Consider the following 126,367-nt stretch of genomic DNA (forward strand, 5'->3'; position numbering starts at 1 on the left):
TGTCACAGCACAGTGGAGAGGTCATAAGGTCATTTTTCCATAAACCTGTTTTCGTGAACTTGACAATTGGTTCACATGTTAACATTTTCCATTTGAATGAACAATGAACAATGAACAACATCGTAAAACCTTCAGCATGTACTTTGGCCTTGATGCCATATATAACAAGATGTAATGTTCAAACTTCTTTACAGTGAAAATATATGACTTCCTTGTTACATAAAGCTGAATGATAAACAATGCAGTAAGCAGGCCACACATGGAACAAGGTCAGGTGCTCAAAACACCAATTCTTACATTTTCTGTTGAAGTTATCTGTTTATCTTTTCTATATCATCCTCTTCAGTGAAGGTTTTGCATACTTTTATATGCACATGGACCAGATAATATCTTTGGTTTCAATGTGACAAAACAGCTTTCTGTGCTGCTTAGGGCTTGTTCACGTGTTTTGGATTTATTGAGGGACATATCAGAAATATGTTAACTTTTATACAGTTGTAATATTTGCACCCTATTTGACTGCTGTCAGGCCATTAAATAGGTGTTATCTTTCACTATAAGCAGCATACATGTAGGTCATTAAGGGCAGTGCCAATCCTGACCAATTTGGTGCCCTAGGAAAGATTTTAGCTGGTGCCCCGCTACCTGCCGGGAGGTTTTTACATCTGACTGACGTTAACATTACAGTCTTTGCAGGTTTCAGTTTTTAAGATAGTTGGCATAGATGGTATCATATGAATCTTGAGATTGCAATGAATCCAGTGATACCAATGCTAGCTAACTGGGAAAGGCGCTAAATATCGCTCCAATGTGGAGCTATCTTTCCCGCAAAGTCCGTGACACCTTAAGTGACAAACGGTTGTGTTATGGCCAGGCTGTTTTTGCCCCCTCCGGCACTTGGTGCCCCGCGCACAGTGCGTGATGCGCCTAGTGGCAGCGCTGGCCTAGTACGCCAACTACATTGCAAAAGTGAAAGTGAAACTTAAAAGCAACACGTTCTAACACGTTGTAAAACTGAATGAAACGTTAAGTTTTGAACACACAAAAAAGCTTCTTTAGGTTTAGGAAACAAACCCAATAGGTTAAGTTTAGGGGAAAATCATCGTGTTTTGGCTTAAAATGACCAGTGTTTCAAAAGTGAAAGTGAAACTTAAGGCTTGCGAACACAAAGACAACTACACGTTGTTGGTTTCACATGGGACGCAAACTCCAGTCTCCTGGGTGGAAACCCTGTGTTCTGTATCCCATCCATCATCCATTACCCCCGACCTCCACCTCATGTGGAGTTTTACACTGTCTTTACTACAGCGCCTGACTTCCACTTCTGCTCCTGTCATAATTACTACGTCGCTAGAAGTCGCTGTCATGTGCTTTTATTCCTCCTTTCAGTGATCGCCCATGTTAATATATGATAAAAACCTACTAGTGGGTGCAGTAGGCCCCTATTAACCACATCTATGGAGCTTATAGCAACTGATAACGCCTATTTCATAGCCTGACAACAGTGTAATCGGCTGATATTTTGTGGATTGCTCTCGAAATGTACAAAAATGTTAAGCTTTGTAGAAATGGATACTATATTACCAATCTTGGAACAATGTATAGGAATTGTAATGTAAAGGAAAAAAGATCTACATGTGACTTTCCCCCTTCTGTTTGCCCTTGACCTACAACCTCTACTGTGCACCTTCCTCTTTGTATGTAGGTCAGCATCATCAGAACTCATCATTCAATGACTCTTCATTATGAGTGGGCTATTCTTGGATGGTATTATGAATGAAAATCTATCCACACCCCCTCAGCGCTTGTAGTGTATGCAGCCCAGTCATCAGGGCTCTTATTGGCACTCGGAGAGTGTAATGGTTTTATGAACCTTATCAGTCTTATCGGTGTGGAGTTAATCCTCTGAGCTCAGCTTGGGTAGTATCTAGATATTGCGCCACAGCGATGCTTTTCGACAGGTTAACACACACCTGTGTCTGATGCCCATGTGAGATAGAGTATTGGCTTCTTAATTGGCAGAAATTACCAAGTAATGAGTGTTAATAGTGGCACTTATAGTTGTTAAGTAGATTATAAATCTTTGTGGCCACACATTCAGCAGTCTGATGTAATATGTAATGCCCTGTGAGATGGCAGACTGTGGTACTTTCAACAGTGCAAGTACTTCACCTGGACTGATAGCACGAATGACCAGCAAATGACACTGCAATAATATTACTGCATGTACAGTACATTGAAGATAGTCAGCAAATAATCAGAGAGTGTTCACCTGTGCCGTGATGTAATTTCCTTCTGGGAATGCGTGATTGCTCATGGGGATTTCAGTGTTTGTGTCATTATAACAGATCCACTGTAGGTGAGAAATCCTATTTCAAAGTATTTCCTCTCCGTTCCTCTGGAGGCGTGTTTTATTTGAGTAAAATTACTGTATGCGTGTGTGTTTTGGGGCCTTTGTGGCCACATTGGAGGAAGCTGTTGGTCGTGTGATAGGCACCTGTTTGGCACACTGCTGAAAAGGGGGGAAAAAAGGGAAAAAATACTGATAGGGATCCTCATATCCAGACACAACAGCCACATTATGAGTGTCATTATCATTAACAGATTAGTTGGCGTTATCTCTGCTATTATTAGAGCTTTAGCTGCTAAAAAAAACATCCATTTAGTATGGCTTTTATGTGGTGTTTTAACATTTTTGTGGTTTTATTATTTATACTATTTTATACTATTCTTATATATATTTTTACTCATATTTAGTTTTATCAACATTTTACTACTCTGAGTAACTGTTGATCATTATGACATGTGTCAATTTATTTGTCAAAAGCTTGTAAAGCACTTTGAAGTGCATTTGATTTGTTCGAAAGGTGCTATATAAATAAAGTTTGATTGATTGATTGATTGATACACAGCAACTAGACGATTACACTGACTGTTTTCCACACGTTTAGTTGTCTCTTAAAGGGTCGGTTCACCCAAATTACAAGAAAAACATATTATTACTATTATTATTAGTTTTACATACATGCAGTACCTCTGTTGAATATGGTGACCCAATATCTCTCCTCTTATTTTCTGTTGTCTCTCTATGGTCGACTTTGTTACAACCTGGCTTCGGTGGCCGTAACAAAAAGGGAGATGCACCATATGAACTTTTAACAAAAGAGGCATTATTTAACAAATTGAAGCAAATTAGACCAAATTGAATCAAATTAAAGAGGTAGCTTAAAGCTCCAGTGGGTAAAAATGGAGCAAATATGATTAAAAAAGTTATTTTTATAAAACGGTCACTATATCCTGACAGTAGTGCATGAGACAGGTAATCTGGAAAAACATCTGTGTCCTCAGGTGCTCCTAACGGCATCTGCAGGATTTCACAGACCGGAGGAAAACAACCAGTCAGAACTGATCTCGAGTCTGCCGTCCAGCTGCCATCTTTGAGGGCTGGCTGTCAATCACTCGCGAACGCCGACCAAGCGGTCAAACTCAGCGTTGGAGGCGGGGCCCCGTTCATTCCTATGAAAGTTGCTCAGTGGCACATGATGCCATAATGGCTCGACTTCCGACTGGAAAAGTACCCGGCTCTTCCAGTGATCTTCCGCATCCAATGGTCTCATATTTGCTCCATTTCTACCCGCTGAAGCCTTAAGTAAAAATACTATGAGCACAATGTACTTAATGTATTAAATATAAAAGTACTCATTATGAAGAAAAAAAAATTTCACCAGAGTGTCTCTATTATTATTGGATAATTATTGCTGATGCACTGACATGTAAGTAGCATTCAACTGTTGTATCTGGTCAAGGTGGAGCTAATTTAAACTGTTTGATATATTGTTGAGTTGTTAATCTATTACAATGCCTTGATTTGATAAATTCGTCATGTGTTTTGTGTGTAAAATCTTAATCTAGCAGAGTAAAAAGTACAGTATATCCCTATGTATTGCAGTGGACTAGAAGTAAATGGAAACAGTCAAGTAAAGTGCAAGTACCTCAAATTTAAATAAATAAAGTGTCTGAATAAATTAGCTTAGTTTCATTCCACCGCTGCACATGTAAACAATTAATAATGTATATGATACACATGCAGTCTGTAAACCTCCAAATTAAGCTCTCTCTTGCCCTCATCTTGCCCTCACATGTACACACACACACACGCGCACACACACACACACACACACACACACACACACACACGCACACACACACACCTTCTTTTAGACCTCATTATTGAATGATAATTATAGACAGAGTGAGACAGAGAGCCATTAGTTGTGAGGGCAGGAGTGAAGGGCCGGTTATTAATCAGCTGGACTCTGATGAGGAGCTGCCATCCGCTCTGTCATTAATACACATCACGGTCAGACTGCACACTCAGCAGTACACAAGTTCACTCGTTATACGGTCACTAAATCTGGATAGAAGACACACGCAGAGTAGGTGGATATCAATTATTAGATTGTTTAGATGAGCGTGTAGGTCAGTTTATGCACATACAGCAGCAGTAGTAGTACCATGAGAGGTCCAGTGGGGGCGATGTCGCATTATTTTCTTTCACCAATGCCAGTGGCCAGTGAGCAAAAGCCCTTCAGCACTGCTTGGTAAAAAACTATTTAATTAGGGAATAATTAAGATATATAACTAAAGCTCTCACTTTCTTCAAGCATAGCATAGATCCAGTGGGAGCATCATGTGGAGTCAAAAGTATCTCTCAGCCAGTCACATGTGTAACTTTAATGCGATCCATTCGTAGGCAGGGTGAAGGTTCCAGCCTGCCTGGTTTCGATAACCATGATTCTCTATTTCACTTGTGGTTGTGGATTTTGTGACAGATTATAAATCTCCTCAGGTTCAAGTGTTGGATAACATCTTTATACTGTAAAACCATTCACTTACGCACAAGCCGTGGTGTCATTTTATCACTCTGGAGATGCTATTAAAGATAAAAGAGAAATGTGAGATGTGTATGTTGAAGGAAAAAGTGGTCTTAAAACTTCAGAAAGAAAAGAAAGGAAGGAGGGGAACAGGGAAAGCAAAGGGTATATAGGCAAAAAAGGAGGGAGGGAAGGTTTTTAACTTTTCAAATTTTCACATCCGCTCGGAGTCTCTCGTCTTCTAAGTGGCTCTCTCTCCTCTCTGTCCATGTCCATCCTTGGTGTTTCATGTGCTCTTGGCTGTAGTGTTTCACTGCTTATCCCTGTAGCTGTATAAACCCTCGCAGTTGTCTGGACTAGCCTAGGCAGGAGGGGATCAATGAGGAGATCGATAGGGTCCCTGGGAGTCCTAATAGCCCTGTTACTGCTCCCTGACTCCCTGCCTGGCTGCCTGATATAGCAGCACACTGGGAGGCAGCGCGTGTGTCTGTATGTGTGTGTGTGTCATCCAAATCCCGTCTACAATCCCCCGCTGAGTCTGTACTTACACTTGGTCATGATACAGCACAACAAGTTCTGTAATTGTGCCCATTGCTGGAGCTGATGGCTGAGGATGATCTGTATGTGCTACATGGCCTTCTACGGTGTTCACTTTCAGTCTGCATGTCGTGTTCCCCCTCCGAGTAAAGAATAGTTGACTTGACACACCAGTGATGGAACATACGTTTTGTAGTGTACTATAAAGCTGCAGTGGGTAGAAATGGAGCAAATATGATTAAAAAAAAGTTATTTTTATAAAAAATGGTGACTATATCCTGACAGTAGTGCATGAGACAGGTAATCTGAAAAAAATCATGTGCCCCTGTGTCCTCCGGTATTCCTAATGGCATCTGCAATATTTCACAGACTGGAAGAAAACAACCAGTCAGAGCTGATCTGGAGTCTGCCGTCAAGCTTCCGTCTATGAGAGCCACGATGCAATCACTCGCGAACTCCGACCAACGGTTAAACTAGGCAGCGCTGATCAAATATGAATCAATGTTCTGTCAATGTAATGCCTATTTCTCTCCTCAAATGTTTTCAGAAACATCTTGTACTGTTTAGCTGTAGAATGAGAAAGCTTGTGACCCGGCAGCCATGTTGAGATCAAGTTGAAGCTTTGAAGAGACACTGCACCAATTTTACCAGCCCAGTGTCCTGGGAATTTTTTTCACATTGGGCATTTCTGCAAATTCACGATTTACGTCCAGTGCCAACGCTCAGTGAGGCACAAAGTAAGGGTGTAGAGGTCGGGTTACTGGATGGGTGCGTAGTTCCACATCTGACTGTCATACAGGAGACCGACATTTGTCTTTTTATTAACGTGACCACAATCTTTCCATAATACTATTGTAGTCGCCATGTGCAGATATTGTAGAAAGCGTGCATTTTAAAAACTTAAAATTTTTTGTCACTGCTTATGAAAACCGTTGTAGCCTATAATATCTTCTGTGGCTCTGGAGGGGCCTCGGTGTCTGGGAAGAAGCCCCGGATGAAGGCTGCTTTACAAACTGGAGGCGTGGAGTCTGAAAGCCATGGGTGTTTACCAGTCAGGGATGGTCTGGACAGTGTTTATGGAGGGTTATACAGAGGATTAAAAGCCAGAATATCTCGGCCTCTGCTGCATCAATTTGGACCGTTCTTTGTTTTATTTGACTTGTTGTGTCTGTGGTTGATGTTTGTGGGTTCTTTACTGCCTTCATGCGAGTGGATGACTTTTTGTATCTATCTATTAAACTCTTTTGCTAGTGGTTACTTTATGCACGTTAATGTAAAGCACATTGATGTGCTACATCAATAAAATTGTCTTGCCTTGCCATCACTGGCGTACACCTTTAAGTATTTCACTTTTATGCTCCTATGTACTAAAAATTGTGCTTCTTACTTCATTACATGTATTTGATCTATTTGTATTTTGAAGTATTTGTATTTGATTTGATAATATGTACTTGTTACAATTCAATAAATCACACCTTCATTAAGGTTATAATATTCAGTTTTTATTGAGACTGTTTTAAAGAGGTGTTGGATCAATTCAGAGGCTGCAGTTTGCTAAATTTAGTGGACGATTTCTTTTAGAAACACAATCTTTTTACTTGACTTGTCCTTTACTTGTAATGGAGTAGTTCTACATGATGCTGCTATCTTTACTGACACTAGCTGATGACACATTTTCAGGTGGAAAAAGCAACTCTCAGCTCCACCTGGTGCGCATTTGGTACTACTGGGGTTTGACTAAGAACAAAGAAATGTGATTCTGTGTCTGATATTACAGGAAGAAATCTGTAAGGGAAAACTTTTGCAAACTCCCAGAGAGAAATTTCCAACTTGTAGCCGAGATGATGAAGCCTCCTGCACTGGATGTGTCATCCAGTCCTTGTCTGCTACCCCCCTCTGTGCCTGCATTGATATTTACACCACGATACAGCGCAGGTTCTCTCAGTGTGCCCACTCGAAAATGAGTTGTGAAAAAGTACAATATATCAAGACTGCCAAAGCTTGCTGCTATCTGAACACCCCGCTGATTTCCCAGATTATCAGGCTTCACACTGGCGCCTCAGTTGTGGTAATAAACATGTGTAATGGAGGCGTGTTGGTGAGAAAAAAAGGAGCAAGGTGAGTCCAACGTAAGTCTCAATTTCAGAAAGTAATTTGTACCAATTAGATCAGAAATCAGGAACAGTGAGGGTGAGTCTTTAGTTCAGTAACCAGATTTCTTTGAAGCTGGGTCATCGCTGGGTTTCCCTCCAACATCAAAAACAGATGGGAAGAAAGAGAAAAAAAGACTACAAATAATAAGCACGTAGAAGCAGCTGCATCTGAGGGGCCAACAGGAGAATATTTTGCAGAATGTGGGCTTTCCACTTTAATCACATTGGAGACATGTTTATATTCTGGAAAAAGCAGAACATGGAACAAACCTTGGTGGGTTTCTGCTTGAGCGTCAGAGAGAAGAAGTTCATAATCATGTAGGGATCAGTGAGTCTAATTAAATGTACAGATACAGCTGTAAGGAATGCCCACACCCCATCAGACAATATGCCTCTGCAGTCCATTATAGCGCCCCTCAAAAAAGCCTGTGATCCCACTCGTACACCACATACATCACATACTCTGGATGTAAAGTTCAAAGATCCGCAGTGGAGTCATGTTGAAGGCAGATGTTGCGCTGTATATCAAGAGTTCCCGCATTACGTTCCTCCTGGGTAAGATGATAAGATGATAAGGCCAGGGCCGTCCTGCATGGGCCGGGGGGAGAGGTAATAATCGCAGCGTATAATTCAGGGTAATGAAGACTGCGCCACTAGATCAGCCATAAAGAATGATAGGGGGAGGCAGACGGGGAGCCGCTCACGCGTTTGACCTCCACTGGCATCCCTCCACCTTCTATAAATTTGTGCTGTGGTCTGACTCCAGGCGAAGGGGAAGGAGGGAGACGAAAGGAAGGAGATGGACAGATGTAGAGGAGGGAGAGAAGAGATGAGTGACAGAGTAAAAGAGAGGGAAGGTGCGCATGATTTAGCCTCGGCCAAGACACAGGTCAAATCTTGTTCTCTGATCTTTGGAGAGATATATTTCCTGTGTCCTCCGAGACTTCTGGTCCCAGAGAAGCGCTCCATATATGTATCTAGCCGTGTCCTACGAGAGGAGAGACGGATGAAAGGAAGAAACCTCTTTGTTTAATTTCTTGTGATTGCAACAGTTTAAGGATTCTGTCAGCTGTGAGTGACAGATGAAAACATCCCCAAAAATAAACTCCAGCATCTATTACCATCAAAAAAAGGAAACATTGTGCCATCTCTCACACAACTCTCTCCCACTCAGTGCCTCTCTGTTTTTTCCCCTCCAGTTCATCGGTATGCAGGCGGTGTGGCGGTGTACTGTGGGCAGACTGGGCTGCGCTGCTCTCCTCTACATGTCTGCTAAATGACAGTAATTATTTTCCTGGGCTGCAGGCGACTCATGCATGTTTTATTTCCACCTCCACCTCCCCCATCTGCCTGCATGGCGATGCATGGCACACACCGTGGTGGAATGGAAAAAAAGCAGAAACAGCAGAGCATTTTATTTCTCTCCATACCTTCCTATGGGTCCCCACTGGGTTCTCCAGCGTCGGTTCCATCACTGAGGGGGCCCGGTCTTTTATGGTACCAGAGGGGGTTTTGCAGGGACTGACAGATGCTGTTAGGCTGGTCTCATGATGGTCTAGACACGGATAAAGATGCCTAATGGTGGTTCACGTACACTGGCTGCGGTTGTAAGCGTTTTGCCACAAAATGGCTACCGTGTTTCAACTCAGGTGTCACTTGGCGTTGGGGGTGACATCCATCAGTGCAGTTTCTCTTGATTTCGCCCAGACGAAACAATGGCTCCTAAACAGCACGACTTACCAAACATTTTCAACTCCAACAGAACAGTTGAAACAATAGAAAACTGTCAGAACTCAGTCAAGGTTGCCTGATGAATACATCCTATTAAATCTGGAGAAGGTTGTATCCCCCCCCCCCTTAATGGCACCGTGTTGTGTGTCACACCGTCCTGTGACATGCAGCTCGTTTGGTGCGACTCAGGGGATCTCTAATACCCCTGCAGCTTTCATAATGAACATGTGGCTTCTCTCTCTTGGGCACAATTTAGCGTAATTCATAAGCAGAGGACGGGGCATTAGCCAGATGGTGCTGTGGGTGGCATCCTTTCTCTGGCCATCTATTAGAACTGGGTTGGTGACAAAATTCCAATGTGAGGAGACGGACAAGGTATCCCATTTCAGTATCCATCCAATTGTTTACGTTTGTGTGTGTGTGTGTGTGTGTGTTAGCAATGAAGTAAAACTTGAGAAATAAATAAACAAATGAGTATACATCAGAAATATATGTGCAGTAGCTGATCTATAAAAATGGATAGCAAAATGGACAAGTGTGTCTACATACCACAGGGACTTATTTTGAGATTGTTAATGGTAACTTATATTCATTTTGGTCACAGAAGACACAGAGACTTGGTTATTTTTTGGTTGTTTGGAGGAGACTTTAACCCTCATTACAAACGACTTTGATGATGGGTATGGTATTAGCCAGAAATCTGATTCTTAAAGTTGCATAAATTTATATTTCCATATGAACAATTACACAAATGAGTAGCCTACCTGTAATGTGAAAGGATTGTTCGTAGTGATGAACCTACAGATAATTATCACCAAACTCTGCAGTTCCCCTCAGCTCTACTGACCCGGTTTCCAGCTGGCAGCTGTTTCAGTTTAGTTGTTTTTTTTAGCAAAAATGCTCTTATAAATCCACTGTATGCTACCTGCCCATCAAACATGCATAGCCATAGCGACTAGCTGGTGAACATAGTGCAGCATTTAGCAGCTAAAGAGCCAGATATTTCCCTCAGGAGACCAGACCAGAGCTAAAAGAAGGACAAGGAGAGTGAATATTAAGAGTTACATGGCCCAAAACATGACTAATGCTAATGTTGCTCCGCGTCTGGTCGATGTATTAACAAGGCAACTGTTTGCCAACACACTATTCACATAAACTCTATGGCCATCTCGAGTTCTGCCCCCACATGGCAAAAAACTAACACTTGATACAGCTTGAGAGACCAGAAAGCAACGAGTCCATCTTGTTTCCAAAAATGAAAATTGATTTCTGTTGTACAGTTGGAAAAATCCCCAAGGGAGAAATCTCTGGGGACATCTTTTACATGTTGGGACAAGGTGACTGTGAAGTTTCACTTATGTCTACAAGGTACTTGGTGTTAAAGCCTCTGAACACCCATGCAGGTGTTTTCAGTTCTTCTGGCTGATTAGACCTTAGAGGTGGGCTGGCAATACGTCATCCAGAGTAGGCTCGCGTGACCACGCCCCCTTTTGGGGGAAACCAATCCTGTGTCCCTCATAGAAGACAACAAGGTAAAGAGAAGAAGTTGAAACATGTCTCCAAACTTCTACTTCAAACAAAACCGGTAGTAACGCAACGCAATCTTGTCCTGTCCTAACAGGTGCAACAAAGCTGAGAGGAGACTCAGGGTAGATGTCAATCAATCACACGCCCACACAGTCTTGAGAAGAGGTCTGATCAGCCAGGTTAACTGAAAACACCTTTGTGGCTGTTCAGGAGCCACAATAGTGTCATAAAGATGACTTGGTTTTCTTTATCATTATAAACCTGGGTAGTGTCCATCCATCGGTCCTCTTTGTTTGTGGATTTTGCTCTGGTATTGAGTATTTTTATATACGTATAAACGTATACGTATCTCCAAATTTGGTGATGTTGTAGATAGACTGAAGGACTACGTGTTCCTTTATTGGTTGAAGAAATGATCTTACATTTCAAAGGAACAATATGTAGTACTGACAGCTAGTGTTTTAAAATGGTAACAGCAGTCCAAATTAAAAATATCGGACCACAGAAAGATGTTCCAAGGCTTTTTAGGTCGGGTAGAATCTAACGTTAACGTTATCTCCTGTTGATCCAGTTGGTTTGCTTGTTTCCATGGCTGCAGAAGGCTGTGTTTGCGTGCCAGTTTGATCATATGTGGCAACGGGGTGTCGAAATGAGCAGTGGATGGGATCACACCGGACCACCACACAAAAAAAACCGGACGTTATGGACCGGGATGGAAATTTCAGGTGAGAACATACTGGCTGTAGCATTGTTGTCGGAGAAGCTGGTATTTCAATTCAGCATGTTTTATTAATCTATGATGACATATCACGATCATTTTATGGTTCATTCAGTAAATATTTTACATATTGGTCCTTCAAGCTAAATAAGCGACTCAAAACCCATTTCATTTGAAAAATGCATTGTCACGAAATCTTTTTCTCATGAAAAGTTGACGTTTTGGAGATAGCTACGAAGTAATACGTACTCTTTTGTGTTTGTTGATTTGACCTTAAAACCTGCAAATAAAAACATGCTCAAAAGGGAAGGGCTGATGAATACAACTCTAACACCTATAGCCAAAGATTAGTAAAAGGCACCAATTATTTCAACCTATGCATAAATTGTGAGTGATACCCATACACACCCACACACACACACACACACACACACACACACACATTTCTGATCAGCAACTCAGCCTTGCGTGGCTCTCACTTCGTCAGTGGAGGTGTCAGGGTCCCCATGGCAACTGTATAATGGGGCAGGCCTAATTCAATCCCAGGGGCGAATGGTGGGTCTGGCGGAGACGCAGAGGGAGAATTGGTCTGGGTCTGAAACCTATTCAAGTCAGAGCTGATGTGTTTTAGCTGCCGCATACTCAGTCACTGAAGAGAAAACATTCTGTCTCCGCTCATACCCAACTTTCGCATCCACTCTCTTAATCTCTTCTCTTGGCACAAGTCCTCTCCGCTCTCTTCTTCCTTTCACTCTCTGATTATTTTCACCATGTTCCTCCTCAAACCTCACTCTCACTCAGATTTTTTCATTCGCTTTTTCGGTAACTATTTTCTCTCTTCGTGGCTACACTTCCTTGCCTTCCTTTCTTCCTCCTCACTCCCCTCCTCTATCTCTATCTCTCTTGCGTGCTTTGGTCTCTATTCAATCAATACCTCATACACTCTCAGTCTCTACCTCTCTCTCTGACATTCAGACTCAGAAACCTGATAGGATTTCATTAGTACCTCTGGATCTTGTTGTATTATTGTTATCCCTCCCTGAAGAAGACAGGGATTAGCGCTGGGGCTGGAGACAACTTAAAGTAATAAGCCTGGAGCCAACAGTCCACAATCACACATACACAGATACGGCACACACTCGTACACCCACAAAAGGTGAGCGGGGAAGGGAAGGAGAGAGGAGGCGGTGAAAAATCCAAATGCGAAAGGGAGGAGGCAGCCAGCACATCGTTCCCGTATTGTTATTACCGTACCAAACCAATCACACAGCTTCATACATGCAGCCCAGTGAGAGCGAGGCTCGCAGCTTGTTAGGGAGGGAACAGTTTGTTACAGGGGGAGAATGGTGCGTAACTCCTGTCACTGGTTCTGCATATAGAAAGGCCTGGGACTGGCCTGGGGCTATCTGTGTTTGCAGATGGGGGAGGGGAGGAAGGAAGTGGGTAGATTTGCATCCCTTTGACTCTATATCTCTAAGCACCAGAGGAAGAGGAAGAGGAAGAGGAGAGGAAGAGGGAGAGGAAGAGGAGAGGAGAGGGCTGTGTGAAAACATCAAAATTTATACTGAGAAAACTGTTGGTCGGTAGCTGTTGCTGATTGGTGCCGTCGAGCTCTACTCATGCAAGCGTTTAATCCAATCTGATTTACATATTGTAGTGTTCGCCACAGTTGCACTTGACATAAAGTGTTTTTCACTAATACGAGCCCAGCCACACTCATGAGAGGGAGAGAGAAGATGTAGAGCCGAGGCTGCACTGTTCACACAACCATGCACAGGCTCGCAGATTGGCCATTACATTGACTTGAATAGATTTCTTCTTGTGTGCATGAATAGCCCAGTGAAAAGAAAAAAGACTATGTTTCCTCTCCATGGGTTCATATTGATATTCATAGTGGCTCTCCACACCGAGAGCACAAATGTCACTGAAAACGGCCTTGATATATGCTCTCATTCTCTCCTCTTCCTGTCGCTCCATCCCTCTTTCTCTCTGTCTCTCTTCCCCCTTCTTTGTTCCCCCGTTCGCCGGACGCTCAGTGCCTGCTGCTGCCGGAAAGGAAAGGAGAAAAAAAAAGCAGACTGGATGATGGAGCGAGTGGGGGACATCCCGCTGTTACTCATTTAGGCTTTTAATCAACCAGCGATGGAATGTTAAAGCTGTCTCTACCTGTGAAGCCAGCTAACCTTGACTATGGTGTTGTTTATTCCTGCAGTGCAGCCCCAGAACCTCAGTACGTGCTGCACTTACTATTAAATGTCACACCACCTGGAATCTGAAGCTCTGTTTTGGCTCTGAGGGTTATTCTGCAAGCCTTAAAGAATGGGGAAGCTGGCTTGAAGCAATTTTGCAGCTCAAATTCCATCTCTATGGTGTCCTTATCAAAGTCTGTAACATGTTTGCCACTGCTATAATGCAAATGCAATATAGGCATGGCGTCCTTGTACATGTGTGCTTCACGTCTATGAAACATATTAGGAGAGAAAAAGAGAGTCAAGTGGGTTTTTCCTCCATTTCTGAGCATTCATTGTGACATTATAAACACTGGCAGACAGATTTAGAGCCTTTGGACAGGCATCCGGCAGAGTGTTGGCAATAACAGTGAGAGATGAAGTGAAAGTATTTTTGGGTGGGAGCAACAGGGTCGCAGGTGTATAAATCTCCGCATATTTGTTAATTGTCTTTGGAAATCATTGGATGACAGCACTGTTGGCTCAGGTTTGCCGCTCAGGCTGGGAAGTATGCACAGTGAGGGGATAAACAGAGAAAGAAACCGTGAACAAAAACATCCTAACTTGCCTATCAAGAAGCCAACATTCACCAGAGGACCTTAAAAAGCTACACACACACTACTATGAATACTGAGCTTCTGCAATGACAACCACCTGTTTGCGTATAAAAGGCATTTGAAAAAGAGGGAAAACTTTATTGTTCAAAGTCATGAGTGCAATTGAGTAAAAATGATGTGCATAAAACAAACACCAGATGAGGCCCTGCAGAGTAGCTGCATATTTCAGGACACGGCTCCCCCGATCTGGTGGTAGTTCAAATGACATTTGGCTGACTTGTTATACATAGCTCAATATCTTCCAATAGCTTATAATGATTACCGATATTGGAACCAATAAAACATTTGTGGGCCAGAAATTGTGAAAGAATAAAATTAAATGATGTGTGTAACTTTGTTCTAACATTTTATGTCCCTCCAAGGCTCGTTCCGCTCTGCCTGCAAACGGCGAGAATGTCAAAAGAGGTAAAAAAGATGGCACCACAGTGTGTGCTCAGGGTGTAAGTTATGGCCGTAACTTTCTCACTCTGTCAGGCGCTTTAACCGTCTGTCCTGGAGGACACATTAACTTGGTATCCTTAAATAAAGTCCTTTAAATAAAGCTGGGGGAGTTAAATAATGAGAAAGCTGCTCCCACTGTCCTTTCTGCTTTTAAATGAACCTCTGCCTTTCTTATTAATGTCCCCTTATCGCTCATCACAGCCACTGACCCGCTGCTGTAACCCCTTTCCACTCAACCACATGAGAAGCTCCGGCAAGTGGTCGCCGCAGAAGTAATTGAGGGCAATTTTCAAATTAAAATTTAAACCCCTCGTCCATCTTCGTGCGGTGGGAGGGAGCGAAGGAGAGGGGTTTTGGGGCTGATGACTTGATCAGGTTTTGCGAGCTGGGCAGGTACTCAGGCTGGGCGAGGTGGGATGATGAACGAGGGGCATTAATCTCTGTGACAGAGAGAGAGGAGTTAGCAGCGGTGATAGCGGCGCTAACGGCTTTAATTAGCATTTAATCAGACGCCTCGGGGCCGATGGAGGGGGAGAGAGGAGATCAAACTCCAGCGGCCTTCTGTAAGAAGAGGAGGAAAAGGAAGACAGTCCCTGTGGTAGCTGGGCTGATGCTGCCGGCTGTGTTGAAGAACACATGCCTATGATCCTTTTTTTGTACTCCTGTAATGATAGCAAGCTGGAAGCACCACAAAGTCCCTGGACCTTTTTACAGAAAGAGATAGTGTTAAAAGAACATAGACTACACTCTCAGATACTGTAAATGTTCAGGCTGTGGGCTCTTCCTAGATAGTTTGACTCCACAAGTAGCTACTGAAAAGATCATTGAAATATATAGTATTATTTTATACTATGTAATTTTCAGAGTGGGGTGATTAGGGGATGGGGATATGAGGTCTAAAGCATGTTCATGGACCCCAGATATACCACTGATTATAGAGTTGAGAAGTGGGAGGAGTTAGGATCCAGGGTCCTGGAAGTTATGGTCATTTACTGTTAGGTGACAAAGAAAAACCCTGCAGGGGACGTAGAGGGGCAAATGAGACCTGCGGCTATAGAGCCTCATCAATATAACTCCTCATAGCCACGGTTTCAGGTCCCGACAAGGAAAACAACTGGCCCCTGGGGTGTAGTGCCCAGGAGGAGATCGATGGCACAATCATAGGGCCTATAGGGACTCCGATGGGAGTGACAATACCCGTAGACCTGAGTACCAGAAGGGGTGAGGGGCTCCAGGAGTGGAGATATCATGGGGGTCAGAGGAGGAGGAGGCTGCAAGAGAGGCGAGAGGAGGGGTATCCATCACGGAACTGGGAGACTCAAGGGCATATAGGCGCTCATCGCCTCCGGGAACTTGAGGCCGAAAGGGCTAAGTTGAACTGAGTCGGATATGACACAGTGAGATGCACACTCAGGACCCCAACTTAACACCGCACCATAGTTTATGCAAGGATTGTGTTTCTTGAGCCATGGCTGTCCCAGAATGAGTGCTACGTTAGGTGCATCGATAAGGAAAAACTGCATATTTTCCAAGTGTCTGTCAATGTGACTTTTAAGGTGGCGAGTAATCTTTTTTAACCCACCCTATAGACAAAGGTCTCCCATCCACTGCCATGATGACAAGAGAGGGGAGATATAGGCAAGATTTTGGGCCAGAGTCGAGTCAATAAACTATCCCCAACATGTGACGTGGGTGAACGTGCTTTCTCTCCTCTGTTGCGTTCACGGATTTGATTATCGATCCGAGTCGCCAAGGAAATCAATTCCTCGAGCTAGTCGGGAACGTTGCAGGAGGCTATCTCGTCTTTAACTTTCTCTGATAAGGCATGGATAAAGGTTGCCGTCAGGGCTTCTCTGTTCCACCCAGATTCAGCAGCTAAGGTGTGGAATTCAACGATGAACTCAGCTACAATGGTGGAGCCCAGACATAACCCAATAAGACTTTTAGCTGCTTCCTGTCGTGGCCAAAAACTCTCCGCATTTCGGCCATGAAAAGAGCGGCATCAGAACAGACAGGAATCTGCTTTTCCCACAATGCCGTAGCCAATTAAAGAGCCTTATCTGAGAGAAGGGATATTATGTATGCTACCAACATGGAGGGTTGTAACTCAAACACCAGACTACACTGGGACATAAACCCCTTTTATAATTCCCTGGATGCCCGTCATAACAGGCAGGTGTCAACATTTTGGATTCATGGACTGCAATAGGGCCATAGGGCGGAACTGGGGGTGCTTGGACTTCGGGTGGAGTCGATTCGGTATTTCTCTTAACATATTGTCATGAGAAGCCTTTTGTACAGCAATGGCATGCTTCTGCTCATGGGAGGCTGCCCTGCCCTCACTGAGATATTTAGTTTAGTGGACTCAGATAGTAAACTAAAACACCACTGCCGAGCAGCACGCTGTCAAAACTGAGAAGGCAGGCCACACAGACCTATACTCCACTCTAACAGACTAAGCTGTAAGAGCAAACAGAAAACAGTGAGCACATCAGGCAGATAGTGGTTACTTCTGCCAGTACACACACACACCTCTATACAGCTAGACCAAGCAACAGAGTGAACCTCTCACTACCTCTCACAATGAGACAATGAGTCAGCATCTGAACACTGAAACCAGAGGTAGATATAGGCTTCACACACCTGATCCTCATCAGGGACAATTAGGCTCCCACAGCTGCCCCTCCTCAGAGATAATGAACCCAACCAGAGCCGCTGAGTGGCAAGTGGCCCTCACAACTCCAGCAAAGAAGGAGGTAAACAAAGCAACACATTCTGTATAAATTACAAGTTAAAAGTACATACATTTGAGTTAATCAGATTCAGCTTTTGAAGATGCAACCTGCTGCTGGATAACAGGTTCAAGAAAAAAATGTTTTCACTTTTCCTACAATTTGCATGGGGAGCGTTGTGTGAATCATGGAGTAACAGATGGGGTGCCGAGGTCACGCGGGGCTAAAAAATATGATTTCTCAGAAACAAAGTTGAAACAATAAAATCTGATGGCCAATTATTATCCTGTGTTTTTATGTTGAGGAACATTGAGGATATACTGTATCTTCTGACAATAAAGCAAAGGAATCTCTGTCTGTCTGTCTTTCTTCGACCAGATGGTGGCGCTATAACAATGGACTTTACATTTGGCCTGTAACATTTTAGCCATAATTCTTATTTTTTCCTGGATTCTTTTGTGTCTAGACAAATCTATCCATACAAGCCACGCCCATTTGTGCCCAAATCTGATTTTTTTTTTGCCACTCCTCCTATACATTTTGAGCAATTGTCACAAAATTTGGAACAGAACATCTCTGGACCAAGCCGGAAATAGGTACTTTTTTGTTTTTTTATGTTCCATATGGTTTTATTATATAGCTGGCTCTCAAAGTTAGCTCAAAACACTGTTGGCAGGGCTTATATTATAAACAATGTCATATCTCCTGAACTCTTTGTGCTATTGCGACCACATTTGGTGGACATGTGTAGATATGATGCCTGAGTAACCATGGCCAATTTGGTGCCATTTGGCCAGTAGGTGACGCTGTAGCAGGCAGCTTATCACCGTTCATCCAATTAAATTCACACTAGGCGCGTACAAGCAGCCATACCGCGGTTCTCGGCAACGCTGCAAGCAGCACTCCTGGGGGCCAAATAAGTGGCCCGCTCCCGACGGGCACGCTCTACAAACAGGCACTGCACTAGTTAAAAGAAAGAAAGGATAAATACTACTGCATAGTAACACACCTGTCTGCAGCTTATGGCTTTTAATCTAAAGATAAAATATAAGATACACTACATTTTTCTTTGCAGCATTTCCCTGCCACTATAATCTCTGTCTTAGCAGCACATTTGAAACTCAGACTCAGCACTTGACTTGAAAATATGCTTCAGGTGAAACTATAAAGAAGAATAGATCTACAGTTCTACAGGAAAATGTCAAGGCCTTGATGTGTTGTGAAGCGATGGTGGCGTGAGTGTGTGTGAAAGAGAGGGAGTGAATGCTCTAGATTGGAGTTTTGATGGTGATGGTGAGGAAGAGGGCTTTTGGCATGAAAGCGGCCGGTGTGTGATCATGATGTCATTAGGAGTATACAGTGAGACAGACCGGAGGAGGCTGCTGTACCGCGCTACACCCAAGGGACGTCATTACCAACTGGAACTGAGCAGGGACCTGAGCACAGGTCAGACACACAGGAAGTGGTCTCGCACACACACACACAAGAACAAGTGTACGCTTACTTGCATGGATACACACATACATATGTGTGCTTTTATGCTCCGACACACACACGCTATTTCTCACAGGCAGGCATCCATCACATAACAAATGGACAGTTCTGTCTGGCCTCTGACAGCAGACGGGTGCTTTTGTTGCTAAACCTGACGAATTCCTCGATATCTAAGCGGACACCTCTATGGACAAATGTGCCTCATTAATGAGCGCACACAGATGGACAACGCGCACACACACACAGAAGACGCGGACCGAGAGCTCGTGCTGTGCTAAGTTGCAGTGTGTATACCGGTGTAGCCGTCTGCGCTTCATTACTGTTCACACACAGACAGTTGCAGTGTTTTTGTGTCAATGTTTAATGAGGGGCTGGGAGTCTGGGGACCTTACTGCTGTCAGGAGCTCCTGTAGTCTGGAGCTACCACCTGTTCCCATTCACTCCCTAAAGGCCTTAACACACGCACACACACACACCCGCAAGAAGACAGACACAACACACACACACACAGGCATGCAAACAAGAAGGAGCACGCACAAAAACATGTCTGTACAAACACACACACACCTGACAAACTGCAACACCTGATTTAGTCATCCTGTGGCACCACTGTCAGTGTTGGATGCATGTAAACAGGTTATTGTGGTTGGCTGAGCCTGGCTGCCTGACAGAAGCTACAAAGACCATGGGAATATCAATTGATACATTTCATATTCCTCGTCAGCTCGCCTGAGATGACAGCATGAAAGCTGCTGCCAGTGAGAGTGATCCCTCTCTGGCTTTTTCTGACACGCGCCGTTTGATGGAGATCTGAACGGGCCTGACTGATCGGCGCTCACTGATACGCCGGCCAACGCACGCCTTCAAGCTCACAGGCCGCATCCCATAACAATCCATGACACACTTTCTGAGACAAAAAGTGCAGCTGCACAAAAAATATTAAAAGCTGCAACGATTCATCGATTAGTTAACTATTAAATTCATCGGCAACTATTTTAAGAAAAAAAAAGTTCTCTGATTCCATCTTCTTAAAGGTCCAGTGTGTACGATCTGGCGGTATCTAGCGGTGAGGTGAGAAGATTGCAACCAACTGAAGCATCTCCCGTGTGCCAAGTGTGTTGGAGAGCTAGGGTGTCCGACGCAAAAACACAAACGGTCCTCTCTAGAGCCAGTTGTTGTAAGAGTAGCGTAGGTAATTTGGAGCAGAGCCAGTGGCTAGAGTGTGTGTGTACGTGGGAAGTGTATGGTGAGGCAAGAGAGAGAGCGGCGGCGACGGGAGCGAGTAACGTTATCGACTCCGGCCCAAGCAGGAAACGTTAGAGTTTGGTTTGTCCATTCTGGGCAACTGTTGAAATATGGCGGAGCAACATGGCGGACTCCGTGGAGAGGACCCGCTCCCTATGTAAATACAAACGGCTCATTCTAAGGAAACAAAAACACAACGATTCTTATTTTCAGGTGATTATAAACAAAATAAAAACATACTTATTAATATTATATTCCATTTCTGCCAATAGATCCCCCTAAATGTTACACACTGGTTCTTTAAATGTGAATATTTTCTGGTTTCTTTACTCCTCTATGACAGTAAACTGAATATCTTTGAGTTGTGGACAAAACAAGACATTTGAGGTCGTCATTTGGGGTTTTTGGAAACACTAATAGACATTTTTTTTTACCATTTCCTGACATTTTATAGACCAAACAACTAAATAAAAAAAAAAAAATCGTCAATGAAAATAATAGTTAGTTGCAGCCCTGGGTGCAAAACAAAAAGGCAGAGGACGTTAAAATACATTTCAAAAAACTAACTTTTATTAAAACAAAAAACAAAAACAAAAAAAAAAATCAATTATTGACTCATTAACAAGATTATAAAACAGTGATTTAGTTACATAAATAAATTGATATCGGTGTATCAAATCTTAATTTCATAAGCATGTATACATGGGTCATTGTAATAAATAAAATGGGAGAGCAGAAGATTCCTACACAAACAAACAAAAAAAGAAAAAAAAAAAACAGCTAGAAAGACTCAGAGGAAATTGTTTCTGAAGAGAACAAGAGACACTGGACAACGTATTTTTTTCACCAAACACACGTGAGGAATTGCTTTGTTAAAGCATGAGTTACACAGCCATTCACTTACTAATTAAGGACACTAAAGCTGGGACCAAGGTGGGTTGTCTCTCACCTCTTAGAACGCGTTTGGTTGTTAGATAGATCTCCTGTTTGGTTACTTTAAAGCGTTAAGACAAGGCAAGAGAAAAGGCTGCTTTTATCTTTAATGAACACAAGAGAGAAAAAAAGATGCACAGAAAAAAAAGAAAAATCAGACATATAAAGAAGGTAAAAAAAGGCAAGTGATGATAGGACAGCTGAACATTGCAGAGGAGACATGAAAGGGAGAAGTGAGGAGACTTTTTTAATCTTAGCTAGATTGAACCTGTGCATAATTATCAATGTGAGTCTTGTTGAGTTGCACAACTATTAAGGGTTATATTAATGCAACATGAGGCAGAACATCAGCCAAGAGATGCCCTTAAATGCATGTAAGGCTGGACACATAATACATGATTTTTAACCAGATTCATCTCCAATTAGGTCCTGTATAAAGCACATCCCCCCCATAGGATCCTATGGAAAACTAGTGCAACAGCTTACATGCATAATTATGTCCTGTGTTGTGTTTTTTCAAACATTTCTCAACCAATGACCTGGAGTAGTCTACCTCCACCCCCTTTCTATGCTTTAGTCAGCAGGAATGAACAATGTTTTTTCTCCGCCATCACCAATTTGACTCAACCTGCATTTTATGACGGGATGAGGCCTTGCGAGTCCAAACAGCCGTCAACAAGGTCAGTCTAGTCCTTCTGATATGTTCTGTTTTAAAAAAAAAAAAAAAAGAGAAGACAAAAGAGAGAAGGAGAGCAAGAGAGAGAGAGAGAGAGAGAGAGAGAGAGAGAGAGAGAGAGAGGGAGAGAGAGAGAGAGAGAGAGCAAACTACAGCGGCTTCAAGTATTTCACATTACATAGAATACTCTGTATAAATTAGTTAACATATACTTTCAGATCCTCCATATTCAGACATATACTATGGCATATATACAGAGTACAATAAATGCTCGCTCATGTTGTGTCGTGTTTTTGTCTTTTTTCCTGTAGTCAGTCGTTCATTTGTTCCGCCTTTTTTTTTCCTGTGTAGAGAAATCCCTGAGAACGTTCTGGTTTGACAATTACTGAAGGTTCCACACAATGAACTTTAACAGTAGAAAGTCTAATTTCTATGATTCACATGCACAGAGGGAAATGACACTGGCCTAGTCTGAAAAATACCGTAAAATGGTGGCTATTGGAGATGAGAGGGGGGAACTGACATACTGACACATCTTCCACGTCTGTTGGAGCCAATTTTCGGGGTTGGAAGTACTGATGACGTAGAGTACAGCAAAGCCGAGCGCAGGAATCTGACTCCACATCTCCTCATAACCTTGGTCTCACTAGTGACTCTCCTGTTTGAATTAAAACTGTCAGCTGTCATAGATGATACATATCATGACAGCAACAAAACAAAAAAAAAGGGAGCAGGTTAAATACCGTATCATGAGGTAGTCGTCTCCCTCTGGGTATCTACTAGAAAACTCAACTAGAACGGTTATTTAGTCAAACGTGGGCTGTTAAAAATCACAGCTGTACTACATTACATTAATGTAATAATAATACTCATTATCTTTGTGTAATGTGCCATCACTGTAGCCTGTCTAAAACAGGTACTCATTATGGAGGTGGGGAGGATCACAACAATAACAACAACACGAGTTAGCTAAGAGCATTGTTGTGTGTAATGAAGCTAATGCCTGGGACCCAGAGAAAACTAATGGCTGCTCAAGTGCTGCTGCTGCTACTGCTGTGTCTAAAAGAAATGCTGATGGCGGCTTTCTGTCAGTGCTAACCCAAGCTGTGCCGAGCCGAGCCGAGCCGAGCTAAGCTGTGCAGTGCTGCCCAGCGCCCACCGGTGAGGGCCTGGACAGAGGGAGGTGCTCCGTGTGGTTTTAAAGCCTTAGTTTCTCTTTGAGGATGCCGAGACGTAGGTTTTTGTTTTTTTTCTTCTTTTATGTTTTTACATGAGCGCTATTGTAGAAGGGGCTTCAGCCACTTGACAACATATTACTCAATATACACTGGAAATAAAAGGGGAAAAAAAGATGCTTTAAATCATAAAAATAAAAGAACAAAAATAAAAAAAAAGCCATTTCACTTTTCATTTTTCCTCTCGCACACATGTAGAGAAATACACACAACATTCACAACGTGACAAATTTCCTCTCTTCTGAAAAATAAAAACACTTCTGTACACATAGTAGTAATAATATTATTAATAATAATAATAGTAATAATGTTTATAACAATAACAACAGCAAGAACAATAATACCGCGTGTGGCTCTGTTGATTTTTTTGTTTTCCTTTCTCTTTTTGCTTCATTCTACAAGTCACATCCCTCTTTTTACTTGTCTATTTTATAAGTCCAAAAGAAGTTCAAAAGGCAGACTCAAGTTAATAGAAAAGTTCTAGAGTGGGAAGGGGAGCCTCGCCCTCAGCCGAACCTCTCCCTCACCAGCATCATCAGTTTCTTTTTGCCCTTGTAGATCTGTTTCAGGTTGTCTATGAACTGGGTGAACTGAATGTGTCCGTCGTGAGCCATCATGAAAGTCTCCCGGGCCTTGCCCAGGAACTCTATGAACTCGCTGTAGTGGCGCGGGCTGATGTGTGTGAGCCGCGAGTGTGTGGTGTTGATGTACGCCCCGATGGTTGCGTCCAGCAGCTGCCTGAGCGGCGCCTTGTCCAGGGACATCAGCTTCCCAGAGTTCCTGCGGCTGTGCAGCGCCGACACCATCCCCGGCGTGGTCAGCGTGCACCGCCGCAATATGTCCGAGAGCACGGTGGCGCACTTCACGCTCTTGACCACCAGGGGGATGACGGCGGCTAGCTCGTTCTTCCCCAGCGAGTGGCTGAGCGCGCAGGCCCAGAGCACGTCATTGATGGCCGGGTGCGTGTCCTGGTTGTAACTGAGGTTCAGGTGAGCCATGGCTAACGTCGCCAGCTTATACGCCCTCATCGGGTAACCCCGGTGCTCCATGTAGCGTGCTATAGTGAAAAGCTGCGTGTAGCTCATCCCCGTCGCCGCCGCGTCCAGTACAATCTGGTAGGCTGTCTCGAAGGCAATGTGGTCCTTTTCACAGAGTGTGAGAGCAGAGAGGGCGCAGTTCTGGGGGTCCTTCATGGCACACTGCAGGGCCAGGGTGCGGGCGGAGGAAGCCAGGTTCTCCTGCTGGTGGCAGTCCAGGTGGAGGCGGACGATGGTGCTGTTGGACATGACAGTGGTGGCCACGATACTGGTGGCTTCTGTGGGGGTGAAGAGGGTGAACCAGCTCTGCATGATGCTGTCCAGTGCGTACACACCTGGCAGACATAAAACAGAACAGAATGAAGTTGGAAGATTAAGTGATTAGATCGAGTACAGCTTGAAACAGACAGAAAAAATGTAAGTAGGCAGGCACACTTACCCACTTCAGTGGCACATGTGACTAACCAGCGCACCATTTCTCTCCTCCTCCAGTTTAATGTGGACAGAGTTATTCTCATCACCTGAGGGAGATGGAAAAGATGTAGAGGAAATAACAACATTAAACTCTCTAACTCGGAACAAACTGCACAAGGAAACTAAATATCTCTTCTATTCAACAGTATGGTTGAAGAACTGTAAGGTTCAATCATTTTATTATACTTTCAACAATCATTATGCATATTTTCAGGTGCATAATTTTTGGTTTGTACTAGAACACGTTTACATACTTCAATGTTCAAAAAACGCTTTATTTGTCTCATACCGGCTGTTCGAAGGCGTGCCAAACTAGCAACTAGGATGTTATTATGCAAATGTGTTACTTGGTGACATCACCACATAACGGAAGAAAAGGCGGGACTTCAATCAAGGCGTTTCAGGCAGTTCAGGAGCAGTGTTTCTGTAGGGGGGGGGTAACTCCCTTTGGCGTGGACTTTGGGCTTTATAACTTTGCAGACCTTTTTCATGCAGAAAAACTAATAACACGCTAAAGGAAAGGGAAAAAGCACAAAAGCATGATAGGTCCCGTTTAAACAGGGACTCATTTTTTCTGTAGTTGATTCGTCATCAAACCTTCTCTCTGTTTCATTTCACATTTGCATTTTGTAACCGGCTGAGGAACACAGCTGCTATGAGGATGACAAAACCCTCAAGCAAACCTTCACAGCAAATACTTATATAATGGAACGTATGAGGAAATTATGAGGAATGTAGTCTGTCAGAGATCAGCATGGTTTACTACATCAGTACAGGCTTGACAAATGCCAAGGAACTATTTAACAATGCATCCTCCCACTTTTCTTTTTTGTACAATGTCTGTGTAAAATCCAATTACACAATCAACCTTTACAAAGTGCACAATCAAAATAAAGAATGACTGCAAGGAAAAATTTACGTTAAAAGAAAAAACAATGAAGTGCCAGTCTTAAAACCTGTCTGATAATAACATGGGTGCAACATTAACTCTCAAAGTTTGAGAGAAAATGTAGTCCTTTGAGTCATCTTCAAACCTTTTTTCCAACACCCAGACATGTTTACATTTTCAGAAAGCTAAAGGATTCACAGAGTTGGATGCGTAATGGTATGGTAGACATCTCATGGGAGTCATGGGGCATGGTGAACGCGCTGCATGGTCATGTAACGGCCATGGAATATGGAGCCATTTAACAGAAACGAGTGCATCCTGATGGCGCAAATAATGTTCCCTCGTGATGTTGCCATATTCCAGGACGATAATGCCACTAAAAATCAACAGATGTCAACATAGGTGAACCACTATGGCATCATGCACAGTAGATTTCATCCCTGTACAAAAATGATTAAATATCTAAAATTTCAAGTTTCATAGCTGTTTCTATCGTAAACAGTGGCCTTATAGGGACTTGATAAAAGTAAAATATCATTATCACACATACATAGCAAAGGGATGTTATGGAAATTGGTTTAGTTTTGGTTATCATCTGTCTCCAGACTATGATGATTCTGTTGAACCTTAAAATTAGCACGGCCTGATGTACATATACATACACATTTACAACCTGACCTGATAACCTCCTCAAACCAGTACCAGTAAATATACAGCGGTACCTATTTTGACAAACGACGTGGGCGTGTTTCCGTACCTGCAGTCCAAGCTCCAGAGAGACTTTGAGAAGTGTGATGTCAGGCAGGCTGTCCATCAGAGTGGCGATCTTGAACGCATCCTGTGCCAGTTTGAAGATGTGAGACGAAGAGTGGATGTTTTTCTGGATGGACTCCAGGACTGTCTCCAGCCTGCGACTGTCACCTAGAAGGGATTAGAACACAGGAATGCTTTAGACTAGGATTATATATATGTGTTACTAATAGTAACTGTCTTCACTAACATCGAGTAAGTTAGCAGCATTGACTTTTTTTTCTGTGTGCAATATGTGTTCCTGTGTCTATTTGCGAATATATCCGTACCTTTGGCAGCAGTGAGCATGGTGGAGGCCAGCTCACACTGCTGAGACTCTATGTGGCTCAGGGTGAACCAGCGCGGGTAGCGGTTGGGCACCACGGACACGATGTGGTGGGGTCGTGACAAGTCACCAGACGAGGCCGTCGACTCCAACACCGGCAACCTAATGGAGAAACAGACACAGAACATTAGAGCCAAGTAACGCAATTCTGCAGAAAACAATTCATTTAAAGGTCCCATATATGCTCACTTTCAGGTTCCTACTTGTATTTTGTGTTTCTTCTAGAACATGTTTACATGCTTTAATGTTCAAAAAAAACTTTTTATTTTTCTCATACTCTCTGCCTGAATATGCCAGTATTTACCCTCTGTCTGAAATGCTCCATTTTAGCACATTTCAATAGAATAACAATAGATTGCAACGGAATTGCGTTGCTGAGCAACAGCTTGGGTCCTTGTTTACTTCCTGTCAGCTGATGTCAAACACATACACTGCAACCGGAAATAAATTGGGACATGTTTAGAACGTTTCAGGGCGAAATTACCAAAATAGTCAATTACGAACAATTCATTTTTAAATTGAACAACAGACAGGAGGTATTTTTGGAAATATGGGGCCCCTACATGAATACAGTATTGAATGACTAACTAAGGAGAGGCGGATAACGTTATATGTAAGATGTTATTGTCATGATGTGTGAGAGTCGCTTATATTATTATTATTATATGTTATATGTTCTTACGTACTGTTGTTTAAGTCTGTCAAGTGTCTGATAGCAAAGTGATAATAAATGATGTTGTGTTGGTGGTGATGGGTGGAACAGACATGACTATTATATGAGTGATAGACATGTGATGGATAACGGTGAATCTTGCTGGTTATGTGTAAATGATAACTATGGGATGGTGACGTTTACCCAATAAGATGTTATTAGGATGTGTGAGGGATGGTCATACTTATTTATTTGTGAATGCTAGCAATGTAATGGGAGGTTTGCTCTAAATGTCAATACTATGTGACATGTAAGTAGCAGCTATCTATCTAGCAATACTTGCCCTGGTTGTTGTCATTTTGATATAGGAGTGATAACTATACTTGCCATATAAACTGTGTGTATATATATATATTTTATTTTTATTTTTTTTGTTATTACTATTTTGTTTTTTTCTGATGTTTTTCTTCTCTGTGATGTAACTTCTTTTGGAAAAACAAATAAAAAGTGAATTACAAAAAAAAATGTTTAAGTTTAAAACTGTGAAATGGTCTATATATTGTATATTTGTGACCTCACAAAGTTACAGAAATCCTGACGGCTCGTTTAAAGGCACTAAACGGGCTGTGTGTATTTCCGTGGATTGAGCATTGTGATACTTTCACAGTATTTATAAAGCTGTATTATAATAAAAAAAGACATGAAAATCTCATGAAAATATAGTTTTCAGAATGCTTTAAATAAGTATCTATTTTAAATGAGCATTAACCAGAGTATGAAAAAGAATAATGTTAAGACAAGAAAGACAGAGCGGCAGAGAAATGGAGTGAACGATAATCAGAGAGACACCAAAGGCCCAGGAATCATCAGAATCACAGTGAAATCAGACAGACAGAAATACTGTACAGACAGAAAGTCTTCATTATGATGGCGACTTCAAAATGAAAATGACTTTAGTGATCACAGGGGGATTACAGTTAGCCTATTCCTGCAATTTACTTCCAACCTAGTATTTAATCACCTAGAAACCAAGGTATAATTAGTATTTTCTTCACTCTAATTGGTCATAATGAAGTCAGAGCCGTGCAACACCTGCTAGTGGATGAAGGGGCTCCACTAGTTTCTCTCTCTCATTATAATAATACTGACAGGGCCAAGTCTTCACGAGCATCACCACCACTACCATTACCACTGTGGCCGGCTCATCTCCTATTCTGCTTCACTTCTCTTCCCTCCGCTCCCACCTCAGTTTCAAAGGTCTCCTTTCCTTCAGAAGACAGCACAACCTGGCCTTCTCTCAGCCAATCACAAAGCTAATTGAGTCCATGGGGAAATTAAGGAATTCACCTTCCAGCCCCGTAAGGCTGGACACACATCAAACAAATACCGACACACATGAATGAAAAGTGCCAGCACACACACACACACGCATGCATGCACACACACGCACACACACACACACACACACACACACACACACACACACACACACACACACACACACACACACACACCTGCCCTTTTGAAAACACATCAAAGCAGCCTGGTAAAAGCAATGTGATGCTAAATGCCAGTTTCAATTTCAGAGCAAAGTGCATGTGATACTGTTGCCACCTGAGTGAAGGCATGCACAAAAACAGCCTCCTCTTCACTCAGTTTTGCCCAAGAGGGCACACGCAGGGCTCGTCTCTCAGAGAGAGAGAGAGAGACAGAGAGAGGGAGAGAGAGAGAGAGGGTGACAAAAACCCAGTCGAGATGCGTGCGAGTGTGAACACTGACACTTGGTGTAAAATGGAGATGTTTGGAAGCCTTAGCAACAGCTGGGTTCATTTCACACACATCTAAAGAGCTGCTAAAAGCCTCCACCACACTGGGGCCTTCTGGAAGATTCCTGGGGTGTAGCAAAGCAAAAAAAAAAGAAAGTTCCCTGGGTAAAGATGGAGGCCTCATCAACATTCCTGTCTTTGTTTGGTTTTCACCAGAGAGCCAGAGGCCTCCATTGGATAGGAGCTTGAGAGGCCTGGGTAGCTGAAAAATAACCTCCTCAAAATGTTGGGAGGAAAATCCATACTGGGCTATTGTTCCATGAGAACAAGCAAAAAAAAAATAAACGATGAATAAAATCCTAACGGACTGCTCTGAAGCGTTCAATCTAAGCACAAGTACAGTATATTCTGCTAAGGTGCGTTGCATATCGAGAACTACTGTAAAATGGTGCACACTGGGTATAAACATGATCATCTTCTCTGTGCAATAACACTATAGACTGTTTCACAGTTCCACATATTCAAAATGTGTCCAAGTTAATTTCCTGTTGCAGTGTATGTGAATGAAACAAGCTGACAGGAAGTAAACATGGACCCAAGCAGTTGCCAAGCAACGCAATTCTGTTGAAACAGTCTACACAAACTCTCTACCTTAGAAATAGAATAGGAGTAGAAGGGTCATCAAACTGTTTTCCGTGACCAATTTGACTAATACAAAAGAAAATGGCGATTGTTGTTAGTTGTTATGGTGACAACAAAACTCACGTCAGTGGGGCCGTAAAACATAGTAAACATAGACTGTCTATGAAGATGTACAGAAGTGAAGCCAAAATATATCCCGGATACGGGAGCTGTCATCTTGAGATTTAGTCTGCGCAGTAGTGATCGGGTGGTGGAACCGCAGTGTTGAGGTCCCGCCCACACACCCGCCCCAACCAATTACGAGCCGAGCATGGCCATAGTTTGTTAGCGAAAGAGAATCACAGGTGCCAATCATGACGTCTGACCCCCTTTTAGCATGAAATAACTAATTAAAACCAAACGTATCAGAAAAATTAACACTTGAACATACATCAGCGTGATAAGAACTACCTAAAATGACAGAAACCATCTTTGCGAAAAAATCTATTTGACATGTACGGCTGTGGCTCAGAGGGTAGAGCAGGTCGTCCACCAATTGGAAGGTCGGTGGTTCGATCCCCGGCTGCTCCTCTGCCATCAGTGTATGAATATGGGTGAATGCTGACATGTAGTGTCGGAAGACTAGAAAAGCGCTATATAAAAGCAAGTCCATTTAAAAGCAAGTCCATTTGGTTTGGCCCATGTCCCATCTACTAACATAGAGGGGGCGTGATCTATGACCTATATACTGCAGCCAGCCACCAGGGGGAGATCCAGATGTTTTTGCTTTGCTTTTTGGGGAGCTGTCATGTCTTCCATCTTTATATACAGTCTATGATAGTGAAGTGTTGTCGCAGATCGCCGGGAAGAGATACCGGACGCAGCTACCGGCGACTGTTGGCTGGCTAGTACGTTCTTTAGTTAGATAACGTGTTCCTATTCTACTTCTGTGCTCTTAACTCAATGACAAGTGTGCTTAAAACATCAAATTAAACTAATATTTCTTTACAGCACTGCCATGGCTGGGTATAAATGTGTACTATCAATGATGTATAATGCACTAACAGTGAGCTGGAAGAGGCAATCAGCCCCTGTGTGAGGCAGCGAGGGAAGCTCTGGTGTCAAACGGGTCCTGTGGCACTGTGGCACCCTGTCACATCTGAAAGCAACACAGCAATACTTAACGTACCAGAAATATTCAAGGGTGACAATGTGGAGGGTAGTCTGCAGACGCCATATAATCAGATGACACAGTTAGTAATCAGATGTTAAGGAACATGGTTGGGTTAGGGTTAGTAGATTTGGAGGATTATTTATGGAATACAAAACAAAGTGAAAGCCAAGAAGAAAGAGCGAGATGGTGATAAAAAGCAGTCGAGCCAGGTTTTACCTAAATCCTGAGACCCTCTGGGAGTTCTGGTCAGCATCACCATGACGACTGACCTCTCTACCTCATGCTCCTTTCCCCCTCTGACTGTAAACACCCTTCACTTTCAGAATCCATCAAGCACACATCTATCACCTTAAAGTGTCACATCCGCTGGAAGACCTCCACTCTATACACAAACTCAAAGTTGGAAACCTTCATAATGCCTGACAGGAGGGATCAAGTCACACACGACCCGAAACGTAGCCCCCTCATTTTAGTTCACTCCTCTTTTTAAGTGCTTCGGATGCTTGAAATGACATCTGCTTTGGGTGAAGTATTGTTTTCTACACAGCGAGTACCTCATCAGAAAGTCCTCGCTGTCAGGTGAAAATCTCAAACATATCTCACTTCTCAGTAATCTAGGAAAATAGTCTTATTTTAGCTTGACCTCTGTGCGTTTTTTTTAAGATTTTCCAAGAGGTGTCGAACAAATTTTATGACCACCGAGAGTTGTAGGATTTTCTCCAACTGAATGAAAACATGAACATGCACAAAGATATTTAGCAACACATACTTGCAAAACGATACTTTTTACTCCGGGGTATGTATGGTGATGGTGCAGTAGCTTTGGTCAAGTCCAGATGTTAAGCTATATATAAAAAAAAAAATCAAGATGCTGATGATATTGCTCCATTGTTTTCAATAAGTGGTCCAATTTGACCAGATATTATTATCATCTGTGAGTGCACGTGTTACAGTATGTGTCTAAGTACACTCAAGATCACTCAAGTTCAGTACTCAGGACTAATTCTGAGGTACTTCCACTTTACTTGAGTATTTCCACATTGTGCCACTTTTTGCTAAAACTCCATGATATAAAAATTCACTTTCAGAGGGAAATATAGATGATAGAGTTCTATATACAACGCATATGATCAGCTTATAAAATATGATGCACTGTTACAGACGGCACTACTCAAGATTATGTGTTGCAATTAGCTTCACCTCGAGCAGAACACTAAAATGCAGCTTACATGTTATGCATCATTAATGATTAATTAATAATTGAACTTTTGAATGCAGTACTTTTACTTGTAATGGGGTTATTTTTACAGTGTGGTATGGCTACTTTTACTTGGGTAAATAATCAAAAATATTTCCTCCAGTACTGCATCTATGAATTCCCTGCATCTTAAAGTCAAAATGAAATGAAAAATGCCTTTTTAACCCTTTCAGATCTCCTATCCAGTCATATTGTGTACTTTATTTAACATGCAAAAAAAAAAAAAAAAATGTCTTCGTATTTATATATCAAAATCCAATCATCTTTTCTCCCTGGAAAACAAAATACAACGTGTGCTTACGTAAGCTAGTACCAACCAATTTCAACCAATAATATCATGACATCCATCCATCAATCAATCTGCAACTTTTAGTGACAAGGGAGGTGTGTGTGCTGTATCTCCGTATTGCCAGCTCGTTCTCATTCCCAGGGCGTCAAATACCGATGCTTTGTGTGGATGGGTCAAAACAACAAAAGGCTTTCATCCAGGAGACCGCTGTCCGTGTCCTGTGTGTTAATTTGAACTTTCACTTTACAATCAGCTGTTCGTTCGTGTCCCGTGTTCACGTCAAGTCACATTTTCACTGTACAAACGTAGTCATTTTAAGCCCAACCATGTTGGTTTTCCTAAACCTAACTAAGTGATTTTGCAGCCTAAAACTAAGAAGGTGTTTTTGTTTAATTCACAACATTAAGCACGTGTTCACTGCAACCAAATATTGATGCCGAGGGGTCATTGAGCACGTGTTAGCACTTTGTCAGGGGTCTGGACAAAGCGCCAGTATGTGACAAGTTTGGATGAAAATGTGTTGGTATCACACTACATTTAAAGCCCGTCCACTTTTTAGCGGTCCAATCAAATGTGAATGATTTGCTTGAAATACCTCTCGTGACTTTAATTTGAAGTCTGGCTTTTTTATAAAAATGTTTGCATGATAAAATGATGAAAATATTTTAAAATCTTTGTATTCTCAGCAGGTATCAGGCTGTCTAGGTCTACACAGGTTGGCTTAACATAAAAGAAAAAAGGATGTCAGCTCCCTGTGAGTGTCATTGGTGTGTCATTGTATTAGTTTATCCTCAGACTACACAGTTATGCTATACAGCGCTGTATATTTAAAGATTATGGATTATGCAGAGGATCAAAGGTTGTGGATTACAGCGAGGATCTAGATTCATTAGCATTAGAAGTATCATATCTCATGTGCAAATCTCACATGATAACAGGCGGCAGGGATTTGTCTCTTTGGCTTCCAAAGAGTTGCGATAAGGACGTTCTCTGGAGAGGCAGCAAGCTTCTTCTTCTTCTTCTTCTTATGTGGCTTTCTGGGCAGCTCGTGAACCAGTAGGCAGCTCCTCTATTTTTGTGTTGGCCGCTCGCACTAAGCAATCTCACGGCATATGCTGCTCTCGCACGCTTTAATTAACTTTACATAAACACACACTTTAAAAAATACTGCATATGCATTTGTGTATGAAGGCAGTCTGACTTCCTCGCATAAAAAAAAAAAAAAAAAAAACAGAAGCTGGTTTGAGAGCAACTGCGAAGGAGAAGACAAATAGAGAAAGTGAAAAAGCGTGAGTGTGTGTAAATGAGCGCGAGAGACTTTCTCCCTCTCCTTGTATCAATGATAGTGTTATAATGGGTCCATTAAAGTAGCCCTGGTTCCTTTACCTCCTCCTCTATATTTAACTGTCCGCTGTCCCGTGGGAGCGGGGAGGTATATGCTATCATATTACACTACGCTACATTACACACATTCATTATGTGCTGAGTAGACACCCCTGGCTCCCAGGAGCACCCATAAGTGGTCATATTATTCTAAATCGCCGGTTTCACACCACAGGAGTGAGGATGGAGGAGGTGAGGGGAGGAAACGGGGAAGGTGAAGGGAAGTAGCGAGGGAGGGAGGGGAGTGGCTGACTCAGGGAAAAACAGGTTTGGGACTTGGGTTTTAGAGGCGAGGAGGGGACACTCGGCGGTTGGATGTGCAACCTTGAAACCAAACAATGAGAGAGCCAACCATGTTGTTTTGGTCGTTTTCAGTTCCTGACGCCTCCAAACTGGTTAACTGGAGGAAAGTGTGAATGACGCGTTTGTTGTCCTTTTGTTCTCCGTTTCGTCCGACTGTGACACGCGATGGTACAAGCCAGAAAAAAGAAAAAACCACACACTTCTCATTCATTCACTAATCATTTGCCAGTTTCTCAGCGATGGACTCGGAGAAGCTTTGTAGAAACAACAACAAACATCTTTCCCACACTGCCCTCTCCCTGTTGGCCCTGCATGTGTGTGTGTATGTGTGTGTGTGTATGTGCTTCCTCCTCATTACAGCCACACTAATTACACTCTCATTAATGTAATTAATATTCACTGATCCAGCTCCCACTAGTCACAACATCAAAACACAGCAGCGCAGACTGATTAACACACATACACATGTACACATTGTCCACAGATGAATACACACAGGAGCTTAATATAGAGAGATCACATGGAAAATGCACAGTCAGACCCACAAGCAGGACGGACCCCTGACTTCAACACACACACATGAAAGCACAGACAAAATGCTCTATATTGGTACCATCCTTGCATCCATGATGCAGCCACAGTGACTGACTTTAAAGTTTTAGGGAGAGCATGTACTAGTCTGCACAAAATAGGATACTAGATATCTGAGGCGTCACAATATATAAGAATACGTTTCAGAGTTGGACATATCTGAATGTGATCCTCCAGTTTGAGTTGGTTAAAAACTGAAATCTGAGTCTATTTACACTCGGATGATTACATTAAGTCTGAGGTTTTAGTCCCCGCTTTAAAAAAAACCCGACATGTTTTAAGAGTTTTCCGTAGTAATTTTTTAAAAGGCTCCATTAGCCCCAATCTCTGGAGGATTGTTTTAATCCAAAGATCAGCATTTAAATCTTCAAATGAAAATCAATAAAATGTGATTTACAAGGTTTTGACATGATTACAGCAACACACACACACACACACACACACTTAAGACCTACCGCATGGCTCTCAGTGCAATTTTGTACGCCAGTTCAGCGTCGTGAGGTAGGAGAGAGGTAAAGAGATAGCGGGCGAAGGTGTGCATGGGAACACTCTCTCTGTGGACGATCTCTCCAAGGCCAGAGTACGGACCAGCTGCTCGGAAAAACAAAGAAAACACACAAAAAAAGGAGGGTCTGTTTTTAATGATGGAACAAAGCGGTGAAAGAAATTCGCCAATAAAACAATTATCTGTCTCGCCATAAATGTTATGGTATGGTATTGAGGTTTATGATATATACAGTATAAACAGACAACAAAAAAAACAAGTACATTTTTATTTTGTTGTATATTGAGTTTTTCGCTGAGGAGTGACTTATCCCTCGCAGCCAGGAAGAGGCGAAGCCACGCGGCATTAAAACAAACTGTGATGTCAAAAACCATATGGTCGTGTGTGCAGACTTCGCCTCGCACTCTCTCCCTTTCCCTCCCCCCAACGTCTCTTCCTGCACTTCCCCTCGTCTCTGGTGGGTTATTTTAAACCCCAACAGGCTCCTAAGCCACAGACCACATCACACAGTGGCGCGGCTGCAGCCTCCAGGGGCCCGCAGAGGCCTCGGAGCCGGGTGCTCTATTAGTAACGGAGCCAGAGGTGGGTGGTCGCGCCGGGGCCAAGGCAGGGCTGGGGTTTGGGTGGGGACTGGAGTGGAGGTTGACTGGGCCGACTCCCTCCTCCTCTTCCTCCTCCTCCCTTTCCCATAACCAAACCTCATTCTGCTCCAGCCCCAGTCCTGTAAATGTACACACTGTTGTGTGTGCACGCATGTGTGTGCTGACACAATACCCCTGGTGTTACTGTGTAAAGAGCTCATTTTGGTCTGGCCCAGGGCAGCTCAGCCTCTATTTGCACCACAAAATGAAAGGATAATAAATAGTGAGACAGAGTCCAATGTGTTTTTTCCTGTTTTAGCAAGAATGTGTGTGTGTGTGTGAAGGCCCCTGGTGCGTGGGAGGGAGAGAGAAGAAAGAGGGGAGGTGTGTCTATATGTGTCTGCTGCTGGGAGATGTAGTGAAATAAAGGGACAATAAGGGGTGAAACATTATGTTAGCTCCCTCACCCTCTAGCAGAAAGACGGCCTGTTTACGGAAGATTTTGACCAGGGAGTCGTCCAGTTCCACTTCCTGCAGCTTGGCCAACAGCTGCTCTTCGTTGCGACACACCTTCTCCTGAGCGTACAGCCCGTCCGGCATCACCCGCTGCTGGCCCAAGCCAACCAGAGCCGTCTCCACCGCCAGCGCCACGTACGACTCGCCGTCTCCTAGCAATCGCTGCACAGGCATTCGTTGGAGCTCTGCTCGGCTTACGACGCTGGAGCAGTCTGCGAGGAAGAGAAAAACTGAAAGTTAGTGGAGGAGAAAGGGAGCTGGACCAAAGGAACTGAGTTGGCATAAAGCGGCAGTCAATGTCTGTGTTATTCTCTGAGGTTTTGGACACGAGATGAGTCCGTCTCCTATAGAAAACCACTATGTCAGTCACACAGTAGAGGTCTGAACCCAACGACCATCCAAAATAAAGATCAACGCCTCAGGAGCATTCCTCTGTTCACTTCTCTACCTCAGAGGAGAGGGCTATTTCTGTGAGCAGAGGAGGCAACGAGGGACAGAGCAATCGCGGAGCGTAGGAGAGGAGAATTGAAAAAACACAAGAGGAGGTATGATAAGATAAGACAAAGAGACTGAAGGTGAATCTGCACTTAAACTATGCTTTTATCTGCATTCTAATGTAGGATGAAAGACCTGAAAAATATGTCTTGTTATGCAGCTACATAGACTACAAACGGCAGGAATGTGAGTATAAATCATGCATTTTGTCCCTTCAATATATAGCATGTTGAAAAATGTAAATTTTATAAACATCTATGTATAAATACACAAATGTTTGTGTACTTTGCCTTTCAAGATTATAGCCCTGTTCATTTTGTATAATGCTATACTTATAGTATTGTTTTGTATGTGGTTAAGTTACCCATACACACAGTATGTTATTATATACAGCTTATGTCATATATATCATATACAAATCATATAGTACAAGTATGTGGTAATGAGAAAGCATAGACAAAACATACTATATGATCTTTCTGGATTTGTGTTGGTTCAGAATTTATTGTTCCATAAAACCAGAGCTGTGTTCGAGGATATGCGTACATTTGTTTTATTCCGGCTGCCAGTTACTGTAGGTCAGCGGTACGGTACCTGAGAGGTCTAAGCAGATGTTGGCGCCCTCGTCTCCCCCTCGTCCCGACTCTGTCAGGGTGCTGAACAGGGTGCCGATAGGATCCAAGGGGTGTCCCACCCAGCCCTCCATGTTGGTTATGGAGGTGTGGCCTTTATGGAGCAACTCTGAGACATGACAGGGCAGATAAAGACACAGTTAGCAAAGAGAACCGATAAAGGGATGCTGTTAACACAACGCCACAACCATGTACTTTAAAACACATATATTTATCAATGGCCTTCACCAAACAGAGCAGCTGAAAAAAACCACTATAAAATGACCCACGATGGGAAAGTGAACAGTTCTTAAAGCAAATAAAATGATGAGGACATTGAATAAAAGACTAAATGAAAAATGTACTATTGAAGGACAGCGGCTATTTCAACAACAACACAACAATTTCTTCTCTTTGCTACTAGCAATTAATTACTCCAGCTTCCAAAAAATGATGACTTAAAAACAAGCTTCACTGCAGGAGGATTTTTGGAGAAAATTTTTCTGTGCACGTTTGTATTGTGTGTTTATGTATGGGACAGATGAAGGATGGTGGTGTTTGTATGTGTAATAAGTGAGAGTGGTTTGCTTGCTAATGTGTATTAGCAATAAAAAATTAATCTGACAATAAGAAACTTGAATAAAAAACACTAGCTCTACCTTTCTTGTGTCGGCGGAAGTACTCCAGTTGCCTCTGCTGTTGCCGTCGTAATGTGTTCACCACGGCGATGGCAAGTCGGAGGGCTTCTCTCGGGTACCCGTGTGAACGCAGGGCATCCACCCTGGCGCAGGCCGTTGGGACATGTTCTGAGGAAAAGACTACATTTTTAACTCACAATATTCTTCCAATTGGCTGCTGTACATTTCTCAGTCCGACGTATTGTGTATAAATAACTCATCGCATACACCTACGTGCACACAGACTCACCATGCCACAAGGGCCAGCCGCGTGTGTCAAAGAGGGAGCCCTCCTGGTTGTCATGGTAACAGTAGTTGGCATAGAGGTCACTGGCGATAATGTGCTGGAGGTGTCGGTCCTGCCAGTGCAGGTCACAGGCCTCGATGGCCCGTGTGAACACAGTCCTGTGGGGGCGCATCTCTGCAGAAGAAGAAGAAGAAGAAGAAGAAGAAGAAGGAGATATGAGAAGATTTAAATGTGTAGTAGGCAGAATATTTTTGCATCATTGGACAAAAATTCCATAATAACCTTTCAGCATATCGTAATTCAAGTGTTCTGAGAGATAACTAGATGTCTGCACCTCCTCATGGCTCTGTTTTCAGGCTTAAAAAAATCTAGCCTGTGATGGGAGACTTTGACCAATCACAGGTCATTTCAGAGAGAGAGCGTTCTTATTGGCTGTTCATTCAACGAAAGCAGCTGTCAATCACTAAACAGTACACTACAAGATGTTTCTGAAAACATTTGAAGTGAGAAATAGGCATTACAGTAACAGAATATTGATTCATATTTGATCAGCGCTGCCTAGTTTGACCGTTTGATCGGAGTTTGCGAGTGATTGACAGCTGCTCAGCGACAGCAAGGCTCCAGCTCGGCTCTGATTGGTTGTTTTCCTCCGGTCTCTGAAAGAGCACCGGAGGACACAGAGGCACATAATTTTTTTCAGATTACCTGTCTCATGCTCTACTGTCAGGATATAGTGACAGTAGAGCATATAATCATATTTGCTCCATTTCTACCCACTGCTGCTTTAATCCTCCATCACCTTCAAGCTAAGCTCCACATGCATGGTCATTTGGTTGCTTTTTTTGTCTTAAATGATGGAGCTTTTTAAAGTCTATTAATAACATGTTAATTTTTGGTACATTAGCATAATTACTATAAACAAACATAACCATCACCTACGAGATTGGCAGCCTGTACCGGGGCTTCTACACTGTAGTTAATCTGCTGACAGTTAAACTGCACGAAAGCTTTGAAAGTGGAAAAATCACCTCCAACAGGTTGACTGTTTTTTGATCAGGTTTAGTGAAACCCAAACATGCAGAGTGATGCTCGGGATGAACATGAATGTAGGCTTCACTACTGATGTTCACTGTAGCACCTCTCCCCTTGAGATACGCTGTTACAAAGTTAAATATGTTATTGACAGACATACAAAACTTGTCAATCTCTGACCTTGGTTGCCATGGGCACCCTGAGGCAGTGAGTGGGTGAGGTTGGGCAGCTCGTTGCCGTGGTTACCGTCCTCCCAGGGGCAGACGTCCACACTGTTCCATCTGCGCAGCTGGCGCAGCCATGATGACTTCTGCTCTGCTTTGCAGTGGGGGTTCAGTACGATGCACATCCACAGGGCACCTGGACACCCACACAAACGTAAAAGCACACACACTTTAGTCAGCTGACCTACTTCCCAGCGTGTGACAGTGATGTCAGCACCGAGTCATGCAATGCAAGTAGGTGCGTCTGTTGAGGTTTAAAAAATCCTAAATACAGTTATCATTCAAGACTGAAAGCTGGAGGCAGTTTTCAAAGATGTGCAGCATTCATAACATTGTTTCTTTTTTCTTTTAGTGCACATTTTGTATGCTGCCGCCATCTTGCACTGGAACACAAAAGTCTGTGAAAACAGAGAACTTAACTAGTCCCGAGGCAACGCTGACTGCACACACATCATTTTGGAGTAAATTGGAACAAACAGAATATGAAAAGTGGCTATGTCTCTGGGGATGCAAGCACATTCAGGGATTTTACTCTCAAGACTGCCGGAGATATGTACACTCTACAGCATGTGCGTGTGCGATTGTGTTGTACGTTTGCATGTGTGTAAAGGCAGAGAGAGTTTGGGGAGGAAGGACGAAGACAAGGACAGAGACGGAACATGAAGAGAGAAATACAAAAGGTGCAGAACAGAGGGAGAGCGGAAAAAAAAAAAGTGGGAAATAGAAAATGAAATGGGAGCGGAGATGATTTGGACGAGGAGACATGGGTGAGGACAAGTGAATGAGGCTTGGCTTTGTGTCTGGAGGAGAGCAGTAGCTGCGGCTCAAAGAGGAGAAAGACAAAAGAGGGGGAGAGAGAGCGAGAGAGAGCTGCGCCGAGAGGCAGCATTCACCGCACATCAGGGGGAGTGATAAGGACTTGGGAAGAAGGGTTTGAAGTGTGGACTTCAAAGAGGCCGTACACACACTTCCAAAAATACGTGGGATTGAAACAGATGAGATCACTGCGCTGTCCTCACAAAGTGCAGAACAAGACCAAAGGGAGAAAACGAACATTATCATCAACAACGGCTATAGCAGAAGCAGCGACTTCAACCGAGACATTAGAGGAAAAACAACAAAGACGGGAGACGACACGCTGTCCCGGTGACGGGCTTGTTGGTTGTGTGGCTTTGTGGAGGAAGTGTTTTGCTGTAGGTACAGTACATCTGTCAAAAGAACTGCAACACTATATCAAACCAAATGACTGCATGGTGAGCAGCACTCTGTCACATCAACTAAATATATAATGTTTGAAAACATTACCGAGGTCATAATATTTGGGGGTTTTGATGAGGCGCGATGTGCCGCATTAAACGGCTTGTAATTCACAAAGACACTCTCTCTGAGCTGCCAAACTTGCGTTCACAGCGAGAGAGGGAGAGACTGGGCTGTCAGCGATGAGTGTGTGTGTGTGTGTGTGTGTGTGTGTGTGTGTCTCAGAGTGTGTGTCTATGTGGGCTGTCTTGGACACAAAGGACAAATAAACAAACACGGGAAGAGAAAAAATGTGTGTGTGTGTGTGCCTTTGTCTCAATGTCTGGGTTCGATCGCCCACCTTGCTAAATCCGTCCGTGCCTGTGCATACCGGGGAAGAGTGTGTGTGCACATTTTGTAGGACAGTCATTGTGTGTGTGTCTGTGGTGTGTTTTTCCCCTCACCTAGCTCGTCCCAGAGCTGTCTGTACTTGTCGGTCATGGTGGTGCCCTGCTGTCTCCACAGCGCCAGCCGAGGGTCGGCCATGAACTGTTCTGTGATCAGTGTTAACATCCTCGCTCCGTTGGAGTCACGCATCTTCAGCATCTCCCTCACCTGCAGGAGGAAGAGAGGAGGAGACAGGGAGTTAGACGGGTTACGTACTGTACACACACCCACACACACACACACACATGCACATAGTTTATACAAACAGAGAGCTGTGAACACACAGACACACACAGTAAAGCAGTGGTGAAGGAAGTATTCAGATCCTTTACTTAAGTAAAAGTACAACGATGTAAACATACTCTATTACAAGTAGAAGTCCTGCATTTAAAATCTTACTTTAAAGTAAAAGTACAAAATTATCATTAGCAAAATGTACTTAAAGTATCAAAAATAAAAGTACTTGTTCTCTAGAAAAATTGCTACTGACTGACATATTACCATACAGTATATTACATTATATTATTAATATAGATTCATTAATGTGTAAGCAGCATTTTAACTTAAACAACTACTTTATATACAGTTTTGTCCTGACCTAGGGGACAGGCAGAGAGATTTCTTGTAAGAGATCACGAGCCAAAAAGATTAGAAACCACTGGTTTAAATCTTAAACAATATGTTGTATTTTATAAGCTTACCATGTGTTTTTTTATGTCAAATATTACTCTGCGACTAGTAGCTTAAGTTATCTAATGAATGTAATGGACTAAAAAGTACAATATTTTCCTCTGAAATGTAGTGTAGTAAAGTATAAAGTAGCAGAAAGTTTAAATACTCACGTAGAGTACCTCAAAATTGTATTTAAGTACCATACTTGAGTAAACATACTTAGTTACTTTCCACCACTGCAGTAAAGACACACCAAACAGCTGCTCTCACAACTTAAAGACAAGACATACAGAACTTCACTGGATGACACAAAATAAATGACGCAGATAGAAAAATGCTTATATGGAAGTTCATCAATGACAAAATCAAGTGAGCGCCAAACAAATTCACGCAGGTGTATCTTTTTAGATATTTATAGTTATTCATGACTGTATCATTTCCTATCTTGAGTGTGTGATCTGCTGATCTGGTTGCTGAGGTGCTGCATATTAAATTTATATTATAAATTGTCCTTACAGGGATAAATAAAGTTGACAGAACAAAAACAATCCTGCATACACAGTTCCATACCCACATCAGGCGTCACTTTCTAACAATTTTATACTGACATGCTTTAAAAAAGGACCCATATCCACCTGCTAGCATTGTTGCTGAGTGTTCAAGTGGCACAAACTGTCAAAATTGAGAGAGTTCATTCAACTGGAATTACAAATATTCGCTCAAACCAGAAGACCAAAATTCCTCTCGTACTGTCCTTGCTTTCTCTCAAATATTTCCAGCACTTTACTACACATCATGTAAGATCGATTACCATTCAAACCATTTTTACGCCCTCGGAATAGTTTTGTGGTTTCACTTCAGAAATATTCTTCAAAAGTATTTGCATACAACACAAACAGAGCTACATTGTACTTTAAGGCTGAATATTTTCAGTGATTTCTCATTATTTTTTAAACAGAAATCCAGAAATGTGTCAGCGTTAATTGTAGATATACAAAATAAAGAGAGTGAAAATCCAATTTTGAAACGAAGAATACAAAAATCAGTGTGAAAAAAACAGTTTAACCATTTCTTTTCTTCCTCTCTGGTACTTATTTTCTCTTTACTTTCTCTTTTCTGAGCTGTCTGAATCGCAACAGGGGCTTGTTTATTGTAAACTACGATGGTCAGCATCTTCTAGCAACAGCGACCACTGTTGGGTGAAAACATTGTTTTAAACTGATCTGCTACTCTTAAAAAATGTCTGGGTAATTTTTTGGTGAAAAGCCGTAAAAAGTAACATTTTTGTGCAGAGAAAAAGCACAAAAACTATGTGTGTTTTTGTCTCTATGGTGAGAGGAGTGACAACATTTATTCACAAGAAAAAGACACAGGAGGAGCACATATACACAAATGCACATACAGCAGGTGTGTGTTTATCATTTGAGGGCAGCTCGATGTGCGTATACGAATGTGTATGTGACTCTGGATGTGGGTGTGTGTGAGTGGACAAGCGTTTGAATATATATATATATATATATATATATATATATATATATGTATATGTGGCTGTCAGTGGGTGTGTGTATACTGAAAAGGATATAACAGGCATCAAAGAGCACGAAGCTGAGAGACATTCTGAAAGCCGGGCAGGGTGGATGATAATGGCCTTGGCTTGCAGACTTTACATAGCGCACAACATTAGCGCTGGCCTAGCTCTGCCACTGTAATACACAGCAGGCAAACACCACACATCTCTCATGTACTCGTTTATAGTGCATAGTTATAGTTCTCCCTCTCTTTATGTTACACTTCCTTTCTGCAATTAGCTCCAGCTAAGAGCCTGCCTTTTAATGTATGTGCCAATATATGTAAGTTGTTTTGTCTGGGATTGAACAGAGAAGGCCTCTTTTCATGAGGGAATAGAAGAGAAGTGCACTAAAGAGAAAGAGAAAATATTTATTAACAGGATGCAGAGGGGAGGATCTGTTCTCGCAGAGAGACGAGAACACCTAAAGGGAGGCGGGAGGATCCGTGTGCCTGTGGCTGTGGCAGTCACGGTCGGTATGTGTTGTATGCGTGTTGTTATGTTCTGTATGTGGATGAATGAATGTCGCTGGCTCCTGACCTTGCTGAAGAGCAGGTTGAGTTGCTTGCCCGAGCCGTGGTATCCTCCCTGCGACAGGAAGAGCTTGACTTGCTCCTGAACCTGCTCCTCGTCCAGATGCCAGCAGTTCTCATCGTCTACGCTGGCGCCTGCTGTGGGGTCCGGGGCCCCTACACACACACACACACACAGATATGTTATATGAGTATTAGGCCACTGTATTCCTGGTCTAGAATGATGTATCAATAGTATAGGCTCATATGCAGTATAATGTTCAGATGCTACACTCACAAGTTATGATATTTTATCTTTGAAAAGCGCAATAGTCACAACTCAAAGTCCAGCTTCAACCTTGTCTTCTGTACATCTTATCCACCACAATTTCACCTCATTCTAACCTTTTTTTTAATTGTTTTTGTTTTTTTGCAGACATGGCAAAGGTCATCTTATCAAATGTAAAACATAACTCAGTGTCCTTGACATGAAATAAAAACAAAAAAAGGACAACATCCTAACCCCCACCCCACCTCAACCCACCCCATGTTGGTCTTGTTCACACAAAACGGAAAGAGAAAAAATAAATAAATAAATATATAATAATAATACAAATCAAATAAAAAAAATAATAGGAATAAAATAAAATGATCAAAAAAAGAAAATAAATACTAAATAATAAAAGAGAGAAAATAATTCTATAAAATCAAATAATGAATTTAACTTTAAAAACAAAAAAAAAACTCATTCAAATTCAACTGGCTTTATTGGTATGACGTAAAACTGTACATATTGCCAACTCATTCTAACCTTAACAAAAAGACCAACCATTAACCCGTAATGGTTGAAGAAAAAGTTGTCTTATTTAACTTATTGTACTACCCGTGTAAACATGTATTTGTGTCCACAGACACTTATAAATACAAGAACTAAGGGTGTTGTGATATACTGATATCTAAAAATGAAATATTAATATCATGTTTAAAATACACATATGATAATACAGTATCGTGTAAATAATCCAGCGCCTCTTAAATCCTTTTACATATACAGCTGTGGTTAGAGACTCTCTCTCCACCTCCTTACACTTTATTTTGAGTGTAATTCATTTTCCAAGAAAGAGACAAATCGCACAATAAACAAAGTTTTTTTTTAAAAAACAAAGTTTTCTATAGATATTGCAATAATATAGTTATCGTGAATTCTTTTGGCCACAACAATCGTGTAGTGAAAATCAGATATCATGACAGCCGTAACAAGAACACAAGCAAATACACTGCCATTGTTGAGGGCAAGGTGATGTACAAAGCAGAACTGAAACAATTAATCGATTATTCCATCAACAGAAAATTAATTGGTGACTATTTCGAAGTCTTTCGAAGACTATTTTTAAGTCATTGTTTGAGTAATTTTTTCAAGCAAAAATGACAAACATTCTCTGATTCCGGCTTCTTAAATGTGAGGATTTGCTGATCATCTGTGTCGTATGTAATGGTGAACTGAACGTTTTTAGGTTTTTGACTGCTAGTCGGACAAAGCAAGCAGCAAGAAGCAGCTCCCTGGGCTTTAGGAAATGTCACTATTCTCTGACATTTTCTGTGATTATTTGAGAAAAATAATCGTCAGTTTAAATTGATAATAAAGATAATCATTAGTTGCAGTTACTTCTGAAACTGTGCAATCCAACAGTCACTATGTGCAGTAGCCTTTAATACACAATTTTAAGCGCACTATGACAATGCAAGTGGGAACAATTCTAGAAACAAACAGTAAAGCTCGAAAAATGGGCTGCTATTGCAATTCAACATCAATATCATTAATGTGGTCTTCCATTAACACTATCCTCAGTTATTTTGCACTGTATTCAAGCATATTTTGTGAAAGCAGCCTGAAGCAAAACTAAACAAGTGATCCATTACTCGTCATAGAGAATGATATTGTAACGTCCCTTCTAAGTGAAACATTGTGCTGCTGTTTCAACAATTCAGCAACACAAATTAGGAAAACAGTACAGTCAGTGTGCCTGTTTATTAATTACTCAAAACTACCGTTATGTTGTTTCCTAGAAGGAAAAATTAAATAAGGACTGCAATTCTGAAAAGGGTGTAAAAGTAAATGAATGCACCTAACAGGTTAATTGAATAGGAGTAATTCAGTCGGATGCTTTAATCCAAATGATACGTTTTAGTTTTACAGGATTATTGATGGAAGGACAACAAATCAATCGGCTGTCAAATTAAAAAACACCTCTTCATCACAGCACTTTGATGAAGATCTCTCTCTCTCTTGTTCTCGGAGTTGCTTATTTATTTCTGTCCTCCATTCCCAGAAGTTTTTATCTATATCGTTCTTTCCATCACATCTCTCTTCTTTTCCTCCCTGTTTCTCAGTCTCTTCAAAATCCTTCTTCCAAATTCCTCTATGTCCGACTGCTTTTCCTTCCCTCTTTTGGCCTTCTTCTTCTATATCACCACTTCTGAGTTACAAACCAGTTTGACAATAACACATGTATGTTTTTTTTCATGCCTTCCTCTGTTCCCTGTTTTCAGTTGGTTTCTTTTCCCCCGTGTTGTTTGCCCCTTCAGTCTCTCCCTCTTTTATTAAGGTAAGTAGCAAGTACAGTATCGATAACAAGAGATATGCACCTTTCTTTATCTCTCTGCTAACCTCTTCGTCTCTGTTTCTGTATCGCTCTCTCGCTCTCAGAGGTAAATAACGGGTCTATAGTGTTGATTAGAAGCACACAGTCTCTCCTTTACTGTCTGAATCTCACTAATGAGTAACATTGATCCTGCCACACTTTACCTTCATCACGCGGTCAATACACGCATGCATGTAGAGGCAGGAACACACAACGAACTTCTCCACACTACACATACACACACACACGCGTTGCCTCACCGTGAACCTGGTTGATCTCCGAGTTCTGCGACAGAATCTCGTCAGCCAGTTTCTGCGCGGTAGGCAACACTTCGGTGTGGTGGACTGAGATCAGATACTGGACGAACTTCTGCAGCTGGTCTCTGCTCATCTGGAACAGGGTCTCTGAGATGGGCAGGTGCAGTTTGACCTGCTCGGGCTTCCGTACTCTGTAAAGCGACAGCGCCACTACATGGGCGCAGTAGAAGATGTCTTTGTTGCCGCAGGTACACGTTACTGCCGTGATCTTGCAGCGGTCGAAGCTGACGCTGACGCTGCAAACGAGCTCCGGGGTCGAGGGTGTGGCCGGGTCCGTCACTGTGCCGCTGAGATGGAAACCTGAAAGAGTAAGGGAAGAAAAGAGAAGGTTATTTTTCAAGAAAGTTTTTTTTTTAAAAGAGATGTATACTGTAATTAGGGCTGGGCGATATGACTAAAATGTTCTATCACTATATAGACAATTTCATTTTGTTTTTTCATTTGATACCAACAATATATATCCTGATATAGCGTGTTTTCTGGTAATTCAATAAATAAATAGTCTATATAAAATAACCACATGGTAAAGTCTATTTTTTGTATACTCCAGTGTGAATGAAATGAGAAGTAGTGAATATTTTCTCATTTTAAGAACTTGAGTGCAAAATGAACATAACAGTTTTAAGTGAAATTATAGAGAAAAAATAAGCCTATATTGCGATGGAAACGATGTAGAAAAATATACGATAGACCTTTTTTTTTTTTACCGTTTTGACAATATATATCGTCATATTGCCCAGGCCTATATTTAAATGTATGTGGAGGTATCCCTCCTTACGTCTTCACTTTAGAGATGAAACTAATAGACCATCAACTGAAAGTGAATCGCTAATTATGAAAAGTTTGATGATCGGTTCATTGTTGAAATCATTTCTCAAGCAAAAATTGTACTGGTTCCAGCTCCTATAATGTTCTTTGTCATATAGTTAACTGAATTTCTGGGCTCTGTGAACTTGTAATGAGCTCATGGGACATTATCCATAATAAAAGGATTTTTATTGATTTATCAAGAAAATAATCCTGAAATTAATCCATAATGAAAGCGTTGGTTGCAGCCCTACACAGCTTAATTCCTTTGTTTTACTCATTTAGTAATGACCCGACCAAAGAAATTCTTAGACGACTCACACTCAGAATCACAACAAAAGCACCACTTTAAATCTTTACAGATTAGAAATAAGTCATTCAGCATGAAGGAAACATAAACAATGTCTAAATCGACTAAAGAAATCTCAGCTGACTGAGACCAAAGAGGGGGCAGCCCTAAAATTACTGAAGCCTTTTTTATTTATTGAGTTTCAAGCCGAACAACTTAACTTTATTAAAGTTTTAAAACTTTGTTACTACAAGATCAGAGGTTCAACCAATCATCATTAAGTAAGACAGAGATGAGATCAGGCATCCATCGTCTCCATACAGACCCAACAACTGGAGGTTTGGCCTAAACTTGATCAACTCATTGAGTGTGCCCTTTAGTAAATGACATTAGTGAATATACTGTATCTCTTTAGGAATGAATGCACTCAGGATGAAACAGACTCCACCGGACACAGTCACCTGCCCCCATGTTCTCTTATCACGAGGGCATGATAGGGACTAGCTGCAGACCACTGCTAGTGAGAGGGAGTCCGTGAACCTGACGGATATCTAGATGCAGGAACTCACATCCACTGCAAGAGGAACTGAGAACGAGATAAGGAAGTGAGCAGTGAGCACGGCTGTTACAGTATGAATTATACAGCCTCTTGTTTGAATATAATGTTTGATCTCATCCTGACTGCGCCATCCGGAGGCGCGGCTAATCATTATGCGAGGATGAATATGAATGAGCAGGGCGGGGTCCCCGGCAGTGGCCTAAAACACACACTGATGAGCATATGAAAGAGAACACACACGTACGCGCACACACACACTGAGCCGCCGCGTGAGATCATGCATTTATTAATAATGGGAGTGGTTAGGAGAGACAGAAGAGAGTATCTTATGAATGCATTTATGTGCAGAGGAGAGATCTATGAAACGCATGTGGACCAGGCGAAGACATACATCTCTTAAATACGTTTATCAAAGGGCTGAGCGCACGCATCGCTGTGATATCAAGCATGTATTAACGCAGATATCAAAGCGTTCTCTGGGCCTCTACATTAGATAGGAAGGGGAGGGGCAGGAGTTGAATATTTCATAGGATGTAGATGGAAATGGGGTGAGGGGTACACAAGCAAGATGAACGGGGGTCAGGTCAAACCTCTGATGGTGAAGGGGTGCACTAAGGAGGCGGGTGAACAAGAAGAAAAAGAGAGAAGGAAGTAAACAGAGTCATAACTGTTGGCTATAGTGTTGGCGATGCCCTCAGGATTGATATAAAAAGAAAACAAGCTGGTTATGGAGGGCTTATATTTCTCCTCTGCAGTCTCCCTAAAGCAGTTTGTAGAAAAGAAACAGTCAGGAAACTAGGGGTGGGAGAAAAAATCGATACAGCATAGTATCACGATATTTTGCTTGGCAATATTGTATCGACACACGGACGTCAAGTATCGATCTTATATTATATAAACTATTAACCTCTTAATCCAATGGCCGCCAGGACCCGGCTGCTATTCTGCCTTTCAGAGGTTGTAGCTGGCTCAGTCTTCAAGCTAGAGTGAAGATACTGGTATCATAACAGAAAAACATCAGAAAACCTAAGGACTCAATTGGTACCAACCTTGTCATAATAGCTTGTCGAGAAAAATGCTAAATAACGCTCCGAAGTCACACTAAATTTTGGCAAGGAAAAACTGGCATGGCTATTGTCAAACGGGTCCCTTGACCTCTGACCTCAAGATACAGTATGTGAATGAAAACTCTGAGATGAACAGAGTTTTCATTCATTTCAAAAAAGATAATAAATCTTATCGTATTACTCAGCATATCGCGGAATGGTTAAAATTGTAATAAGGTTGTATCGTGACTTAAAGTGGGGGTAGGCAGTATATTTTTGCCGTCATTGGGCAGAAATTCCATAACAACCTTTCAGCATATTGTAATTCAAGTGTTCTGAGAGAAAACTAGACTTCTGCACCTCCTCATGGCTCTGTTTTCAGGCTTTAAAATATCTAGCCTGTGACGGGAGACTTTGACCAATCACAGGTCATTTCAGAGAGAGAGAGAGCGTTCCAATTGGCTGTGCTCCGGCTGGTGGGCGGTGCTTGGTATTCCCTCAAGAGATCTCAACATGGCTGCCGGGCCTACACTACAAGATGATTCTGAAAACATTTGAGGCGAGAAATAGGCATTACAGTAACAGAATATTGATTCATATTTGATCAGCGCTGCCTAGTCTGACCGTTTGGTCGGAGTTCGCGAGTGATTGACAGACGCCTCTCATAGACGGCAGCTGGACGGCAAACTCCAGATCAGCTCTGATTGGTTGTTTGTCCTCCGGTCTGTGAAATCTTGCAGATGCCGTTAGGAGCACTGGAGGTCACAGAGGAAACAGAGGCACATGATTTTTGTCGGGATATAGTGACTGTTTTATAAAAATAACTTTTTTTAAATCATATTTGACCCACTGCAGCTTTAAGTATCATGATAATATCGTATCGTGGGGCCTCTGGTGATTCCCACGCCGACAGGAAACCCATTTAAAACAGCCTCTACATGAGTTCGACTTCGGACAATTTTTATCAGTCTATGATTCAAAAAGCTCCAGTAGCACGGATGTTGCAAAGAGCATCAAAACAGAAATAGCTAAATGTTTTGTTATTGTATTGCAGAACTAAGAAGTGTTGGCTGCAAATATCCAACAGTGCAGAACTGCCGAACATTGCCATGGAGATATGCTTTTTCCATTCGGAAAGCCAGCTGGCAGAGGAAGCACATGTTCGTTAACAATATCCACAGAAGAGAGGGGTGTGGATCGAATATGGCAGCCACTCGCATCTGCAGTGATCAAAGCCTATACGTCTACAGCTGTGAGAGAGAGAGAGAGAGAGAGAGAGAGAGAGATACACTGAGTCACTCTTAAACGAGACAAAAAGGTTTACATGGCGCAGCTGGTTGTAGAATGGAGAGCTAACTTATTTAGCTGTGTAACAACATACAAATGAGCAATGGCTTTTAATACTTGCTGATGCATTTAGTGTGTGTTTGTGTGTGACACGAGCTTATGTTTCAAGAGTGGCCTCCTGGTCCAGAGAGGGGAGAGGAAAAGAGAACATCAAAAACATGTGGGGCTGAGAGAGAGCTCAAAGAAAAATCAACCTCTGATACAAACACACACACACACACGCACACACATGCATATCAGACTGTCGTAAAAGCAGCTGTAGTGTTGCAAATGTTTTCTCTTTTTCCCATAGGGAAAATTAACAGGGATACTTTTTTTTAAATTCAAAACACATGGAAAAACTACATAGTGATAAAAGAGTTATCCCTGTTCGAAAAAAGTCTGCCTTTGCTTTATTAATGGACTCTCACTCTCTCCAAGCCCTTTTCATGCCTCCCTCCCTCCCTCCATCCACATTCCCACAGCTCTCTCTCTCTCTCTCTCTCTCACTCTCTGACAGATGGGTAGGTAATGAGTTTCGCCTTTCCCCGTCCAATCGTCTGGGCACCAAAAACTGCCCCCCCACGCCAAAAAATGCCCTTTTAATTTAGCCAAGCACTGAGTACAGGGCTATTACTGTTTAGGTACACACACACACACACACACACCTCCCATGACTCCTGGTTGGGTGGGTATGAAACCTTCAATGTCTCATGTGCTAGCTATTAAAGAGCCTGGTTGGTTTCCCCCCCCTCCCTCACCCAGTCCACCCAGCTCCCCTCCCCGAGTGGTGCTCGGGGCTCTTTTCTGTGCATGTTCAAGAGGCCAGGGTTGGCTTTCAAAGTAACCATGGCGGCCATTTTTAGAACAAGGCCTCTGTGAGGTTGCCCTAGAAACCCCTTGTGACCGCCCTGGTGAAATCACACTTGGCCCGAGGAGCTGCAGCAAGAACAGTGTGTGAAAGAGGGAGAATTAGCGTATGTATATATATGTTCAGATCCCACAAAAAGCCTGCAAGACCACCCACATTTTTGGGGGGGATCCACATCAAAGCATTCCCCAAAATAAATAGCACTTTGCTCTATCTTTCTGGCTGGTTTTGAACTTGTATGAGTGCCGATAAGCCAGCGTGCGCTCTCTTGACCAGCTAGGACCACTTCTGTCTATTCAACAACAAGGGAGGCCCCCAGAAATACCGGACTCCTGCTCTTATTTCAGGGAGGAAAGGCCCCCAGACTAAGACCTGAGACTCCTTCAACATACATCTGCCGTGACGGAAGAATGCCGCCTTTATACGCTCCCTATAAAACAGGATTTAGCTTCCCACATGAAGGCAGGCGGCCGGTGCCTGAAAGGTTTGCTTGCCTAAGCACAAAAGTGCTCAGTGTTCCAAAAATCACCGGAGTAAATTCGATTGAGCAACATACATATATTTCCGCAATCAAATTAAGATTCCAAGTCAACGGAGAAAATTCGGGCCCAGCAGTGGGGAGGTCATTAAGTTTATTGGCTGAATTGGTTCATGAGTGACTGTCACCTAAATCTAATATGGCACCATGCAGCTCACACAGCGCTCATCTGTTGTATTTGTGTGTTTGTGTGTGTGTGTGTGTGTGTGAGAGAGAGATTCTGAATACATGATTGATTTCAGTGCGAGAAATAAGATGAAACAAATGGGGCTGGTGTGAAAGTGAGTCAACAAAAGAACAGAGGAAGAAACAGAGAGAGCAAATAGATATTTAAGGCCTATTCGCCTGCGCCGATTCACTTTAGCCTTGCACATTAATCAAATTACCTCACAAGCTGCAGACAGACAAAAAGCAACACCTAAACCCGACTCTAGCCTGTTAAGGGCCTATAACACACCCTAGTTTTTTCGGTGTGTCCCGCACAGTTGGCTCTAGTTTGCCCGTGTGGGAGGTTTTTCGGCCGATTCAGCATATTGAATTGGCGGTGGAGCAGTAAACAAGAAGAGGAACGGAAGTGAGGAAAGCAAACCGACGAGTAAAAGTGAAGAGGAAAAACAACAGAAAGCTCTTCTCATTTTTCATCTCATCTGAAGTGGTGAGTGAGAGTGGTGTGAACATGGTCGGCAAACGCCGCTTTGTTTCATGTACGTATCATAACAACGACTTGTATATCCCCAGTCCTCGGGTCTTCCGGTTTCCCTTTTTGAATGACGAATACAGACTGTCGTGACCTGCTGGTGTGGAGAGTTATTTCATCTCAGGCAGGCGCAGGGCGTACGTGCAAACTGGCCATCGGCTGTAGTCTTCGCAATGCGTTCGGGTGCGACTTGTCGGCCAAAACAAAAGCGACGTGAGGCGACGCAACAGGGGGCCTTCGTCACCGTTCTAGTTCTCTGATGTCGGGTTGGGGTGTCCCAAGCTTTAGAGCTTCTCCCATCCACAGGGGACCACCTGCAGTAGTTGGGATCCCACTCCATGCTGACCAAAGATAGCTAAAACATGACTGAGAAAAAGGCCCCTGGACTGGAATCCAATCTGTTTGGTTGGTCTGAACAGAGAGGCCCTACTGAAAGGAGATCTGAACCACAACTGAAGACAAGCAGGTCGAGGAAGGTCGCAAGAACTGTGTTGGGCAACCCCCCACCTCTAACACCACCACCTCCATCCCACCCACAGCTAAAAAAGGACAATTTCCTCCATCGCGGCTCCTTGAACTGGCACAATTAATATGCCTATAAAGACAAATACAAGGCCTTCCAGCATCTTACAGGGCAGGTCTGTCTGTGTGAGTAACAATGAGTACATGCGTGTGTGGTCCTATAAGGAAGCACCCATACAGAGACTATAAACAGAGATCAATGCTATCCTGCAGGAGACCTTGCTCCGGGCGTGTGTGTGCATGTGTGTGTGTGTGTGTGTGTGTGTGTGTGTGTCCTAGGTGTGGGACGGGCTGGAATAACACAGCTGAGCTCCAGGGGCGGCCATATTTATGCCTTAAACCCTCTGGTAGACCAAAAGGCCTTCTTCAACCCCGGGTGTGTTTTCATCACATGCACATGCACATGCACATGCACATCCACACACACACACACACACACACACACACACACAACTGGAACATCTCACAGTCTGAATGCTCACCCCGACAGACACAAACGAGCATGAATTAATGTTTTGAGATATTCTATGAATTTCAATGCTTTTACTTTCGCTTGAGATTCTGACAGCAAAATATGCATGCTAATCATAGGGATGGGAGGGAAGGAATATCTGTATGTGTGTGTGTACGTGTGTCTGTGTCTGTGTGTGTGCATTGACGGCTGTGTGGGTGATTGGAGTTGTCATCAGCTGGCGGTTGAAATGACAGTCGACTACTGGGCCGCTGCCACTTAGTTGTCATGCGGTACATCAGGAATGACTTGCAATTTTCTAACTATCACTTTCAAAATGGATTCTAATTTTGCTGGATTGGGCCTGTCAAGCAGAGCTGGTGTTACTGCTCTGCTGACTGATCCCAAAGGTTGGCGTTCAGAAGGCTGACCAGTACGGAGAGACAGTGAAGCCTCTGTTCAGGGACGTGATAGACACAAGACAAAAGGGATAAAGTGATGAGAAAATGAGTTCTGTTAGTAACAGATGAAAGAGCCCGTTTGCAAGAAACCTGAAATTGAGGGAGGAATTAGCCTGGGCAAAGATTCTGTTTAAGGAATAGTTTGACATTTTGGGGAATACGCTTTCTTGCCGATAGCTATAGATGAGAAGATTGATAGCACTGTCATGTCTTTACAGTAAATATAAAGCTGGAGCCGGCGACTGGTTAGCTGAGCTTAACACAAAGACTGGGGAACAGGGGGTAAAAAGCCAGCCTGGCTCCATCCAAACGTGACAAAATCCTCCTATACTAGCACCTCTAATACATCATATCTCTGTTGTTTAATCCGCACACAAACCAAAGTGCAGAAACAAGGTTTTAAAGGTGAATATGTTCGAGACTATTTCTTGCAGCGACTTCCTGGTCTCCCTGCTGGAGGGCAGATTTTGTTACCTTTGAACTGAGACAGATTTAGGGTGACAATATTTTCAAACCTTCAAACCAGGACCCTTAAATGTACCGCACATTCATGCACACATGTATGCGCTTATCCACGCATCATATAGGCGTGCTATTGTGTATTGCTTTCTGGCCTTAATAGGATCTCTTATATCGGCATTTCCAACCGTGTGGGACCGGAAATGTATTCTTGCAGCGTGTGCAGAATGCAGCATTTTTATTGCCGGGTACTTTACGAAGGAAGAGGTAAGCCTCCTCAAGTGCTTTTAGAAAAGACCGACTTTCTCTTCGGCATGACAGTTTACCGTAAGCGTACTGACAGTTTCTGTCAGAAAGAGCTGCAAGTGTCATAGCAACAGCCTTGACAACAACAGCGCATTGATTGATTGACGCACATACAGACAAATCAGTGTTGAATTTAGACGCGTGGTGCATTGTTTATATTTTTTATATTGGGTTAGGTAATAATGAGTGGGACAGAACATGATAAACATCAATGTAAGCGTTGAAAAGAAGTATGATGTAATTATTTTAATTGTGGTGACAACCTGGAGACTGTTGAAAACTGGGACATTTTAGTGTTACAGATGTTTGTCGGGACTCGGGACACCCAGCTTGGAACCGGGATAATCCCGGACAAACCGGGATAATCCCGGACAAACCGGGATAATCCCGGACAAACCGGGACGCCTGGTCACCGTAACCAGGCTAGCTGTATCAGAATATATTCCTGACAAGGCAGGCTATGTTTGTCGTAGTTAACTATTAAACACTTTGGTCTAAAATTACTGTTAGGTGTAATTTCAGAATGCCATCTGTGTGGTGTTGGGTGAACTGTCCCTTTAGCCGCTATTCAACAAATCTCTGTCACTGGAGAAGCCACTAGCCTGCTAATTCCGTCTCCTGGCTGTACATTAACTATACATTATCCCAATCCATGTGCAAGGTTCATTAGTGTGAATGAAATTACAGCTGGCTGGAAATGAATGTGTGTAATTAGCAGAGGCCTGTCCCAGTAGAGCCACGCAAGCTATAGACGGTGGTAATGGGATCCATTGAAAAGCCATTGTCTGCTACTTCAGGGCTTCAGTATCTTTCTAACGACAAACCTATGCAGTCGAGACATTATAGCGCCCGCGTCCTTTCGAAGGAGACTCTGGGTTGAGATGAACCGGTCTGCGTCGGCTGCACGGGGGACATTATAAAAAGGAATAAACAAAGAATATGGGCGATACATGATTTTCATTGGTTTGGGAATGTGTGTTAGTGAGGCGGAGCTGTGTTTGTTAGATCTTGCGCATAATTTGCACACGGAAAGTGTGCCAAAAGGACATTTGCTGTGCCTTTCAGAATTGATTACAGATGTGTTTCTCTTGCTTAATTTGAACTTTGCCCTATAAATCCTTTTGAGATTAATCTTTTTGATAAAACAGCTTTCAAAAATTAGTCTTGACATCAAAGCTCAAAAACAAAAAAAGGGTAAGACAATTCAGATTCCGTGAAGCTCGTACAGCAGCACACAGACAGTAAGGCACTACTGTGGGCGCTAAACATGGCTGAAAGTGAACACATTTGCATTATGAAAATAGCTGAAAAACCAGCGCATGACTGTGTGCACACATGTGCGAGAATGGGTGCATTTTTTTAGGTTCACTTCTTGTCCGCGCCGGGAAATAACCTTACACTCTTTACCCTTCCCATTTCGTTTGGAAAGTCACCCGACACACTCCACCACACACACACACACACTCACGCACACACACACACACTACCCCACCCTTTGACACACACTCATGATGCCTTCATGCATGCACACATACATACTGGCTTCAGTGACTCCCTGCAGTCAACCTCCTTCTGCTCACAAACAGCCCCTCCTCTTTCCTTTTTCTCTCTCCAATAACTGACTCCTCCCCTGTTCCCCCTCCCACGACACACACACACACACACACACACACACACACACACACAGCGTTGCCTAGCCCTAAGCTGACCCGTTGTGTGTACTGACGTCACACACTAGACAAGGGGAGGCATCATTCCAGACAGACACACACACACACGTGCACACCCACACATGAACACACACACACACACAGGCCCCAGCCGAGGGGGGAGCTGCATTCCAGCACAGACACACAAACACACATCACCACGCCTGGCGGTGGGAAGCATGGGGAGCGCTCAGCTGTAGCGGGGAGGTGGGGAAGAGGGCCAGGGGAGGCGGAGGGGGGGTTTCAGAGGAGGGAGGAGGGAGTGATGGCTCTGAGCCAGTGTTCCTCTGAGCTCAGCACTTCCCCTTTCAGCTCCAGCCAGCCGCCAGTTTGCGTAACGCAGCCCATGCAGCCCTGCCGGCTCGTGCTTAACCCCTTCCTTCCTGGAGTCACCGAGGTCACACCCGCTGCTCTCTGTTTCGGCAGCGCATGCCACATCCTGGCGTAAAACACGCCCCTGCCCCACAACACCTCCCCCCCACTCTCGGGCCGTCCCATTATAGCACCGAGCACACTGGCCCGCTACTCATACTTCCACATTATTACCTGACACAGATGGAAGCAGATACACACACGTGTGCAAACACCACAGAGAAATGATACATTCGCCAGGAAAGAGGTTAACCTTTTACGTGCCACTTTCTTTTTTCATACCCATATCTTTGTCTTTCTTCTGACTACAATGAGCTTGTGTAGTAATCTAAATACGATATGACTGAGAGTGACCTGGATTTTACCGCGACACCTCTCTTTGAAGACGACACAAAAGCACTGCAACCACTAAAACACACACCCATTCATGAGCAATTACCAAGCAATTATCATTGCCACAGACAAATATGTAGCTCACACACTAACGCCTTGACACAGATTTGTTTGGATTATGAAATTGCAAAGCACGTGTCATGTGGCATGGGTATAGTATGTGTGCACATTCAGCTGTATATCCATTGACCTTCCAAGAGCTTATGTAGGCCAAAGTGGCCACTCCACCCACAGAGATGTGAGGCCTTTCTTCACCCCCCTAAAACCCCAGTGAAAAGTGTCATAGCTCACACTAACCACAGCGGACACAGTCCACGGCGGAGGGATGGGCAGAGCAGAGGGGGGAGTGAATGAGGGAGGAGGGGAGGTTCTCTCACATTTAATATCACTTGACACGCGTCATCCAGCATCTCTCAAACAGCCGCTGAGCCTGTGTCAAAGCCGCGGCCCTGGCGAAGACGCTGCGCACGCGTATGCCGGGTGCACCTTGTATGCACACACAAAACAAAGGCAACCCAAATATCTCAGCCACCTGGCGCCGTGATCGACGGGCTGCTGCAGAGAACGGGAATTGCCGGGATGAAGACAAGTGAGGGAGAGAGAGGAGGAGAGAGAGAGAGAGAGGGAGGGGGGGAGCAAGAGAAAGGTTGAATACGTCTCCGCTGAATCGTGGTGGTCGATTCTCTTGCCTGCGGGCTATTCCTGTAAATATTGACGTTGATGTTAGGACCACTCTCTTAAGGATAAGCTATAAAGCAAGGGGGTTAGATTTACTCGGTGCAAACTGTAAGCATCTGAAATCACACGCTACGCTTGGCCTTCTCCAAGCGTGTTGAGGGGAAACGGTGAGAGACTTTCAGGGTGAGGAGCTGCAACCACATGAGGGAACTGAGCCCTCTCAGTAGGTTTACAGCTCGCTCCTCTCCCTCTCTCTCTCTGCCTCTCTAGATGGTTTAGGTTTCCACTCTCAAGCTAAAAGCAGGCAGCTGACATCAAAACCTTCAGAGAGACCCCTATTTCCCAGAAACAGCTCTCGTTTCATGTAAATAGCCTCCTTTCATGGCTCCATTGAGATAAATTGCACCCTGCTGGACAAGAGGGAGACAATGTTCACCCTGGAGCCTCTTTTGTTGACATCTGCATGTGTTGCCATGACAACACATGTCTCGCCCGCTGCGTGCGTGTACGTACATGTGTGTTTTTGCACGCCGTGCATATACATGTGGGCAAACACACAGGAAAGCGGGCAGGTCCACACACATAGAAACAAAAAATACCTCTCATTCTTTGTCAAACACACACACAGCTGCACAAAAGCTCGCAAAGAATAACACAAGAGCTTGACCAAAACACTGAGTCAGGTTAGACTTGCTTCCAACTAGCATGTCCTCGTGGGAGGCTGCAGGCAGAGAAGTTTATTACTAATCATCTTCACGTTAAAAAGGGCAAAACTAATCCAACTATGACAAAGCCTTTTCCAGAAACCCTCAAGAGGACCGTATGTGTCCGGTCAACTGGGAATTAATCTGCTAGAGCAACACAATGATGCATGAATTCATTTTAAATACAAGTGGGTTAAAGATGCCAGTCCTCCTATGGGACGGTAGTCTCCATCCATCTAACTCTGTAAAGGAATTACTGTGATTGTCTGTGCACGCAAAGCATCTTCCACCTTGTTTAATCAAATTCGCTCAAGTTACCGTTTTCATAGATGACAGAAGAATAATCATAACCGTGTGCAATTACGCTGATTATGTCTCTTCAGAGACTTGTGAAGTGAAGGACTATGTCACCTCTGAGACCACATGAAACAAAGGCCAACTGCTATGTTTATATTTCACCACTTGTCTGCACTTTGAGATCCTCATTATGTTCATTTGAGCGCCGAAGGAGGCTACGACGGGGGGTGTAATGTGGGATCGAGGAGGTGTAGTAGGGCACAACTGAGGGGGTATATGCCCAGCGCCATGGCAACCATAAAGGAGGTTGAGGGTCTGCATATTAATCATAAGGATAGAAAAGAATATGTGGGTGCAGAGTGTGTGTGTGTGTGTGTGTGAGAGAATCCCCTCCCGTGGGCAAGTCAGCATTCACCCATGAAGTAGGTCAGTGAAATTTGCCCAAATTAGGTCAGTGGCAGTCAATGGGTGCCATCCTGGACAAGAGAAAGAATAAAAGGGGGGAGAGAGAGTCTATAAGGTTAGGAGAGCAGAACCAAGCGGCTTACTTCATCTTAGCTTTTACACTTAGTTAATTACTGCTGCGCTTGTCCGTACAAAACACACACTGACTCCAAACACACCACTCAGTGAGGTACCAAAGCTCCCCCCCAAAGCAGAGACTTCTTTACAACTTCAAGCCGTCACTTTTTCTCTCCTCAAACATCCCCGGTATCAGAATCAGTGCGCATCAAAAGCCCGTTTTGATTGAAAATGCTTTTGAAAAGCAGTCCGATTCGGTTACATTGCTTAGGTCTGATTATTTAGCACCCCCTCCTCCTCCTCCTCCTCCTCCTCCTCCTCCTCCTCCTCCCTCTTCCCCCTCTAGCTGTTTGGATGGTAGCTCCTTTTGTCATCTGCCTCTGTTTCGTCTAGCTTTTTTCCCTCCCTATTTTGAAGAATCCACATCGGGAGAGAGGTTGTTGTGCGTTGTTGCCAATAAACGGAGGAACACAGGAAGCTTTGAAGTCGGTGGCACGTTGTGATTTGCTTTCATCGTCCCGTATCTGTCAGTCAACAAGAGAAAACGTGACTCCAAAAGGAAACTTTTGCTGCTTTTTTCCCCCTCCCCAATTTCCTCTCTCCACACACACACACAAAACCAAAACAACACAAAATGACAACAAAGGCAGCAAGAAACGACAAAGGGCTGTATTGGGCATTAGACAGACAGGGAGTGGGCTGAATAATAATCTGTGAGGAGTTGCGAGGTGTTCCAGAAGATTCTGATGTTGCTTCAACTGGCGCAGACCGACACTGCTGCTGCTGCTGCTGCTGCTTCTTCCTGCCTGGGCTTCCTTGGCCCACTTCCACACAAAGGGAATGTGTGTGTGTGCATCCCACTGTAGCTGTGGGGTGCTCTCTGAACTTTCTTCTGTCAGCCCTGTGTCGCTCATCTTGGAGCAGTTGGGTGTCAGAGAGGAGGAAGAGCATTGACAGGTGTCTTCTGTGGGCAACAGAAGAGTGATGGCACAGCCTGGGCCTGCACCTAATCACACCAGCCTGCAGCCTCGCTCTGACAGCCACAGAGGTTGGGGAGGGGAGGACGGGGGGGGACAAAGGCTCCCTTCCCTGGGCAGCGATCAAACTCGAGCCCCCGGCTTGCCTGGAGATGCGACAAGGCCCACTTCCCCTTTCGCTCGCTTTTCCCCCATCCTCCCCCTGCTGCCAATCATGTGTCATATGCTTCACACTCCCGCATGCGTCTGCGTGCCGAGCGTATGTGTTTGTGCTGGGGCCGAGCCTGTCTACACAAGTTAAAGAGAAGCAGGAGACAAAGAGACGCACGAGGACACAAAGAGCTTCGCGAGGAAGTGTCGAGCCAGAAAACGACCGAATGTACGAGCCGAACGTGGCTCGGAGTAAAGCGAGCCACAATGAGTTACAGTGACTACTAGCCAGAGAGAGAGAAAGATGCCTGGCTAGAGAGGCTGCGTATAGGAGCCAGAGAACTGAACTGCAGCCAACCTGGATGAGGCCTCGGTCCAGATACGTTGGGACAGTACCAGGGGCCCCGCTACAGACCGTCAGAGCTGGGAGGAGGGGGGGGTGAATTAGCAAGAAAATACAGAGTGAAAAAACAGAACAAGGGAGAAAGGGAGAGGGCAAGCTTATAGGCAAAACAGAGAGGGAGAGAGAATGAGAGGGGTTTTGAGGCTTTTCAGCTCCGAAGTGGGATGGAGGGGGATGGTTGGAGGGAGCTGCTGAGAGTCAGGCAGAGCTGGAGCCGAGGCTCAGAGGCAGGGCCAGGGCTGAGCTGGGGCTGCTGAGAGAGGAGCCAGGGCTAGAGGCCAGAGGAGGGAGAGGGGGGGGAGAGGGGCTGAGAATAGGAGGAGGAGGCTGTGGCAGAGCCGAGGCCAGAGCCAGGGGCCCGAGCTTTAGATTTAGTCAGCTGTTCCTCTGGCCAGCAGCTGGAAGGACGTAGGGAGGGGAGGTAGCAGGGGAGGACAGCGCAGAGACTCCGGGAGGAGAAACGGAAAGTGAGAGGAGATGGAGAGGAGTAAGAAGGGAAAAAAATAGCACAGCTATGGAGAAGGAGAGAGAGAGAGAGAGAGAGGGTGGAGGTGGTGGTGGAGGAGGAGGTTTGGAAGAAGGACAGTGGAAAAGCCATTAGATTCCTATGAGAGAGAAAACAGCGCTGAGAGCAGACAGACTGACAGAAGGTGGTTAAGGCTCACTGGCTTCGCAACCGCTCTTCCCTTCCTTCCTCCCTCCCTCGCTGGTCCTCCTGCTCCCTCGCTCCTCTCTCTTCCCTCCCTCCAGCCATCCCTCCATCCTCCTCTACTCCTTCCGTCATTATTCTCTGGCTACCTCCTTCTCAACCAGTTGTGTGCCTCAGCAACAGCCCTGCTATTCATTACGCACGACCTGCAGGCATGACCCTAAACACACACCGAGATCCCAAACAGGTGCCCCACACACACACACACACACACAGCAGCAGCAGCAAAGGGATCACACATGGCTGAAGGGGGGAGGGACGTAGGGGAGTGTAGGGCTGAAGTGAGAAGAGGGAGCTCTCTGTGGCTGAATAACAACAACAAGGAAAAGAGGGGATGGAAAGAAGAGGAAAACACTGAGAGGAGGAGAAAAAAAAACGATGTAATTAAAGCAGAGCGTGTACATGCTTTGTTTCCATAAAAGTGGCAAAATGAGATTTGGAGTAGGGGATGTGAGGGGCGAGGGTTTGCCACGGGGCAAGCAGCCGCTGCTAGCAAAGCACTTTATGGCCTATTATATTCCATTCAGATGGACCAGGCGTCTGGGATAAAAGCATTTAGTCTGTGCGTTAGTGAGTGACTCAGCACTTGGAGCCTTCACAGGTGGACCCCTTCATAACTACACAATGCATATCAATGAAGTGGCCTGCTCTGTGCATATGGATCACTCACTCCCACACCTCTGCCTCTTTTTTCTCCTCCTCCTCCTCCACCTACGCCACCTTTTTCCTCCTCGACCTTTGACATCCTCACTATTTTCAGCTGGATTTAAGTAATTCCACCTGCTCTTCTATATAAAAAAGACTTGATCAGGACGGTATCTATAAGGCAGGAAATAAGAGGAAGGTAGGAGACAATGAATGGGTAGCAGTGCGCTCCAAAAATAAACATGCATCCCTTCGCACATTTCTTGCAAATCATTCGCCTTTTTCCTCAAAATCAGGAGGACATTTTTGTGCATGGCTGGAATAGCCGGCCCACCTCCTCTCCTCCCTTTCCCTCTCGTTTAGTGTTGAGACGGTAGACGGCCCCCCCTCCCTCTATTGCTTCCTCTCCATCACTCTCTTGTCTCTCTACAGCTCTCCCTCCACCCATCTGCCCTTTCCTCTTCGTTCTACCTCTGCGCCTCTCTATCCCCTCCTCTCCTCCCCTCGGTGGTGGTTAATGGCACAGGGATCCAGCGTGGAATATAGATCAGCGCGAGATGGATGGGGCACCAGGAGCTCCGGCCAGTCCCGTAGGTCCCAGACCAAAGATTAACTAAATATTAGCTGACAGAAAGAGAGAGAGAGAGAGAGGAGGCAGGGACACAGCTGCAGCTGCTAGTGCCACTGCCGGCAGAACAAACGACAGAGACTGTTTTTAACCCCCTTTGCTCTCGGGAGAGGGAGAGACGCATGCGACGAGCACACAAGAGATGCAGAAAAATACCCACAACGCATTTGGAGATGTACATACTGCCGTGCACGCGTACGCACATGCTATCAGAGGCACCCTGGGAGAAGAGGACCACTAATCACATTCTCTCCTCCCCCTCTCTGCCCTGCCAAGGCGGATGGCGAGGGGGGAAAAAAGGAATAAATCTTTATTAGGCGATGTGTCCCTGCTTTATCGATCGCTTCGCTCCTTCCCTCCCCTCCTCCCTCGCCACCCCCTCTCTCTTTCTCTCCCCTCCTTTTGTTATTTTAGGCGTGTGTCTGCCATCCAGTCCAATTGAGTCAGGCTGTACATCAGAGAGGACCATTACCCACGTCTCCCTGGGCTGGGCTGTCACTGTGCTGCGAGGGGGGTAGGAGGTGAGGCGGTGGAGCCACCCAGGAGGGACAGCTAGCCGGCTAACAGCTAGCCAGACAGACAGGCAGCCAGATAGGAGGTTTTGGGCAAGAATGCAGACAGACAGGGTGGCAGGCATCCTCAACAATGCCAAGTAACAACAATGGTTGATCTGTAGTCCTGTGGTTGTATGAGCAGAGCATGGTGCAGACACAACCTGATTTATGGAGCTAATTTCCCACTAGATAATGATAGTAAGGAGTCACAGCTTTTTCTCTGGTAAAGGCTTACAGCAAAGGATATACCCAAAAACACACTCTGATTCAAACCCAGCAGCTACAACACTGTGTTAGGGCTGCAACTAATCATTATTTTCATTGTCGACTTATCTGTTCGTTATTTTCTCAATTCATCGATTAGTTGTTTGGTCTATAAAATTGCAGAAAAATGGTGGAAAATGTCGATCAGTGTTTCCCAAAGCCAAAGGTGACTTACTCAAATGTCTTGTTTTGTCCACAACTCAAAGATATTCAGTTTACTGTCATAGAGGAGTAAAGAAACCAGAAAATATTCACATTTAAGAAGCTGGAATCAGAGAATTTAGACTTTTTTTTTCTTAAAAAATTACTCAACCCGATTAATTGATTATCGAAACAGTTGCCGATTGATTTAATAATAATATTAATAATAATTTAATAGTTGACAACTAATCGATTAATCGTTGCAGCTCTACCTTCTGTCAAAACTGAGTATGGTTTCAAGTTGTTCGTTATGCTGATGCCCCAGTTTAAGTTCAGATCTGAAAGTAATACTATTTTTCCATAACTTACTTTGAGAAATAAAAGCATGATTTTCTACCAAAAAAAACTTTTTTGCGAACAAAGGAAGTTCGAAGATATCAAATATTGTACAACACAAGCAGCCGTACCAGGACTTTGTCTATATAAAACAGACTAAGATTTAGATTTAAATCAGGACCTCTCTGATCAAAGAACAAGATTATGAATTGAACCAGACATTCAATGCTAGCCAGAGGTGGAAGAAGCACTCCGCTCTTAAGTAAAAGTAGTAATAAAACAGTGTAAAAATACTCATCACATGTCAAATCCTGCATTCTAAATTGTACTTAAGTAAAAGTAGCATCAAAATATGCTCAAAGTACCAAAACTAGAAATACTCATTATGTAGAATAATATATATTATTGTGTGTTATTTATGTGTTCATCACTTTAATGTTGCAGCTGGTAAATGTGGAGCTCATTTTAAAAGACTTTATATACTGCTGGGTAGCTTAATCTATAATAATATATCATCATTTATTTGTTGATTATATTTTGTGTTAATAATCTGAATCTGTAAAGTAGGGCTGTCCCGAATACCATTTTTTGGACTTTGAAGCTTCAGTGAGAAATATTTGAAGGTATTCGACGCTTCGGGACAGCGCCGCTGCCGCACTACTGTACACACACGCACTTCTACTCATAACAAACAGCGATATCCGTCTGAGAATAACTAATAATAATTCATGTTGAATATGAATAATGTTGTGGGATTGTTCCTTATTTCATGGGCTATTTGAATACTGATTTGGAGGTTGATTACCATGGCAACGGGAGTTTGAGTCAGCCCTACTGTAAAGTACCTAAAGCTGTCAGATAAATGTAGTGTAGTAAAAAGTATAATATTTCTCTCTGAGATGTAGTGGAGTAGAAGTATAAAGTAGCAGAAAATGTAAATACTCAAGTAAAGTACAAGTACCTCAAACTTGTACTTAAGTACAGTACTTGAGTAAATGTACTTAGTTTCATCCCACCACTGATGCTAGCTTTCGGTACTTGACAAATTTCCCACCACTGTGGGACTAAAAAAGAAATATCTTATCTTCGATACTCTGTGCTACAAACCAAAAGGGTATTGAGGTTCAATACCCAGCCTGAGTAAAAACCTTGACCTGTGCAATAAGCATTCAACGTGTCATCGAGCGAGACGCTGAACTGCTCATTCAATGCATCAGCTAAATGACTAACATAAAAAGTGATGATACCAGATTAATCTCTGAAGGGCAGAGCACCCTGAAAAGGTTCCAGGGTGGTCCTCAACACCCGGGAAAAACATCAGGATGAGGACTATTCAGAAACGTCAGAGAAGGACACAACAGCAAATAGGCCATAGTCCTGTTCCTCTGCTAATTCCAGACGGTGGTAAACAGAGAGCCTCTAAATGTAGAACCAGTGATAGCCCCTGAGGTCTGGATGCTAGCACTAAGCACAGCAGAGAGAGAGAGCAGGAGCTAGCTAGCTGGCTAGCCTTCCTTTGGGAGTTTAGACACAGGAAACACTATGGAAACATGCTGTATCTAGATAGGGGCAGTGTAAATAAGATATGAGTTTCTATTGCCTGGCTTGGGAAATGAAACTGGAAAAATGAGAAGGGGAGAGAAAAAAAGAGCTTATAAACACAATGAAGGAATGCATGAAAGAGAAGGAGGGTATGGAGGGCACAGGTATGGAGTGATCAGGAGAAGAAGAGCAAGTGAATAAGACGACAGGGAGAGCAGGAATGAGGTAAGAAAAAAAAAACAAGCAAGCAAAGAAAATTAGCAAGAAAGAGCTCCTTAAAGACAAAACCCTTTAGAAGGGCAAACTAGATTCCACAGTCAGCTGAAAGCCGTCCTCTCCTTTTCTTTGAATCTCTCTCCTTCTCTTTCTTTGTCTGTCTCTCATGCCTGGAGAGCCTTTCTGGCTCTATTCAGTCCGGCTCTTCCACCGAGCAGTGAATGCATGTCTCACATGCCACACCGCCACGACATCGTTGGACCAGGCACAGCCAGAGTCACCTCACACTCTCAGGACCTCCTCCTCCTCCTCCTCCTCCTCCTCCTCCGCATAGCTCACACAGCACTCAAGCCTGCCGGGCAGGGAGAGAGAAGAAGGGGGTAAACTCCCCCTCTCAGTCTGGCTCAGATTCCCGATTGTTCCACTAAAAACAAAAAAAAACTGGGCTTGTACTTTCTCTATCTCCTCTCTGACTGATCTCTCAGGTGAGAAATTGCTTATTGGAACATGCAAAAGATACATTCAATCAGGCAAGCAGTCTTTTCCTTTGCTCAGGTGATGTTTATTGGAAAACAATAATGTGAGCATGGGCCTTTCAAGCAGAGCAATCGGCCGCTGGAGGGACAGTCTGACCAGATTGACCTCTGGCTTTAGTAAATCCCTGGGGGTCAAGTGAAGAGGTCAGCAGTCGGCCAGCTCAATGCAGGGGGAGGGACCAGTCGATGAGTGAACACCTCTGTCGGTGTGTGTGTGTGCGATAGGGGTCAGCGGCAGGTAAACCTGCATCCTCTGCTGTTGTTTATTCTAAGGCGCCTAGTCACCGGCATCAGTGTGTGTCTTAAGGCATGTGTGCAAGCGAGTGTGTGTGTGTGTGTGTGCGAATGGAAATGGGATAGTGTGGGAATGATGACAGACGGGAATGTCATCCAGCCTCTTATCGTTAACATGCCTCACCTTTATTCAGCCTGACACAAACAGCCATAAACACACTCACTGAGCCATTAACGCACAAAGTCATACACGCACGTGTTTGTATTCACACACACAGATAAAGACAGGCTGAAAGAATCTACCTGAACATAAAGTCCTGTGTAGGTATCTGGAGAATGACTATTTTTGTCCAGGAAGCAGCTTGAAGGGGTGAATGCTTGGGGTGAGGGGAAAAAAAATCGATACAGCATAGTATCGCGATATTTTGCGTGGCAATAGAGTGCTACAGGAATGAGTCCTAAAAAACAGAAATGAGTTAGCATTTAGCACCTCGTCTGGAAGTCAATGTTTTTTTTGAATGGGGTTTCAGTTAGATGCATGAAATAAGGTCTGCGGTTCACACAAACTTAAGAGATTTTAACATTTTGTTCTACGACTTAAAATAAATCAATAAATACCCCACTCATGAATTTTGAAGCTTTTACGTGTGTTAAAAAAGGCGGTTGCTAACAAGTGGCTAAATGAGACTACTAAACGTCATCACGCCGAACACAAATCCGCCTTCACAGCCTCGTTGTGTATACTCGCGTTCATGCAACCGTGGTGTAGTTTGTTTATAGCCTAACGTTAGCTTTTTACTTCTAACGATTGCATTCACGCTTCAAAAATCATAAAAGTGGTGTTCACAATGTGTAAGTATCATAAACGTTTGTTTGCCACAGAGCTTATTTTCAGCAATAATCCAAAATCCAATGGAGAAATCCCATTGGCTTTTTGTCGAGGGAACCCAGGGCGATGCTAACTTCCTGGTTGGCCTACAAAAATATGTCATACTTGGAGCACTCTTTATGGTATCGATACACGGACATCAAGTATTGATATTTTATTATATAGACTCTTAACCTCTGAACAATCCGACGTCCCGACGGTGTGCCCGGCCACAGTGAAGATACTGGTATCAAATCAAACTAGAAAACCTAAGGAATCAATTGGTACCAACCATGTTATAATAGCGGGAAGAATGCTAAATAATGCTCCAAAGTTAGGCTATATTTTCAAAGGGGTCCCTTGACCTCTAACCTCAAGATATGTGAATGAAAACTCTGAGATGAACAGAGTCAAAACTGTATCTTATTAGATAAAACAGATGTTGACAAACGGCACAACTTCCAGTTGAAAAAAGGTAATATATCGCTATATATCTTAAAGCAATACTCTGTTTAAAATCACAATAAGATCGTATCGTGGGGTCTACGGTGATTCCCACCCCTAGTGAATGCACACCCCGCTCTCAACCCAACAATCATTTACAATAGCATCAAGAGTCAAAGTTTGACAGAGAAGTTTTTCGGTGGTAAAAGTTAATGTACACCAAAACCTACAAGCAAAAGTTGAGATATTCTTTGCTACACCCTTTGTTTTTGTCTGGGATGGATAAAAAAGATTGCCCTAAATCTGGGACAACAGCAGGTAACTTTCTTCTCTGTCAGAAAAGTATACAGTGATTATGTGCACGCACACACATATCATTTGTAGTCTTTGGGCTGATCCAAAGCTGTTTGGCTTCTGGGGAGAAACAGCTGTTGACCAAACTGCACAGAGAGACTCTGTTCTGTGGCAACACTGAAAGCATGGTTAGTCTTTAACACGTATTCTCATAGTAACTGCACACACACACACACACAGTATACATGCATCGAACCTTCCACTGCAGTAAGCAGAGTCTTGGCCTGCTTTGTGCTTATTTCAGCAGCCCATTGGTGCAAAGAGGAATTCATTAAAAAGAAAAAAAAGTGAAAGGGAGCATCAGATAGGAGAACGCTGAGTGCTGCATTCCCCTGTTGTTATTATTGCCAAATCGAAGAGAGAAGGGCGGCTGGTAATAAAAGTCATTAAATGAAATAGAAAAAACAGCTTTTAATAGGGCCTTGTCATTGTGAATTTAGTAGCCTTTCTATCGCCTGCTCCCTCTGCTCCGTTGCCTGTGCTCACAGTGAAGAGAGGGGCAGCGGCTCTGTGGAAGGAGCACTGGATTCCTAGACAGAGTCAGCCAGCCGAGGAGCTGTGCTGCTGACGCACACCCAGCAGCCACAGTCTGGGACAGGAGACAAGTCAAGCTGGAACGGGGACTGGGGCAGACGTTAGAGAGCTCACACTGGAACTTTATTACTTTAGCTGGTTTATTTTAACTGGGGCAATGCACGCTGATCTTGTACATTGAGCTTTCTCTGAAAACGAGCCAGAATTAGCATGCCGGGTAATTTTGGGCGACTTGGTAATCGGCCTGGGAGTGTGGCAGACGCAAGGTGGCTAGAGCTGGAACCGGGAATGGTGATTTAAGAGGGGAGGGGAGGAAACAGCTATGTCTGGGAGCAGGAATGGGACTGGGAGGGAGGCTGGCTCCAGTCAGGTGGAAGGACTGGAAATATAAGGCCCTGAGATGGCAGAAGGACTGTCTAGTGGTACGTCTTGGGTACAGTGTTGGAAATGTGAAGAGTAGGAGACCGTTACGGCTGGGTGTAGAGGATGGAACACGGCTGGCTCGAGGAAGTTATGGTCTGTGGTGGGAATGATCTATCTAGAGGCACATCTGGGTCCGGGAACAGGGTTGGTTAGAGTTTGGAGTTGGGTCTGTGACAAGCATTTGGGGCCTTCTGGAAACTTCTGACATGCTGGGAACATGACAGAGCAGGCAGAAGAAGCAGTGGTCATCGATCACTCACGGCACGGCAGCGTCAGGGTTTGCTTTATGGGTTCAGTCCTTGAGGGGGCCACCCAGACTGAAAACTAGCTGCTTACTGTCTGTAAGTAATCGAAGGCGGAAACTGAGCTTGTGCTGAAACTCATTATGAGCAGAATGAAAGTAATTATCACGTAAACACATTTCAGATTTACGGCGATGCTTACTCTTTCAGTTCAGTTTACACGGAAGATATTCGACGCAACTAGAGGTAAACAGAAACCTCATTACCTGGACGATTTGTGAATCCAGATATAATGTTACATAGCAAACGCGTGATATTAAACTGAAAAAATGTGTCTACAGAAATGTGCACACACTCGCACAAAGAAGCTAGCGTGTTTCCATTAAGCGACATCTGAAATGTATCCTATCTTTTTTCCATTCAGCCAATATAATGGGACAAAGACCTGGAATCTGCTGCACAGTCAGTCAGAGAGAGCACTTTCCCTAAAGACTCAATGTCTCTTCACATGGATGCGGTTGCTGCCCCTCTCTCTCTCTCTCTCTCTCCCTCTTGGACAGCCATTTGTTTACACTAGCTCTAGGCTCAGCCATGTTTCCATGACGATACAAGCCCAGGGATAGTCACATGGCTGGGGGTAGACCTGAGGATCCAGGATCACTGCTCCTTCAACGCTCTCACCTTTTAGAGGCTCGCTCCACAAATGACATCTGATTAACTCACTTTAAGGGTTCCTCAAAAAGAGCTTATAATTTAGAATAACATCAAACGTTTTTTCGGGGATTCATTTTCAAAAGTCCTGAGTCATTTTGTGTCAGTGTCTCTTTAAAGTCCTGAGTCATAAGTTGAGCTTCTTTACAACACATTGGTTTCACACAGTTAAACAGCATATGCCTCCTGTCTCTCTCTGTCTGTCTCTGGTGGTAGGCATGTGGGCTCAATCTCGACGGGCATTGTAAAAAGATAAAGGAACTCTCTCTAACCTAACAGGAAAATAAAACCAGATCCACCCACATGAAAAGAAACAGCCCACACACAAACAAAAACAACAAGCCCTCACCCACCAAAAAATCCAGCCCCGGCCTGATAGTGTCTCGCAGACGACATGCTCGTGCAAGATTCACGTTTGGCGTCTTAAATTCTGCACCTTCGTGGACAAAATGCTTGAAATGTCGATGTGGGTCCTCGAGAAGCCTCGTGAATTCTTAGCTCAAAAGTACAAAAATGTGTGTGTGTGTGTGTGCACGAGTGTGCTCTTGCACAAACGTGCTCGGTGTTACTCCACCTTTGTAAGCGGCGCAGATTTCTCCTTGGCATGTGGCTCGCCGCTTTGTCACACAAACAAAAACCTACTAGTGTGTGCAAATATTTCTTTGTTGTTTTATCATGCCTCTTTGTTTTGTGGGTGTTGTCCGTGCCTGTGTGTTGTATTGTATTGTTGTAAATTATGTCTGATACTGCCATGGTTCTGCCTGAATGCTAAGCACACATGTGATTTAAAGTCAATGGGAAATGACATATGGCTCCTCAGCTCCTCTACTCACACACACCTAAAGTGTGCTTTTTTACGAGCTAAACATAAGGTTCAGGAGAGTCTGTGTTATGATTTTCACCATCTGCGTTACAAAAAAAAAAGGAACAGGTTAAAAAACAGGGAACCACCAGCCTGGTTGTTATTTCGCCGTTTCATTGACATCATGATAAAACGAGGGTGAGAGAGAGAGAGTAGATGACGCAGAAACCTAATTAAGATTCTCCCGAGCGTGAACAAATTAACCTGAGTTATGAGCGTGCAGAAGCACAAGACAGACACACACATATGCACACACACACACACACACAAATTCGTCTCTGAAATAGGTGGAGCAGAGGAGGATGACATTCACACTCAAACAGGCATGACTGCCATGGACATTCAGTGATATTTTAAGCACGGGAACGGCAAAATAGTATGGGCTATCTAGTCCAACAACACCACCATGGAAAATGCACCAAAATAGGCTACAGGATATCTGCTTTCATTCTAGTTGAATTTAAAAAAAAGCCTCAAACCAGCCTCATCACTCAGATTTGGGACAGCAGCATGATAAAATGGCATGTAGCTTCATGTGAGAAATTAGCCTAACAAGGGGAGCTGGATGAATAGGCTGTAGCATGTAGCCTAATGACATTGCAGCGAGCGACATATGCCAGGCATCAGTATGTCACTCCATAGAGACATGGGGCTTACGGTAAGAGGATAGTGAGAGTGAGTGAGGTGGTGGTGGTGGTGGTGGTGGTGGGGGTTATGGTTTATTTACCTCCTGGCACAAAGCCCTGAAGGCAGACAGAGGGGGTGGGAGTAAAGAAATATGGGAAAGAGGGGTCAATGGGGGAAGGAGCAGGACAGGACATGTCATGTATGAATGAAAGACGAGGGGGGATGAACTTGACCCAGACTGGAGGACTAAAACAGGAAGGTAGGGTAATGAAGTGCAAACATGCTTTGTCATGCCATGTTAGAGCCATAGGATTAGAATTCTATAATTAGAGGACGGGGCACCATAATACTAGCCTTGCTTTCAGCGTGATGAGCCGCCGAGTCTAAATTACACATGGGGGGCCGGAGAACAGATGCTGTGATCAGAACAGGCAGCTCTGGAAGTTTTTCTACGCCGATAAATGATGCTCAGTTAAAAAAGGCACGGCACGCTCTGATTGACAAGATAAAGAAACTTGGCACACCGGTGAGCTTTACTGATATTAGGGCTGTCAAAAGTTAACGCGATAATAATGCGTTAACACACATTTGTTTTAACGCCGCTGATTTCTTTAACGCAATCGATCTTTCTGGGGTTGTAGCGGGGCTAAGTTTTAAAGCTAGAGTGAAGATGCTGGTATCATGTGAAACTAGAAAACCTAAGGAATCTATTGGTACCATACTGGTGTCATACTAGCTTGTCGGGAGGGAGGCTAAATAATGCCCCAAACTTGCGCTAAATTTTGGCAAAACTGGCATGGCCATTTTCAAAGGGGTCCCCTTGACCTCTGACCTCAAGATATGTGAATGAAAATGGGTTCTATGGGTACCCAGGAGTCTCCCCTTTACAGACATGCCCACTTCATGATAATCACATGCAGTTTGGGGCAAGTCATAGTCAAGTCAGCACACTGACACACTGACAGCTGTTGTTGCCTATTAGGCTTGAGTTTGCCATGTTATGATTTGAGCATAGTCTTTGATGAGGAGCACCTTCAGTTACAGACACAAAGCACCTGGGTCAGTCCTTCTTGCTGGTAGCCATCAGGCTCCACAACCAAGGCTGACCCCCACATGAAAACTATGAGGACCTTAAACTTAAAACACACACTATCTGGACTATCTGCATCTATCTGCACTACCTGCAACCACCTCTTCTAACCACTGGTGCACTTTAAACTTTAAACTTACTTACACTACATCCCATATACCATTTTATAGACTGTACATATTACATCTATTTACTGTACACTACATTTTTTATTGGCGAATGGTACACGCTATGTTCATTCACTATGTATATTCTGTATCTCTGTTTATTGTTTTTATAATTTTTGGTACACCTGTATCTCTCCTGCGCTTTGCTGCTTTGACACCTGAATTTCCGCCCGGGGATTAATAAAGGTTCATCTTATCTTAGATCTTTTATGCTAAATGCAGTACCTGTGAAGGTTTCTGGACAATATTTGTCACTGTTTTGTGTTGTTTATCGATTTCCGATAATAAATATATACATACATTTGCATAAAGTAAGCATGTTTGCCCACTCCCATGCTGATACGAGTATTAAATACTATCTCCCTTTAATGTGTTGAACAGATAATGTTTAATGTTTAATGTTTTGAACAGACAAAAAATGTGTGATTAATTTGCGATTAATCGTGATTAAATGTTTTAATCGATAGACAGCCCTAAATGACATTTCTTGATCAGCTCATGACAATGTAATGTTCATGGCAGACAGCAGGTTGTTGGACTGTTCTCCTAAGCAACATGCATATTTCATTATGTGCCGTTTTTAATGTATTATACACACAGAGCCTTTTCATACAGGTTGGGGTTAGGTACGTATGTGCTCAGCTGCTGACAAATTCATCACTGATTCAACAGTAGAAAGAGTGCAAGAGGGCTGAAGCTGGGTCGTCATAACGCTCCTATAACAGGAGAAGGAGCGGTGGACCGCCAGATAACACTTGCATTCATATATGAATATTTATCTCGGAGGCTGGCATTGGAACAGATGAGCTCGCATGGGAGAAAGAACAACCCATCCATCTCACTCTCTCCCATTCTCCGCGCTTCATTCTTTACTTTCAGACATCCCCTTCTCTTGCAATCACCATTTCAATGCCTCTTTTCCTCTTTTGCATTTTCCACCCACTTTTTTCCCTCCAGGCTTCCCCTCTTTTTCTTGATATCACCCGATCTATTGCTCTTCCCCTTAAACGCCATCCCCCCCCCCTATCCGTTCCCTCTCCACAGCACTGATGTATGGAAAGAGATGGAGAGGAAAAAAGGAAAAAAGCGTGTGATTAATGTCTTTGAGAAAAAGATAAATAATCACAGGAGACTGGGGGCTGGTAGTTGGCCTTAGGGGAGTAAATATGGAGAGTTTTATAGCTGCTCACTTGGGAGAGAGGGGAGGTGGAGGAGATGAGAGGGGGAGGAAAGGAATACAGCGACAGCAGATCCATTCAAGTATATTAGCTTTCCCCCCCATACACAATAACCTCCGCATCTATTCTATTGCTCTACTGTCTTTCATCATCAACACTGAATCCCATCCCACTGACAGCACACACACACACACACACAGACAAACACACACTAGGAGCCACACAAAGCCATACACGCCTCACACACACACACACACACACACACAACAACCCTGCACTTTTTTTTCCAGGCCAGACCCACTGTATGTGTTTGATGGGCCAATACATGTGGTGTGTGATGTGGCTGACAGCCCCCCTCCCATGCTGCCCTGCTTTTAAGCCCTCATCCTCCAGTGGCTGCCTGTCCCCTGGAGTAGATTGCATCTTTTATTTATCATTTTTCTCTTCCTTGGCTTTATTTTCCCCAGTCCCCCCCACCACCCCCCCAAAAAAATTCTGGGGCGAAAATTGCAATCAGCATAACATGCCCTCCTCCTGCTGTGTACTCGCCTGTCATCCTCCACTACTCTGTGAGCATGCGGGATGAGACTGACAGCCCGTGTAGACGAAGACACACACACATGCACACACACAGATGCATGCACAATCCCCCTCTGTGTTTATCAAACCCCCCACACATAATCTCTCTCTTTCACACACACACAAAAAACATGCATGGCCAAAGAAAATGACCCCATTCCCCCTCTTTTGTCACTATTTCAGACTATTTTCCAAAGCACACGCACACACACACACACTACTCACTGACGCCGTACACAATTTTACCCCGTGCTGGGTGTTTAGCTTCCCTAAAGCCCCAAAAGAGTGGAGCACACAAATGAGTCTAATGCTGGGGAATCTGGTAAACAGGCCAGAGAGGGAGGGAGAGCTGCCTGCCTGTCTGCCTGCTCCATGGCTACTATTGTGCACTGCACATTCTCTGAGCCCACAAGAGCTGAAGCCATCTCCACACAGATTCTTTGGAGGGGATAGTAAGCCAAGAAGTGAGAGAGGGAGAGGGAGGGAGGGAGATAGGGAGGGAGGGAGGAGGAAGAAGATCATGCATAAAATCTTGTTTGCAGAATGCATTAAGATTCAGATGAACTGGGGAGGGTAATGGGATTAGAATCCTGAACCGTTTCCAAGGGTGGGGAGCCGGATTGACAGCTGAGTCTATTGCACTGACGATTGCAGTGAAATATTGTGGCTCTGGCAAAGGCAGCCATCCAGGCAGGCAGGCAGGCAGGGGGTTGCTGAGCCTACAGCACCTCTGTTTACTCCAAGCTTTACCACAAATAATGCAGCAGACAGACAAAAAAAAAAGCATATTTTTTTCCTTTACCAGCTGCATACAGCCTGCCTGGGCTTTTGACTGAATATTGGGGAGGTAAAGCAGAAAAGCTTCAGTCTGTCTCACAAAAGGTGTTTGGCAAACAAAATAGAAGCACTGTGGCTTTAAATCACCAGTCCCTCCCTCCCACCCTCCCTTTCTAAATATCGTCTATTTAGCCAGCGGTGAAAAGATATAGGGGGCTTTTGTCTGCGTACCCATTGGTGGGGGCATGGAGAGCTGGAAAGACATAAAAATAGGAACAAAGTGCTAAGCTTCCAATTGGGATGGCTCTGGGCGATTCAATGCGCGCAGCTCAGTGGGCAAAAACAAGGAGAAGTGGGCTACTATTACGGGCTTATCTCTGGAAATAGGCTATTCTCACACAGCTATAGAGGAAGAGTGGTGGTGGAAATACCCTGCATTGTTTATAACACACAACACAAGCCCTTTAAAAGTATGGCATGGCTCCATAGGAAAAGGGCAAACAGTGCCAGGTATTTGTTTTGTTCATTGTAGTTCCTGTATTTCTCTAACGTTATAGTCCACTCACCGACTTGCAATACGTTGTCCACCCAGCCACCCTCCAGCAGAGTGACACCCCGTAGGAAAGGCAGCTGGGTCTCGTCATTATTGTCCCCGCTAGTTCCACTTTCCTCTCCTCCTCCGGCGTTGAAAGAGGAGTACATACAGATCTCCTTCTCGCTCCTCGGGAACGACCAGTATACGATCCTCCGCTGGACGGGCTCCGGGATCCTCTCGAAGCGCTCCTCCACCCGCTGGAAGGGCCACTTCTCCGCGACTCTGCGCGCCGCGATGTCGAGCAGCGACTCCGGGTTGTGCGTCTTCCCGTTGCCCGACCCTCCCGGAGCGGACCCCGCGCCGCCACACAGGACTCCTCCAGCCCGCTGCCCCTGCCTGCATGCCGGGTTGTAGCCGGGCCTGCAGCAGAGCCGCTTGGCTGGGGGCTGCTGGAGGACTCGCTCGGCCATGATCGCACCGCTTCCAACCTGAAGCGCAGTTCCTCTCCGATCATAGAAACGGGATAAGGAAGAGAGAGAGAAAAAAGGGGCAATCTCGCGCACCGATTGTTTGCCGTACATGGAGAGGATGCCCTTATTTGGAGATGGGAAGGCGGGGTTTAGCGAGTTCCGTGAAGTCCTTTGTGTTGTCAGAGTAACCGGGATGGGCGGGGTTCTGGAACGCTGCCAGCGCACGAGTGGCGCTATAAAAGGAACTCGGAGGCGGAATTCCCGAACGTCGGCAAATCCTTTGTGAAGCCGTTCGGGAGCGCTAGGGCGGAGCCCCGGCGGCCGACGGGCCTTTGAAGTTCCCCTTCTTATTGGACTTTAAAGGCGGGGACTTAATCCAGGGGCGGGCTCGCAGCTTCCCACAGGGGTAAAAGGGGGCAAGAAAACTGACTTTTTTTTCTCCTTTGGAGCCTGTGCTACTACCACCCCGGGCTCTCTAGCTTCTTCAATAACAACGTGATGGTTGTTTTCGAGGCTTAAGTCCAAAGGACTCTCAGCCTGTCAGAGAACAGAAAGGGCGTGGGAGGAGGAACATAAAGATATGGAAGCTGGACATGCCTGTCCTCTGTGTAGCCACTAATCAGTCATTTTGGGTTACTGTGTAGCAAGCAGCCCTATATAGACTATTAATCACAAACATACTCTGAGAGACAAGCTATCTCTCTCCTTCTCTCGCTGTTCTTAATGTATATGTTCTTAATATGCCTTAATATAATAATTATAATGATAATAATACACTTTATTTGTATAGCACCTTTCCAAACATAGTTACAAAGTGCTTTACATGAGTTAAAATAGTGCAAACATCAAGATAAAAACAATACCGAATAAAAACATAGGCCAAAATAAAATGTTCAACATAAGACTTTTGTACGAAAAGTCAACAATAATGAAATTTAAAACAAGGGATTGCTATAAAAAGGCCTTCCTGTAAAGGTAGGTTTTGAGGCATGATTTAAAAGAAGAAACAGAGTTTACTAGCCTGAGTTCCTCCAGAAGGGAGTTCCATATGTTCAGTATGCCTGTATATTCTTAATATGCCCTTGTACAAAGTATTTCCTTTTATAATTGTAATATAACTTATTATTTTAATGGAGCTTCCCAGCAAAAAGTATTTCACACGATTGTACCTGTATAACCGGCGTGACAATAAACATCTTGAATCTTGAATCTTGAATCTTGAATCGTGTTCATTTAGGCCCTATTTTAACTTTACACATTAAGATCAGTATAAATTAGGGCTGTAAAAAGTTATTGAGATAATAACCGTGTTAGCGCAAATTCGTTCTAAAGGTCCCATATCGTGCCAATTTTCAGGTTCATACTTGTATTTTGTGTTTCTACTAGAACATATTAACATGCTGTAATATTCAAAAAAAACTTTATTTTCCTCATACTGTCGGCCTTTATATGCCTGTATTTACTCTCTGTCTGAAATGCTCCGTTTTAGCGCATTTTGACGGATTTGCAACAGGATTGCATTGCTAGGCAACAGATTGGGTCCATGTGTACTTCCTGTCAGCTGATGACATTCACATACACTCCAACCAGGAATAAACTGGGACACATTTGGAATGTTTACGTTTAAAATTGTGTCAAGGCTCTAAATATTGTATATTTGTGACATCATGAATGGGCTGAAATCCTGACAGCTTGATTCAAATGCAGAGTTTCTCAATACGGGCTGTGTGTATTTCCCTGTGGATTGAGTGTTTTGATACTTTCACAGTATTTATATAGGACTAAAGCCTGCTTTATAATAAAAGAAACAGGAAAATCTCACTTTTTAATAATATGGGACCTTTAACGGCACTAATTTCTTAAAGGCATTAACCCAACTTTGTTTAGGTTGTAGCGGGCTCAGTTTTAAAGCTATAGTGAAGATACTGGCTATCATATGAAACTAAAACCTAAGAAATCCATTGGTACCAAGCATGTCATACTTACGTGTCGTGAAGGAGGCTAAATAACATTACAAACTTTGCGCTAAATTTTGCCGAGGAAAACTGGCATGGCCATTTTCAAAGGGGTCCCTTGACCTCTGACCTCAAGATATGTGAATGAAAATGGGTTCTATGGGTACCCACAAGTCTCCCCTTTACAGACAGGCCCACTTTATGATAATCACATGCAGTTTGAGTATATATTTTTTTATGATAAATGCAGTACCTGTGAGGGTTTCTGGACAATGTTTGTCATTGTTTTGTTTTGTTAATTGATTTCCAATAATAAATATATACATACATCTGCATAAAGTAAGCATATTTGCCCATTCCCATGTTGATAAGAGTATTAAATACTTGACGCATCTCCCTTTAAGGTGCATTTTGAACAGATACAAAAATGTGCGTTTAATTTGTGATTAATCCCAATTAATCATGCTATTAATCACGATTTCATATTTTAATCAATTGATGGCCCTAGAATGAATATAAATAAAAAACTTTATTAATGGATAGCCCCTTGAGATGAGACCATCTAGTTTTTGAGGGGGTCCAACACAAAACATACAATACAATACAACAAACACAATCGCATGCAACATACATAGAGGGTCTTTTTTACCAACCCACCCACATATAATAAGCATGCAGGACATAGATAATGCAAGACATATAATGCAATTGTTATTATTATTGACAATAACATCATTATCATCATTATTAGCAATAACAACAACGACGACAAGAATAATAGCATCAAGAACAACAGAATGAACCGTCAATCAAGAGCCCCACAATATTAAAGGGGAAAGAAGACATTACCATTAAAAACAGCAGCATGATATTTTAAGAAAAGGGTAATAATGAGTTGTTGAAGAGGCGAAATGAGTTGATTGTTCTTATGGTATTGGGCAGATTGTTCCAGTCAGAAGGACCTTTGAATTTAAAGGCACGTATGCCAATTTCTTTATTAATTTTGGGAACAAAAAAGAAAGGTTGCTGAGTATGTCTAAGAGAGTATGGAGGTATGTATGGTGTTAGGTATTAGGTATTAGGTATTACCCTGGTGATGTCATCGGGGTTATCAGGGATTGGGAAATTAACATTTTTAAACAGAAAAGTTATGCTCTCTACTCTTTACTCACTCCAGTAGTTGAGTCTATCATTTTGCAACAGAAAAAAAAGTAAAATTCAAAGGATGTTGGAAATTCCTCAGGGTCTGGCCAGACTTGTGGGTTTTCTTGTAATCATTATGACACACACCACTAGTGGAGCTGGTTAACTATAAATTGTGGTGCAGTCATTTTATGGTCCTCCTTCCTGTCTGTTGATAATGCTAGTTCCATAGCTGCGTCATGAAAAGGGGGCCCACTTCTGTGGGAGTGAAATAGTCATCGGGTTTAGGGTGCGGCTGCATTGCCCACCCCCTGGCTTCTCCCTGCCTAGTGAGACATGTAACAGAAGCTAATAATTATAAGCAAAGCCACCAGATTGGGGATGTGTTTTTAAATTGTCTATAAAACTTGGCCAAAACTATGCTGGCAAACCAGAAAGTGTGTTTGCAATGTGTTTGTCCTCTGCATGTGTTCCCAGCTGCCCCTCTCCTTCCTCTGCGAGTAGGTCTAAAAGGCTGGCCTTTGAACTGCTCTGAAAGTGATCCATGCCGTATGGACAGAGCAGATGTGGCCTAACCTGATTTGGTTTCAATACTTCCCCACAGGAAGTTCACAAAGCCAGCAGGTCCTTCTTTGTTATGTTAGTCATCTTTCCCAGAGGGCCGGTGGAGCCTTTGCTTTTTTCTTTTGACACAGCTATATCGTTTGCTTTTATTCTTCAGACAGAGCAGTTCCACACATGACCAGTTTCAACAGATAGCCTACATGTCATCTGATTTTACATCCAGTAACAGAGTCGACCACATTGTGTTTTGTATTGTAAATCTGTAGGTAATATTTTACTATAATCATTGCAGCAGACATTTTTTTTACATCATATTCACGATGGTACACACACACACACACATATTCATATTCTTTCAGTAGGGAACCCTGACAGACAAGAGAGTGCCATACCCAAACCTTTACAGATAATCTGGGGGTTTCAACCAGCAACTGCCTGGTCACAGGTCTGCTCTCCTATTATTATCAAAACTGATCATATCAAACACATTAAATCACTCACAAAGACACATTTCATTTAGATTTAAATTCACATTTTAAATTCTGCATCCTAAATAAATAAAACAATCTCAAATGCTTTGATTTCATTCAAAGTTCTTTCAACTCCCATTATGCCACATATGTCGGCACAGCACAAAGCACCTGGGTCTGTCCTTCATAGTGGTAGCCATCATGCTCCACAACCAAGGCTGACCCTCATATGAGAACTATGAGGACTTTAAGAACTTTCAACACGCACTATCTGCAACCATCTTGGACTCTAACCACTGGCTTTACACTTACTTTACACTATACATCCTATATACCACTTTATAGACAACACATATGTACATATTACATTTATTTATTGTACATACTACATTTATTTATTGACGGACTGCAAACACTATGTTCACCCATTCACTCTGTATCTTTTATATCTCTATTATTGTTTTTTTTAATTTTTGTATACCTTTACCTCTCCTGTGTTTCACTCTGTTTGCTGATGTTTGCTGATGTTGCTGCTTTGACACCTGAATTTCCCTCAGGGGATTAATAAAGGTTCATCTTATCTTATCTTATGTTTATGTTCCTAAAATAGTTAAAGAATAACAGAACAACAATAACAACTGTGTTATTATTGTTCTGAATGTATGCTTTCTGCAGTATTTGTTACTCCTGCTTTTATTCATTCCTTTGTACCACTGTACAGTTACACTTTTGCCTTGTATTTTGATGTATACATTGTCTAAGGCTAAAAGACTACAATAAAGACTAAAGACTACATTTCCCATCATTCAAGGGAACGCGTCAAATCCAATCACGCGGGAGCAGTAACTAGGGACGACAGTTAACGTTACACTTTCCGGTAACAGGGAGGAGCTGGTGCTTATTATCGTGGATATAAAACACAAGCTCTGCACACTGGTACGTGTATATACTGTATTTAGCTCGTTTTTAGCACAACTAACCAATATGAGAATATAGATTGGTTGTTTGGTCACGTTCACATGCAGCAGTTGTTGTTGCGACGGTTAGCCGTTAAGAGTCTGCTCTTGCTCCTTAAAGTTAGGCCGTTACGGATGGGCGGGTTAGCCAGCAGAGCTAGCCTTAGTAGAAATATACATATTTCACCCGCATCTCAGATATTCAGATCTAATCGTAGTGCTAGAGCAGGTGAATATATCTCATATTAGCCTGTTTGTGTGAGGCTGTAGCAGCCAGAGGAGCTCAATGGTTAGTAACGGTTGTCAGGATTGTCAGGACGGTTGATGCTAGTTAGCTTGTGGTCAGCAGTTAGCAGTTTAACCCTTGGTCGATCGTTTGGCTCAACAAGTCTCAATTAGTCTACAATAAATAGCTTGATAGAACCATATCGATGACTTGATTTGTAATACCAGTGATATCAGTGGTTAACAGTGTGATACAGATGGTGTAGGGTGTGGAAACATGTTGTTAGATGTATTGTAAAGCTCTCTGTGTGTTAACCTCACTGAGTTCATTGTGAATTAGCCAAGGCCTATGGAAGGCAGGCTAGGTCACGCGTCATCAACGCGTCACATCATCAGGGGGTATAGCGCATGCGCAGTAGAATCTGGTCTACCCTCGTCGAAATTGAGCCAATCAAAACGCACGACCGCAGCTTCAGTCACACTGCGCATGCGTCATACCCCATACAACAAGACCAGTGACCTAACCTCCTTCTATAGGCCTTGGTAACATGACAGTTAACTGTTTAACGTGCGGGGCCAGTTACTGTTTCTTTCTATAATCACTGGACTTGTTGCCACCAGAATAGCTCCAGTTTCATATAGATAGTACCAATATGTACTTTAAACATGTTTTGTGATTCGTCTAAGATGTTTCATGAGTCTTGATTGAGTGATGAAAAACATCCAATGTAATAGATAGATATACAGACATAGAGAGATAGATAGAGACAGACATATAGATAGATAGATGGATAGAGAGATAGATAGATAGATAGATAGAGAGAGATGGATAGATAGATAGATAGATAGATAGTAACTTTATTGATCCCGAGGTAAATTCAAGTTTCCAGCATCACAGTTCCATAGTGCAAAACATGTTAGTAAAAAGGCAGTAAAAAAGTTAGTAGTGCAAAGTACAAAAAAATATACCAGATATATAAAAATACAAGGAGATGAAGAAAACTGTTAAAACTGAATACAGTGCAGGGTAACAGCTGTGATACACGACTACTAAAAAAGTGAATGTAGTGCAGAAAAGACTGTTAAAAATGAGTATAGTGCATTATTATCTGTCCTGCAGACCGTCCTTTGCAACATCACAGAAAGGACAAAGACCAGAAACAAGGATACGTACATTTAAACATTACAATCAGAGAAGACGATATTCAGGGCCCTTCAACGTACATTTGATCTGGGATTAGGCTCCATATTTAGTTTTAGGATTGACTGGTGTACAAAACAGTGCTTCAGTCTAACCTTATTAAATCGTGGAACCCTGTATCTCCGATTTGATGGTAACAATTCATATTCACTGTTCAAAGCGTGGTTGGGGGTCAGAGACGATGGTGTTAGCCAGCCTTAATATGTTATTATGGTATAGGCTGATTCATAGAGTTTGTCAAGGGGTTGACCTACAATCTTTGAGCAGATTTTCATTTGGTGGAGCAGTTTTGACTTTACAAACTCTTGGACAAACTCTTGTACCATGTAGTATAACAATACTGTACAACACTCATAATAACAGAAGTAAAAACCAGAAGAAGAATTTGTCTACTCGCTTTTTTTGGAACATTTTTGCCTCTATTAGACAAGAGACAGTAAAGAGTTAGACAGGAAACAAGGGATGAGAGAGAGGAATATGAAACTTTGTGGTCATGTGCCACCAAGAAGCCCCCAAATATTGTGTATATTGTGTTTTTTTCTTGCATTAGTTAGAGAAAGTAGCATAACTTTTCAAGTATGTAAATTGCCGATTAGTCAGAAAGGTTGTATATCTGGACTACCCACAATTTTAGAAAGCCCAATGTAACTTTGTCATCTTGCATTTTTTGTGCAACCAGCGGTCCAAAATCCAAATATATTGAATTTATAATGGTACAAAAGAGAGAAAAGATGCCAAGCCTTACACTTGAGAAGCTTGAACCAGCAAATATTTGGTATCTTTCCTTAATAAATTACTAAATCTGTGTGTAGGATTTAGGGGGATTTATTGACAGAAATGGAATATAATATTTAGAAGTATGCTTTCATTAGTGTACCTGAAACTAAGAATTGTTGTGTTTTTGTTAGCTTAGAATGAGCCCTTCATATCTACATATGGGGTCCTCTTCATGGAGTCCGCCATGTTGCTCCTTCATGTTTCTACAGTAGCACAGAACGGATGAACCAAACACTGGCTCTAGAGAGAGCCTCTCACACTTTTATGTTACCTGAGTAACAGGTAACATAAAAGCACGAAAACTGCCACAGTAGTTCTCCGACACGCTTGGGAAGGGAGGGGTATTCAGCTGGTCGCAATCTGCAACCTCACCGCTAGATGCCACTAAATCCTACACACTGGGCCTTTAAATACTGAGTCGATTATCAAAATTGTTGGTGATACATTTTCTGTTGATTAATCTGGTTGTTTCGTCTGTAAACATTTTCTCACTGTATGTGAAAGTAGATTGTATCCATAACTACCACTCGCCCACTCCTAATATCATTATTGGTTGAGGGTCCTTTGGTTATTGTTATTGTTGCTCTGGTTATTCACTGCTTTCTCTCCTGGTACCCTTTCTCAGGTTGGATTAAGCCCCCTCGTTGCTGACCAGGATGATTGACGTTCGGGCATGGGCAGAGTATGTGGTCGAGTGGGCTGCCAAAGACCCCTACGGTTTCCTCACCACAGTCATACTGGCTCTCACGCCTCTCTTCATTGCCAGTGCACTGCTGTCCTGGAAACTGGCCAAGATGATCGAGGCACGTGACCGGGAACAGAAGAAGAAGCAGAAACGTCAGGAAAACATAGCCAAGGCCAAGAGGACCAAGAAAGACTGAGCCTGCGGGTAAAATGAGGGCATAAATAAAAGGAGGAGCAACCACCACGCTCGCAGCCCTCCTTTATTCCAAATAATGACACGGTGCCCTTCGTTGTCCCAGCCCTACTGTCAGCACAGGGCCGCTGCGCCTCATATCCGGGGTAGGAGACTGGCCCCGCAGGCCTAACAGTGCTGAGACGGACAGTACCGCCCGAAGGAGGCTCGTCCCAGTGGGACTTTGGTCAGCAAGAGCACGGTGGTCATCTGTATGATGTTATACAGATATCCGCTGATAGTTTTGTGCAGCTGTTGCAACACCTTGCATTCCATTGTTGGCGTTCATGTTCTGCTGAATTTACGATGTAATGAGCATATTGGAAGTTTTTCCAAAATATCCCAAATACTACTTTCTAATCAATAAAGTTTCCATGATTGATATGAAAATCTAATTTTCTTTTTATTGATTTAATATTAGACTAGGAGAAAACAAACACAAGTGCTTTTAATTTAGTGCAGATAGAAAGTATTCATCCCCACGTTTTATTGTAATGTAACACTGAACCAGAGTGCATGTAATTAGGCTTTATGTACCGATCAACGGGAAATACTTGAATGTCAAACAGAAAACAAGTTAATCACAAATGTGGAGCAGCCAGTTGTCTTTAGAAGTTGCATGGACTTACCAGTGAGAAGTGAATTTAGGTGAAATACTCCTGCATGGTCCCGCTCCTGGTTATTCAGTTAAAAAAATACAGTATGAAGACAAAGGTATATCCAAGCAAGTCAGAAGACTTTCCAAGGCACTGAATATCCCTCGCAGTACAGGAAGGTCAAACAAAAACATATGGAACAGCTGTAAAAGACCAACTTGCTGCCAGAGGTGCCCTTATTAAATATAGACTTGAACGGAGTGAACAGGATTGTTTTGGCCAAAACGGACAATAATTTTGTGTTTTATATACTGCATGTTCTTAATTTAGATCTATTTAAAAAGATGTGTTCAGTTGTAGTCTTTTATTTATTAGTATTAAAAACAAATTACATTCACTGTGCCTCACTGTAAATAATAAAGCCAGTGGGATGGATACTTTTTATAGGTACTGTCATTCTTTTATAGAAGCAGTTAAAACAGATGATTCTAGTGTAAATGCAGACAGTTGGCCAGGCACATATCTCTTCATATTCCTCTCTGGGTTCAGGCAGAGCATTTAGACAATCCCATTGAGTAGGAGGGAGGACCACGTTTTCAACTGCAGGATCACAGTTCATGCTGCTGAACTTTCCTCAGCAACTCCGTGGCCAACATGCACTCTGACCTCAAGTGAAAGAACGTCTTACTGGGGATCAATATACTGTAAGATTATTCATTCTTCTGACTTGTGATTTACAAGCTGCAGACACCACCTCCATGACAAACAGAAACACAGTATTTAAATGCAAGCACAGTTTCATGGCACCATCTTCAGGCCTTTGCTGAGTTCAGTTTAGAGTTAACTGATCTTATCTACATGTTCCCACACGATTATACATGTGCTTTTCCAGGAACTCCCTCAACAAGTAATGCTTTTCATCTTTACAAGGTCAAATGTGGCTCTCGGAGGGATATTTAAAATTACTACATAATTTCTCTGGTCATAGCGGAATACTTGAGGTCTGTTCTTCTGATCAGCTTGGATTTTATACATTAAATATTTATAATTAAAATAAAAAAATAATGTAATATTTTACTGGTAAGGAGTCAATATCAATGTAATTAAAATAGTCACTTTCTTTTTACAATATCCCTTAAACATGATACAGTAGTTGGTATACTCAATGACTACTGGAAGTACAACCATGTCCGTTTTTTCTTTACTTTATTAGCAGACCTTTCAGCTACATTAAATCACTGTGGTCACTTATAGTCAGCTTCAAGATGAGTGATGCTTATTGTCTTGTTTATATACAATATACACAGAGGGACTACAAAAATAGAAACTCATAATGTAATCCAATCCAATAAAAGAGCCTTGAAATAAATACTTCCTCCATGAAACGGAGAGAAGTTTATTAAACTCTGGTAATTTCTGAGCTCCTAGTTTGTGGTGTTGTTGACTTAAGATTGCATTATACTGAAAGGTGCTTCCAACATTACATTTCAAAGTCTCAACTAAAAGTGAACATCAGTTTCACATAGGTAGCATGTATAGTTGCAGGGCTTTTCTATTGGATTGTATTACATTGTACAGCGGCCTCAGTGTGTGGATGTCTCAGTCTATTTCTTGGGCATCCAGGAGCCGGGCTGGAACGTGTTTGCGGTGCTGCTGGGGTCTTCGCTGATCTCCTCCTTGCCAAAGCTGGTGGAGGCTGCATGGCCTTTAGCCGCAATCTTTGCAGGAGTCGCCACCAGACCGTCCTCGTACTCCTTGGCCTGTAGGGCCAGGTCTTTCTCATCCACCTCCTTGGCCTTCAGTTTGATCTGCTCCCTGTAAGACTCATTCTTCAGCAGCTCCTTTAAAACACACACATACACGCATAGTCAGGGTTTCTGCAGTGTTCACCAAATTAAATTTGTTTTAATACATCATAGAAGGCAATTTAATTAATTTTTCATGGCCACACCGGTCAAAGAATGATGGAAAACCAGCAGGGATGATGTGGTCTAGAATTATTGATTAAATATATGAATTTATTGACATTCATAGCACATTTTTGTCACTACTTCCCAGCTATATATAATAATAATTCCTTGTAATATAATCAATTAACGTGACCTGGACCCAGATAAGCGGCAGAAGATTGATGGATGGATTAACCGATTCAAAATGTATTCATTTAAGTTTTTGCTGAAATCAACACTTCCCCATTATGAATCAATGAGCTTCCTGCCTACTGTGGCCAGCAGTGTTTGTTACAGGTTTGATGGCGCTTGCTCAACCTCCTCCTCCTGCAGCACATGCACTGTCACAACAAACCCACTTGTAGTTTATAGATGTATAAAGTTTCCCAACAGCCCACAACCAGATGCAAAAATAGTTCTAACTTGCTGTCTATGGCAGGCAAGAAAATATATTCCAGACTCTTGTAAACTTTGCAATACTATCTAAGGCTGACTTTTTGAGGGATCTGAATTCTTGTAGATACCCTGATATTACATGTTGTAGTCTGTGACACCATATAGAAATACTGGGCTTAAGGGAACAGTCATATCTATATAGGGGAGCGGGTCCTCTTCAGAGTCCGCCATGTTGCTCCGCCATGTTTCTACAGTAGCCCAGAACGGCCAAACCAAACACCGGCCCTCGAGAACCTGAAGGCCACCGTAGTTCTCTTGACGCACCTGTGAAACCGCGGTAACATGAGATGCGTTACCACGGTTTTGCACTCGGTGGCTCACGTTACCGCAGTCTTGGAAATTAGAGGGAACGGAGGGGTACTCAGTTGGTTGCAATCTGCAACCACATCTCTAGATGCTGCCAAATCCTACACATTGTACCTTTAAGGGGTGGGTGATATGGTGATATGGAAAAAATCCTTCATCGTGGTATGTGTAATTTTTTAATTTTCATAATATCGATATATTTCAAGGTATATTAAATAAAGCAGCCATGCACATTAATTTACAACATTGCCCACTGTGGCTACTACAATAAATTAAAGGGACAGCTACCACAGTTTATTACATGGCTTTGTTGAATACTCAATTCTGATTGGCAAATTACTGCATTCTGCGGTTTTGTTATTTCTTTATACCAGACTGTTACTATTGACGCAGTTCTGATGTCGGACTCTGGAGGAGCATTTTTGTGTCAAATTCTTAATTTGACACAAATTGATTTCTTGATTTGATTGATTTCTTAAATAAGTCGCTGTATAATAAGTGGGATAATGTGCAGCTAGCAGATCATTGTTGTGAAATGCATGACCCAGTCCACTGTTGGGGTTTATTTCATAACAATGACCGGTTCGCTGTACATTATCCCTTACATGAACGGTATGATGTAAATCTCTGATACATACTGTCATATCGCCCATCCCTACCAGACATGATTTACCAAGGTCTGTGGTGTTGGAAATGTTGACGTGGCAGTTCCCTGAAGATTTGAGAGAATTGATTGTGACAACAAGATTACTTATTGGAACCTCCAAATAATAATAATTTCCCCTACTAACTCAAATACCACTGTTTGTGTTTGAGAAAGGCACACAAAGTCAACTGCTCACTAGTCTGAAGTAGAAGAGACATGAAGTTGCACTGGGCAGCTTCCAGGAACAAATGTGTCGAGTATTTACTAAAAAAAAAGAACAAACGTGCTCAGTTAACCTACATAGGTCCAATAAACCCGGGTTAAAATGGTAGTGCTTGGAACGGATAGGTAAACTGACGTGACAGGAGGCATTCGCAATATAAACAACCATTCCAGCTCATGGAAACAATTATAACCTGAACATACTGTAGTCCACCAGTGGAATAGTTACCCACTTGAGCCACAGCTAGTGTCCAGTGATGTTAGCCTCTCCCTAGCATGAGAAGCCAAAAAGGAAGGGGAGGACTGGGCATAATGCTGTTGTGTGCTGGCAGAACTGAAGGACTGGAAAAGAGAGGGGAGAGCCGTGGCCAAAAAGCCCCGCTTTGGGGAGGGAGACAAACATACTGAGCTGCTTTTCCAGCCTGTTAATGACAGGATTTAATCCAATCAATTTATGTCGGCTTGGACCGGGAAGAGAGGGAGCGTGACAAGGGGTAGGGTAATGTGCTGGGAGTGAAGCCTTGGCCACATCAACACTGTCCAGCTGTCGATGGCAGCTATTGGGCAGACGCAAGGCAGAAAATTGGAAGAGAATGTTCTGGCAATAGAGGCAGGGGATGGCATTGGCCACTGGCAGGGAGAGAGGACGGAGAGATAGAAAGAGTGCCTGGGTACTGGCCTTCCAAGGGATTTCCTATAGACCCACATTTCGCCGGCCAAATAATTTCCAGCATTCTCACATTTAAAGAGCAATAAACCCAGTGAGAGGTACACGAGGGGAAAAACTGCACTCCTTCACCATTCCCATCTTGGAGACTGCCAGAAATAAAAACACAAAAAAGCCGAGTTGCAGGCTTTTTGCTGGGAAAAAAAGAAAGTAAACTAGGACATGGTGTCAGTGAGCCCCTTGTTCAGAGGCTGTCTTTGCCTCGCCATCAATGCACTTCAGCTGCTGTTTATTTTAACACCTGTCCCCCAAAGTTCCTGGATTCAGTTCGAAACTGTAAGATAAAACAAATCAAAGGCTTTCCTTGCTTCTTTCCCTCCCTTGTAACCAGCCCCCCAGAGTCCAACCATCAGCACAGCGGGGAGACTAGTGGGGGGGGGAGACGTACCTCGATGGAGGGGGGCTCCTTCCGTCTGCCTCGGATCCAGGCTGGAGGAGGAGAGAGGAGGAAAAAAAAAAAAGAAGAGTGAGAACACCCACACAAACATACGCTGCACAAACAAAACCTGCAGTCATATTTAAAGGCTGCAGCTATAGCATCACTGAGTTTCAGGGCACTACAGTAGCTCTGAGTAACCAAGCTAGCTGGGAAAATGTACCCGGGGTTTGTTTTTGTTTCATTTCGCTTAGCGAACCGCAGGGAAACTGGTAAAAGTTATACACACGATAAACTCAAAAACACTAATGCTGCTTTAGTGTAGGCAGAGCAGGGCCACTGAGCGCTGCGTCTCAGAAGAGACAGTGTGAATCTGCTCTGATCTTTGAATTTGAAAGTACACACTCTGTCATTCTCCATCAGTAGCTCTGTCCTTCTTCCTCCTCCTGAGTAGAACTGTGTCTGTCTGTCATCTTTTTTTTTTTTTTAAGGAGCTCTATTTTGGCTGAGCTGGCTGCACAGCAGAGCAGGTTAAAGGGAGCCAGAGAGAGAGAGAGAGAGAGAGAGATTTTCTAACTCTTCCTCCAGCTAGCGCAGGGATTCTGGGCCTCTTTTATCCCTTTCTTATTTGCATCCTGATGAAAATGCATGAGGGATGGGGCGAAGCAGGATGAGGGGTTTAAGGTGGATAAAGCCAGTCTGAGACAGAGGGAACAGTTTGTATCCAGTTGTAAGAAATTCGAAACACTATTTTATGATACGGTTGTATAACACCAGCAGAAGGCGTCTTTGATAAACTCATGAATACGCTTTTACCAACCCCCATCTCGCTGTATGAAAAAAAAAAAGAAAATCAATGGATTAGCCTAGGCCCCAATAGATGCAGGCATGAATTTGTTATTCCATTTTATTTGTGCAGCACTTTTACTGGGTAGCTCTCTTGTTAACATTGTTGTATATCCATGTTAGTTAAAGCACGTAACAGCGATGCTGCGGTCCAGACTTACCGTCCCACTCTATCGGTATGCTGCCTTCTGTATATTCATATTCTGTAGGATTGGCTGCCTCTACCATCCGCCTGGCACGGACGCTTCTGCCTGGGAAACAAAAAAAAAAAAGTAGAGGAAAAAGAGAGTGAGATAGAGATACTCGACAATGATGCATACAAGGAATACAAACAAACACAAAGAGGCGCAGACACAATGCTCTCCTGCTCGCACAGATACACAGACAGACACACAAATACACAGAGGGATGACAGCGCTGTGACAGACCATGGATGATTACCTCGTGGCCCTCGGGCCCTTCTCCTCAGATCTCGCTGAGTGGCTCCAAATCTGGGCTAAGCCTTTATGCAAATCAGTCTTTCCCTTTAACCCGACCAACCACAGCCCCCCTCACTCGCAGCCTCCTCCAATCACGGCGCTCCGGCTAACAATGCCCTCCAAAATCAACATCAAGCCGAGCAGGAGACAAAAGAGGTCAGATATCACAGGGAACAGGAGAGGCACGGGCTGCGTGGAATATTAAGTGCTCCTTTCCCTATCTGTATACAGCACGACGCTCGCTAGCAGCAAGGCCATCACCAATTATTTTGGTCGAATCTGCTGATTAGACAAGTTTGGCTGGCACACAATGACATGGAGACGGAGGTAGATGTGGGGAGGGGGGGACAATGGAGAGTAGATAGAGACAGAAGAAGAGGGAGAATTAAAAAGGAGCCAGTTGTGTCTTTGTGTGGAGCTTCATACAGTGTTCACTAATAACAAGTGTTTCCATAGTTTCTCTTCGCAGGTAGCCGGATGTTCGTCCATCGCTCCCATCCCCCTGAGAAATGATGAGGCAAGGAAGGAGAGGGAGAGAGAGACTGAGAGAGAGAGAGAGTGATGATGCATGGCAAACATGGCTGGGAGAAGAGAAATGGATGGGCAAGGAAAACAACACGCTCCAAAACACAGACAATCTGTCAGGATTCCATCACCGTTTCGCCGCAGCTGACTGGACATGGACAAATGGAGGCAACCACCTCCATGCACACGGCAGACTGATGGCCTTAATGTTTACTTCAGCCATAACAGATAGCTACGGCGCAGGGATGGATGAGTGATGGCACTCAAAAAAAAGTGGCTAAGTGTTGTGTACGGGGGAAGAGGCTGTGCTTGTGCCTTCTTAATAAAAGTTTTCTTCCAATGAAAGAAAATGTTTCATGCATGTGCTGTAATTATGAGGAGGTTTCCTTTCCATACTTTATATCCAGCCTATATAGTAATCAGGTCAGCTAATTAGGCTATTTGGTTCTGCTTTGGTTCCCACTAGATTGTCACTATAGGGCTTCATGGCAGCTCTGCAAGCTTCCTGATATCCAGGTCTGACAAAAACACTGCATTCTCTCAGCTCATCTGCAAAGCTGGCCCGGCAACGTGTAAAACCCTATGATCCTCACATTTGTTTACATGTATGCCTTAAAATGTCTTCTGAGAAAACAGTTTCCTAGAAAACCATCCCCATGATAGCGGAACAAAAACAGCAGCCAGCAAACAAAAAGGCTGCGTGTTCTCGAGGCACAAATACATTTAACAGGTATGCTAATTATAAACAGATCCTATCCATATTTGCATTGGCGTGGGTGGCGGCAGACTGAAATGGTACAATTACGATACAGTCCCCACAAGCAATGTGCTTAACTGCAGCTAATGCCTAACTAATAAGCATAAAGAGAGGCACCCACTTTTTCTCTGTCTCTATCTCTCTCCGCTAGGTTGCATCTCCCCCTCTCCTCTCTGTCACACTCCAACATGGCTCTCCTCTTGTCTTGTTGCTTTTTGCAGCATGACTAAACCCCTTCCACCACGGCTTTTATCCTTGGATTTGAATAACAAATACAGTATGTACATATATTTATGAAACACGGCTGATCCTCCCACCACATACACATTGGGAGGAGGCTTGTCAGACTGATTGGGGTGAATCTCACTCTCTTGGTAATCTCTGAGCCGGGACATAAAAAAACACACACAGGCCAAGTGCTATATACTGTACCACAAATATACTAGAAAAGTTCACCACTTCTTCCAAATCTTATTACCTCACATGAGCTGATGATGTAAACAATTGTAAACAAATGTGAAAGATTAGAAATATAACAGAAACAACCTCACACAACGTGCACAGTTTATTACAGAATGCAATTACTGCGTATAGGCCAACTCTTCACGTAACGTAGCATAACAGAATTGGCCTGGCACGTTGTTTGCATAGTGATTTCTCAGCTCAGGGGGCTGCCTGCAACTAACGATTACTGTCATTACTAATTAATCCATACATTCTTTTTAAACTTAAGTCTTTTTTTGTATTTTTCTAATCAAAAAACAGAGCCCTAAGTGATGTGTTAGAATTGCTTTCTTTGTTTGACCAACGGTAAAAAACATAGTGTTTCTTTTTACAATGTTATAAAATGGAGAAAAGCAATAAACCCTTCATATTTAAAAGCTGTAGTGCTAGTAAATGTTACAGCTGTTCAAATCACAAAATGACACAGAATACAAACACAAAAAACAGCACGAACAGAAAACAAAAATATCTATTATATTATTTTTCAAAATTAACTGAGTCTGAGCCATCATCTTAAAATCATAGTCACGTTTATATAGCTTGAAATTAGTGCTAAGCCATGTGACGATATATATATGTCATAAAAATGTCTACCGTATACATATTTCTATATTGTTTCTATCGCGATATACTGTAAGCTAGACCTATATTTATTTCTTTTCTATAATTTCACTTAAATCTGTTATGTTCACTCATGTTCATCAAGAATGAGTTCATCTTAAAATGAGAAAATACTCAGTACTTTTCATTTTTCAAGTATTTAATTCACACAGGAGTATACAAAAATAGGCATTACCACTACTATTTATTTATTGAATTACCAGAAAACATGTTATAATGTGATATATATTGTTATCGCGATATGAAATGACCTATATTGTGATAAACTCTCCACATTAAAGCTGCAGTGGGTAGAAATGGAGCAAATAGGATTAAAAAAAAGTTATTTTTATAAAAGGGTCACTATATCCTGATAGTAGTGCATTAGACAGGTAATCTGAAAGCAATCATGTGCCTCTGTGTCTTCCGATGCTCCTAATGGCATCTGCAAGATTTCACAGACAAGAGAAAAACAACCAGTCAGAGCTGATCTGGAGTCTGACGTCCAGCTGCCGTCTATGAGGCCCTGCTGTCAATAACTCGCAAACTCCAATCAAACGGTCAAACTAGGCAGCGATGATCAAATATGGAACGCTCTCTCTGAAATGACCTGTGATTGGCCAAAGTATCCCGTCACGATTTTTTAAAGCCTGAAAACAGAGCCATGAGGAGGTGTTTTCTCGCAGACCACTTGAATTACAATATGCTGAACGGTTATTATGGAATTTTTGCCTAATGATGCCAAAAATACTGCCACTTTAAGAAGATTTAACCAGTAGATGTTTTGTATTTTTACTTGACAAATATCAGTCAAGATCAGTTGATTATGAAAACAGTCACTACCCAATTTTCTCATGATCGACTTATATAGTCCTTAATGTTAGCTTCATATGGTCTGTACTTTAGGATCCCACAGACAGTCAGTTATCTTTGTGCTTCACAGTTCAGACCTCAGAGAAACAGAGAGAGAGAGAGAGAGAGAGAGAGAGAGAGAGGTATGAAAGGTGTTAGGAGCTCTCGATCTCAGCGGGCCCCCTTGTGACAGGTCTGCCTTCTCATCACTCACTAGGGGAAACCTACTTACCAGTCAAACACAAACACACATACACAAACACACACACACACACACACACACACACACACACACTGGCTAGAGAGCAGGCAGATTAACCTGAGGGACAGGAGCGAGGACGCTGCCTCTTACCGTGAAGGACAAACGCAGCACTGCGTTGGAGAGGGGGAGGGGCCAGCGGCAGGAGGAATGAAATCCCACCGCATAAATATTCATGAGCCATCTCACCTGTCTGAGCGCGACTCATCTGTGAGCCTAGCTGTGGAACCGAGGGTGTGGGGGGCGTGGGGGGACAGGAGGGAGGCAGGATGGGTGAGGGGTTGCCTTGGCAGCCAGATCGGGAGCCAATCAAACGGCAGGTACGCCCCATCCTTCCCGTTCGTTAGAATAAGACGTGATGCGCTCCGAGGGTTGCTCTTTGAACCCTGAACACACCCCGCTAAACTCCATCACCTGCTTCAACACACACATACACGTACACACACAACCCCCAACTTCACACATCAGCTCCCAGGTGAGTGCTGCTGGGGGCGACCTGAGAGGTTTTTCACCTCCACAATGTCATTCTGGTGCTGTCTGTCTCTCTCTCGCTGTGTGTCTTCCTCCTGCACTCCTGTTTTTGATTACAGAAGCAGATGTCAGGGGAACACACTTCGATTGGCAACATCCGGGTACGAAGAGCCCTAAAACACTCACAAAAACAGGTCCAACTGGTGGTACCTACTGTACATCTCAAGCTCCTCATCATCAACACCGCCGTCTATCCTGTAAAACACCGCGTTCCCTCATCTCTGAACAGATTGCAATGTAGACAAAAGCTCCCACTTGCAACTCCGGCTCTTCCTCTCAGTAGACAGCAGCTTCCTCGGTCTTCATGGCTGTGGCCTGATGAAGGTAGGAACAAAAAGCAGTGTTGAAGCAGCCTGCTTTGAGCCTAGTTTATCCCTCTCCAGCTGAGCTGTGTGCTGGATGGGGATGGGGGACCAATACCTGCATGTTAATGGACAGCTTTATGAAGATGGAGTGATCCGATAAGCATCAGCGATACAAGGGCAACCAGGTACCAATACCGACACGCTCTCTCTCTCTCTCTCTCTCTGCCTCCAATCTCTTTCCCTGGAAAAAAAAAATGGAGGGGATGTGTGAGGCCTGTAACCATGGTTACCCATTAGCCCTGAACCTAGTGACGCGGGATGAGGTTTAGAGGGAAAAGGCCAGCCGTTGTTTTGCACCAGTTCTGGTGAGAGGAGGAGCTTACAGACGTAAAGTAGGCCTGCTGCTGCTTGGTTTTTTATTCAGCCCTCATTCTGTTTGTCCCTGTTGCTGTCGATCCCGCTGAGGTTTGAGTGACTCACTGCAGAACAGAGGAGAATAATTCATATAAAAAAGTAATAACATGCTGAAAAGAATACTCTGATTTCCCCCGTGTGTTACTTTTAACTAAACGCAGGCGCACTTGAGGGTGGAAGGGATACTTCACCCCACTCCCACTTAAGACCAACCATCTCCATCCTCTTGAAGTCTCTCTCCTGCCCGATGGGTTATAGAAAAAGGACCGTGGCGAGCCAGGAAGTCAGCGTCCTTTGTGGGGCCGTGGAGCAGTGTGGACCCCCCCTACCCTCCTTCCTCCCCAGCTCCTCTGAGGCCCGTACGTGTGATGTCCATACACCAAGCTGTCCACCCCTTTCTATTCACCTCCATCACTCTCATCCAACCCCCTTCCATTGCACCTTCAGTCCCCCCACTCTCTTCCTCCATTAACCTACCTCCACCTTCCTTCTCTCCCCCTCTATCTGTCTGCCTGTTCCACCCACTCATTTCACCCTCTTTCTGTCAGAAACCCTCCTTTCACTTTCACTCTTCTCCATTCTTCCCCCACTCTATAATTTCACCCCATATGTCAGCATCCCCCTTGTTCTTTGTCACTCACTTTCTATACCCCACCTTCTTTTTTTCCACCCTCTGTGAATCTCCCTCGGCCTTATCTTTCCTCCCTCACTCCTCCTAGCCTTATTTCTCTCTGCCTGTCTGCTTTATTAAAATATTCTGAATTGAATAAGCAGCAGCAGGCTCCAGGAGATGTCTGCTTTGTGTCGGTCTGTCTGTCAGTCTTTCTGGCTGACTTTCTGACAGACAAGAGAGTCCCGAGGTGTCAAAACATCTCGCTGGCCATCTGACCAGAGAGAGACACGAATGCACTGGACGGTGAATCACGTGATCCACGCCAAATGGTGAAAATTAATCGGATTAATTTGTTGTGTTCCTTCTGTTGGCATCATCAACTGATCAGGATTGCTCACCACATTGCATAGATACAGGTCTACTGTAGATATGCAGGGTTTAATAGACCTGCAAGATGCTTAGATATTGGAGCTAGGCCCATCTGTAATGCTCTAGCATAAGAAATAAATGTGCCTGTTTCTCATTTTCAGCATCTATCTTTTCAAATGCCTTTTTAATGAAGTAGTTAAGCCACTCCATGATGCTCCACCACATACACGTACAAACACACACTTGGCAAACAGTATAAAGCAAGATGAGCTAAACCCACTTGGTTCCCCTATAATGATTAAACAACCTTCATTTAAACCCCATGCATCGCAAAGCTGCTGATCAATTAACGTGATTTAGTGCAGCGGCTCTGGACACAGTGAGCACTGACTCGGTGTCCTACTGTAGGATAGACCTTCCTTCATCGCACCCTGGGGATGACTTGTGGCAGGATAAACAGCCATTTGGACCCTCGTCTCTCTCCGCTGTGACTCTTTCCATGGAAATATGCGGCTTGAATCAACGCTCTGATGACACACAGCCATCTGTTGTTGTGTTAAGTGTGTTTGGGCATGAAGTGGAGAGAAAACACACAATCGCAGATTTTTTTTTCTTTCTTTTTTTAAATACAAAGCAGATACAAATACACGCGCAAACACATGTACACAATCGCAGATGCACACACTAATACAACAACACACACCTCCTCCCTCCCTCAGTCCCCAGAGTCGCCCATCCTGAAATAGCAGAACTGAGGCCTTTTCAGTTTTTCACTTCATAGAACAGAGCTGGGGAATCAAATAAATAATAGACAAAGAGAGAGGGATAGTGATAGGACGACAAGTCAATGCATCTTTTCTCTGCAACAGCGTGGCGCACCTCTGAGGAACCTCTGAATCCCTTCCATTCTCCACGCAGTGGAGAGAGGACCAATAGATTAAAACTGCATGGCACACACCGCTAAAATGAATAGCGCTAAAAATACATCCTTTTCACCGAGACATGAAAGGAAACTGCCTTTCCCCTGTCCAGTATTGAGCAGCCATTGATTCCAAGACAAAGGCTACACCTCCTCAAAGAGGTAAGAAAAATAGCAATCATACAGGCAATTATTTTCAAATGTGCCTGCAGCGGCCGATAATGTCAGTGCGCCTTCTCTTCCTAAATAAAGGGATGGAAGGCAGGCGTCAAGGCTGCAGGCCCGCTGCTGAAGACGAATGAGCCCATCCGCAGAATGCTTTGCTTTCATCTGGGCAGCATGACATGGCGCCCCATGCAGCGTGAGGCAGAGCCGGGCCTGGGGGACAGACGCACACATAAAGAGAGGAGAATATAGATTCTCTATTCAGCTCTATGGAGCCGACACCAAGGCAAAGACCTTCTAAAGACCAGTGGCCAGATTGCCAGTGGCTTTCTCTTGTAGCCCTGCCATAGACAACAATCACTGGAGCTCCACAGCCTATAGTGCAGTTCTCTCTATGGGGCAGAAGCACACAAGGCCTCTTTAGCTGGACCTTTTCTGAAGCCAGAGACAGACATTCTCTCTCTCTAGGCGTGTACTTCAGACTCAGGCCTTTTCATTTTGATGTGCAGCAGCATCTGAGGAGAGGGGGGGATAGAAAGCTCTCTGCTGGGTCTCCCACACTGCTGAAATACTCTAATGTTGCGAATAGAAATCTTCACTGGACTGGCTTCAAAAAAGGAGGAAAAATTGAGAGGCAGCAATGACGGGGAGGGGCAAGGGAAGAGGCAAATAAAGAGGTCAGTGCAAGGAGAAATCTTGTTGAGATCAGGTCGGACAGAGTCACATAAAACAAGCTTCCTTTTATTTTTCTGTCTTAGCAGCCATTAACGTCCTCTACACGGAATTGCTTACGCCCCAGTTTTCTAAAGTTATCAGATTGAGAGAGGTAGAAAATGGGAGCAGCAAAGCATGGATAAAGGTAGAGAGGGACTGAATGAACACTAGGGATGGACAAATGAATAGAAGAAGTAGGCAGAGTTGAGAGAGGAAGAGGAGAGAGACTCCTCACCTACTTCAACCACTACTCATGTGCTGCTGCAGTGGAAAGCCCTGCGGTCCATGCCTTAAGGCCCTGAGCCCACGCTTGGCCTATCAGTTTAAGATCAAAAAGAGCCCGCTTTAGCAAGACATATGGACTGAATAATGCATCTGCTTTATTTCCACAAGGCTGGACGGGGTGAGTGGCAGAAAAAAAAGAGGAAAATGTGTGTGCCATATATTTCTATTTGTTTATTATGAACGTATATGGGAGTGTGTATGTGTATCATGCCTGTCTGGCGTTTATGAGTGTGTTTGTTCGGAAACCAGTTTTCCTACAGGCCAACTAACCTCTCCGCAGTGTCAGTCACTGTGATTGGGCAGTGAATACGGTAGCCCGTAGCGTGCTAGAAAATGGGCTTCTGTGATGTCTCATTTGAATAGTCTGACAGCCACGGGTGGAGGAGCAGCCTTGTAATGAATTATAAATACGAGGTGGGCGCAAGTTTCCCCGCAAACTGCTGAGAAAAGGTGAAGCACAAAGTCAAGTTCAGTCAGAAAGAAAGCAGGCTTGCAACCTGCCAGAGGTCGGTCCCTCTACGGAAAAACAAAAAAAACACAAAACAGCTTGGTTTCACCCTCTGACAAAAGCACCACTGAATGTATGCACTGCATTATATCTACTCAGCCACTGGCCGTCAAAGAAAGGCTTTATCTAAATTGTATTGTGGCACCAAGAGAGGGAGACAAACACAAGCATGTGTAGATGGGATATGATTATTCCCAGATTACTGCTGTGTAGTGTAGTTCCCATATTAGACAAATACAATGTCTGGGATGGAAGTGAACTCATGCTCAGGCATAATAATTCTTGTAGATATCACAAGGCATATCCCTTTGTTACTAATAGGGCTGTCCCGAATATCATTTTTTGGGCCTCGAAGCTTCGGTGAGAAATATTCAAAGGTATTCGAAGCTTTGCAGCGCAGCAGGCTGTCATGTTCTTCTGTCTGTCTGTCTCCATTTCCCTGTTTCAGTGCCGCTGCCGCACTACTTTACACAACCGCACCTCTACACACAACAAACAGCGATATATCCGTACGAGAACAACTAATAATAATTAATGTTGAATATGAATAATGAATAATGATGTGGGAATATTCCTTATTTCATGGGCTATTTAGGGATTTATACTTTATTATTACATACTTATATATAAAAAAAAAAAGCAAACAAAAAAGCAAAGCATTCAAATACTGATTTGGTGGTCGATTTTCATGGCAATGGTCAAAGCTTCGAAGCATTCAGATCAACCCTAGTTACTAATAAGCCAAAGGTCCACGGCTGGTCAACCAGCAGTATCATGTCTGGAGCAGGCAAAGGTTGTGTTCTTTGACCTGTGACCCCTGACCTGTGGCCTATTAGTCTGGATAGGACCCCGGCTGATAATGATTTTTAGGTGGTAAAGGGAGGGGAAAGTGGGATTAGCCTGGATTCTGCTAATAAATTAAAGATGGAATTTATGCACACATTTGTGCATCACTATGTTTCCTCCCAAACACGTTTATGTACAGGTGTGGATATGACACATAGTCACTGAAAGTGTTTTTGTTATTTGGTAAAAGCAGTTATGTCAGCATCTCCTTCTTGTAAGCATCTTTCAAAAATCAAATGTGTTGTGTTTTTTACATTACTGCCTTTGCTGAGGCGAGTCATTATAATGCCCTACACCTCTCAATCTTCCTAGACACACTTGAGAAAGACAGGACAACTGGGAGAAGGACCCGCACTAAGCCCGGGTGTTGAGTCCGCAAGGCCAACGAGCGTGTCCTTGGCCTTCACACAGTCAGAGATGGTGTGAAGGACACCGTTGGCATCCCACCGTGGATTAGCCTGATGACACAGTTCTACCGCTTGGCTTGAGCATGATATATACTGTAGCACTGCCATGTCTCAGTAGGGATATATGACCTCCTTCTAAATCCTCATCGCAGACAAGAAGTAATCATTTCGCTTGCAACAGTGGAGGCCCCTTTTTCTCCTCTGAAGGCCAGTGACAGTGGAGCTGCCATACTTTTGCCCCCCCCCAAAGTGAGTGAAATCTGAACTGCAGTGAGCTGCATTAAATACAGACTAAAAAAGTCTTATTAAAATACTAAAAAAAAGAATGATCTTATTGAGGCGGTTGCTCCATCTAGTGGCAAGCTTTTTATACTACAAGGGTGAAAGGGTGAAAGGTAAAGTCATATCTACAGCAACACATTCTAGGAAGAGGGCTATGGCACATGCATCAGCCATGTTTTATGGAGTGGTCTGCTGGGGCAGCAGCATCTCAGCTGCAGAGAGGAAGAAACTAGACAGAGTCATCAGGAAGGCCAGCTCTGTCCTGGGATGCCCCCTCGACACATTGGAGGTGGTGGGAGAGAGGAGGATGACGGCTAAGCTGTCATCCATGATGGAGGATGACTCCCACCCCATGCAGGACACCACCTCAGCACTGGAGAGCTCCTTCAGCGACAGGCTGCTCCACCCAAAGTGTGTGAAGGAGCGCTATCCCAGGTCCTTCCTTCCTGCAGCTGTCAGACTCCACAACCAGCACTGCTCCCAGTAGGCCACAACCAGCACTGCTCCCAGTAGACAACAACCAGCACTGCTCCCAGTAGACAACAACCAGCACTGCTCCTAGTAGACCACAACCAGTACTGCTCCCAGTAGACCATAACCAGCAATGCCCCTAGTAGACCACAACCAGCACTGCACCCAGTAGACCACTTACACACCAAAAAACTGACAATAACCTGATATTTTCAGGTGGAATTTCATTTCATTCTCACTGTGCAATATCATTTTCCACTTGTGCAATTGTGTTAATAGTCTGTTTATTGTCAATACTGTATATACTGCTCCTATTGTTATACTTCCTTCTATTTAAATGGTTCATATTTTGTTACACTTTGTTTAGCTCTTTTTTTTTTTTTTACTGTGTTAGCTGATGCATCTTGTTTTTCTGCACTATCCCCTTTGTTGCTGTACACTGCAAATGTCCCCACTGCGGGACTAACAAAGGAATATCTTATCTTATCTTTTCTTATAATACAAAATACACATCTGGAATATCCATATTTTTAACCACAGTACAGCATCAATAACAAGCTATATAATAAAACACACTGGGTAAGAAAAGCTACGTTTGTAATAGTGAAAACAAGCAGGGTCAGGCACAGAAAGAGGCAGAAAGGTCTTGTGCAGCTCGCATCATTAGTCTGAGGGATCAGGCTTGTGAATGAACTCACTACAGGCTGATGTCAGCACAACAAGGCTCATAGTCTACCTGTCCAGGTCTTCTGCTGCGGGATTACGAAGTACTTATTCCCCACAGTATCTGTCCCGACGTGCTCACGTACTATCCCAAACGTACGCCGTAGAAGTCCAGTAATCCTGCTCATCTTCACAGGACAACCCGAGGAAACAGGTTGTTTGTGTGTTGGTGTCCTCTGCTAGCTGTCTGTCCTCTCACCGGGTTGTTACGCAACAGCTCCTAGTGATGGGAGGAGAATGAGTAAGCTGCTCTCTGATTGGACGGCTCTACTTGACCAGCCAATCAGCGCACTTGTCATGGAATCATGGCTATGACGTTCCAACATGGTTGCCTATTGTGTTGATTTGCTACGAAGCTAGTTGAGTTTAATGTAAAATAATGAAAACATGATGAAAGAATAGCACATTAATGAGATCTAAATAGTGTATTTAGCGATTACGGAGCTTTAGGTACAACGCCATGCTTTGTTGGACGCGCAGAATATCAGTTTGGATTAAATACGTACTTCAGTGTAGTTAGCATGCTAGCCTGTGAGCTAGGCTAACGTTAGCTAACTGGTAGCATTGATTGAAGATCAGTTTCCTCTTCTAGTTGAGGAGATGTTGGGGTTTCTAGCAGCGAGGCAGGCTGGTCTGGATGACCCTCTGAGACTGAGACGTGCAGAGGCAACAAGGAGGTGAGACACAATACAAGTATCTCAACCCAGAGAGGAACATACATACTGCAGTATTCATACTCAGAGCTGGTAAACCTACACCTTCAATATGTGGAGTCTGATTTTAGGATGTATTAAGTTGTTCCATTGGCAGTCTGGTGAAATGATGAATACTACACTTTATTTGCAGAGCAGTTTTCATACAAGAGATGTGGCTCTGCTGTTGCTGTACAATAAAACAAATAGAAATACAACACTTTTAAACAAGGGCGAATATGCAATAAAAAGACATTAGTTGATAAGAGATAAGATATTCCTTTATTAGTCCCGCAGTGGGGACATTTGCAGCAAAGGGGATAGTGCAAACAACAAGATGCATCAGCTAACAGTAAAAAAAAAGATCTAAACAAAGTGTAACAAAATATGAACCATTTAAATAGAAGGAAGTATAAAAATAGGAGCAGTATATACAGTATTGACATAAACAGACTAACAAAATTGCACAGGTGGAAAATGATATTGCACAGTGAGAATGAATGAATGAATGAATGAATGCATGCATGAATGAATGCATGCATGAATGCAATTCCACCTGAAAATATCAGGTTGTTGTCTGCTTTTTGTTGGTGTGTATGTGGTCTACTGGGAGCAGTGCTGGTTGTGGTCTACTGGGAGCAGTGCTGGTTGTGGTCTACTGGGAGCAGTGCTGGTTGTGGAGTCTGACAGCTGCAGGAAGGAATATAAAATATATAAGTTAAAGTAAAAAAAAACGAAACTTAAGAAAATGATGATTTTTAAAAGAAAATGATAAGAATAAGCTAAATTAAATAAATATGATTTAGCCGTCTTTAAAAATGTTCATAGAAAGAGAATATATAAACAAAGAGACCAGTTGGCATGTCTTGAGACTTGAGAGGCTTTTAATAGCTAATGGGACTGGGCGATATGGAGGAAATCAAATGTCACAATATTTTTGACCAAATACCTCAATGTCGATGCTGCGACGATGTTGTAGGGTTGATTATATGTGCTTTCACAAAATATTTAGACACTGAGATTTTTTAATGATGACTAAGTGGGTGAAGGCAAATAATAGAACAGTTAGAACAGTCTGGTACGTTCAGAAATGACATCACTTTACTGTAATGCAGCCTTTAAAAGCAGGTAAAGACAACACTTGTACGATGTTACGATATCCAAAATCTAAGACGATATCTAGTCTCATATCACAATATTGATATAAAATCGATGTATTGCCCAGCTCTACTAGCTAATGTTTGTAAATCACACTGGCTAACTGATTAGTCTAATAATTATTTCAATGGTCTCATTATTTTGTCTCATTTGCAACATATTTGTTTGTTGTCTATTTCCTTTTCTATTATTATCTTATTATAATAATCTACTTGGGCTCTAAAGGTCTGATATGAATTATTTAATCAGTGTCTAGTGATGCTTAACTCTTCTTCTTCCTTTCTTTATCTCCAAAGGGCCCTGAGTCTGAAGTTGAATCCTGACAGAGATGTGGACAGAATACATGGAAATGGCATCAACACCATTGACATTGAAGCAGTAGAGGGCCGATAGTAAGTCCACTTAGTCTTAATTTACTATTACTGATTTATGAGTTACATTGCTATCCTCGCCTGAAACTAGGAAAGAGAGAAAACTGGTTGCTCTGTGTACTCCATCGTGAATCAAAAATGTGTCGGGTGCTTTTGGAAAAGGTAAAATATTACTATAAATACTACAAAATATTAGAACAAGTGCAACGATGAAGGAAATATTAAAATGCCTTTATTATAGTGGATATATCATTAAAAAAGCCAACATGTTTTGACCACTATAGGTTTTTGTCAGGGCTTTTATCAAACAGACAAAACGGAGTTGGTTTCACCTTTGTAGTATACAACCAATGGGAGGCAAGCACATGACCCGCATAATAACATGGTAGGTGAAACATTAATGAAAGCTAGGTACCCATTAGGACTGTCCCGAATACCATTTTTTGGGCTTCAAAGCTTCAGTGAGAAATATTCTAAGGTTTTTGAAGTTTCATGGAGCAGTGCAGTGCAGCAGGCTGACATATTCTTCTGTCTGTCTGTCTCCATGTCCCCCGTTTCAGTGCCCAGGACAGTGCCGCTGCCGCACTACTGTACACACACACGCACCTCTACACACAACAAACATCGATATCTGTCTGAGAATAACTAATAATAATTAATGTTGAATATGAATAATGAATAATGTTGTTAGATTATTCCTTATTTCATGGGCTATTTGGGGATTTATACTTTATTTTTTACATACTTGTATATAAAAAAAAAAATAAAAAATTTAAAAACGAAGCATTTGAATAGTGATACCATGGCAACGGTCAAAGCTTCGAAGCTTTAAAGCAATCAAGGCCGCCCTAGTACCCGTAGGTTTTAAGACAGGCTGTAAGAAAAACAGCGGAGCCTATACAAAGAAAAGAAAAAAATATATATATTACAAAAAACAATCCCCTGAAACTGTTTATGTTGGACATAAGTTTTTGATAAGAGCCCAGTACAATAATGCCATCTGTGAACTCAACCCTCTCTGTTGTTTCAGCATGTTGTCTGGCGGAGCAGATGGGGTGATCGTCGTCTATGACCTGGAGAACTACAGTGGGAAACTACAGTACACCTGCAAGGCAGTTTGCACAGTAGGCAGGTGAGCGCTACTGCATTTACTGATTCTGTCCACTAGAGGGCATCACTGCATTAGGTTCTTTGTTACTCATGCCTGTTTTTTAATGGCAATGTGAACAGTAGCGTCCTAATAAATCTTATTCACTTCAATATATATCACTCTGATTCTGACTGTCAATACACTGTCACTGCCGTTAAAGATTATAATTTTTGCAGTCTTTAATACACACATTTTTGTAATATGTAAATATTATCTGTCACTGTCAATATAAATCCTACTCACTGTACACAATATATAGACATCTTTACATGTACATACTGTACATAATCACCAAGCCCATGTATATCCATTCAGTATAAATTTGACTTGACTTTGTATTTGTATTGTTTACAACTTCCAACTAACACTTGACTTGTATATTGACATTTTATGTTATTTTATTCGTGTTGGTGATTTGTGCTTTATTTATTTATATATATATATATATATATATATATTTATATATATATTTATATTATATATATATATATATATATATATATATATATATATATATATACCTATTTTTTCACTACTGTGAAAAGTACATTGAGAGAGCTGCATATAACCAGAGTCAAACTCGTTGTATGTATGTACTTGGCAAAATAAATCTGCTTCTCATGCCGATCTAATTTGTGTTTATGTAAGCTCAGTCTGAACAGTGTCATCAGATTGTATTCACTGTTGCTCCATAACATCTGTCATGAAAGCATGCACCTGCATGGCAGAACAGGGCTACAGGAGAATGTAGCATTATGGTTTGCAATGTGAAAATAGTTTTATTGTCTGCACAGGGCAGATTAATTTACACTACTTTAATGTGCTAGTACACTATTGTATTTTTGTGTTTTGAACATAATTGAGGGGCGCAGATCACTAAAGAGCTTAAGCAAGAATCTGTGTCTATGAAGTTTTGTATTAATCTGGTCACATTTTATGATTTTGTTTTTTGATTTAGGTCAAGTCGGTATGTCCACAAATTCAGCGTAGAGACAGTCCAGTGGTATCCCTATGACACGGGCATGTTTGTCTCCAGTTCCTTTGACAAGTCCATGAAAGTGTGGGACACAGAGACACTGAAGGTAAGGACCCACAGACTAAGTTACTCCATGTTAAATGTGATATACATTGAGTTATTATGGTACAACTGTACAGTTAGTTTCCCCGTAAATTAGAAACACCTTTCAATATATGCTGTATAAACTTAGTTACAATAGAGCTCAATCAACATATAAACCTATGTGGATGTCCCGAATAAACAGGTGACTGTGTTTATATTTGAGTTTGGTTCATTATTACATAACTAGCTGACATTTGTTTTCTTATAGCTCCACCCTTTCTCTCTTTCTGCTCTTTTCAATATCTCTTCCCGTCTCTTTCTTATTTTCTGCTTCATGCTTTCTGCCTTTCTATGCCACACAGTCCCATATGGCAGGCCCTGAGCTGTGCTAGAGTTACACTGGCACCACGCTTACCTCAAAAGGTCAGGGAAGGGACAGAAAAGAACCACCGACCTTCCATTTGTTTTACCATGTGCGTTTCTGCCTCTGTGCCACACAAACACACACACACTCACGCCTATTAAATTATTTATTGTGGTTGTGTATTTGCACATTAGTGTGTGCTTTGCATCGGTGCGCACAGAGTCCATGTGTATGTGTGGTATTTTTATGCAAACAGAGCCTCCTCTGTGCGTGTGTGCCGATTGGTCGGTGCTGGCACACACTGACAGATGGGGCACAGAGAGGCTTTTTATATTTGCTGAAGAATTTGCATTGTAACCGCCATTGCTGCTCGGATGAGCTGCCTTCTTAGCTGTGGTATCCTCACTCTCCTTTATTTTTTACCTAAGTCATTCCCTTTACTGTGGTGAATTTATACTACACTTACTTTATGTAAGGTCATTGCTGTATATTTTATCATAAAATTAAGATTTTCATTCAGCATACATATACAGTGTGTATATAGTGTACATAGCACTAAACACAGAGAAAGCTGACCCTCTCTCTCTGTCCTTCTCCCTCACTTTCTCTCACTTTGTTATTCTTCAGCCTGCTGAAGTCTTTGAGTTTGAGGAGAATGTCTACAGCCACCACCTGTCCCCCATCGCCAGGAAGCACAGTCTAATCGCAGGTGTGTGAGACAATGCAGCAACAGTTTTTGCTGATCTCAATGGTGAAGAACAAACCAGATGGAGTACCTGTTGGCATTTCTATCATTGCATTCTAAAAAGCATTGAACTTAAAGGTCCAGTGTGTAACAATTAGGTGGATCTATTGGCAGAAATGGAATATAATTTTAATAAGTATGTTTTCTTTAGTGTATAATCACCTGAAAATAAGAATGATTGTGTTTTTGTTACCTTATAATGAGTCGTTTATATCTCCATAGTAAGTGGGTCCTCTTCACGGAGTCCGCCATGTTGCACTGCCATGTTTCTACAGTAGCACAGAACAGACAAACCAAACACTGTTAACTTTTCTTGCTTGGGCTGGAGTCGATAACGTTACTTGCTGCCATCGCCGCCGCTCTTTCTCTCTTGCTTCATAACTCACTTCCACATACACACACACACGCCTACGCTACTCTTACAACCATTGGCTCTAGATGGGGCCATTCACGTTTTTGCTCTGGCCACAGTAGTTCTCCTACACACTTGGCACACGGGAGAGGTTTCAATTGGTTGCAATCTGCAACCTCACCAATAGATACCACCAGATCCTACACACTGTTCCTTTAAGACAACAATGTCATTAGTTATCTAGTCTGTCATCAGTTTGTTCCTCCAAGCAATGTACTGCATGCTTCCCCGCAGCGCGCCACACACACTGCCCTGACCTTTCGCTCCAGTTTTCACCCCCAGGTTATAAATTGACATGTACCTGGAGGGGACACAAGGGGGTCAGAAGCTGGTTACACTTGGACTCTGGGTTCAAAGGCAGATTTCTGGGGAGAAAAATTGTAAGAATCTAGGTGCCACCCACGCCACCCAGCAGGACCAACAGGTTTCTCATGCCTGCTGAGTACGTTCTCATAAATGTGCACACACACAGTTTCTTTGACACGCCTGTTTCTAAAGCAGAGACAATCACAGTGTCTGTTTTTTTTTTTGGGGTGGTCGGGGGGTTTAAACAGATGCTGTCAAACAAGTTGCAAACATCTCTGAAGTCTTTCATTTTATCTAAGAAGACATTTAAAGGGGATCTGTTAAAAAGCACCAGTAGCTCATTAATTCTGCGTATTTTTTGCTATTTAGATTTTAATGGCACCCCAATCATCTTCTTTGTTCTGTTAAATTTTACCTTTCTCTCCTCCTACTTATAGATGGGCGTGTTAGCTCGTGTTTATCAGACATCCGTATCAATGAGTTGTCATATTAGCCACACCTTATCTATGAGTACCTGGGTCTCCCGGTTTGTGAAGCACCTCTTCCTGCTTCACACATTGTAGCAGATTGTACTCACACATTTATCACGAGCTGTAAACTTTGATGATATTGATAAGTAGGATATTGAAACTACGATTGAATGGCATTTTCAGCTTTTAAGCTTTCCTTGTAATTCCTTTATTTCATTGTTTTAAACAAAAAAAAAACAATAACGGCAGCCTTTTGAATCCACCCCCAAAAACTGTCTTTTTGTCTCTGTGTTTTCAGTTGGCACCAAAGACCCTAAAATCCAGCTGTGTGACCTAAAGTCTGGTTCACGGATTCATATTCTTCAGGGTTCGTGAACTACTAGACCATAAATACACACACTTACTTTACCTGCTGTTTTTTTCCCCTCACACACAAAAACAATAACATTCTTTCCCCCTCCAGGTCACAGAGCAGAGATCCTGTCTGTGCGGTGGTCGCCCAGATACGAGCACATCTTAGCCACTGCCAGGTAGGCACAGTTAACTGTCAGTCTTTCTACGGAGATTCAGCCTGACCTAGTTTACCCTCAGAGCCACATTAAGGAATAATGTCAGGTACGGGACTGTCCCCACCATGCTGCTGTGTCCCAGCAGCTCTTGTCATCTCAGTTCCTGCCCATCTGGCCACATTGCAACCCTGAGTCAAGTATAGTGCCACCACATTGCTAGCAGATAGGCACTGTGGAACTCTAGTAGCCCTGTCAGTATGGCATATGGTAGATACAGTCCCCACCTGTTTCATGCTACATTAGACCTGCTAATTAACCTACTGGGACCAGTGTACTGCTGTCCCTGTGGACTGTAAGTGATTTTGAAAACAACTGGCACAGAGAGGCACACAGAGAAGTGTATGATATTCTATTATGGAGCAGCATGTTAATTCCCAACAGAAAACTGACCTTTAAAAACAAACACTGGCGTACACACACTGTTGTTATATGAAGCTCATCAGTTTGAGCATGTATTGTCCATATAAATCCCTGTATTGGACTTAGTGGGACGATCAAACTTGTTTATGAGACTTCATTAATTAACCATGAAAGCAAAAATCCCTCATTTTCCTTCCAAGTGCAGACAGCAAAGTGAAAGTCTGGGATGTGCGTCGGGCCTCTGGTAGTCTCTTCACTCTGGATCAGCACAATGCAGACAAATCAAAAGCCTCCGCTGAGGCAGGTACGGTCACCTCTCCCATTGTTTTTCCTTTCCACTGTCTTTTTCCTCATTCATGCAGTAGGCAGGGCTCTTGGCAGATGTTTCAGCTGTTTAGAGAAGAAAAATAAGAGGCTTTGAAGGCCTTCAGGACAGAAATTCTTGTCTGACAGCCTAATTTGTGGTGTAAAAAACTGAGGTTTTGCTTGCTGATGCAGTGCATTGTCCTGTCATAAATTTCCCCTCCCTCAACCATATCAATCTGCCAATCACAGTCCAAAATGTCATTTTCAGCAACCCCACAATATGGCATATACCTTAAAGTGGTGCTACACAGACTTACTATCTGAGAGGGCTATGGGGGCACGCATTGATCTACAGTCACAGACTTAGCTTTCCTGGTAACTGATGCTTCTAATGATACCTTTAAAAGCTGCTGGTAATTAAGTCAGTTTAAAAGCAACAGTTTCCTCTTAGCGGTGATTTCTAATAACTTTCAGGTTGTTCCGGTTTAACACCGGCTCTCTGGATGAGAGGTTAACATTCTTACAGAATCTGTGTTTCTTGCCTGAGGCCCTGTTTGTGTTTTAATCATTGAGGTCAATGTCAAGACAAAACTAGGTTGCAATTAAATCAGTACATCTTAACGATTCTGTGTGATAATAGGAGACAGGGGATTTTAACAACAATTACACCAAAAGCATGCCATTAAATTATTAATGTAGAATAAGTATGCATTATGCACTGTTGGTTCTTGATGAAGCTGGAGGAGGACAGAGATGACAAATGCATGTTACCATGTTTTTCCTGTGTTTAACCAGTGAACACAGCTCATAATGGCAGAGTGAATGGCCTGTGCTTTACTGGAGATGGCCTCTACCTCCTCACCACTGGAACTGATGACCGTATGCGACTGTGGAATAGTGCTACTGGGGAAAACACAATGGTAAGGTGTGTGTGTGTGTGTGTGTGTGTGTGTGTGTGTGTGTGTGTGTGTGTGTGTGTGTGTGTGTGTGTGTGTGTGTGTGTGTGTGTGTGTGTGTGTGTGTGTGTGTGTGTGTGTGTGTGTGTGTGTGTGTGTGTGTGTGTGTGTGTGTGTGTGTGTGTGTGTGTGTGTGTGTGTGTGTGTGTGTGTGTGTGTGTGTGTGTGTGTGTGTGTGTGTGTGTGTGTGTGTGTGTGTGTGTGTGTGTGTGTGTGTGTGTGTGTGTGTGTGTGTGTGTGTGAGAGAGAGAAAGAGAAAGAGAAAGAGAAAGAGAGAGGGAGTAAATGCTTACTGGATTAACACTTTGGATTATGCAGATGCAGCAGTTGCAGACCCATTTCATTTGCCTTTGCCAAACTAGATCTTTGAAAGAAGCTTGAGTAATGAGTTAAATAAATACCCAAAATGTCCTGCTTGATGCCGTACAGTCTGGTTTCAGAATCTGCAGGAACTGCCCTCGTCGTGGTCACTAGCGGTTTCTGAAATACAGGTTCCGTCCAGCTGTCTATCCTGACATCATGATTCCTATTTTTATTTTGATAGCACCACTTATCACTGGTTCAGGAGGATGTACGTACATATCAGCAAAGTCTTGTCTCAGTTTAAAACTTTGTTTTCCGACAAAGACAATATTACATGTGGAGTTTCACAAGACTATCTTTGGTCCTGTTTTAATGCAGTTTGTGCTTTCACTTGTTTTGTTTTTTAATTATTATTTATTTACAAGTTTATTAAACAGGGACCAGGTATAAAAAAACAAATACTTCAATACTTGAAATTTGACGCATTACACGGAGATATAGCTAAAAGCTCATTTTCATCCCCAGTCCCCGGGTTGATGTTCTTTAGAAATGTAATGTACCAATTATGCAGAGGACATGTAACTCCATATTTCTGTTTATTGTGATGCCATCATTAACTGAAAGCTGCATTGACTGAGATTTGATCAATAGGGAGCAGAAACATGTCACAGAGCTATCACCATGTCAATGGTTTACAGGTTGTTATGGTAACATGTGATGGATAGATAGGGAGTTTAGCTTAGATTAGATTTTTGAGCTCAAACCTAACCTTACAGTCAACATGCAGGATGCAAAACCAGAACAATGAGCAATATGAGGCAAAAAGCTCCATAATGCTGGAGAAGTTGGTGCTATGACACATTAGAGTCATTTGATTCTAATTTTAATACCAAAATACTGATCAATATTAGTTTAATCGGTTAAATTGAGGACATCAAGCTATGAATTTCTTGCAACCTATGTATCAGAGGGAACAATGACTTATTTTTATTGGAAATTGTGGCCACTCTCTGTCTCTCCAAAAAGCCAGAAACAAACGATGACTATTGGTGTAAACATCATACTTGTAGTAGTGGAATCTAGAGTACACTTTCATTACTATCAGATTAGCTCTCAGGCAGGGTTAAACTAGCAGTTTTCTTTGTCAATTTTACGTTTCAGGGTTGACAGAGACATATTGTCAGTAGAGCACTTCTCTTATTGTCACTGTCAATAGCCAGATGTTTTGAAAAGCTACTAAACATGAGAAAACGTTGATTTGTGAAAGATATGATTATCGGTGTCGCTACCTGATCCGTACATCCTGCAGCCCGATCGGTACCGCGCATGTGCAAGTCTCAGCAGAGATGAGAAAGATGTGAGATGGCTCACTTGTTTCTTGTCGCTACTTCCATACACTATGTGTATATGTTTATGTTTGGCATATATCAGATTTATGTATGCTGTGCGTGTGAAGTCTCTGCAGATAATACAGAATGCTGCTGCACAAGTTCTAACTAGGGCAGGAAATCACATCATCCACTCCCTGAAATCTGATACACAGCCCTCTAGTGATAGCTAAATGATTTTACTGTTTCTTGTCTGTACTGCGGCAAACATGAAAGCCTAATTGCAATTTCTGTAGAATATTGTCAAAATTTGCTGCAAATTGTTTCTCAATTATTTGACCAAAAAATGTCTTGAATTTGGTTTAAAATTAGGAGGGTGTACGGTCACTTTTATTCAACTTTTCAAGGGCAAAGGGGAATTATTATTAATGGCAGTACTTTCTTTTCTAAATGTTTAATAATCTCTGGTGGCATTAGCATGTAAACAAGTGAAACAATCAACAACCACTAACCAACAATCTGCCACTGTTGACCAAATCGGACAGCCTTGTTTACGCCACAGCTCCTACAGGCTCTCCAGGACAGATAATTTAGTTTTGGTCATAATTATAGAAAAGAAGTGACAAGAAACCAGAGCAGAGAGAGGTTGACAAATAGCATGAATGGATGTTTTTAGCCCAGACTGAGCCAACAGGATCTTTTAAGAAACTTAGCTTCATAGCCTTTGGTCTACATAAAATATTGGAACATTTGTACATCCAACCCCACACCACAGAAACATAACCTTACCCTAAAGCTAAGGGAAGCTATATATGTATTCTCACTCAGTCTCCTGCTCTAATTTTCTGCTCTGCTGCTTCATGTTGTGGTTGCCATGGTTGACATTTTTTCCATCTTCAGGCTGTAGCCCAAGACAACTAGTGACTATAGGGTATGACCTTCTCTCCTGGGAAGATCAGAGTTGGATTATAGATGAATGTCTGGTGCACATTAGGGGGTGTAAAAGGAATGCATTACACAATCCAAACCTGTTTTCAGGGGCATGAATGAAGTCTAGTAACTCTACACCATCAGGGTGAAGTTGTTTGTCTGTTTGTTCCTGTCTGTCTTGATTTCAGGGTTTCTGCAAGTCCTGGAAAAGTCTTACAAGGTCCAAAATTATGTTTTCTAAATTGAAGGCCTTAAATTGTTACCTTGAGTACCCTGAAAAGTTTCAGTTTCAGAAGCCTTCAAATGATGGTTTCTTGCTGTGCTGTTATTCTGGTGAAAAATGAAAGGCATCTTGTGGAGTGTTTTACCTCCATTAGTGCTGTGGAGCTGTTTTTCTATGAGTGGGTCCCCGTTTTGTTTTTCTCAATGAATGTGCCCGAGGATGCACATGCATGTGTGCACACACGTGACGTGATACACAGTCCTGTCAATGGTTTCTCACTATTCCATTGATCTACAGTACAGGAATGTAGGGATGTCACAAGAACCGATATTTTGGTTCCAAGACAATGCCAGAATTCTGAAAACGTGATCACAAATGTGTTTGGGATGCAGTAAACTCACTATTGACACGTCTAGGGGACGCACCCTATTTTTTCCCTGATAATGCTACTTTGTAAACAACAAATCCGTGTTGAGATTGGCAGGACGAGAGCTAGTTAACTTTAGCTGTTAGCTCCGTGCAGGACTGTGCTGCTTACCGGCTGCTAAGAGGGGCTGGAGCCGATCCCAGCGGACATTTGGCAAAGGCGGGGTACATACAGACTATCACAGGGCTGACGCATAGAGACAGACAATTATTAACGCTCACATTCACACCTACGGGCAATTTAGAGTCAACAACGAACCTAACCTGCATGTCTTTGGACTGTGGGAGGAAGCCGGAGAAAACCCACACTAACACGGAGAGAACATGCAAACTCCACACAGAAGAGCCGCAACAGCCTTAATGTTATCATGATGTGTTCAAATGTAATCTTGCAAAATGTAGTTTTTGGCGGGAAACTTGAATAAATCCAGTTGTTTGAAGATGTTTTCACAGCAATATAAAGTGGGAATTTTGACCTGTTTAACTTCCTAACAAAAAACAGTATGCAAACCAGCAATGCGCCAACAAAGGCAGCGTAGAAGAAGACTGCAAGCTAGTAAACATGGATGTAAACAATACAGGATTTTAAAATACTTCAAAAAATATTGTCTTTGCAAATGTTTTACGAGGAAGGAATCACACTCAATTTGTTAGACCTCAAGGATACACATTGTTGTGTTGGTGGGTGATACTGAAAGTAAACCAGGAAACTCCACAGGGAGTTGCCTGCTAGAAAATATTCTAGTAGTTCTACTGTTGCTTTCATTTTGCATTTTTATCTACATTTGAAATCCGTTTTATTCTCAGTTATAAAAAGCATAAAAAAGTCTTCAATAAAATTGGAGGAAACTTGTAGGCACCCTAGATTTCTTTTGTGACACCTTTGGGGATAAGAAGTTGTTGTTTTGGTGTTGTGCACTAAATGACTCCATCTATTGTTGTAACAAAAATCTTCATATAGTTTATATTTAGGCACACACACACATACACACATGATCTGAACCTTGTGTGCCTTCACTGTTTGTCCCTCAGGTAAATTACGGGAAGGTCTACAACGAGAGCCGTAAAAGGCTACAGTTCACAGTGTCACGTGGCTGCAGCCCAGAGTTTGTGTTTGTGCCGTGCGGCAGCTCCGTAGCCGTGTACGCCCTCCACACGGGAGAGCTGGTCACGATGCTCAGGGGTCACTACAACAACGTCGACTGCTGCGAGTTCCACCCAGACTATCAGGTGAGACATACCGAAGCACCAAGTGGTGACTATTCCCTGCATCAGGCCAATATACCCATCTATGTCTGCAGGGCTGCCTTTGTTTGTGTTTCCATTTGTCTGTTTGCTCTGCCAGTCAGGTCTAGCTGGTGCACTTAGAGAATTCAGCTCAGTTTTTCTCTTTCTCTTTTTTTTTTTAATCTCTTCAGCCAGTGTGGTGTTGTCACAGTAGTAAAAGCTATTCGAAATTTGCAATCACCATGACGGTGTCAAATGAGCTCCTTTTCCTGGACAGATAAGACGGTTAAGTCAACATTCCCTGAGCTATACTGATATAAATGCAAATACTGGCAACCCCTTTGTGGGACCCAAGTTCGTGCTCTCAGCCTAAACGTCGACTTTTATTATCAGAAGTCACGTGGTGAGTGTTACACTGCACAAAAGTGATAACAAGTCCTTTATCAGAGTCAAATGTAGGTGTTGGTTTAGTTTCACCCTTATCTGTACACACAATACAATACCCTGCTTGTTTCCTTTTGAGGAATGAAGGATGAGGTTGTCAGAAAGCCGGTAGAACAGGGTTATAAACTTATGTAATATACAGTAACCGATCGAGACTATTATTAAGGGTATTTTTGTTGTTTAATATCAGTGTTTTTTTTTTTTGTTTTTTTTTACTTATTATTGCAAAATGGCAACATAACAGATGTACAAACACACAGGGCAAAATGTGAAGTTAACCATAGAAATGATAAGATAAACAAATTTACAGGCAACAGAAGCAGTACAGTCAATCAATAGTGCTGCATATCCATACATATATATATATATATGTATATATATGTATATATGTATACATATATATGTATATGTATATATGTATATATATACATGTATATATATATACATATATATATGTATATATGTATATATATACATGTATATATATATGTATATATATGTATATATGTATATATATACATGTATATATATATATATATACATATATATATTTATATATGTATATATATACATGTATATATATATATATATATGTATATACATATATATATGTATATATATATACATATATATATGTATATATATATATATATATGTATATACATATATATATGTATATATATATACATATATATATGTATATATATATATATATATGTATATACATATATATATGTATATATATATACATATATATATGTATATACATATATATATGTATATATATATGTATATATATATATACATGTATATATATGTATATATATATACATATATATATATGTATATATATACATATGTATATACGTATATATATATATACATATGTATATACATATATACATATGTATATATATATATATATACATATATATATATGTATATATATATATATATACATATATATACATACATATATATATGTATATATATATATATATGTATATATATATATATATATTTATTTTTTTTATTTTTTTTAAAGACCATATTAGTTTTATTCTGTTGCTGATTTTACAATGAACACACAAATATGCCAATTCCATAATTGGCCAGATATTGACATAACCATATTATCTGACTAAAACCAATATTTGTTTTCATTAAAGCTGTTGGGTGAAATCAGGAGTCTCCCAATCCATCTGTAAATCCCTGCTGTATGCAACTTTATCATATCATTCTTCTTACAGTATAAACCAAACTGACAACATAAAGCTGTTAAAAAGTTTATTAGTTTATCAATAGACCTTTTCATTGCCATTCTGTAGCTAGGACAACAGCTTTGGTCCAAGTTTACTTCCTGTCAGCTACTGCATTAACAAACATCTCAACAGGAAATACAAAAGAGCCCATTTAGAGTGTTTATGTTGTCAAGTTTGAAAAGGTCTATATTAGGGCTGTCAATCAATTAAAATATATAATCGTGATTAATCGCATGATTGTTTATAGTTAATCGAGATTAATCGCAAATTTATCTGTTCAAAATGTACCTTAAAGGGAGATTTGTCAAGTATTTAATACTCTTATCAACATTGGAGTGGGCAAATATACTTGCTTTATGCAAATATATGTATATATTTATTATTTGAAAATCAATTAACAACACAAAACAATGACAAATATATAGCATAAAAAATATGCTCAAATCGTCAGTGTGTCAGTGTGCTGACTTGACTATGACTTTCCCCAAACTGCATGTGATTATCATAAAGTGGGCATGTCTGTAAAGGGGAGACTCGTGGGTACCCATAGAACCCATTTTCATTCACATATCTTGAGGTCAGAGGTCAAGAGACCTCTTTGAAAATGGCCATGACAGTTTTTCCTCGCCAAAATTTTGCGTAAGTTTGGAGCGTTATTTAGTCACCTTCGCGGCAAGCTAGTATGACATGATTGGTATCAATGGATTCCTTAGGTTTTCTAGTTTCATATGATACCTGCGTTAAAGAAATTAATGGTACTAAAACGAATTTGCGTTAAGGCATAACTTTGTCAGCACTATATGTATATGCTTGATCAGTTCTGTATTCCTACTCTTTAATAATAACCTAATATGGCGGTGCTTTGCATTTCTATTTCTATTTCTACTGAAGTATAATTAGTAATGTTATTAATTGCTAGTTACATTTAGATTCATAATCATCATAAATGTTGAGGGATGTCCAACCAACGTCCTCATTATTTGCCAATGTCAACATCCGGTGTGTGTGTAACATGGGAATGAAGTTTAGCAGCTTGTCACTCTGGAGAGGAGATGTAGTCATGAAAGTTTGTTTTGACTTCTCTCGGTGCCTCTTGTCTGATGCAATCACAATGAGTGTTTACTTCTGGTGCATGGTCACTTTTGAGCTTATGAATTATTTTACTCTCGATCCCAATCGTGCTTGTTAACGCTGGTGTCCCCCCGCCCCCCGGCGCTGGTGAAGGTCATGCTGCAACAGCTGCTCTTCTTTTATTTCCTGTAACAGTGTGTGAACCAGTGTGTCAGAACTGAGGTGTCCTTGTTCTTCGTTATATGTAGGAGCTGTACAGTGGAGGTAAGGACTGTAATATCCTGGCGTGGGTTCCTGTCCTTCGTGCCTCAGATGTGGAAGAAGAGTCAAAAAGTGCAAATCAGGTACTAATAACAAAATATGCAAACGACATATTAGTTTTGCCCTGTAGATTTTGTCTTCATGACAGAAATGAGATCAGGTAAGCAGTCTATCATCTTAGGAATTTAGATCATGACACCTTAATGTTACCCAGCACATACCGATACACAGACAAACACAGCTCTGTCATGTCGTTTCTACATTCTAGTCATCAAAATACAAACCTGTGTTTTTCCATTTTAACTAGTTGGTACATTCATCAGATAAACATTAGTTGTCATACTCGTAATGATGTGTGTTATATGGATTATGTTTTTTGTAGTGGATCTATTTTAGGACCAGTAGATCCTAATTTAGACACGATGTTGAATGTCTTGATTTCTTACAGGCTGCTGCTGCTGCTGCTGACCAGTCCTCAGTGAACCCCGCCTTTCAGGATGCATGGAGCAGTGATGAAGATTAATGCTGCTGTTTTGTATGTGTCGACAAACTGGACATGTATAGTGTCTGACCGTGCAAATGATGATTAACTTTCAGGGACACCTGTGAAGACTTTTATGGGTTTAGGGAAATGTCTCCTGTTTCATCATTGCAGACAAAGACGAAGGCCTTAAAATGAAATGTGTAAATAATTGTACGACTATAAATTTTCACAATGTTATGAATAATGTTTGTTTTTGTACATTTTATATAGCATCGTTTTTTTATTTGAATGTAAAGCCAAAATGGTCCTTGGTATGCATAGCAAGCTTTGTGTTGCTAAAGTCCTCTTAACCTGTTCCAAACCAATTTTGTATTTTCAATAATTCATTGCAGTCATGGGAGACATCTGCCAATGATTGTGCAATTCAAAATGATGTTGATAGTTTTATAATTTGGATGTTTTGAGATGAGTACACAGTCATTTCACAGCACTCACACCTGTTATGATGCTGACACTATATTAGGTTGAGACATTTTGTAATATGTATTTATATGCACTATATTAATTGGTTAAAGGGACATTATAGAGCTCAGAGAGGGAGAGACTTGGAAGCTTTTTAAACAGGTGTGGTGACAGTCTTTCAGTTTGTGTGTTTTCTGCAGCTGAGTTAAGAAGAGACTGCAAATCATCCTCACATGGGAGTAGCCAGGCATTCAGAAACACCCATTATCTTGTTGTCACTCCTGGCAAAATTTACATTTGTTTACTAGTTCTCCTGTCAGCCCTAGCTGAAACTAGCAGCGAGGAGTGATGGTGAAACCTCTCTCTCTCTCTCTCTCTCTCTCTCTCTCTCTCTCTCTCTCTCTCTCTCTCTCTCTCTCTCTCTCTCTCTCTCTCTCTCTCTCTCTCTCTCTCTCTCTCTCTCTCTCTCTCTCTCTCTCTCTCTCTCTCTCTCTCTGTCTCTCTCTCTGTCTCTCTCTCTGTCTCTCTCTCTCTCTCTCTCTCTCTCTGTCCCACCCTCCTCATAGTTTTACATATTTCCTTGGTTACCATGTGGACACCTGGAACCCAAATGAGGCTGAATACTGACCCCCACAAAAAAATAACAAGAACACAACACAGTGATCAACATTATCTCTTTGAAATCTACCATTATTTCTTGCATATCAATCCAGTTATTTTGAATATGAAAACAATATTTATATCCAGGATACTGTTTCTGTCTCTATCATCATACAATTTTGCCGGCCAGCTCTCTCTTTCCCAAATGACCTGAAGTGTCTTGAATTGTATAGTTTTTAATGTATATGTCTTATAATAAAAGCACTGAGAATGCTATTTTATTTCTTTCTCTTACTTCTGTAAACGTGCTGTGGTTCTTACTCCACTTCTGTGGACATTTTAAGACACCTTAAAAATCTTGTTTTAGCCAGGCTTTTTTGCCTTAGTTTTTAAGTCTTAATCATTGGTTTTCATACTATTTCTATCTCTTGTGCCTATTTATTCTAGTGATCTTTTTAACCTATTTATTAGGGCTGTCAAAGTTAACGCAAATTTGTTATATGCAAATGAAATTGGGTTCTATGGGTACCCACGAGTCTCCCTTTTACAGACAGCTGCTGTTAGCTGTTGGGCTTGAGTTTGCCCTGTTATGATTTGAGCATATGTTTTATGCTAAATGCAGTACCTGTGAGGGTTTCTGGACAATATTTGTCATTGTTTTGTGTTAATTGATTTTGAATAATAAATATATACATACATTTGCATAAAGCCGCACATTTGCCCACTCCCATGTTGATAAGAGTATTAAATACTTGACAAATCTCCCTTTAAGGTACATTTTGAACTGATAAAAAATGTGTGATTAATTTGCAATAATCGCAATTAACTATGGACAATCATGCAATTAATTGCAATTAAATATTTTTAATCAATTGACAGCGCTAATAATTATACATTTTATTGTCTAAAACTTTCTTTTTTTTTTTGTTTGTGCTGTTTTAATCTTGCTCTGTGAAGCACTATAGGCTGCATGATTGTAAGTAAGGTGCTATATAAATAAAGTTGAGTATGGAGGTTATGGAAAAAAAACAGCGCTAACTGTAAAGCTCATTTTACATTTCTTTTCCCCAAACTTTATTAATGAGTCAAATATAAACAACAATAACATATAGACAAGTTAAAATAACAAAAAGATGAGACAAAATGCCAGGGAATTCATTGATGACTTAAAAAAAAAAATACAAATTTTCTTTATTTTTTTAAATTTTGTATTTATTTATTTTTTTACTATGACTATTTTATTTTATTTGTATATTTGTGTGTATTTATTTATTTATTTAAATTTATTTTGTACACTTGTTTTTTTGAGTGCCCTCTGGGTATTGTCATGGGTGGAGGGTGGGTGGGATATATATCAGTCCAAACATGTTTGTGCAGTGGATTGTCAGAGATGTATTAACAAAATTCAGAAATAAATTCTGTTTAAAAAAAAAAAAAAAAATACAATTTAAAGGAATATTCGGTTAAGGGATTGTGCAAGAAGCTTTTTACGTTCAATAAAAACAAAATACACAGGAGGATGAAAAAGTAAATAAATGAAGGGCCACAGATGAGTAACATTAGTCGATAATTTTAAAGGTTTCAACTATTATTTTAATTTTTTTGTTGCTTTTCTATTTTTTTGGCTTGACTAGATAATTATAATAGAGGTTATATCTGATAGAAATAAGGTGAAGTTTGGTTTTCTATTTAATTTTATGTATGTGTAATTAGCCAAATATTATTCAAGATTCAAGATTCAAGAGTTTTATTTGCCATTTGCACCTATAAGTACATTGGAATTCTGAGCAGTTTACACCGAGTCAGCTTTAAGAAAAGAAAAAAGGTAGAAAAGGCACAAGGCAATTACAGTACAAAATAAGTAGCACATTCAACTCAACACAATAAATAAATAAATTATTAAAATATAAAACGCCCTCAGTGTAGTCAATAAATAAACTAAACTACCCTCTGCATAGGAACAATACCCCCAGAATACTTATAAACAGTTGGACTAAAAAATATATATTTTTGGAGTGAAACCAATTATTAATTTCATCAGAAGAAGATATCCTGTTCTATTAGAAAATCCTGACCCAACTCTCGATGAGGCATCACAGAGGAATGGATGGTATTGTTGGGAAACTGATGGTATATAGTAGGATCATGAACTGACCAATCAGTGAGCGAGGAAGAGGAAGACCACGCCCCCCGGGGACTCCCATAAGAGGCGAGGAGAGTGCGCTGTGTCAGCGTATGAGGAGAGCAGAAGGCACACCTGTTTGGCAGCCAGGTAGCTGCAGGTGAGCCGGGAGAGTTTGGATACAGACTTATTTGACAGAACAAAAGGATTTCCATCGAGTGGCAGCGGCTGTTAAAGGTTTGTAATTTGACTTTTTCTTTAACTGAATCTGAGTGAAGCAATAAAACTAAACCAAACAACAATAGCCTACTGGAGGTTATCCAATTAAAATCTACAACAACACTTGTGTGTGTCGAGGAAAAGCGTGCCCGTGATTACTGAAGCATTTCAATGTCATTGTGAGTCTGATGAAAGCTGTCCGACCTGTTTTTCATCACCTGGATCTCATCAACTCAGCAACTTGTTGAGCATTAAAGCGACACTGATGTGGAAATGTATCTGATATTCACTAATCAAAACTCAGCTTTTTAAGAACTACTTTTAATGTGTAATTAATATTGGGTGTTTTATATCTTCTTTTTTTATGATGTCCTTGTTTTATAATCTTTTATCCATGTAAAGTGTCTTTGAGTTTTTAGGAAATAAATAAAATGTATTATCGGCTAAAAATAAATAAAATCTTCCTTTTGTATGCCTTTTTAAATGGGGCACCGACTAACTGTATTAGTGTCTTTTAACACGACCCTAAACTTTTAATTGCTTCCACACAATAAAATTAACTTAAATGTTGTGTATTTTGTGAGGAGGTATATGGCTGGTTTTAATATAAGATGTGTTTAACCAGCTATATATATTCAACACATCAATTAGTGTAACTTTCATGATTTTTGGATGTGACCAGATTGAGATGCTGTGGGACTATATTTCACTCAAACTTGGGTTTTAATCTTTAGTAAAAAATGTTTGAGTTGCAGACATTAAAGGTACCCTTTAAATGAGGAAGTGTGCCATGGGAGCAGCAGCAGCCTTTAAATCAGGTTCATAAGTGTGTCAACGGTTGCCATGTCTCCATTCGTGTAGAGAAACTTCCAGACAGCCATGCCTTTTTTTTTTTTTTCACCAATGATTTACCCATACCCTGTTCAAGTTCCCGTTGCATTCAGGTAGACACACCTTGAAAACCAGTCATGTAGGGTTATGTCCTATGTACACTTAGACACAGACTATAGGAATGATGCATTTAATTAATTTACATTTATTCACAGATGATGCTTTTCTAGAAATAAAAATAATCTAATCGGTATACTTAGATAAGATGTTTTTTGGTTTGTCAGCGTGAAGCCCGTGAGAAGGGAAGTGTTATCTGTGTCATATTTCCCATACTGCTGGCACGTTTCATAAACCAGTCAAGCCAGTTGTTGGGAGCCAGTATGCCTCGATGGTGCCAGTATAGCGACCCTGTTAACACTGCCAGATGCCACCCCAAGTCCACAAACGGTTACAGATTGTTTGCTTTTTAAACTTTTTTTTTAAATTATTTTGAACTCTTGAGCCATTACTGTTGGGTTCATGATTAATGACTGCAAGCGCTGATGCCAGGACCTCTCTGGTCCAATTCATCCCATTTACCTTAAATTTTAAAAATTGTCCAGTTGCATCGTAATTATTATAAACTGCATGGGAACTGTTTTATACACTTTTCTTGTCCCATTGTGTAGTTTTCTTTTTTTAAGATGCACATCATAGTTGCCAAATAATGTTGTGCTGCTAACACTTGTAAAGCATTTCCAACCGAGAAACCTTTTAAGGCTAAAGTTTAATTTGTGTGCATCATCATAAAAGACGTCCAGCATGAGTCAAGGCAGCGCGGGTTTGTTACGACACACGAGGCCTTAAAAACATGCACTATACCATAACTATTTTATATACGTTAGCCATGCATGCATGCATGTTTCTTGAATAAATTATAGTCCCACTGTTCATTCTTTGAGAATAGAGACTGCTACTCATTGTACTGTCTGTACACTCTTGGCTTTGTCTGCCTCAGATGCTCAGCGAAGAATGGCTGAGTGGCCTCTTTTTTTTCCTATACAGTGCAGTCTTTCAGCCATGGGAAACTGTACTGTAAATACAACTCCACATTTTTCTTCTGCCACTTACTACAGAGTTTAACACAGTTCAGATCCTAATCAGATGTTAAGATGCCATGGTAAAATAAGAAACCGGTTGCATGTGTAGGAATTGGTGCTGTTGGTTTCGGCGGAGAGAGGATTACTTCCTGTTGAGAGTTCATAAGGAAAGTGGAGGAACTACTATCCATTAGTAACCTTGATAGTTCCTCAATGTGAAGCTAATCACTTTGAATGCAGCGTTTCCCCCCATTCTGTGCATTTTGCAGCTTTTGAGTGTCTGAACGTTTCAGTAAACAAAGACCTTTGTGCAAATATCACTGACTGGTCCGAACTGACTTCCTAACCTTTGACTTTTGCTGTTGTAGGTAATTCACAAGGATCTTGTCTGAAAATGGAATTCGATAATATAAAGTCCTCGGCTGCGCTCATTTATGATGAGTTCATCCAAAATGCAGGTACATTTTTAAGCATTCAATATGACGCCATGTTAATTTTAAAATCCTTCATCATCATCATCATCACTTTTGGGGTTTGTTTCTGTAAATGAATCCGCTTTAACGTGGTCCACTTTTCTGTCCATTCTTCTGTTAACAGACCGACGGACGGCGACCTGGTTCCTCATGTCGTCTCCTCTCCCCCAAGCGCTCGTCATCGCAGTGTACATCTACTTCGTCACGTCGCTGGGGCCTCGGATAATGGAGAACCGCAAAGCCTTCGACCTCAAAGGAGTTCTCATAGTCTACAACTTCAGCGTGGTGGCTCTCTCGTTATACATGTGCTACGAGGTGAGTCATCAGTTGACATGAAGTTTCTGCCACTGAAATCATTCTTTTAATGGAAGATCTTAAACAGCCAGGCATACCGCAGGCTCATAGTGGAGTCTTTCATAGTCGGGCTTATTGTTGAGAACAGTCGTGACACATACTGTTGGCAGGCTTGTGCAATAATCTTTTTCATGGACTTGACTGTGAGGGTAAACCAGATCTGCAGGTGTATTCTTTACATGGATTGTGTTCTGTGTAACTTCAACAGGACTTTGTCGAGACATACTTGATTATCAATGTACTGCTTTTCCAATGTAATCATTATCCCAACTGTATTTATGATTTCTTTTCTT

The 126,367-nt window shown here is 42.4% G+C and overlaps 5 protein-coding genes across 9 annotated transcripts in view; 3 read left to right on the forward strand and 2 right to left on the reverse strand.

Annotated features, from left to right (window-relative positions):
• Nucleotides 1–20,845: 20,845 nt before the first annotated feature.
• LOC141769040 (zinc finger SWIM domain-containing protein 6-like) lies at nucleotides 20,846–77,896 on the reverse strand. Its single transcript, XM_074637669.1, has 14 exons — nucleotides 76,759–77,896; nucleotides 46,938–47,294; nucleotides 44,064–44,212; nucleotides 41,302–41,452; nucleotides 39,558–39,737; nucleotides 38,349–38,519; nucleotides 38,081–38,227; nucleotides 37,405–37,551; nucleotides 36,267–36,527; nucleotides 35,169–35,304; nucleotides 26,621–26,778; nucleotides 26,299–26,462; nucleotides 24,618–24,699; nucleotides 20,846–24,513 (listed from the first exon to the last, which is right to left on the reverse strand). Exons 1-14 carry the CDS (start codon nucleotides 77,306–77,308, stop codon nucleotides 23,648–23,650), a joined length of 3,519 nt encoding a protein of 1,172 aa, XP_074493770.1. The 5' UTR covers nucleotides 77,309–77,896; the 3' UTR covers nucleotides 20,846–23,647.
• Nucleotides 77,897–82,109: 4,213 nt separating this feature from the next.
• smim15 (small integral membrane protein 15) lies at nucleotides 82,110–85,799 on the forward strand. The gene is made up of 2 exons (XM_074637677.1): nucleotides 82,110–82,265; nucleotides 85,114–85,799. The coding sequence occupies exon 2, from the start codon at nucleotides 85,145–85,147 to the stop codon at nucleotides 85,367–85,369; it is 225 nt and encodes a 74-aa protein (XP_074493778.1). The 5' UTR covers nucleotides 82,110–82,265; nucleotides 85,114–85,144; the 3' UTR covers nucleotides 85,370–85,799.
• Nucleotides 85,800–87,189: 1,390 nt separating this feature from the next.
• ndufaf2 (NADH:ubiquinone oxidoreductase complex assembly factor 2) lies at nucleotides 87,190–103,285 on the reverse strand. 4 transcript variants are annotated; one of them, XM_074637674.1, is made up of 5 exons: nucleotides 96,450–96,581; nucleotides 95,694–96,350; nucleotides 91,690–91,779; nucleotides 90,695–90,735; nucleotides 87,190–87,841 (listed from the first exon to the last, which is right to left on the reverse strand). In XM_074637674.1, exons 2-5 carry the CDS (start codon nucleotides 95,833–95,835, stop codon nucleotides 87,605–87,607), a joined length of 510 nt encoding a protein of 169 aa, XP_074493775.1. In that variant the 5' UTR covers nucleotides 95,836–96,350; nucleotides 96,450–96,581; the 3' UTR covers nucleotides 87,190–87,604. The 4 variants fall into 4 exon arrangements, with proteins under 4 accessions (XP_074493775.1, XP_074493776.1, XP_074493777.1 ...); XM_074637675.1 differs by lacking the exons at nucleotides 95,694–96,350; nucleotides 96,450–96,581 and adding an exon at nucleotides 103,070–103,285; XM_074637676.1 differs by lacking the exons at nucleotides 95,694–96,350; nucleotides 96,450–96,581 and adding an exon at nucleotides 103,032–103,146.
• Nucleotides 103,281–121,273, forward strand: ercc8 (excision repair cross-complementation group 8). 2 transcript variants are annotated; one of them, XM_074637671.1, is made up of 12 exons: nucleotides 103,281–103,733; nucleotides 105,203–105,298; nucleotides 106,308–106,409; nucleotides 107,386–107,509; nucleotides 108,479–108,560; nucleotides 110,083–110,151; nucleotides 110,248–110,314; nucleotides 110,914–111,017; nucleotides 111,815–111,939; nucleotides 116,218–116,415; nucleotides 119,438–119,533; nucleotides 119,899–121,273. In XM_074637671.1, exons 1-12 carry the CDS (start codon nucleotides 103,657–103,659, stop codon nucleotides 119,971–119,973), a joined length of 1,215 nt encoding a protein of 404 aa, XP_074493772.1. In that variant the 5' UTR covers nucleotides 103,281–103,656; the 3' UTR covers nucleotides 119,974–121,273. The 2 variants fall into 2 exon arrangements, with proteins under 2 accessions (XP_074493772.1, XP_074493771.1); XM_074637670.1 differs by having other exon boundaries at nucleotides 119,438–121,273.
• A 1,944-nt stretch (nucleotides 121,274–123,217) lies between these two features.
• Nucleotides 123,218–126,367, forward strand: part of elovl7a (ELOVL fatty acid elongase 7a) — a 5,630-nt gene continuing 2,480 nt past the window's right edge. The window contains exons 1-3 of the mRNA XM_074637678.1: nucleotides 123,218–123,355; nucleotides 125,616–125,705; nucleotides 125,845–126,035. Coding sequence (XP_074493779.1) covers nucleotides 125,642–125,705; nucleotides 125,845–126,035 — 255 coding nt within the window. The 5' untranslated portion in view covers nucleotides 123,218–123,355; nucleotides 125,616–125,641. The remainder of the gene's footprint in view (nucleotides 123,356–125,615; nucleotides 125,706–125,844; nucleotides 126,036–126,367) is intronic.

This window comes from Sebastes fasciatus, chromosome 6 (assembly GCF_043250625.1).
Source record: "Sebastes fasciatus isolate fSebFas1 chromosome 6, fSebFas1.pri, whole genome shotgun sequence".
Classification (NCBI taxonomy): domain Eukaryota; kingdom Metazoa; phylum Chordata; class Actinopteri; order Perciformes; family Sebastidae; genus Sebastes; species Sebastes fasciatus.

What these genes read in the sequence shown, in the direction of transcription:
- LOC141769040 (XM_074637669.1), bottom strand. Translation starts at nt 77,308, where the DNA reads ATGTACGGCAAACAATCGGTGCGCGAGATTGCCCCTTTTTTCTCTCTC. An exon ending in CATCTGCTTAGACCTCTCAG is followed by an intron (nt 36,528 to 37,404) that starts GTACCGTACCGC and finishes TCTTCCTCGCAG; the next exon opens with ACTGCTCCAGCGTCGTAAGC. An exon ending in CTCTGGAGCTTGGACTGCAG is followed by an intron (nt 24,700 to 26,298) that starts GTACGGAAACAC and finishes CATCTCCCTCAG; the next exon opens with GTGATGAGAATAACTCTGTC.
- smim15 (XM_074637677.1), top strand. Translation starts at nt 85,145, where the DNA reads ATGATTGACGTTCGGGCATGGGCAGAGTATGTGGTCGAGTGGGCTGCC.
- ercc8 (XM_074637670.1), top strand. Translation starts at nt 103,657, where the DNA reads ATGTTGGGGTTTCTAGCAGCGAGGCAGGCTGGTCTGGATGACCCTCTG. An exon ending in AAAAGCCTCCGCTGAGGCAG is followed by an intron (nt 111,018 to 111,814) that starts GTACGGTCACCT and finishes GTGTTTAACCAG; the next exon opens with TGAACACAGCTCATAATGGC. An exon ending in CTACTGGGGAAAACACAATG is followed by an intron (nt 111,940 to 116,217) that starts GTAAGGTGTGTG and finishes TTTGTCCCTCAG; the next exon opens with GTAAATTACGGGAAGGTCTA.
- ndufaf2 (XM_074637674.1), bottom strand. Translation starts at nt 95,835, where the DNA reads ATGGGGCGTACCTGCCGTTTGATTGGCTCCCGATCTGGCTGCCAAGGC. An exon ending in GATGAGTCGCGCTCAGACAG is followed by an intron (nt 91,780 to 95,693) that starts GTGAGATGGCTC and finishes TTTGTTTCCCAG; the next exon opens with GCAGAAGCGTCCGTGCCAGG. An exon ending in CATACCGATAGAGTGGGACG is followed by an intron (nt 90,736 to 91,689) that starts GTAAGTCTGGAC and finishes CTCCTCCTCCAG; the next exon opens with CCTGGATCCGAGGCAGACGG.